Source organism: Harpia harpyja, chromosome 13 (assembly GCF_026419915.1).
Source record: "Harpia harpyja isolate bHarHar1 chromosome 13, bHarHar1 primary haplotype, whole genome shotgun sequence".
NCBI classification, from domain to species: Eukaryota; Metazoa; Chordata; class Aves; order Accipitriformes; family Accipitridae; genus Harpia; species Harpia harpyja.
Genome location: NC_068952.1, coordinates 7322022 through 7454647, shown reverse-complemented (window position 1 = coordinate 7454647; position 132626 = coordinate 7322022). Strand labels below are relative to the sequence as shown.

General features: G+C 41.1%; 2 protein-coding genes and 1 long non-coding RNA gene across 4 annotated transcripts; all 3 read right to left on the bottom strand.

Annotated features, from left to right (window-relative positions):
* Window positions 1–26392: 26392 nt before the first annotated feature.
* On the bottom strand, window positions 26393–43449 carry TLR5 (toll like receptor 5). Its single transcript, XM_052805805.1, has 2 exons — window positions 43364–43449; window positions 26393–30561 (listed from the first exon to the last, which is right to left on the bottom strand). Exon 2 carries the CDS (start codon window positions 30555–30557, stop codon window positions 27972–27974), a length of 2586 nt encoding a protein of 861 aa, XP_052661765.1. The 5' UTR covers window positions 30558–30561; window positions 43364–43449; the 3' UTR covers window positions 26393–27971.
* Window positions 43450–46076: 2627 nt separating this feature from the next.
* LOC128150029 (uncharacterized) lies at window positions 46077–56943 on the bottom strand. Its single transcript, XR_008237917.1, has 2 exons — window positions 50213–56943; window positions 46077–49268 (listed from the first exon to the last, which is right to left on the bottom strand). It is a non-coding gene; the product is annotated as an uncharacterized LOC128150029 (long non-coding RNA).
* A 1246-nt stretch (window positions 56944–58189) lies between these two features.
* SUSD4 (sushi domain containing 4) lies at window positions 58190–132351 on the bottom strand. Of its 2 annotated transcripts, none has more exons than XM_052805807.1 (9): window positions 132220–132351; window positions 131672–131827; window positions 89318–89530; window positions 81749–81928; window positions 78003–78191; window positions 63123–63314; window positions 62493–62637; window positions 60434–60816; window positions 58190–59249 (listed from the first exon to the last, which is right to left on the bottom strand). In XM_052805807.1, the coding sequence occupies exons 2-9, from the start codon at window positions 131790–131792 to the stop codon at window positions 59221–59223; spliced, it is 1452 nt and encodes a 483-aa protein (XP_052661767.1). In that variant the 5' UTR covers window positions 131793–131827; window positions 132220–132351; the 3' UTR covers window positions 58190–59220. The 2 variants fall into 2 exon arrangements, with proteins under 2 accessions (XP_052661767.1, XP_052661766.1); XM_052805806.1 differs by lacking the exon at window positions 132220–132351 and adding an exon at window positions 132053–132152.
* Window positions 132352–132626: the final 275 nt, after the last annotated feature.

The following is a 132626-nucleotide window of genomic DNA, read 5'->3' as shown; positions in this document are numbered from 1 at the left end:
CTTGGCTGGACAAGGAGCAATCATTGAAATAGATGTTTAATATTTATGTATGTAGTACTGTGTGGGTGTGTGTGCCACATCTATGTCAATTCATGCATAGACTCCAAAATCCAAGCCAGTACAACTCCTGGAGAGTGGAAGAGAATAGGAGTTGGTTCCAGTGACAGTTGTAGGTTGATGAGGCTATGCATTAACCGATGCCCAGAAAACTTACAAGAGAAAAAATTAAATACTAAGTTTTTACAGGCTCCTAGGAGCAAGCAAGGAGAGGTGGGATCCTGTTCCACTCCAGGAAATCTTAACAAGGACCATTACGTCCTACTGAGACTTCTTGCTAAGAGTTGCCAGTGATTGCCAAGTCCCAAGGGAAGCTGATGAGCCTAGAATACTCTAATTTCCATTAACTGATTTCCCGTCACTGAGGTCCTCCCTTGCATTGGGATTGCATAGTGAATCTGGATGTGTGCACACCACTCTGGCGATGTGTGGTGCTTCTTTTGTAGGCTGCCCACTTGAGGCAAGGGCCCTACCACTGATGCTGGCTAGTGCTTCCTCCGTGAAGTGATAGGGTCCTGGCTTTAGAAGATGCAGAGCTCTAGTTGCATGGATAATCTGTGCTGGGGTATTTACCAAATTGAGCAGAGTATTTGGTAATTGTTCCAGCAGTGATGACATGTGCAGCTTGGGATGTGACAGACGAGCTTTCTGCCTTTTCGTAAAGTCTAGGAAAGACTTTACTGTAACTTGTACATGCAGTTAGTCTTTAAAGTGACATCTCTTTGATTATCCAAGGGAAGAAAGAGACTTTATGTGGGAAGACAGTGATCTGTTCATGGCTCTGAAGTTGCTAGTATGCTTTCTTCATGAATAAAGAAAACAAACCAGAATCTTCTTGGGAGTGGGATTTGCATCTGAGACCAACTCTCTCAAATTCGCTTCACTTGGGGAAAAAAATTAAGTTTAACATATTAGATACCTTAGTTGTCTGTGTTGTCCTTAGGGTCTGTGTTTTTCAGTTTACAATCAATTTATAGTGTGGGTAATACAGTGATTAGTTGAACAAAAAATGATATGATAATTTACAATAAGTCCTTTAAAATATTACACCGTGCTCAATATATAATCACTCTGCAGCTACCTCATACAAAGTATTGGTAGATTGGTCGGTAGCTGATATAGTAACATAAAGGGATTTTTTTAAGTTACTATTTCATTGGTTGTGTTTTTTATGAAAATTAAAATCCATCTTTTTACAATCACCTGCAATCACTTAAATTTAATCTTTTTTAATTAATGTGGGAGAATTGCTTTGAAGTGCTTCGTATTAGGAAAACCTCTAATTTTGCCAGATGGAGCCCTGGCAGTCAGTCCACGAGAGCTCTAAAAATACAAGTTGACAAATGACACAAAATTTAGCACTGTAAGAAATGTCAAACATGATCAAAATTGAATATATTTTATTTATATAGAGAATGTTATATTATTTAATATAGGTAGCATATGGGTGATTCAGGCCAGAATCACACTGACTTCATTGAATTGGACCTTAAATTTTTTCCACATGCTGGCAAGCTATATTAAATTTTACTTCTGCCAATAATATCTGAAGTGCCTATACATCTAGTATTTGATTTACAATGGTGAGTTAGGACACGGTACTACTAAGTATTGCATGTTCCCACAATGTGAAACAACACTCGCCTTTGCAAAAAAAGCTCAGTCTATATAATTAAGAGAGATTGCAAGAAAGGCAATAGGTTCTCTGAGTTCATAACAGATCCTCGCAGACTCCTGAATTTGGATCCAGTGTCATTATTGCAGAACTACCCTCACTTTAATGTTGTTAACCCTTTAACTGTTTATTCTGTACATAGTATTGGTCTGGCATCAGTCTTTCCACTTCTGTGTACCTCACCAGTTCACTCACTTTATCAGAATAAGGTCTCTGAGGTCTGGAGAGCCTGTAGATAGATTGTGCACAGCCTAGAGAGGCTGCAGTTTTTAGGTACTACCATGCTATAACTTCTGAATACTAAGTAGTCTTACACACCAAGGACTCTGACATTGCTGTTTTCCTTTACTTGGCAGCTTGTATTTGGAGTGTTTTTTCCAAGGTCTCCAATTCAGAAAGTTGCATAGGCTTAGGTGCCTCCTGGAGACATGTAATTTTCAGTTGATTCCTGAAATGTATTAAAGGTAGTATGTCCAACTTGGGTTTGGATTCCATTTTGTAGGTTTTGATAAATGTCATTTTACCTGCAAACGGATAGATGTACTCCAGAGAAGCAGCTGGTTGTTGCTTTTATTTAAATTCTATTAGTTAAAAGCGTATGTTGAGTCTAGTTCCCAAACTACTGAAGTTAATTAAAACTGGTGCTGATTTGTCTTCTTAAAAGCAGCAGGAATAACACGTGTTCTCTTGCTGCGGGTTGGCCACAATGATGGTAGTGTTAGAAGTTGAACTCTTCCAGCAGTGAGTCTTCAGAGCAGATGAATGGATTTGCTTTGAGGCCTAAACAAACTTTCTTAAAGCCTTGTAAAGCCTCAACCAAAATTGACTGTAGATTTATCTTAATAGCAACTCTAGCACATTTCTCCGTGGCTTAGGAAAGGAGCAGTTTGTTCATAGCTGGCTCTGTAGTAATGCTGACTATATTACAGTGCCCTGATCCTTGGAAAACAGTATGACTATAAACTGAGTAACGTCAGACCCTTAAAAATTTGACCTAAGCCATGTCTTCTGCATATAATAGTATTCAGTAGTAGAAAATGTCATAGTTTAAATCTTAAGACGGATGATGATGTACTAAGCTTACTACTGAGTTTACATGTATTTGAAGCCGTTTTCAGGACAAATGAATGACAAGTGAGGACAGCTTGGCTTGGGATGACTAATGAGGTGACACCTCTGGTTGTCTGCCCTCACCCAACCCTAGCAGCAGGTCGCCTGAAATCACCTCACTGTAACAGCAGCGTTCGGAGCAATAACTGCATCACCCATCTCTTCTCCCCTTCTCTCACTGGTGAAGTTCTTAATTTTGTAATAAGAAAACCTGTGTGTTGCAAGCTGGGACGATAATTCAACTCTTGCTTTAATGGTATAAATCAAAAGCAAGTTAATTTGAGTTACTGGAGGTGTGTTGGTATAAGAAAGAGAGGTATCACAACCGCTGAGTTCTCGTGTCTCATAAAAATTCCTAGTACGCTTTAGTGTTTGGCCTTAAATCCATTTTCTAAGAGGGATGTTTATGTGCAAAAGCAGAAACCCACTGATGTCCTTAGACTTCCAGTAAAAATAAACAGAAATAGGCAATTGAAGGCACATTAACTCAGTACTGAAAAGATTCACAGCACAGAATGATGTGTTTAGCAGTGCTTTGAGTGGAAAGTTCTATCGGTGCCATTCTGCAGTACTAGGTTAGATACTCCACTTTTTCTTTAAAAAAAGTCTGTTTAAATACACATTTTTTTAATCTATGTTTTTAAAATCTGTTTTCAATATCTATTTTTATAATGTATAAAAGTATTGTCCCAAATATTTTCCAAGTGGTCTGATACGACATGGCTGAACATCAACCCTTTTTCCTAATATATGCTCTTTTCAATCTGATGAGGCTTGAATTCGTGGCTGTCATAGCAGCAAAGCTGTCCAAGACCTTTATTCAGTCTTTCTTCTATTCTGTGTTTTTAGTTAGGGTTCTGTCTCATCTGATTCTAAAATTTTGGGCTTTTCTTAGATGCGCTATTAGCCTGATTTCTTTTCTGACATAGTACTGAATCTGTTAAGTGCCAATTGTAGCTCATTTTGACGTTAATATACACTAAAGGTAACCAATTTTCCCTGTATTTCATGTATTCATAAAACTGCACGTAGCAGGCCTTCCTCTCCTTTTGTTGATTCCCATTTTCTTGAGTTTTTGAAATATAACTTGTGTAGTTGCGTAGCATAATCTCTTTGATCCTTTCTTATTACAGAAGTTTTATTTACATTTGGGGAATATATGTCAGCTTTTTAACAGTTCACAGCAATATTATACTACTAAATAGGGCAGAAATAGAGAGTGCTGTGTTACACTGACGCTAGTTTGAATACTTCTAGCAGTGGATAGTTACATGATTTGGAGGTGTTTTATTTGGCATAGCACTGAGTATAATCTTCACAAAGACGGGCATTATGAATTTTGTAACATAACTGACAGATAATGGCTTACTCTCATCTTCTTTAGTGTAGCATTATCTTCACACAAAGAAACTTAAAAGAAGTAATTCAGATAGTATTAAGCAAAACAACATATAATCGAAAAATGGTAGGATTAGAGTGGCTAGCCAGGAGGTAAGCTCTGCTACTTTCTCAATTCTATAAGGACTTATTAAACCACTCAGCTTAATACGTCCCAGGTGAACAGCACGCTGTTATCAAACAAGAATTCAAGAAACTGTCCTCTGACATCTGTGGACACTATCACTTTGCAGAGAAGTTTGAATATGTGAAATAATTTTAACAGCAGTGGGGAAAGATATCTTACCAAAATAAGGTGTTGTAATGAAGACTGTTATTCAAGTGTTACACTATGTGGCATTTTTATTATTTGCAGCTGAGAAGCAATATGGGACTTGAACCAATGTATTTTAACTGTACAATACTCGAGCCTGTATGCAAGAATTTGAGACAGCTCAGTAGGTGCACTGGATAACTTAGTTACATAACCTTCAATTAGTCTAGTTAAGACAGAGTGGGATAAGGAGAGAGAGGTACCCCAAATCCCTATTTGCACCGAAATACTCTTGTATACGATACAGAGGGAGTAAATGTCGTCAAAACGTGTGTAAACCACAATATTTGAGACTACAATAACTTTTATGATCTCAGAGTAATAAGCATTAAACAGAATTGCAAACAATAGCATGTAAAAGGTGATTGATGTTTAATTAGGGAATTGTAAACTTTTATGCATTTAAAATCAGTGGTATTTGAAAAGGATGCATTCCATGAACCTGCAATAAATGTTTGTACTTGATTCAAGATGACCAGTAACTCAGTGCATCCAAATAGTTTTTAGTACTGCAACTTTGATGTACTCCACTTTGCATCTATTACACAGGTTCACAGGCACATCAGTGCAGCGAATTTGGTCATCACCAGTCAGGGCTTTGGATGGAGACTGAACTGCCTCCTGATCGTGCAGCTCAAAACTGAGACCATCTGTAAAAGCAGAATGTGAGTATGCCTGTCTGTCCTTTGCCAGATACTGGCTTGTTATGGGCAGTGGAGGAGGGAGGTTGAGATCTGGACTTCTGTTTGTCCCCTGAATACAGAAGCTGATAACTTCAACCAGCATAGATGTTTCAAAATTGAAAAGGTGAATGAAGTCCCTGTGATGCTGTGTACATGTAGCTGAAACTGTGTGTATGTGCTTGGATTCTTTGGTGTTCCAAAGACATACTTGGATTTTTGTAGCTAAGAAGTTACTGACGTTCAAACTGATTGTTTAATTTTTCACTTCACCCTGGTTAAGTATAAAAAGTGGCCTGATCTGTTTCTGTTTTGGCACTCTCAAAGAAATACTATGCACTTATGTTTAAATTCATATTTATTTTAAATATATAAAATCTAGAGTAATATGCCCCAGTCTTAAACTTCTATTATTATAAACTGGTGTTTAATGTTATCATTACTTCAGTATTTTTATGAATGGCCCAGCACTGTAGGGACATATAAACTGTTTTCATTTACCATTTTTAGTACTTCATGATTGTATTTCATGATGCCTTTAAAATAATAGATTCAAAATGCTAGGCCTGGACGCATAGATTATTCAAAGTACCTACCTTTAAAAGTGCTTGAAACAACTGGGGAAAAAAAAGACAAAATACTTGACCTATAATAGTGAAAGAAAAGCCCAATATATTTGATTGCTAGCGAGTCTGTATACACATGCTTCATGTCTAGCTTGCCCTTTTCACAACCCTCCTTTCAAGACTACCTCCACCTTTGTTCTGTCTTCAAGTTCTTTCTGGCTCAGCTCTGGTTTCCTTGCAGTGTCTGATCATGAATCCTGAAGGACAAGAGCTGGTTATCATACTGCAAGGGGCCAACCAGTTCAGAGGGGCTGCAATTATGCCATTGTGTGCCTGCTTTTTAAGTGTATGTTCCCAGACACAGAGCTTGAATAAGACCCACTATTATATCTCGCCAAGTTCTCTGACCACGAGGGAGTGATTGATTTCAAGCAGCAGAGCAGGTGCGATGGCCTACACAGCTGGGGAGCACTGGGCCATGCAATCCCTGCGGATTAGCCTCCAGTCATAAGAACTCTCAGCAATTTATCTTTCTGATATTAGGTCTAAATTTGTCTTTTGTCCATTGTTATTGTGCTGCTCTGCGAGTTATTCCCCCTCTTCTGGGCAACTGAGAGCGGCTGCCTCCTGGTGCTTGCGTTCCTCAAATCCTTGCAGTCACTGCTGCATGCAAAGAGGCCCTGCTAAGGAAGGAGCCCCTGCTGCTTGTGTACAGCCTTGTTGGAGCCCCTTGTCGGTGGAGGAGAGCTGGCGCAATTCATTTATTTAAGTGGCCTTGCCCCAAAGATAGCTATTGTTTGTATTGTAACCTCCTCTGCCACCTGGGGACTGGGAACAGGCAGGGGCGGCGCGAGCTTCTGAGGTGGACTGTAAATCTAAGGGCTGTGGATTTAAACCTGTTTTGTCTTCTGACTATGCAAGAGCTCAGAAATCATCCTGACATCTAACATTTGCTGTCTCACTCCTGGTTTTTGATACACTTTATCCTGAAAAGCCTGATTGATGTGAAACCCTGATTGATGTGAAACCCTGCTGGAGTCTTCAGTTTTCACACTTGCTCTGGTTTCACATTGTTGTATTTTAAGATTAGGAGAGCAAAGATTCTTGTCAGATGTTGTTGCTGCTAGTGTCTTCCCCCTTCCCTCCACCCAAGTGCATGCTATCTGGAAATGGGTCCACCCTTCCTTAGGAAATCCAGACAGCAAGGAAGCCACAGCCTCTCCGTGTTTTTACATTTAGGTGTGCCTGACTGAATGTAGATTTCCTCAGAGCTATCGCAGCTCTCGGATTGGTTTGGTTTTACTTCAGACAATCTGAAGTTGTATCTCAGTGTATCAAACTAGACACAGCTCTTGTTTGAAACCTCTCCTACAGTGGGAGGGGAAATGGGGCAGACAAACTGGAACTGTGTCAAAAGACTCATTCTCAGTCTCTGCCATCCCTTCTCTATAAGACAGTGGCTGATATGTAATTGATGATCTGAACTGAGAATTTGGCACCCAGCTACCAAGTTTTGCCATATACTGAACTAGTTCAGTAAAGTGAGATCTGAGAGCTCCAGTCTGTCTGGGTATTGATGCAGCAGACAGTAAGTATGCCAGCACCTAGAGCTGACTGCTGCCATTAAGAAAAAGCACATGCATCCTGGGCTGTGGTGTCCTGCCTGAAATCCCTCTGTTCTCACTGCAGAAAACCTCCAAATTAAATGTGGGACAGGAAGCTACTGACTATGTAATAGCAATCTGAGATGTACTTCCACTGTCTTTTTCAGACATCCAATCCAGGTGCAACCTTGTGGAAGCACCTGTGTCTCTTCCCAGTGACTGTCCAGAGAGCCCAAGATCCTAATTCAGGAACAGTGTATTGTACCTAACTTGGAACATCACCCTCTGAAGGTTTCCAGAGGTTGCAATGCCTTTTTGGCTAACAATGCAGTATAGTCTCTTTCTTTCCTGTTAACTAACATACAAGTGGATTGAAACCTGAAACTGGAATAACATGCGAAAGTTGGATGAGCACAGGAATAGGTGAAATATTTCTTTACTCTTTGAGGTAGCAAGCTTGGCAAAGGGGCTACTTTGCTTCCATGAATCTTTTTATTTGACCAGGCAAAGGAAAGGGTTGACAGCCTTACCTGAGATACTTGCCATGCTCCCCTTAGCCACCAAAGGAATCGAGCTGGGACAGCACATGCTCTGGCCTGTCTTATTTATCTTGCCTTCAGTGTTTGAGCTACCACATGTATCTTCTGTGCTGTGCTGTGGTCTGCAATAGGAAATTAAGCCATAAGCCAATGTTGACTTCTCTTGGAAGTCATCCTATACAATAATCTTTAGTAGTTGCCTTTCAGGGACAGAGCACCTCCTTTTCTGGGTAACTGGTTTCCTATTTCATGATAGGGTAGAATCAGTGGTTATGGTAGTCCCTGGGCCCAGTGCTCCGAGCCCAGCTCTTGTCTCGTCTTCTCCATGCTGATGCTTTAAACCCAGTTCATCTACTTGCCAACAGCCAGCCATCAGCTGTGTGCTGGCTTGGAAAAGCTTAATTCAGTTGAGTTATCTATTGTTTGCATTTGTTTGTGTAGGTTTTAACAGAAAAAAGCATGGGTTTTAGTCTATGGCAGCAGACAGCACTCACCCAGGACACCTGGTAATACTTATTTGTGTGCAATATGCATATTAATAAAAAAGTTATAAATCTTGTGTGCTTTTTGTGAACTAAAATACTGGCTTTCCAGTTCAGAGTCTTCCAGTATGTAAATATAGAGGCTAGGAAATACAGGTGATCTACTCTTGTTCTTACAGATCAGCAGTTTTCTTGCACATCTCTGTACTTACACGTAGGAGCCATCATTTCATTTAGGTTTTGAACAAACCTTCTCTGACAAACCTTCTCTGACCTTGGAATTTACAGTCATCCTTTCTTGTAAGAAGAAATGAAGTGAGTAATTTCCAGTGAGAAACAGTTTTTCTGGTAAAGTTCTAGCATCATATACATATATGTAAGTATGTGTATAAAAATATGAAATAAATAAGCAGGCATAAAGCCAGATTTCTTTAAAGCTTAGATCTGATTATAAAGGTCGAGGCTGTTAAAAAAAATAAAAAAATGTTCTTACAGTGTTTCCTTATGGTGTTTAGGCCAGCTGAAGCTTTGAGACACATCAGCATACTTTACTTGAGGAAGCTCAGGTTTACATTAGTTTCTAGAAATGTAATCTTTCACTTCCAGCTTTCTAAGAAAGTTTGGCCTTTCTTCCCTTACACGGCATCTGGCCACATTATGCCAATTCATTCATGACCTCCAGATTGTGTTACTGTGATGTGTTGTATCTAAAGCTTGGTTTGAAGATGATGCACAGATTTCAGTGGGGACAGCAAGTGATTGCCTGCTTGCCTTCTCCATGCTTCAGGCCACAGTGGGCATCTAAAGCCTGCTCTCTGCTGCTTCCCATTTAGCTTCAATACCAACTTAAGGCAGTGATCTAGTTTTCAAATCAATAAATGGATAAAGCTTCAGCCACGTTAGAAGCTGAATATTAATCTATGTATGACTGTGGCTGCTGCATTCTTGTAGGACCACACCAGACACACAGCCCAGAAATACCCATTCTCTTGACGATTGACAAGAAGAAACCTCTCAAAAGATATTAGATGAATCTAGAATCAGAACTCCTGGAGGATACATTTCAGAGCTTCCTTAGAAAGCCTTTCTATACTTGGGTACTTAAATTGTGAACTTCATTCTTATATCTCTAAATCTTCTCCCACCTGCCGTTTCTTTACTAAAATATTTTCCCCAATGAATGTTGACCTTCAAGAGGGAAGACTGCCAGGCACTACATGGTATCTGCTTCATTTCTGCAATGTTACAGATAGGGCAACAGTGAAAAGAATGCCAAAATGAGGCAGAGAGTTTGGTTGTCCAGCATTTTTAGTTCTGTATTGCTTCTGCAGCCTTTTGTGGATGTTACAGGATTTACAGATAAATATGAGGTCAACTCTGGAAGGCAAGGATATTACCAGAGAGGAATAGATACAAGAATTAGCTAGATCCAGGTAATTAATATACATATTAGCTACTCCTGATTCAGAATTTGCACAGCTCCAGGAGAAGACGCCATCTCATAAATTGAATCTCCACTGTGATTGCATGATTATTCTTATTAAAAATGATGTATGAAATAAAAAGAAAAGCCTAATTCTCAGATGATGGGTTAAATCTACAGCACTGGCAGTCAGATAAATCCTTCTTGTGCCTGGTAAATAAAGCAGAGACAGAACTAGCTACTCAGAGGTGTATTTAATATTGACTGAACAAGGAATAAAAGGGACATATGTAGAGACAGACTAGCAGAGTCTGAGTTGTGCATGTGCCTCTGAGAGTATGTATTACTGTCTTGTTGAGTAGGGGACTTTAATGTATTAGAGTTGAGTTAGGAGGAAGTGTCAGACTTAACACAGGCAATTTGACCTTGCAGGACCAGTGATTAGGACAACTAGAATTAAACTGCGTGCAGAACTGTAATATGGGTCCTTGGTGGACATGCAGACAATATGCTGTGAAGTAACTGTAGTACCTTAACAGACACTCATTAATCTGTTGGCATAAATTGCAGCAAACAACCATATGTGGCTCGTCTGCCAGCATTTCAAGAGGAAAGCCAAAATTCCTTTATTACCTTGGTCTGGATTGCTACCGTGTCTATTTTTTGTACTGCTATAGGAATTTTTGAGGCGAGTGAGTTGTCTGGTCAAGTGTTTTCTTTCCAGTGCTTCTAGTTGTGGCTGTTTCAAAAAAGGTTTAAATGCTCATTGTGTTCCCATTGTAATTACATTGAAGTGGTATGTGGGTGAGGGTGGGGAAGCTATTTTTTCTTGACCTCAGCTCGTGATCAGTTTATCCTCTTGAAGCATGACAGTTGATATCTTTGGACATTTTTCATTAGCTAGTGTAATATTAGATACTATTCTTATTCGGACAAATGTCTAATCCAGCTTTTGTTCTCTGAGCTGGCTCTGCTAGAGGATATCCGAGCTGAAGAGAGATGAAGAACAAGGAAGACAGTGTACTGATGCGGTGTGACTGATGTTACTGGGAATGCATAACAGTAATTGCAGGTTTTTCCTGCTCTAGTTTCCTTTTCCTGTTGGTACTGAAGTTAATGAGGATTTGAAATAATTCTTCAATATTGTGTTTGTATAATAATTATTGATATTATGAACAATGAAGGCTTTAAAGATGCAATGTATTGACATGTTATCAGGAAATTTTAAGTGTTGTTGCTGGGGGTTGGGAGGGGTCACACAAAATACAGTGCAAACAATATTTGTTCAAGTGAGGCAGGAAGTCAAAACCTTCCCCAAGCCTTTATAGTTCAAGAATTTGTTCTAAATTTTGCCAAGAGAACAACTTGTCTAAGAAAGCAGTTTCTGGAGTAAATCAAAGTCCTTGTTGCCCTTAGGGCCTCACTGAGATGTTCTTCTCAGGTATCAGCTGCATGAGAGATGAAAATAAGCGTGTCTTTCTGACTGACTGCTGTTCTACCTGGTTTCTCCAGCAGCCTGGAGAGAATTAACAGAATGACACGCCTGGAATGAGTGTGGAGTTGTCAGAAATCTCAATATTGGGAGGCTTGAGCTTTAAGTGAAAACCTTAGAACATGGCTGAACTAGAAACTCTTAAGGAAAACACAAATACAAGAAATTTAGCCATTTAAAGAAATAAACCCTGTTTATCAGCGCTGGAAATTACTGTCTTTAGCTGTGTCTGGCCATGGATTGGCAGTAGCAAGTGCTAGTTTTGTTCTGCTTGCCATTCAGCATAGGTCACTAGGCAGGAATAAGAAACAGTGAGCCCTGTACTCCTGCAAGTGTCTTTAAAAAGAGAAGCTGGAGAGAGAGTAAGAAATAAACGATCATGTTATGCTCCTTGTTTTCAAACTGATGCTGAGTAATATCTGAATCCAGAGACTCAGACCTCCAGGATTATTGTTTATTTAAACTGTTATTACTATGATTTTATTCAAGTGCAGTTTGGAAAATCTTGAAATGTCAGAAATGCTTTTTAAGACTCAGAGTATTATTTTAGGGCTTGTGAAGTAATGATGGTAGAAAAATGATCTTTAAAAATGTTTTAATTTTGAAGGCCTTTGCATACAGCATAAACACCTTATTAATTCAAATATTTCACCAGCATTTGTACAGAAAATGTCCAGGTTTCTCTGTGGTGGCTCGACATTTTCTCTTTTCTCTCTGTCTGAATCTTTCTATTTTGTCATTGAAAAAGTGAAAGAAGGGGAAAAGTGATAAAGGAAATCAAACAAAAAAGACAAGAAAACTGAAGCTTCTTTAATCCAGGGTTTCATTTTTTAGGAAGATGATTCTGAGAATAAGATTTTTGCTGGAAATCAACATTTTAAATGTTTCCTGAAATGAAAAAAAGCCTCAATCTGATAAGGATAGCTTGTTCTGTTTAAGAACTTTGATCTCTTTCCTGCCCCTGGCCTTTGTGCAGCTTTGTCTCCCCTTTCTATAAATCACAGGCTGGTCTTTTCACCCCTATTTGGGAAAAATGTCAGGTATGCCTGTGTCAAATTGCCCACATAACCTTCACTGCTTTAAGGCACACACTGACATTAAGTTGTCTCTGTGTAACAGTGTCCCAGGTATCTGGTTTATCTCTGTCACCTCAAGGTAAAGTCACCTTCTGCACTGACTTTTTCAGGTAACTTGATTAAAATCAGTATCTGCCCAGACCTCTCAGTTCTGCCATGTGTGCCTAATGGCATGGCAGCATCAGTCCCCGCAAAAAAAGACCACAGATGAAATCCAGCTCCAGTGAAGTCTGAATTGCTGTTAACTTTAGCACCATAGGCCTTGAAGAAAAATGCCTTTTTTTCTCCTATATTGCTGAACTTTCTATGTGGAGATGCCTGCATCTCCAGAATCCTTCATCTTCTTTCCTTCTTTTCTCTTAGGAAAAGTTACATCTTCTTTCAAGTTCTGGCATCCCCACAGCCTACCAGTGCTTAAAAAAATCAGAGATCACTCTGTGGTTTCACTGAGGTTATTTGGGCGGGTTTGATTCTCATCGAGATGTTCATACAGTGTTGTGCCAATTTCCTTTGCTGTATACCTTAATTTCTGTTTGCAATTTCCTTCTCTTCTAGTCTCAAATTAGTCTGTCCCAGTAATACTTAGTTCTGCTTCTTTGCTTATTTCCATTTTTCACACAAAAACTGTTTATGATATTTCGCTTAGCAAAGGTACTTGGAAATTAGGGGCATTGTAAGAATAGCTGTGCAATGCAATCACTTTTTTAAATGTAAACCAAACCTCCCTTCCTATGAAGCAAAAGCTTTTACAGGTTGAAAAGAGGCAAATCATCAAGACAGTACAGTGAAACTATCACGGAAAATTGCTTGTATTCCCCACTGAGGTGTTCAGTGTGTCTACCCAGTCCTTGGGCAAAAACTGAGTTCAATGACTAAGTTGAGCAAAAATTAACTATTTGATTATTCTTTCAAAAGATTGTGGATGGTCCAAGAGGTGGTTAAAGCAAGAAATGTAAGGATTGTGATTCTGGCTCAGAAACTGGCTTTTCCAATGACTTGTACTATTTAGTTTCTCTGTGTTTTCAAGTCTGAGCAGTGGGGAGGATAATGCTGATAATTCAGAGAACTGAAGAAAGTTTACAAAGTATTCTGAAACTGCAGACTGCTGTTATGTAGCATAAATTATCAACAGTTCCCCCAGACATTTCTAATCTGCTCCTGAAAGCGACTATGTAGTTACTGAAGCCAACCTACCAAGAATCCCAACTGAAAAAATCTCATCATCTCCTAACACAGATGGGATGATGTGGCCATGAACAAATGGAGAGGAAATGTGCAGAGATGTGGGCAGAACTGCATCTTGTCATTGCACTGTTCTGGTTCCAGAGCCAGCAGGACTGAGATTGGGTTTTGGCTGTCTTTGGATTTGTCTTCTGTTGGAGCACAGATTCAAATCAATGGCATGAGTTTTGGAGTGGGTTTTTTCCTGTATGACTTCTTTAATTATTCCCCCAAATTCTGTAGTTGATTCCATTTCACACCTTGCACCTTGCAGCTCTTCAAGATCTTTATACAGTGTTGTCATACTTGGAGAGACATGTTAGCTTAGATTCATCCCATATGTCAGATATTGCTTGGAAATGAGATAGAAAACAATGGGCTGGAGTGTGACTTCTTCCACATGATACTAATGCTACATAAAAAGAAATTATAGATGCTGAAAAATTTCTGTGGCTTAACTGACCTCCCAAGGTACTGGCACTTAACCATCCTGTGAATCCACCTTGTCCTAGGTTAGTTGTATATGTGCTTAGCTTTTGGAAATAGTTTTGGTTTGTAGCATATGCAAATGGAGTGGAAGTTGCAGAAGCCACTCATGTATAATCCAAAGCCAAATATGGTACTCAAAACTCAAAGAATTTTGTCTTTAAAGTGTCATTGATCGATTACCCAGTTCTTCCTGTTCCAATAATAGCTTCTCTAATTCTTTCTCTGAAAAATGAAATTACATTAATGTGCATTGAGAGAGTACCAGTTATCTGATCTGACATTTTATATATTGATTGAAACACTGAGAGACAAGAAAGTCATGATTTATAACAGTACAGTGAAAAACTGAGAAACAGATGAGGTAAGGTCATGAATGGTAGATGGGAGCTGAGTGCACTTAGCTCCTCTGAAGCATGAGCCTGACAGGGCTGCTCCATGATGGTAAGGAAGGATATGGGGGGTTCTTATTCCCCAAACCAAGTTTGGTTTGCTTAGCTGGTTTATTTTTCTATGTAGTCTTACCAACCTATATGGAACAAAAACTACTGATAGTAAGAATATATAGTAATACCTAATTCAGAAGTTCTTATTTATAGGTCTCAAAAATACTTCAGAAAGGTAAAGCAACAGAGATGTCCCAAGGTAATTACCTAGCAGGTTGGTGGGGGAGCCAGGACAACCCCCAGCACTCATGAACCCCAGTCCAGAAGTCTGTTCTTCTGGCTGAATTGCCTCAAATCATGAGAGCAAGGAAGGGTGATGTCAGGATTGTGTTGTCATCCACAGTTTGAAATAGCTGGGCAAGTTACATTTAACTTGAACTGGTTTGTGTGGCATGTTTGGCTTTGTCAGCCTGCCAACCTTGGCCACTAGGGAAAGGCACAGAGTATCTTTTAAGGGAGGGTTTTTCAAAAACAAGATTTTTGCTTTAATTGCTATTTACACGTTCCACCCTTTGCCCTTTTTCAGCTGCAGGGAGATCTTGTTCTATTTTAAAAGCTAGGGCAGGAACTTGAGGCTAGAGACTGCAGCCAAATCAAACAGGAATCTCACCAACCTAATAGAGGGTTGGCTGATAATAAAGGCTATCTTCCCAAGCCTTTAAAGCTCTCTTCTTCCAAAGACACTCCCTTATCTGAAGCCTCTGGCTTCCCATGAGAGGGTATAAACATCTCCCTATGTGGCAGAGTACCCTTTGACATTAAGAGGAAAGTACAACTCAAGATAAATTGAAGAGGCTTTTATGTCTAATCTCAGTAAGCATTCAGAGGCTGTGAATGTCTTTTTATCCTGAGTTGTTGAGGTTTGTTTTGTTTTTTTGGCTGGGAACACATTTTGCTTGGAGTTTTATTATATCCCTCATGGCTTTTTTTTTTTTTTTTTAGCTGAGCTGTCAGTGCAGTACTTGTTTGGTCAAGACTTGTGTGTTTACTTGGCATCTTCAGTATATAAAACTAGTGCTGTTCGTATGGCTTCTATGCAGCCAATTCTGCTAATATTTTAAGGCTCTGACTAATGTGGCTTGAGGGTAAATGTTTTCTGACTTTAACATTGTACTTTGCTCACAGGAGCAAGTTTTGATGGCTTTTTTCATTGGCAGAGGTTTCAGTTTTGTCAATTCACTGCTATTCCTCGTTAGAGTTTTTTTTTAAAGAGGTGGCAAAGTTTTTATTCTTTTTTCATAGCTGTTGGGATCCCATCAGTGAACAGCTCATAGAAAGCCCAGCTTACTTTCATACAAATGCATTAGTATATCCATGTGATTGCTGAAGGCAAGACCCCTACACTCCCCCTGTAATAATAATAATCTCTGCTTCCAGGAGTGCTGGGCTCCAAAGTGCTCTGCAGGACCTGTTCACTGATCCTTGTTTCATGTCCCTTCCCAGCCCTTGCATCCCAACCACCCTTCTCCTGGCTAATGCAGAGCAAATGGGATCTCATTCAGAGCCTGGCATGTGTGGCCCCGTTGTTGTCCTTAAGGACTGAGGCTAAAGGATGTGAGGTGCTTCTTGCCAGCCCAGGGCCATACACTTTGCTTCTGTTGCACTCCAGACTGTCTGGCTGGGAAGATACTGGAATTGACCTTTGCCTCCCAGCAGCAGTGCCAAAGGCCTCTCTCTTCTGCTCCCTGGGAGCCAATTAGAGAGAAAACAAAGGCATTTCAGCATAAGATTTACCCCTGTGGCTTAGCAGCAGTGGTGAGCATCAGCAGAGGCTTTACTTAAAGGCTGTCTTGAGCCTCCTCCTTCTATCCCATAAATGAAGACTGGGAGTCCCTCACATGTTCCCAGTAACCACCACAGGCCCTCCACACTGGGTGTTCCCCCATGTTCCAGCCTCCCTTCAACTACCTTCATTTCTTTCAAAAGGAAAACGTCCCCTGAGGCTTATGATGTGAACTTGTTTTTAGATAAAGCACATGTATTCAACTACCATAATTAACCTTCCATTTTAAAACCTCCATTTTCAGATCAGTTCCCTACAGGCTAATTTTTCTGTTTGCAGGAATGTGCGAGTGATGCATAGATGCTCTGTCAGGATACTTTACCTATTCATTAAGTTTGATTAGATAGCATTTGCACTCTGCCATCTAAGAGTGCGCCACTTTCTGGTATAATTAGTGTTCCTCCAATTAGGATAAATGGCTGTTTCATTACTTTTAAGTGGGTCATTAAAGTGCCATTCCTGTCTCATGCCTCTGGAGCTGACAAGGGTACCTGCACACTCCTTCTCGCAAAGTCAAATCTAATTTCAGAAGGCTAATAGAGAAGGTAATGTACCCGGGCAGATGTTGCTCATGACTCCTGCTGAGAGCAGTTCCTGGGTAGCTGATTTTCCTCTGTGCTTGATGCTCTGATTTACTGACGAAACAGAAGTACCTATTTGCTAAGGCACCTTTTAAAGAAGTTCCTGGAGGCATAAAAAACTGGGAATTATTTAAAAATACATATTGATAAGCTTCTATTACCAAGTGAATTCCTGTTTTGACTGAACCTCACTTGTCACAAAGGCCACAGCTGCAGGAGAATAATCTTGATCATTTTGGATGCTGTAAGTCAGAAGCTGGTCCAGGGCTGAGATCATCTGATTCTCTCCATCAAGTTCTTATACTGTTTTAAAAATTTCTGAAGAAGGGCTAAGATTTTGGAAAACAAAGATTATACTTCTTGCTGTGGGATTAATCTACTCAAGATGTAGTAAAAATGCCTCTTTTTAAACTAAAAGATTTATGGAACTCCCTGGGTATCTTTCTATTGATAAAACTGGGTCAGATCTTAGATTGCTTAAAATGAAAAAAGCCCATTTGTTTTTCTCTGCATTTTTTGTTTTTCTCTAGTTTTCTCTGATTTTCAAGCCCTTTTGTTTTCTTCTGCCTTGTGGTCTCTGGTTCTCCTTTTACCACAACATAATTGTGTAAGACTTCTCCTCCCCAGTTCATCCAGCTTACAGCCATCTAGATATTTCTGAGGCTCTCATCTCAGATGACTCATCAAAGCCAAACCACCCATTAATCAGTCACCATCTTATTGATTAGGTTTATTTCTAGTAAGTGTATTAGTACTGAAGAAAAAATTGTTCAAAGATGTTTTTCCCATCCTCCTCAAAGTCAGTGGATATAGGGCAGGTGGGCTGCAACTATTATCCCCTTCAACAAGTTTTCAGTGGGTAGATTGAAACATGCAGAGTAGTCACAAAAGGCAAGTGGGAGCTAGGCAGGAGGGATTAGATCTTGAGGAATTTTATTTAATTAACCTTCCTGCAAAAGCAATCACATCTCACTTCTCAGAGTCTTACCCTCCTAGGTCATGTTTGCTCTATCAAACTGTGAAGTAACACACAGAATTATATAGCCTTCTTGGTGTCTTTGATTTAAAAAAAAAAAAATTCTGAAGTGACATGAAAGTATAAATAGATGGAGTATGAAAATATTTATTACTGCATAAACAGTTATCAGTCTGTCAAAAATCTATGCAGCTGGCTGGATCTCTGTGGGAGGCAAGTCTGAGTCTCGCACCTTGAGCCACTTGTAACACAGGTTTGCATTGATCCCAGATGCTACTTTGAGAACTGAGGCTTGATACATCTCTAGCCTTTGCAGGAAGTCAGAATAAATCCAACAGCTTCTGTCTAAAATCTCTGCTGGTTTTGCTGTGGCTGGTGTTTTGGTGGCGTAGCAGCTTTCAGTGAAGATTCTGGCTTCAGATACACGTCCCAGGAGAACAGAGTGATGTTTTGCAAAGCTAAATTTCGGTGACTAAGGCATCAAGCACATGGTGATAGCTCATGAGGCATTATTAATGCATGTATCCTGGAGCTCTAAAGATGAGGGTCTGGCCAAAGGTTCATAGGTTCAGGCAGGATGTGCTGCTTTGTCATGCCAGTGAAATACAGTCAACAGGATACGGGGAGATCTCCAACCTGAGTGTAAGGGCTACCAAAGGGTCACTGAAAGAAAAGCTGCTGCTGCTTCTATATGTGAAGTACAAACTATATGCCTCCAGAGTGTCTCCTGCTAAGCTTCTTCCTTCAAAGGGGTAAAGCTGAGGTCAGAGAGCAGTAAGTTATTAAGTTAAAAACTGTATTCTGAGGTCATCTGAGAAGCTGCAGAATCTACAGCATGGCAGAAGGAAGGGTGAGGCTTTGCTGAGAAGAGCTGCTGTTGTGCTTCTGCAAGATGTAGGTCTGTTTGGTGGATTTCATCACCCATTGCTGTGTCTCGTGTATGTGAAGTATGGGCCAGTTCTTGATAAACAGCCTGCTCCCATGGGAGAACAGACATATGAGAAACACCACCTTTCTCTGAAAATTGAGAAGGCAGAACAGCCCAGCCATAGCGGTTACTTGCAGCTACCTACTTTGTAAAATATTTTTCTGCAGATATTCCTGACAGATCCCTAAGTTATAGTGCCAGGCTTCTTTCCTAATGGCCTGCAAATACTGAGTACATGCAAACCTGAGATGAGTCACGGGATCCTTCCTAAACCTTGGACCCTGCAAGAAGCCGGTGGAGAGTAACTGAGTGGCAGAAATTATTGTTTACTAAGAATAGTGTCCCTGGTGCTGCTCCCTGAAGTTGGTGGTGTCTGAGCAGGTGTCCCAGGTTGCCTGTTGAATGAGAAGGATAAAGCTGGTAGAGTGGCCACTGCCACCTCCTCATTCTGTTGTTTAAAATTTTGATTTAAGTAGCTTCTTAAGTCTGGCAGCCACCACAGTATCAGCAGGATGGACTGTCCCTGGGAACCTCTGCTAAAAAGGTACCTCTCTGGTGCCTTTGGCAGCTGCCAGCAGGTATGTTGGAGCTGTGTAGAAAATGGCAGCATCTTATTTGTTCTTCTTTGTCAGGCTTCATATGACTGGGCAGCCCTTTTATCTTCTGACAATTCTAGGACCATAACAGGTATGCTGACGTAGTGGAGTTGTGCAGAGGAAGTGTCAGGCTTTGTAGCTATGTGCTTTATAGTGCTGTAACACAAATAAGATAGTTTAGTTCTGTCCCTTCAGCTAACATCAAATTATGTTATAACCCATCCTCAGACAGGCTAACATTTTTGGTATATGCTGGCCCTTCCTCCTCGCAGGGCACAGTACAGGTAGTGGAGCAGCGGATGGGTCCCCAGCATGTGCATTGCAGTTGGCCAGCTGCAGCCTGGCCTGCCTCTCTCTTCAGGTTCAGGCTGTTGGCCAACTGGATCGGTCTTCCCCAAATTATTTACTACAGCTACACTCAAGCATTTTATAGGCCTTCCTCTTTATCTCTTAGCTTGCAGGTAGCTTATTCCTCTCTCACGAGGTGTACGGTACGCGTTCTGACGGCACGCATGTCCTGGTGTGGAAATAGTCATGGTGCCAAATCCTGTAAATATTGTAAAATTCCAAGACCCAGTCCAAGTCTCCTAAAATAGCACGTCTGAGCAAACTTCCTGGGGCTTTTTAAACAGCCTTCTGATGTGTGTGCTGGGGTATGAATGGAACTGCGGATTTCTGAAGTGTCAAGGGGGCAAATGTGTGTATACCCAAATGAGAATATTATGAATGAGTCTCTTCAGAGAAGAACACTGATGAAAAGGACACTGTTAGCAAAAATGACCACAGAAGTATGAGCAAATACTCGAAAGGAAGAACACCCAGGGGGAGTGAGTTCCCACTTTCTAGTGAACTACATTATTTTCTTTTCAGAAGTCACGCTAAATAGGAAAGATTTTCCAGTTTTAGCAAAAAAACTGAAATAACGTCTGTCCTCAGTAAAAGTTCTTCTGGGTGTGAAGACAAGTGCCAGTGTACTTCTGTGGCCATAGGACAAGCCTATGGATTCCTCTCTTAAGAGGGGAATAAGTTAAAAAAACTTAAGCCCTTATCTGTCTTCTGTCTTTACATTGCTCCATCAGCGTGGTCTTTAAATGTCTCTCAATTTTAATGTATTTACAATTACAGCACCCTTAGGATAGAGGGCTTTGCTAGTCTTCCCATGAAAAAGATGAAGTGAGGCATGAAGAGGGTGATTTGCACAAGATTCTTTAAAAGATGAATTTGTCGTCTTTATTTCAGGTTATTGGTCTCTCATACCATTCTTTACCTTTCATTTAGTCCCTGCATCTGCAATATGAATAGATAGTGAGTTGGCACAGAGAGTGCCCTCTGTAGTAATGCAGCTCCTCTTTCTTCACACTTCTTTGTGTGTGTTCCACACTTTGGAAAATTCTGCTAGCTTCAGATATAATTTTCTTGCAGCCATTGTTGTTGGTAGTTCTTTTGCTTCTCTGGGTTCTTCAGCTCTTTCAAATCAGACTACAGATCTTCTGCAACCTGTCTTTTCTTTTGTGAAGTGATTTGTTTCCATCTTCAGCCAGAACCTAGGCTAGGAGAATTGCACAAAAATGGAAAACATGGCAGAAGACTGAATGGACTTTTATAAAGCATGTCTCAAGTTTTAGGAACAAAAAAGGAGAAATTCCTTCATTATTTAAACTAACCAAGCTCTGTTGTTCCCAGCTCAGGTCTGTTCTCCATCAAGTCACATTCCAAATTACTCCTGATAAAGAACTGTAAAGACAGAACTGAGTGAAATACCACTAGCTTTGTATTAACCTACAGCCTACATTTTCCTCTTGCTGGATGTGTCCCTGAAGAGTACTGAGGGATTTTTGTAAAGGTGCTGTGTGTTCTGGATTTCTCTTTGTTCCACATGAGCTTATATTTCCCCTTGTGCCATGAGGTCTGTCAGGGGCAGCACTGGCTGCTACAGCTGAAGGCTGAGCTGACATCTTAAAAAGTTATGCCTCTGGCAGGAAAAGTGCAGTCCAGACTTCAGACACATAAGGAAGGGCTGTGATTAATCTGTAAGTTTTCTCAGAAATCTGGGTAGTGAGTATGGTAGACATACCTAGGTAAATGGTTTGTAGATTTTTCCTAACTTGTATTTAATCACACACACATTCCTGCCATGCAGCGTATGTGTCAGCTGTTGTCAGTCCTTACAGCACAGGACGGTCCTTTCCTGGGTGGATGCACAGCCGTCTGCAATAAAAGATGGTCCAGGGATGCTTGACAATGTGGAACTAGGGAGGTTACAAAAAGGAGTTACAAAGCAGTTAAAGTTTGAAATTAAAGAAGCTGATGCTGAGAATTGCAAGATGCTTCCAACAGGAGCAGTTGGAATGCATTCACTTTGCAGCTTGAAGGCTACTCTCCCTAGGAAGAGTGAGAAATTCAAGGCCTGCTCTTCAGGAGTGTTGAATGTTTATGTCAGGAGAGCTGCAGGTGCTAACACTCTTAGAACAAAATAAGTGATTCACACTGGCATTTCTCACCATCCCAAAGGGAAGGCTGGGTGCATGGGCCTGGGGTTTTCCTTTCTGATGAGCATTTGTGGGAGTATATTCCAGAACATCAGATCTTCAGGAAAAGGAGGTTATAGTTGGTATATGTTTGTTCATTTCTTGTACTTCTTCCTACCATTAATTGTCTCACCTTTTTTTTTTCCTTATTCACATTAAATTCTTAGGCTTCATTGCTTTGAAGCGACATATCCAAATGGCTCATTCCAAAGTTTTTTTCTGATCATTGATGAAATTTTAGTATCTTAGGGTTCTCAAGAGAGTTCATGTGTTTAAAAATACTTTGTCTTCTCCCTATTGTCCCTGCTCCATTGCTGGCATTCCCACAAGTGCATCTTCACCTCGACTAGGCCATATGTCCTCCACTGCTTTTCCTATTGTTCTTAATTTGCAAGCCCTCATCAGAAATACCAGCCTATGTGTTAGCTGAAATATCAGAAAAGTGTTAGCAACTCCCACTGAAATGCCCAGTGAATTCTTGCTCCTATCCTTAATAGGCTCAGATTGTCCCCAAATCACTGGTGCTCAAGTTGGCAACTCTCAGTGAATCTTCAGCTACCTTCTCCTCCTTGTAAAACTAGTTCTGCCCCACACAGGCAAACTGGTGGCACATTAAGTGGAGACCCTACACTGTTAATTAGTTCTGCAGATACATAGAAGACTTTAGTTTCCAAGGTAAGAAAAATGCATGTTGTAAAACTCCTGCAAAACAGAGCAAACAGACCTAATAACTTACCCTTTGTGAAACCTTAGTTCTCTTCCACGTGCAGCCCATGAAAAAAGGTAGGTAACTTCATTCTCTCTGCCTCAGTTCCTCCATCTTTAAAGAGAAGATAATAAAATGCACTTATCTTTATAAAGCACTTCTAGTTTCACTATTGCAAGGTACCACATGTACCAAATATCTATGTTTTGATATTGCATCTAATCACAATGCTGAAATTACATTGCCAATTCAGTTTTTAGGAACAGCATCAACAGGCTTCATGGCTTGAAGTACTTAGCTTTGGGTGGCAACACAAAAAGGTTACACAGCCTGGTATGTGTAATCGTGATGCAAAAAACCCTCTGCCACATCAAACTGTTGTTTTGTATGAGGATTCTCTGCTCCACTCCTCTCTATGTAGGCTTGAGGCAGCCTGATAATGCTGCTGTTCTACTGTCAAAGCTTGCATACAGGTGATCGACCTAGTGCAATGACTGCTCATAAATCTGTTGTTGCAAGAGCTGGTGAACTGGCAAAGATAAAGATACTATAAACAGCAATGTAGCATTTGGGACGCACTAAATAAAGAGTGAAGCCTCCTTTGATACTTACTGATGTTTACATACCATGTAATTATTATTATCATCATTGAAAATCCCCACTTCCTTTCTTTGAACATAATGTCTAAACAGGAAAAAGCTAACCTTCCTGTTTGGAGAATTGTTAGTTTCAGAAGAAATACATTTTTCTCTCTTACTTGCAGTTTTCAAAGATTTTATTTTTAATACAATTGGAAAAGAGAAACAATAGGCTATCTAAAAGGAAGGAAAACCGCATGTCTGAAACAGAGTCTGCTATGAATAGATAGTCTTTGCGCTATGAAATAACTCATGTCATACCTCTATACTGACTTTTGCATATTGGGAAAGGAAATGTAGACTTACTTTTGGCACCCACTACACTGTATATACACAATGCAGAAAGCAAAGTTAAGGTTAGAAACGGAAGAGAAGCCTCCTGTCAATCTGACAAACAGCAAGAAGGAATCATGCAGGAGTTGGATTGGCCCAACAATAATGCCTAGATGTGATGCAAGGTTGACTAACAAGGCTGAATTTAAAATTTCTGGTACCTGCTTGGCATCTAGCGTTCTCTGTCGTTCAAGTCAGTGCTTACAGTGGCATTCTGGGTAAGTCTCAGCTTCTAAACTTTGCTTTTGCAGCTTTTGTTTAGTTGAAGGAAATAATGGTGGAGAAGCACCTGCAGTTCTGTTCCAAGTATGGAATCTTTGATGGCTGCCAGGAACAGCACAGTAAGACTGAAGACCAAGATGCTCAGCTCGTCTTTGTGAGGGACAAAACAGAAAACAGGTAACTAAAAGCTATGTATGAAAAAGTGCTTGTACCCAAAAGCAGAATGAGCTGTTTGGCATCCCAAAGGTGTTTGATACTTTCTCAGAGACTGACAAGCAGCCAGGTAATAACCACAAGAAGAGGCCTTGTAAAGACTACTGATGTAAATTTGTCTGTATGGGAAGTCTTCATATTGTCACTTCTCTTTCAGGTTATTTCACTGCAGTCAAGGCTGTAGTTTTTCTGATCCTATTTATCAGCAACAACTAAAAAATCTTGCAAGAATCAAAGAGGATATATGTGATTTAAGACCACTGCCCAGAATGGGCTGGGAAGCTGGAAAGGCCAGCCTGTCTTTTCTTCACCATCTTCCTAAAGCTCTTCCTTATTCAAGCCTGACTAATTTAGACGTACTTCACATTTAAGCAGAAGTCCTGAAATATCTGGATTATTTCTTAAAGCCTTGGCTCTTGCATTCATGGACTGCATGAATATCCACCTTCTTGTGATCATGGAGAAAGTGCAAAAATGTGGTCTCACAGGGTCAAATACCAGACATTTATAATTTTTTTCTAATCTTTTGGGGTTTTTTACACCAGTCTTCTAATTTGGGAAGCCTTATTTTACAGAACTGCATGCTTGCTGTTGGTAGTACTGTATAGTGTAAAGAAACCTTGCAAATGTTTGCTAGTGCTAGTCCTATTTTAAGTTAAATCTGCGTACTGTACTAGGGCATTTATGTTTGGTCATGTTTGTAGAGTCAGACCCTAAAGATGTATCTTGTTCCTTGTCTGTCTTTGCTCGCTTCAAGTTTCCACTTCTTATGGAACCCAAGTCCCCTTCCGATGGCAAGATGCTTAGACCACCATGTGTACCCTTCCTAAGTTGCTGCTTTCCCAGAGATTTGCATGTGCTGCTTCTGCTCCATTTGCAGCGTCTTCACCACTCACTCCTGCCACTCAGTTGTGTATTGCTCTTTGTCTGTAAGTATTCTGCCAGGTATGGGCCTTGGTTTGTGATTTAACTGGACTGCTGCTATTCACAGTTCCAGCAAGAAAAGAACATGGTAAAGCCATTGTAAAATAATCAGCACCACATGAAATTGAGAAGGTGGGATCCAATAATCTGAAACCCAGATGGTCTCTGGCAGTGAGAAGTAGGAGATCTGTCATGCTGAAAAAGACCCAGAAGTCAGCAAATGAGCTGAGTTAATGATGTGACACAAGAAAATGAAAGGCAGAGTGATTCTGAGCAACATATGTAGGAGTGTCCCACTCAAGAGATTGAACTCTGTGTAGTCTTATCTATTCTAGTGTTCTCCACACAGGTAGTACAGCTATTGGGGTGGGAGCAGTGATGGATACTAACTGTAAATTAACAAGGTGATAGATCTACCAGCAGGTTGAACAGTGTCTCTGAGGAGGGATTAGCAAATATAATTGGACAACACTTTGCTGAGACTAGTGTGCATGTCAGATGGGAGGGGGAGGAGAAGCTTGATTTCACTGGATGTGAAATAATAATCATGTAAAATGTGAAATAATATGTGGGCATGTCATTGTTGGCTTCTGTTACCCTCCACAGCAGTATGTTTGTAGAATCTGGGTTCTGGTCCTGAGTGCCTTGATTTTGAGTAGGAGCCCATGCAATCTTTGGACTCTGACAGGCTAGCTAACTGCTGCTGTTGAACAACACTGCCTGCTTGACCAGTTAATGTTTGTAATATATGTTGCAATGGTGGGGGAAGGCTTTTACTATTAAATATCTGAGCTGATACCATGTGGCACTGAGTCACCATCCTCTGAATATTCCCTGTGCTGCTACTGCAAATAAATTCACCAGCTTCCGTCTTAATAGCTTGCTTTAGAGCCAGTGCCACACTTCACACCCTATTCTGGACACTCTCCAACAAGTTAATGTCTTTCACTGAGGAAGGTGAGTAAAACTGATGAGAGAGTATCCTTAACTGAGGAGCCATAAAATTCTAATAGAGCAGTAACATTCCCAGCAAGCCTGAAGGGAATCAGATCAATAGTTATGAGGTTGAGGCTCAATTTATGGCCTTAATTCATCAAGCATAGTCATTCTCCATTTTTGTACAGGATGCTTTTGTGGTTCCTGCTGAGCAGAGGAATCTGCACAAGCCCTTTCTCAACAATTCCCCAGGCTTTGTCATTTAAGAATAGGTGACTCTACAGAGGTGGTGATCAGGGTCCTATGATCTATTTGAAGTCAATTTTTCATTCTATAGGACAGACTGTACCAACTGCATTTGTTCTGACTGTCTCAGGCTTGGAGCGGTTTCACAGTGAGTAAAAAAGAAAGTTATTTTGAATTTCTTTAAAATTTGACACGACAGTTATTCATATGGCTGTAAACCACTCCACAATCAGGAATGGTTCAGTAGCGTGTTCTCCAAAAATCCTTTTACTGCCTTTTGTAGACCCCTTGCAATAGTATTTGCAAGGGGCAGATGGGGGCTGGGCTACTTCTATGTTTCTAAGCTGCCTCAGTGGTAGAAAGAAGTTTTCCCAGCTGCTCCTGACGTAGGTTTGATCTTTTTAAGTTTCCAAAATGGTATATAAGCATGGAGGCAGACAATGAAATTTCATCCAAAGGTTTTATTGAAACCTTTATGTAAAAAGTCAGACCTTTCCAAAGACTGAAGTAAATGCAAGTTTTATGTAGCGACCTCTCACCAGTGGCATAAGCATGAAATAGACAGAAGCGTTTCAAACAAAATGGAGAAGCCTTGGTTAAAGCCATCTCAGTAATCTTTGCATCTACTTGTCATTCCTGCATACATAGGTTAGCAGAAGTAAGTTTTAAGTATCTGAAATGATAGGAGTGTCTTGTAAGTATACACTAAGGTCCTAACTGAAGAGGGGTCTCAATTAACACTTGACCAAAAATGGTTTTTGACATTCATTCAAATACAATTTCTTAGGTATGCTTTTAAAATTCCCATCTTTTACACCATGTACAGATCCATACGCCAACAGCCTAGATCTGCACATGATCTTCATTGTACAGATTCATTCCTGCTTTGGCTATCTGTCAGTGGTTTTTATGTGAAATAATCCCTGGTATAACCTCTGACTTTAAAGTACGCCTATAAATATTTGGACTGGTTGGGGAAAAAAAAGGAAAAAGGTTAGACATTTTCAGAGAAATGTAAGAAATGCAGAGAGTTGAAATGCAGGTGGTGATTTTTCTGACAGCCCACGGGGGCTCTGGGAAGCCAGGGCTGCTGGTTCTTTTTCAGACCTCCCTCTGCAGCAGCATTTTGTCCCTAATGCCAGCAGGTGCAGTGGATGGGAGGCAGGAGGAGTTGAGGCAGCCCTAGCTGTTACCTGAGCCAACAGCGACACCCAGGGCTTCATCAGCACAGTCAATCCCTTTTTTAATCTGCTCCCCCATGCTGCCTGGAAAATTTTCCAAGGTTTAGCCCTTTTCTGTTCCTGAATGACTACACTAATTGAGAAGGAAGTAATATTTTGCTGGAGTAATTTTATCAATAGAAATTCTGTATACTGGTGCACTGAGAGTAAATTAGATTAGCCATAGACACATCTACATTCGAACAATGGCATTCACATGTGTACTTTTTAATCTCTATCAAAATAGTTAAGATGGTATTATTTGTTTGCAGCTAAGGTCAAGACAGACAGCTTATAAAACCTCCTATTCCTGCTTCCTCACTACAGTGAAAAACTCACTGAGGCCATACTGAAATTATTTTGGTAAGCTTTTGTTGAATAAATGTATAAACCGAGATGAATAGTACACTCAAGGACTATGTCACCATCGAAATAATAGGTGCAGGTTCTGTAACAGTGAACACTGAGTCAGACTTTTATTAAAATGATCCTGAACAACCTGCTGAAGACACATACCTGAACAAACAGTGGTAAAATGATTAGAGAGGTAAGAGACAAGCAACCGATACACTATCAGTGCGAGAGTGTTGCTACAGTCTGCAGCTCTATACCACTGGCTTTCCTTCGCACTTTTTTTTCTTTCAGAATTTGGCAAGAAAGATTATGTAAAAACCAGTCTACATCTTGATAATCTTCAGGCCACTGCAAATATCGACTCCTTTGTAAAAAGTTTCGAATTGGTTTGTATTTCCTCAGTTGATATTGAGAAAGTGACCCAACCACTACCATAATTAGGACATCTTTCAGATCACAGAAGTACCTGCTCTGGGCAAAATTAAAGGCTTCCACACACCACCCATCTTTGAGAAACTGCCTGGTCACAATGCAGATTGTTTTCTTGCTGTTCCAAATGGCGTCACGAATATTGTTGATATGTTCTTCCCCAGGCAGGAAATCTCTTTCCTCAAAGCACAAGGAAAATCTGTTTTTATCAAAATACTGTGAATCCAGGTGCTTTAGCAAAGAATTCTGGACCCATTCAAAGTCATTTTTGCTGTAGCACAAATACGCATCATATCTGTATTTGCTTTTATCTGCCACTTGTGGATGGCTGTCTATAATTTTTTTTGTGATCGTTTTATACCAGACAAAACAAATCCCCCGACAGCGAGTAAAAATGATGACTGCCATCAGAAACATTAGAAGAGTGATGGAGGTGAAGATGAATACTGAGAACCTGAGTGTCTGCTGGAGTTCATCTTCATTGCAGCCATCATATGTCAGAGATGACAGTGGTACCCCTGCAAATGCAGGTGGGTATACACAGTACCTGTCAGATTGTAAGCCAGCTAGGGTGACATTGGTTTCATTTAGCCACACTAGTAGGCTCTTTAAAGTACAATCACAGACATACTTATTATGTGTTACATCCAGAATACTCAAAGTCATAAAGACTTCAGGCTCGGGCGAAAAAAGCTGGTTTCCAGACAAGTTTAGGTTTGTTAGGCTTTGTGGAAAAAGCCCAGGAGAAAGATAAGACAATAGGTTGGAAGCTAGATTAAGTCTTTTTAGAGATGTTAGACCTCTAAAAATCTCCTGTGGAAGAGCACTAAGGTAGTTGTTATTCAGATGTAGAACCTGAAGTTTGGACAGTGCCCTGAACACATCCAAACATAAATCTCTCTCCCACACAAGCTGTAACATATTTTCGCCTAGATCCATATAGATTAACTGGCTGTTTTCTATAACATTATCACTTTTCACACAGTAAGAGAAGCGATTCTGTTTTAAGAAGATATACTGCACATCTGGTGCTTGGAAAAGAATATACAGGTCACCCAGGTTTGCCAACCAATTTCTTTCTAATTCAAGGTGTGTTGCTACTATTGCTGTGCCAACTACAGACGTTAGCTTATTGTCACCTAAAAAGGCAGAGGTCAGATGTGGAAAGGAAGGGAGTCTTTTAATGGCATTGTCTCGGAGATCAATTATTTTCAGACTTACTAAGTTACTGAATGATTTTTCACCAATCATCCCAATATGATTTTGCTGTAAATCAATATACATTACACTATGTAGACCCTCAAAAGTATAATCGTACAACTCACCTAAAAGATTACTTGAAAGATTGAGAGTTTTTAGGTTTCCCAAGCCAAAAAATGCTTGCCTTTGGATTTGATTTATCTTGTTTTTGAAAAGGTTCAGCAATTCGAGATCACCAAGGCTTTGAAAGGTTAAAGAATTGAGAGAGAAAATGTGACCATTTGAAATATCAAGCAAACGAAGACCACTTCTTGCTAGTCCTGCAAACATATCATTATCTGGATTTCTTAAGTTATTAAAGCCAAATCCTGAACCCATTGTATGAGACCTAAATATTAAAGAACCAATTTGAGTCCCTTTAATGGCTGTACAGAAATATTGGACTTTCTCTGTGCTCCAGCCATTTTCACCAAGGTCTAGTGAGTTAAATGTAATATTTCTGAAAGGATTTGGGCATTTGGCCCAGGCCATTTCATCTGTCTTGTACAAATTATTAGAACTGAGGCTAAAAAATAAAAAGTGTTTTCCTCGGAAGCTGGTAAGATTGCTTTCACACAAGTTGGATATTTTGTTGAACTTCAGGTTCACAGTTTTCAAGACTGTTAGATTATAAAATAAGGGATGAGGCTGAAGTTTTGTGATTTGGTTCCCTGAAAGATCCAATTCTTCTAACGAGCTCAAATCTTGAAAGTAACGTTCTTCCAGGATGGAATCTCCAAGGTAGTTGTGAAACAGACGGAGTACAGTCAGACTTGGCAATCCCACAAAAGCATCAAGATCCAGTTGAAGAATCCTATTGAATCCCAGGTCTAAGACACGAAGGTTTGGCAGGTTCCTGAAAGCTCCTTTTCCTATGGTAACAGGATAGACATACTGCGTTCCGATTTCCAACACCAATAAGCGCTTCAGCAGTGGAAACGAAGTTGCAGTCACTTGTCTGATGTAGTTGAAAGTTAGCAAAAGCTTCACTGTATCCTTTGGCACAAGTGGAATATCTGTGAGGTTGCAGGAATAATATAGGGAGACTTGGGCTTCTGAATAACAGCTTCTAAATGCACATATATCACTAGCTAGTGATATTCCAAAGGCGAGTACTAGCTGTTGATGTAACATCATGAATCTATGTGAAAAAAGTGAAAATAGTAAGCATTAATTCTGCAGTTGGCTATCTATGCAGTAAATTGTAGAGCACATTTTTAACAGTTGTAGAATAAAAGACTAATGTCACACTAAAAATTACTAGTGATTTGGGATTTATCCTTTCTCTGAAGTCTAACAGGCATCATCTGATAGGCTGGCTGGTCAGAAGATGGGTCCCAAAGAGATGCAAGCACCTCCTATGACCTGAAAAGTAACCCTCCTTTATGTACCTTAAGGGCAGCACCAAAACCCCACTAAGTAAGCATGAAAATCTTGGCCTAGCTATTTAATTTGTGTCATGGAACTGATAATGTTGGTGTCTTAGCTTAATTCCATAATCAGTTATCCAAAGAGGTTTAAACAGTTTGGATTACCAAAGTAAAGTGCAGTCATCCAGTCATCTCAACAGAGCTGGCCAATGCTGTTCTTCCCCTGAGCGCTCTCCTTGTGAGAGCAATGACGCTATTTGGAATTCAGATTGCTGTCACACAGAAGTGCTTAACAGCCATGAATTTTTAAAAGGGGGACCTCTTTTGGAGCTCCTTGAGCCTCAGATTAACCCTGCAATCTGAAATTGTTCTTGAAAGGGTTGTAAAATAGTTCTGAAAGTATAGGCAGGAACAAGGCTAATAGTGAAGGAAAAGAAAAAACACAGTAGCCTGAAACTGTGCTGCAAGATTTCACATTTTATGAAAAACTACATTTCCTGAACTGTAAATTCCTAAGTTATATAAAAAGGTGCATAACATAATTCATGCAGCTCACTGACGAATCCATTTATTAATTTATTCCCATGCTGGATTTTCCTTGCGTTATGCCATCTGTCTGCCTGCCTCTCTCTTTATCTGAGACAAAAACCTCTCCAAAACAAGGAAGGTCTTTTTTTATTGAGCATGGTAAGGAACAAAGCAAATTATTAGCCCTAAAGTAGTTGTTAGTGTACTGTAGTTTAAAAAAACCTTCTAAGATTGCAACCGTCTGCCTCTGCTTTTAAAAAAGCATTTATTGAAATTAAATGACAACCCAATGGAAGAATTTTTGTGACCTCCAGCACAATCTGCTTAAAAATTGGTAAGTGTAAATCCTTGTGGAACCAAACCCCCAATGGCCATCTAATGTCTGCAAAGTAGATCTACTTCAGAGAATAAAGTTGGACTTTGAGCCAGTAATTAAAAAAAGGTAAACCCCGCTAATAATTATTATGATTTAAGCACGCTGCTGCTTTAAAGCACAAGTACAAAATTCTATGCAGAATATTACACTTGAACTAAAATCATCTTATGCTTGTTGCCATCATACAAAGTGATTTCTGGGAAATGAAAAAGTATGTCAGTAGAAACCACTATGATAGTCCTATTGCAAATACCAAGTGAAAGAGCTAGCCATTTTTTAGAGACAATCTGCTAAATGGGAAGTACAAGGGTATTATGCTACCATTGAATCTCCTAACTGATGCAGTCTCACTGTACCTAATGTTTTTGGTGATGTTCTCAGTGTCATCTGATTAGACTAAAACCTTAACTTGTAACAACTGTGACTACTAGGGTGAGTCTGCAGATTTCCACCCTAGAGGCTCAAACACCAAGTGGGAAACACACATACCCTGCAACTTAAAATACCAATCTTGTCATTTTTTCAGACAATGTCATGGGTTTGGGAGAAGATCTGATTACTTGAAAGTAAAAGAGACTATGAATATAGGAGACAGTGCTGAATTCTGAAGTCCTGGCATTCAAATTTCATTCATATTTTGTCTCACTAAAGAATTTAGGATGTGCTGCAAAGAAAAGCAAATTGCAGGCAGTGAGTATCAAAATTCTGTTAAGATATTTTAACTGCAACTATGGGGAATAATTCCTAGTACTAGAAAATAATTGTCATTTCTACCCTCTTTTTTTGACCTAGCATGCACTGTTAAAAGGGGACATTATAAACAGTAAGCTATACTATGTTTGTTTTTATGACTACAAAATGTTGTAGGTTATTAAAAAAGACACAACTAAACATACAGCAGTTCATTCAAGACCTTGTTTACTTTTTACTTTGCTTGAACCATGAAAACAAAACACCAAGTTTCCCTTTTATTATTTGTTAACTGTTACAATGGTTCTTGTTGACACCACACTATAAGATGTTTAGCACAAATAGTTTTAAATTACATTTATGTTTCAGATGTTTACATTTCCATTCCTTGTATTTGCCCAAATGCTATGGCTGTTTTTTAAAGATTGGGCAAAATCACAGCATCACCAAAAGAAGTGACAAACAGAAAGTACTTTGGAAGTCAAAATTTAATAGACATGTGTATCACCTTACCACAAGAAAAAGCTCAAAGTGTTTAGAGTGGAAGAATTAGAAAACGTTGTTTTTAAATTTAAAAACATAGTTTTATTTTTATTATCAGAAAATAAGAAAATGGTGAAATATTTCTGGCCAACTTTGCTTTTACATTTACCTGCTTTTCCACATTCTTTTAAGTTAAAGAAGTCTCTAACAATCTCTTAACAGTTATTACACTTCACCTCTGCTCTGGTTTGGTGACAAGGAAGATTTCATTTGTAAACTCTTTGCTCCCTCAATTTTTTCTGCATAAGCTACTACCTTTTCCCCCGAATCTTGGCCCTCCATGAGCAGGAGGAGGATGCTGCAGTAAGTAATGCCTCTTACTGCTGTCATGAGGACAGCAAAGATTTTTAATTTAACAGAATCCCTCCATGTAGCATTTTATACAACCCTTCACCATTGTACATTAGCACCTAAAATCTTTTGGGAAGAATATTCCTCCCACAAAATTATGATCATCCCATTCAGTTACATGCCTGTGCATGGACATGGAGATGAAGGGATGTGTAAATGCTTCATTCGTTATTGAAAACTGGAGCAATGAAATTCAGAGAACCAGAGCTCAGCATGTGAGATTTTGTCTCCTTCTATTGCCTTGCTGTCAGAAGGGGTAAGCAGTAAAGGGAAGGGGAACAGTAGGAGGGTGAGGAAAAATGCAGCAAATGCTTTTGGGATGGAAAGTTTGTTTCTGAGCAATGGAAAGAACTTTTACAACGCAGGGTGGATATTGTACCTAGATCTAAAGGCAGCAAGCAAGTGCATACAGAATGCAAATACTCTAGCTCTGGTCTCAGCCTCCTCAGGAAGTGTGTGTCTGGATCAGGGAAGGCTGATGCAGGTACTTTCAGTCATCTGGAACTAACCTACACTATTTTAACTTTTTTTAAAACTCAGTTTTGTTAACTTGGTTACTATACCTAGAAACCTTCACTAGCACAGCAAGTAAGGAAGGGAACTGGCAGTACCTGAGAGTGGATGTTGTAGTAGTGCCTGTCCATCTCAGCACAGCTGTGTACACCTTAGGATATCCACAGAGGCTGTCAGTAAGCAGGGCCTGAAGTATAGCTGAAGAGGAGGACTAAGACTCTCTCCTTTTTGATGTACACAAGCCAGGAAAGAAGTTAGAGTAACAACTCTCCCATGGAGAGTTAGAAAGCACTTGCCATTCCCCCTTCCACACCCGCAACAAAAATGCACTGGAGTCCACATAAATAAAGAACAGGTTACATACCCTATTTTTGTCCTTGCTGATGGTCGAGAGTATTTGCTTGCTTTTTAAGAGAGTGATCTGAAAGGAAAATTTTGGTCTCAGAAGTGGTTTTATGCAGCATTCAGTAGCATGTTTACTCTCTTCAGCAGCCTCCCGTGCTTCTGCCACATAACCCTGGGTCAAATGTGAACCAGCACACGCCAGTGGAAGTGAACAGACATGTACCATATATGCTTATGAAAATGAGCAGCGGGCCTAAATAGTTCTCAGTTGTCAGCCATAGGTTTTGGGGAACCAGGCAGCAGAGGCGCTGGCTATCTGGGTGGACTCTAGAGAAGACCAGTCTGATACAATCATCAATAAGATTTAAAGAGTTTAAAAATCTTTTCAATAACCTATTGCAGTGACCATGATATCCTCCTAAGGAGATTTTTCCTAGATGACGACTCAGTCAGCCAGAGAAATTGTGTGCCCACCACAAGCACAGACTCCTTGAAATAATTCCACAAAGATGAAGTCCACTGACCAAGAATACCGGTCATTTAGGTGTTCGGGATGTGGTCGGTGGATAAAAAGGTAAAGACAGGTAAAACTGGTAAATTTTTCATTACCTGCACCAAAAAAAAAAGTAAATTTTTTGCTCATGCTAATTTTCACAAAAACATCCAGGCTGTTTTCTGTAGGTCACTGAATCACAGATGAGTAGGGTGTGTATATATATATATATATATATATATATATAAAAAAAATAAAGGTAGCAGTATCTTTTGGTGAGTGTGTGAGAATCTCATCTTTAATTGCTGCAAGCCTGCTTTAGGATTAAGGATTAAGGGATAAACATTAATCCTACTGCCAAGTTGGAAGGCTTTTTTTCCCTTTAGCTCCATAGCTAAGGGTGTTAAGGGTGTTGCTGTTTGGACAGCAAGATGTGAGAGCTCACTTGGAGCCTGCATGAGTGCTGCTGTTACCCTGATGCCTTTCTGTGAAACAGCACTGGTCGTCACAGGTAGCACAAAAGCTCCCCAGAGAAAGGGAAGAAGGAAAGACAGGATTAAACAACTTCAGGGTGTATTTCTTGCCTGTAAAATCAATGCATAGAAGATAGTAATCTTTTCTCCCCTCTATACCCAAAAACTTGAGGCACTGAAGAGACAAAGACCATCTTAATCGTCCCTTACTATTTTTTTCAATAGTGAGATGGGCTTGTGTATAAAATTACACTGATTTAACTTAAATTTGATATGCACACTTTCATCAGCAGCATACAACTTTTCTTGTGAATGTTTTGAAAATATATTTAAGCCAACTTCTATATGTCCAGAGTCCAGCTAACTGAACAGAGACTGTTTTATATTAATCTAACCTAAACTACGCTGAGTTTGCAGCAGTGTTTATGAATAAGTTTCTAGACAGACTGGTGCCACACTTCTACTTTCTGGCAAATTCTAAGATTTGAAATAATCTAACCAGCAATAGATGTTTCTGTGTAGAAAATCATATAATTTCATATGTTTTGCTTCTGATTTTTAGATACTAACATAAATACATTCTTGCCAGCTTCTGTCCCTCTCTTATATTCACCAGAGCAGCTGTCCTGCCTGATAGGGATGGACATGTTTACAGTTGTGATATAATGAGTTGGGGTTCCTGTATATATACAGCTTCTGAATTCTGCTTGAAGTAGTTATGCTTTTATTATGAAATTGTTCTGGTGTACTGTGCCTCTACACAGCATCCAACATTGCTGACAAAGGTTGCAGGATGTCTTTCCCAGACCAGAAACAACAGTCAGCTGTTAAATCCTTTTGGGACAAGGGATTAACTAATTCCTAGGAGAGTTAGTTAACCCCAGATCTTTCTGCCAGAAGCTGGCAAAGTGCAGCACTCACAAACAGTATCAATAAAGAAATCAGCTGCAGGTACAAAGAACATAGGCATGAAAGAGCCACTGGGAAAGGGAAACAATGAACAGGAGGAGTTTGGAACCTTTGGGTAAGCGGGGACATTTTTGCTTAATTTCAGGTTAAACCTGACTCAGTATAGATAATCTCAGCTAGGAGGACTCTGGGATTTCAAAGGGCTCTTGATTCAGTCTGCAAGTTCTGGAACAAGAATCCCAACAAAGTTGAAAGAAATCCTTTCTTCTCTCCTCCCTCCTCTTTCAAACCCAGTTTACTTTTGAGAATAAATCTTACGAAAATGTTCATGTTCTGATAGCATTAAATACCTGATCTTTGTATATCTGCAACTGATCTTTGGCCATGTGGCATATAAGGTGCTTGGAACAGCTCCAGGAAAGGGGTTGTGGTAGATACAGCAGTCTATTACCACTCAGCCATGCTGACAGGACAAAGCTGAGCTGTAAGATATAAAGAAACACACATACAGCTTGTTGGCAGTTAGGGCTGAAATAGTCTCTCACAGTTTAGCAGTGTGGGACAGCTGAGCCAGCCCAGAAGTGCTGCAGGAGCCTCTGTGAGACTCTACTCCTGACCTGAGTCTTGATATGTCAATGAATGATCTCAGTTCCCATCTCCATCTTTTCTTCTTCAGTCCCTTTCTCTTTTCACTATACTTCGGCTGCGGCATGGACCAAGTGCACCAGCATATAAAGGGGGTTTAACTCCTACGTTAGTATGACCTACTGCATCTGTCCTCTTTCCACATTGCTATTTAGTCTGGATGTAAAGGTAAGACTTAAGTTATCCGCCTGGGGAATTTTGGCTGTTAGCTGCCCAGTCTGAAAAGTAACCCCTGATCAATGTCTCGGAATGAAGACTAGAAAGCATGCACAAACCTAACGCAGCCCACACACAATTATGTGCCCTATTCCTGGTACATGGCTAGCGCAGCTCCTGTCTTACTTGGATTGCATTGACCCTTCTGTGGAAACACCCAAACAGAATGAAGCAGACTTGAAAAAAAAAACCCAAAAAGAAGAGGAGGAGAATAACAAGCAAACCTCACTGCAAACAATGGAAACTTGTCTATTGTTTACATGTCATGGGGATGAGACTTCCTCTAAAGTATCTAGAACAGCTGGGCTGGTTACCTATGACTTTCAAGTTTTCTGAGAATGGGTCAAAGCTGTTGAGGCTAGAGGCTGTAACTTTGGAAACTGGTACCTCAAAGTGGAAGGAGATGCTAAGAGAACTGAGGAGTTAACTATAGTTCTCCAGTTCTGCAAAACAAGGGGAATACTGATTGGATGCAACATTATGCTGGAGGCATGCACTGACAAAGGGAAGTAGAGGACAGTAACATCAGTTGCTAATTCTGTGCTCAACACTGGACTCTAAAGATGAAGGCTGGTTATGGATTTTAGCTAAACTAGCATTTTGGACTAAACAACCAAAATCAAGCAAGCAATGTTCTATTCCGAAATAATTCAAGGAGTTTATCTTCCAACCCCTGCTCGGCCAAAAATCCTCACAGCTCTTGCATTCTTGTTTGCAGTGCCAAGCTTCTGCAGGAGAGATAAAAGGTACTGTTGCCTAACATAACGTGCTTATAGCCTCGTGGTTAAAGCAGTTTCCTTGAGTGAGACCCAGACTGAAGCTTCTCAGACTGAGGAAGGCTAACTATTCAGATCTTCCACTTCCTTTAATGGTCTAACTGGGTCATAATATCAAAGACCTCTCCTTTCCTTGGCTAAAGTTTGAAAGAAAATGTCCATGGCATCTAGTATGCCCTGCACTAGACCCAAAGTTGCAGCTCTGCTAGAAGTGCTCCATGCGGGCTCCCCCAAGGAGGCCTGCCTGGGGACGTGTTCTTCATATTGATCTCTACAATCTCTGCCATCGCTGTGCAAGGCTCTTCACCCTGGGGTGCTCCTGTGCAATGGCTTACATGTACTGGGAGCAGCAGCAGAAATGGAGGTGCCGCCGTGTGGGTTTACGACTGAAGGAAGGGCATTTTGGATCAGATTTTGGGGACTTGGCTGCCTAAAATCTGCAAAAATTCACCTGAATAGACTCAATCTATTTTGATAGTGTCTCAATCTCATTCTTCAATTCTTGGGTCCCTTCCTGCCATCCAAAGGAAAGAGTCTCCCTGTTCAGTATTCCCTATATATTCACATGTCACAATTCTGTAGGGAATTGAGACTCATTCCTACTTCTTGGAGAAAGTGCAGAACAAGTAAAATATCCTCGTCTAATACCGTAATATCATTAATCTTTTCTTCACTCATGGCAACAATTATGGGCATCTTTCCCAGAGGCTGGTGATACAAACAGTCCTTCACAATCAGTGTGTATTTGGCACGTGGTAAAATTTCTCAGAAGTAAACCCAAACACCTTCAAAGAGCACCCTTTTTCTTTTAATGGAACAGAAAGCCTACTGACAAGGAGTTTGTTTGTAATATTTATCTAGGCCATAAAAAAGACCTTGAAAGGTATATCACAAACAGTAAGCCTTTGTTCTTAGACTGGCCAGATAAAGGCCAACTGCTATTGTGAAAATTTGTATTGCTGCTGTTATCTGATTAGATCAAATCTACTTACTGAAACAAAAATAAAGCTCCAAGCTTTTGCCCAGGCTCTAAGCCATCATAATATATGCATTTGTGCTCATAAAAAGCTGTGCAGTGTAAACACACTTTTCTTCGTGGGGCCCCTCTAGCCAATTACTATCTAAAAAAGAAACAATTTCATTCATCAGATAATTAATGAACGTGCCCCTTCCCACCCCCTCAGCCTCTCCCTTAAGATGCTAGGGTGCTTAACTCAAATATATCATTTTCCAACTTAAAATCAGGAAGCATTTTATAAGGCAAGTGAGTATTGTGACAGTTCCTATCAATGATGGGGAAAACCTAAGACAATAAGGCATTTAATGACCTGACAGAGCAGAAGGACTACAAAAAAACAACCACTGCTTTGCGTAATCAGAAGCTGCCTATGGGATGTAATGATCTAGTGTTCCTGTTCATCATCTAGATTTATTTGGTTTTATTTATTTGTTTTTATATCCCCTCAGATTATATGACGAGATGTGGACACACAAAGACAGTGTGATTCCTCTATTATTATTATAACAGTTCTTTAAAAGAAAGCAGTCTCCAGAAGGCTGGGAAAATAAACTTGGAAGTATAGACTAAAACATGCTCTGGGCTATTTTTCAGGGGGACAGGAGTAAACTGGAGAGGCACAGGGAGGGTGCTGTAGCCCCAGACTCCAGCCCCTGGCCCCAGCGCAGTTGTTTTTAGCTGCTAGCACTGGTTTGGGTGTTTCCCTCCTGAGCAGAGCCAGCCTGCTCTTTTCCCTGCCATGTGCCGCAAGCAGTTTGCTCACACTGCTAAACTGTGAGAGACTATTTCAGCCCTAACTGCCAACAAGCTGTATGTGTGTTTCTTTGTATCTTACAGCTCAGCTTTGTCCTGTCAGCATGGCTGAGTGGTAATAGACTGCTGTATCTACCAGCCAGCTGGGCTGGTTGTTCCAGTGAAGCGCCCCAGTGCTGAGCACTGGTCCATCTGCCAGCCCCCAGCAGCACAGGCTTCTCTGCCCCTGTGTCTGACAGGGGATGATGAAGGCAGAGAGAGCCTCAGCTAGGCTTGAGAAGAGGACCAACAAGGTTTCTTATGCTCTTCTACGTCCTAAGGAAATTAACTTCTCGAGGCTTCAGTGAGGACAGTGAAGGTTCCTGGGTTTTTTTTTTTTGACTTGGTGCTACAGTTGTTTCCCAGCAGAGATGCTTGTTCAAAGCTGCACAAACAACCCGTGGGCGGTCATAGTCACCACTCAGGTATTCTTGCCTCACACCCTGAATCCATGTTGACTTTCTTTTTTTTTGAAAACTGTCATGTGATAACTGCCTGGTCTAGACCAGAAGCCACCCCAGGGAAGTAGCATTTCCTTACTGTTGGTTTTCCTTCCCTCTTAGCTATCATTTTGGACTGTGTTTTTCACAAAGTGGATTTAGCCTAGGGATAAAATGTCCTTTTTTGTGCTTGCAGGATAATTAGAAGCAGCCAGGATGAAAAATCTCGCCTGGAAAAGATCAAAGTGGTAATAGGAAAGGACTCTTAAGAATGACAGCAGAGTTTTTAACTTACAGGAGGCCAGCTTTCACAGATGGAACAGAAATTCCTGAGAAAGCAGCAATAAGTGGAGAAGCAGCATTCAGACTGTAACTCCTAGGGTCACAAGCAGAGCTCTGTACAGCCTTACCTGCAAAGCTAACCTTTTTATAAAGCTCATCAGCACTGTCATGCCTGTGAAATAGTGGTCAGGCACAAAACAGTGGTAATGGTTCGGTAGCTAAAGTCAGCAAAGATGGCTAAATGGCTAGCCGGAAGGGAAATGGCACGGTTGCCACACCTGCGCTCCTGGGGCCCAATCTGGGCACATTATTTATTAAGGAACTATTAAAGGAGTATGGAGACTGGTGTCAAAATATGTAGAGCCAAACAGAACTGGTAAGAAAGAGACGTTTGCTTTTGCAAATATGTTTTTTGCACATATGTTTTAAAAAAGCAATCAAAAGATAACAGGCTGCAAATGTCCAGTGATAGAAGGACCATAAATATAGTACAAAAGAGAGACAGACAGCCAATCTGCCCAGCATTTAAGTGAAGTTAGAAACCCTCTCCACTCTTTCCTGGAATGGAGACATTGAAAGGATACCTTCTGAATTTCTTTGAAATAGGCTTTAGATCAGAATAAATTTGAGTTAGCTCTTAACTTGTTGGTGGAGGAGAAGAATGTGAAAATTACACTCACAAGTATAGCTGACATAACTTTGTACTGTAGAACCTGTTGTGCAAAGGAGACCTAACAAGTGAAAAAGGTAGAAAAGTAGCTAGTAGCCTTTCTGAAACAGTTCCTGTGTAAGGCTGTTGGCGAGTTAGCTATTTCATTGACTCGCAGTATGGTAGTAGCATCCTAGGGCTCACCTGCATATATATCCCAGGTCAAGTGCTTGTCTACTGATGATTCTCATACAAGATGGTCCCAACCCAACCAAGAAGAATAGCTGTCACACAGGCTAACCTGCATGAAAGGCATTTAGAGTGGAAGCAGGAAACCAAATCATATGCTCCATGCAGTGCGTGTAAAAAGATAGGCACCTGATTTCTGAATCCATAGAAGACCTGCAGTCTGACACCTAGGAACTGACAAAACAGAAATCCCCAGCAGGTTATATTTTAAATTCTGTCCCTACCCAGCTCCTTCTGGAGAGAAAGCTAGCAATGTCTTCATTTAGCACATTAATCTATCACGTAAAACAGTTACACTCAATTCTGTTTTCTGCACAATGCAATACCAAACCCTTTTATCTCACAAATACCCATTAACTGTGGAAGCATTGGTTATTTTGGACCGGAGGCACTCACCTCCTCTTCGGTTACAGCTCTTCCAACTGAGTGAATAATGTACAAGATTCACTAAATCAAAGACATGTTTCAGGCTAACGAGGGGTTGGGGGATGCTTTGTATGGGGGCCAAGGGAGGGGAGGGAGGAGATCTGCTCTGGGCAGTTTCCATATTTTGACTATGCACATTTTCAACCAGAAACCATCCTTAGAGAACAGCTTGGAGGCCCTTTTTGCCCCCACTCTAGTTCCTGCCTCTACCATCTCAGTCAACTTCTAGAAGTTCGTGCACAATGACACAGCTTCAAAAGGAAGCTGAAGAGTGCCAGAAAGATCCTGTTGCCAATTAGGAGGAAGATGTATGTCCCATTTGCCCTCAGGCAGAGGATGGAATTGAATGAACTCTCCCATGACCTGGGTGAATGCTCCTAGCCATCAGCCACTGAATTAAAGGTGTACAGTAACAGTTCATGGCTCCATTTTAAAACAAAGCAGCAGCCACTGCTGCATTTTGGGCTGGCTCTGAGCTAGAAGCATGCCTACATCAAAACACCTGTGCCACATAGCTGGATTAGATGCAGACTCATCAGCCCTGTCAGACTCGGGCATTGCTGGGCATCTGCAAAAGCAGCATGCTTCATGCCTGAATACTGAAGTGAAGGGTGGGGAACCCCGCTGACATCCAGCAAGGTGGACTTCTCCCAGACCAGGTGCAGGCGAGGCTGTGCCTCATCAAGTCTTACCTCCGATGCCTTTGTACCTTTTAGAAACTTTATACCCCACGTATCTATTTTTTCCCCATAAAATGAGTGTAACAATCCTTGTCTAACTTGGGGGGGGGGGGGGGGGAATGTTAAATAACATACTGCTTTGAAAAATGTGAAGTGCAGCCCTGGTGCCAAAAAATTCTCCTGGGGTGGATAACACGCCTTATTTCTTAGCGGCTCAGAGAGGAAAGGCAGAGGGCGAAAAGGGAAGGCGAAGCTTGGCCCTTGGACAAGTGTCGGCTGCGAAGGACCTGTGTAAGGCTGCCGCTCCGTTCTCGCCTGCTGCTCTGTCACCCGCCCCCCCCCGGCTCCCCGCCCGCAGCCCGGCCTGGCCGCCCCTCGGGACAGGCCGCAGCGGGACCCCCCGCCCCGGGCCGGAGGCCGGCAGCCGCCTCACGCCACCCGCGCTCACCTCCGCCGGCCCGGCCCGGCCCGGCCCGGCCCGGCCCGCAGCGCGCCACCGCCACCGCTGCCCCGGCCTGCGGCCACCCCACCCCCGGGGCGGAGCGGCCGTTAACGGAAACCCAGCGGCCGCGGGGGACAGGGCCGCCACGGCCGGCGGCAGGAAGGCGCACACCCCCCTCTCTGTCACCCTGCTCGCTTCCACACACCCCCCAGCCGGCCGCTGTGAGAAAGCGTCTTCGAAAACTCAGGCTGTATGAAACGGCGGAGGTGTTGCGCGGTGCGGGGCAGGCCGGCGGCCCCGGAGAGCGGCTGGGGAACCGCTGCTTTCCGGCTGAAGGAGCCTGCCTCAGGGAGGTCAGCTCTCGCCGCGACCGAAAACGCGAACTCGGACTTCTAGCTGCTTGCTTACTCGTGGAACGCGACGGTTCAGCGCGCCGCGCTGAGGTGGGGTGCTGCGGGGGTGCAGAATGGAGGAAAACGGTGGTGATGCGGGTATGGAACGGGAAAAAAATCTAAAAGAAGAAAGGTAGAGACAGCAGTGAAGAAACACGGGCAGGTGAATTCCCCAGCAGGGTGAAAATCCTCCCTGGCTTTTGAAGACCCGCTGCTACATACCGAGAAGGGGTCAGGGAAGGGGAAACCAGGCTGGGGGGTGCCGCCGGGGCACGGGAGCCAGCTTTTACTGGCTTCGCTCAATGTAAGCGTTCTGGGGTGCAGAAGACGATCACACCGACTCACCCCAGTCTAAGCAATGTGAAAATTTGTGTTTGCTGGCTGCTTGGTGCTTGAGCTGTTTCTTCTGGTCTTTTGTAGGTAGAAAGAGCCAGTTCATCTCTGTCTCTTACCTCCAGTATGGCTGACCCTCTGGTGTGCACTTAATCTGACCCAAGCTAACTGTAAGCGGCTGATCCGCTACTCACGTTCTTACCCTATCTCTAATGGTCATTATATTCTATTTTCTACTTTACCTTATACTAAGTAGAATACTTAGGCTTACTAAAGAAGTTAAGATTGAAGGATAGATCTGTAGCTGAACTGATTTATTTGCCTGTTACTATAATTCTTAAAGAGGAATACAGGAATGAAAAGGGGGGGGGGATGTAAAAGAGAGGACAGGGTAATTTTTATTTTTTAAAATTATAGCAATTTAAATTTTCATTTTGCATTTAAATACAATTTCTGGAAATTGATGCGGTTTGGAAAAGTGGCCTCTTCTGAGCTGCCCAAGGCAGCTCTTGCTCACAATTCCCAGCAAGTCGTAGACCCTTCTCCTATCCCTCCACTCAATGGTCAGATTGCTCCTTCTGGAGCCTTTCTCTTCCTAATAGGATCTGAACTCTGCTTCTGTCCCTGATGTCCCCTGACGTCCCACCAGACCATGAGGATCTAGATAGGAAATTCTCACTCTTTTCTGCTTAAGCTGCTGTGTTTTGTATGGAATCGATTGGGCCAGAGATGATACCAAAGTGCCTGTCTTCATGCTAATCTGGGTTATGTACCTTTAATTACTGATACTTATGTCACTCCTGTATTAAGTACTTATAAGTGATATATGTATTTTAATGGTATTAATGCACCTCTCTGCCTGTGATATATTCTACTAATGTTAAATTGGGCGAGAGATTACAACACACTCTGGCACTGAAACGATAGTTCTAAGGCCACTGAAAACAGGACCTGTGCATCTGGAGAGAAGTAATTTTGCTAAATTTGAAATTCTGTGTTTAAACGAAACACAGGGAATCGGACAAAGCCAGATAAACTATTTTAGAAAAAGTCCTACAGAATTCTGTCAGGTCACACAGGATATTAGAGAAGTATCTGGAAGTACCCGTTGTTTTGTGCACATTTACAGTGTGAGGAAATGGTTGTGATACGTATGCTCAGATCCAGAGTACTTATTTTCCCTTTGGTCCTGCTTCTCTCTCTTACTTTGAATAGATGGAACTGGATACCTGAAGTTCTGAATATTTTCAGGATTACTCAGCTGTAATTATTAGGAAAAGACAGTAAGTCTGTAGTAAGTCTCATTTCTACTGAGCTTATCACCACAGCACCTCTTTCCAGGTGGTGACAGTAAGAACCACCATCAGGATTTAGACGTGTTTGCCCCCAGTTTATACATCTCAACGTGTGTCTAACGTGGATACTTCAGTTACAATCCTGTTGTTGTAGCATGTTGATGCAGGTGGGAAACACCTAGGTTTTTGTGGATCCTGTCAGCTTGGGCCTTTAACTGTTTGCCCATATACTCAAAAGGCTGAGATGCTTTATACTGAAGTTACTGAAGCCAAGGCCTAGAACCCAGTGACAGTTTAGGTGCGAGCTAAGCCAGTTTCAGATTGTGAATAAAGATTTCAGAAGTGGCTGAAGCAGCAAGTAAGCAGGACTGCTATCTTTTCATGGCTATAGTCTTCAAGCATCTTTTTGTTTAATATAAAATGCACATTTCAGCATGGCAGCGAGGTATTTACTGCTGCTTGTTGTACAGTCAACTGCTGCTAACAAGTGGTCACAAATTTACAGGAGTGTTTTTTGCAAAAGTTCTTGCCAAGTTACAGTTGGAAATCCAACCCGGATGGTTTTTTAGTTTGGTGCATTGACTTTGATTTATCACGGAACAGTGCTCACACACTATTATTACAACTGCAGACTTGCTTCTGGATTAAATCTTTTTTATTCAGTTATTAAAAACCTCCAAGCTTAAAACGTGTAAATCACAGGAGTTGATAAAAGATGCCAGTATATTCCGCTACTGTACTTGTGTAACTCAGAGAGAAAAGAAACTGCTAAGTTGTCTGTTAATGCAGCTGTATTTTCTGTAGCACTGTACTGACATCTTTCAATGCCTTCTTGCATAGAGGAAGTAATGTAATTCCAAATGATGCAGATGAGCATGTTATATTTTGATGACAAAAGGCACACCTACACAACCATCTCCTGGTGTTCTGTCACTTGCAAGAAATGATGGAAACTAAAACAAAAGTTGTCTTTCTGCCAAGGTGTCTGTGTTAAGCAGAGACACGTTTCTTGCTCCTCCATTGTCTTATGCAAGTCACATACACACAGTGAGCTAGACATCTAGCAGGTACCATAAGGGATTAGGGAAGAGGGAAAAAGAAAAGATGTCCTCTCCACTATACACATGAAAACACCAAAAATTAGGAACAATTACTTAAGAATTTTACTGTGTCCTGGATTTATGCAGCTTCTTGAAATTTAGCACTGAGATACCTAATTTTAAGCATATTACTAATTTCAAGAAAATATCATATATAAAGGTTCATTTATAAAAGGTCAGTAAATGGTTTAACACATTTTGCAACAAATAGTCATTTGTCTCTGTTGTGGTTTAACCCCAGCCAGCAACTAAGCACCACCCAGCTGCTCGCTCACTCCCCCCACCCAGTGGGATGGGGGAGAGAATAAAAAAAAAAAAACAACTCGTGGGTTGAGATAAGAACAGTCTAATAGGACAGAAAAGGAAGAAAATAATGATGACAATAATAAAATGACAACAATAATAATAATAAAAGAATTAGAATATACAAAACAAGTGATGCAGAGTGCAGTTGCTCACCACTGGTTGACTGATGCCCAGTCAGTTCCCGAGCAGCAATCCACCCCCCCAGGCCAAGTCCCCCCAGTTTATATACTGGGCATGATGTCACATGGTATGGAATACCCCTTTGGCCAGTTTGGGTCAGCTCTCCCGGCTGTGTCCCCTCCCAACCTCTTGTGCCCCTCCAGCCTTCTTGCTGGCTGGGCATGAGAAGCTGAAAAATCCTTGACTTAGTCTAAACACTACATAGCAACAACTGAAAACATCAGTGTGTTATCAACATTCTTCTCATACTAAATCCAAAACACGGCACTATACTCGCTACTAGGAAGAAAATTAACTCTATCCCAGCCAAAACCAGGACAGTCTCATATTTTGACAAAGACTGCAACAGGTTAATAGGCTTTTTATTGCCACGGTTTATCACTCGCTGTGATGTCTTCTGCTGATGTGCTTGTAATATTTCCAGTGTATCTCACTCAGTTTTAAACATGGTAATAAAATACATTAATAACGTGCAATCTTTATAAGCCCCCTTAAAATGCAGCTAGGATATATTCTTTATTGAAATAAGACCCAAACAGGTGCTCTCTCGTATTTAATGGAGTGGATTTAATACTGAAAAAATGTGCTTCCAGCCAAAGAACAAGCCCTTGTGTGTGCTGATTGGGCAAAAGACATTTGCCAGTTGTAATGAACTCAGACTATGAAATTCTAATAGCCACTGAAGGTTATCTATGGCGAATGACTAATATCTTATAAATTAAGGTCTATAATTGCACTCTAGTGATTAATGCATTAAATTACTGATTTCTTACATGTAAGACACTTACCAAATGTGTATCTTATTGTACCTCTGGGCTCACCTATAATGTACAACAGGCAGGTGAAATACATGATCATTTCCCACAGGCTTCTTCTAAAGCAAGCTTCCACCCACACAAGATCAACGCTGTAATAAGGTCATTATTTCTGGAGACACACATTTTCGTATCTTGCATAGGTAATGACATTAAGTTCCTTTACCTTATGAGTCTCAGTTACAATTATCATATTAAATACCAAGAATTATGTGATTTTTTTCCCACATGGATTTCACAACAAACATAGGAAAATCTGTGATCTTCTTAATAAACCTCCAGCTTTAAAAAAAAAAAAAGAAAAAGCCAGTGTGGGTTGTGTTGAGTGTTTGGGGAATTATTGAAGTGTTTTAGAAAGCTTTTATCAAAGCAGTGAACTCAACAGTTTGTCCACAGAATGGATACAATAAGAAAAGATAAATTTCTACATGTACAAAGATAATTACTCTCCCTTTATGCATGTAGAAGGATCCAAAATGAGCCTCTGTAAGTGAATTTTTTCCTGGTTTAGCTAGCATCGATTTTGATCTGAATGTGCTTCTGTGAGCTTCATTATTAGCGAGACTGAAGACTTTGGAGAGGCAGGTATTTGCATTTATATGCCTTTATAGCCTTGGCTACCACTGAGTTCAATTACAAATATGACTGTGCTAATTTGAGCAAAGAGAAAAGCAAGTTCAGTAGTCTAACTAAGCAAAGTTTGATCAATTGATGAAAGTGCTGTATCAGTCTCGATGTAATAATAATTCAACATGTTACATTTTAGCTTGAAAATGCCGATATTTTCATTTTAACACATTGAAACCGAAGTTTCAGCTCTTGAAATTAGAGTGGTCAGATCTTGGTAAAAAAGCTCAGAGCTGTGCTTACCCTGCTTTGGATACTTAAAAATAAGGTAAAAATATGCAAAAGGGTAGTGTCTGAGGAACTGATTCAGCCCTCTCTGCTTCTCTCCGTGGTCTGAGTAGGTTGTAGGAGAAAAATGTACTCCCACACTTAAAATATACATATATAAAATACAGCCCTGGATTGTCTGACCTCCACAGCTGTACAGGGCAAATCCCTATTTTGGGCTCTGCTGCCAGGCCAGCCAGATGCAGCAGCAGCTTCCCCCCGAGGCCACTCAGAGTAGAAGGAGACCTTTGTTCAGGCAGCGCCCGCCAGCCTGGCAGCTGTTCCCCGTATTCTGCAAAGAAAAGCTGACCGGAGCTGAAACCTGGTTTTATACTAACGTAAATACCTTTCAATCGTTAGGACTGTAGTAAAATGGCCTGTGACAGCTTTCATGTTACTGAGTTGTCCGGCATTTGTATGTGAGTGTAGCTACGTGTGCACTCGTGCAAGCTCAGGTCTCTGCCCGCAGAAATCCCCCAGGAATCACATAGTGTGTGCAGTATCAGGTGAGACAGGAGAGGGCCCCAAGAAATAATTCCTGCAGTGTTACCAAAAAGGGAGGATGAAGGTAAAACAAAATCCACTGGTAACACTCAAAGAAATGTCCCGTGAAATTGAAAATTGTACATGCTGACAATATGCCAAGGTTCTGCATGCAGTTGGAATTTAAAAGTCAGCACCTCCACAACAGCCTCGCAACTCCTGTTGGACTCGAGACATCTGTCAGTTAACAGTGTATTCAGCTGGGATGGCTGGATTGCTCCATTCTGACCACTTCTCCAAATGTGAAAATGACAGATGAATTGCAACATGTCATGTTGTGCCACTCAAAAACACAAAGGGTGAGGAGAGCGTAAAACCAGCACATCACTTCTTCCGCCCCCAGGAACATTATTCTTTTAAGGATCTCCAAAGTGGTTTATTAGCAAAGCACGTAGTATCCTGGAGAAAAAGTCCTCAACATTTTTTTCACATGGAAAGATGCTTGCAGGCATCAGAATGATAACCTGAGGTCTCAATACTGGATCACATTTTTACCAAGAATCAGGAGGAAGTAATCTACCCAGATTCAAGAGGAGAAACTACTGGGTGGCCGTGCGAGTTCCCAGGCTGGCTGGCAGCCCCTCTGCTGCTGCTGTGTGTGGCACCTATGCCCAGGGCAGGAGAGGCCCCAGAGCGGTGCAGATAGCCGGACCTGCCCACCACGGAGCTGTGCCGGAGGCCGTGCTTCCCGGCGGTGTCCTGCCACTGCAGCCCTCTCCAGAGAGGTGACCTGCCACTCAGCCTCCTGCCCCACAGCAGGTAATCACATTGACTGGGGTCTCACCTGCCAGGATAGAAAAATACAGCAATTGTGCTGCATCTCATTCTGCCTCACTCGGTGCCTGGTTTAGCCAAGCTCCCACCACTGCTGCTTGCGCTCCTGCTTTTATGCTGACAGCAGCTGCTGGCCAGGAGTAACTGGAGAAGGCTCTTGGAGCGAGATGTCACATCGCTTCTGGCTTCATCCACACCTGAAAGTCCAACCTTTCTGACATGAAGCGTGTTTCGCTTTTGTATGGCCTCTTCCTGTATTTTTCCTACCTGTTCTGACTTGACAGCAGTTTCTGCTTATTTTGTGCTATCAGCACAAGCCCTAAAACACTGTCCTTATCTCCACCTGTTCCTGCCAAGGAAAGTGCTGCCTAAGGAAGAGAGAGATGCTGCAGAGGCTAAGCTTCTTCTGTGACTCACTGCCTGTGAAGCAACCATCACCTCACAAATCAAGTTTGCCTGAAAATAGCATGCTTGCCATTTTCAGTAACCCCACAGATTGCTGATCTTTTTCGTTTACTTTGTACACTTGAGAGAATTTTGCGTCTTGGCTACTTGTTTTCCTGGCCAATGCACCAGTGTTTGTACTGACGGAGCTGTGTGGGTCAAGGCCCAGTACAGATGGGCTACAATAGCATAAACTTGTGTCTCTTTTGCACTGGTGTATATGGTGCAAATCCATATACAGCCTTCAGCAGTGAACAGCTGTTGTTTTTAAGAGAGCAGAATCAATTCTCTATGACCATGCCAAGGGGTAAAGCAGTTGCTCAAGTAGAGCATTTCCCAGCCATCACAAATTTGTGCTTTTGAATTTTTTTTGCATTTCCTACCTTCTTAGAATTATATAGAAACAGTTGTGTTTGGCATCTGCACATGAGTCCATCTACAATTGGAATTTAAAATCTATCGCAATCTGCTTGGCATCAGTTTCCCTGTAAGCTTTCAGCATATACTTACTGCTCTCTCCAGTCATTCTTCATTTCTTTCTCTGTGGCCCCACTAATTAAAGCCTTGGCTCATTTTCCTTTTAAGGTCCAAACTCTCTTCACTCTGTAAAAGAGAAACATACTAATCAAATGTCAAAGGTCTTCAAACTGTTCTTTTTGTGTTGCAGCCTGTGATGATTACATAGCACTCTCTCTGACCAGCCGCCTAGGGTGTATGCCTTTGTCACTCAGTAAACAAATCTTTTCCACAGAGCTTAAATATGTAATTCCATGGCAGAGGCTGTTTCTTTCCAGCAAAAGCACTTATGAACACATCTTGCATTAAGCTTTGAGATTTCAGTGCAATCATGGGCTAATATTTTTCTAGTTTACATGCTGGTTTTTCCTTCCAGGGTCCTAATTCTGAACATGAGATTTGGCTGCCCTGTTGTGAACTTCCTGTTCTGCCAGTGCATGACTAATCTGAACAGAAAAATGAATGCACAGGGACAACACAACAATGAGGCTACTCCTAAGCTTGATTTTTTTGTTTAAGGTTTTTTTAAATTTCTTTAGTTTTCAATGGTACTTGCTTTGGAGCTGATGAGAGTTGAAAATACTCACTACCTCATACAGCTAGGCCTGAAGAACATGCTGATAACAATGATCTGACAGCGTTGAATGCTGCTGATGCAAAATCCTAAGAGGACAAACTGAGGAAAGGAAATTACAAAGCACTGCCAAAGGGGGAGGCCCATTCTGCCACAGACTGTAAATATACCAGGTTCAGTGGGGGCTGCAGTGCCCAGCATACCTGAGCAAGCAGGAGCAGCAACGTGGATGGCACAAGTCGGCACGGGGTCAGAGCACTGCTCTCTCCCCATTGCATGCAAAGGGAGAACTAGCCTCCCAGTTCTCGTGGCAGCCACAGATGTGGCTACAGGATGTGCAGATGTTGTGTGCTGCAAACACAGGTGTTCTCAGAGACCCAAGGCCCGCTGTCATTTCTTGCTGATTATTTGGGAAAAAAGTCCCCTCTCTACTTACTGCGTGTTCAGTCTTGGACCACAGAAATAAAGTGTATGGGGTTCAGCCTTCTTTTGAGCTAATTATAATTTAATTTCTTGAGCAAGTATACCCACTACCTTTCCTTCTGAAGAAACCCAAAATCTAAGTTTATCTTGGGTGTTGGGTTTTTTTTTATAAATTATTTATAGTTTTTACATTATGTAGTGAAAAAAAGCATTTAGAAGATGAGAGAGAGTGGCAGGTTGTTGTTCTTGCCAGCGCTGCAAACCAACTGAGGCAATGCCCCTTGTGCTGGAAACCAACAGGCAGACCTGTGAGGATGAAATCGCATTTTAAAACTGAATTCGGAAGGCAGAAAATCCTCTCAAGAAAATCTGTCTGCGTTAACGGATGGAAGTAATTTCCTCCCTTGTTAGATATTCTAGAGCAGGCAGATATTTGATTTACATCTGCTGTCTCCTAGTGACATAAAATATGGTTTGGTGACACAGTCTCAGTGAAGAAATTGAAGGTCAGGGAACAATTAATCACTTTCTTGCTCATAATTTAATATGAAGATATTTAGGCATATTTAGGATACTTAGGCATCCAAAGATGAAGACAACACCATGCTGGATTTAAAAAGTGTCTAAGAGGGGAACTGTCTTGCTTTCACTTGCTTGTCAGTGCCTAGAGCAGCCAAAGGCTATTGATGACCTGTTGCACAGCCCTATGTTGTGAAGGCTTTAAATGAATGCAGAGTACCACAATGCACACAGTCAGCCTCAATTCACTGCAAATAGTGTAATGCAAGTAAAATCAGAGAGCTGGGTGAAGTTTCCAGAGTCCAGTTTTGCTCTAAAGGAGTGTAATGCTAAACCCCACCTTCCCTTGGGTGGGAGCACATGGCCTTTCTTCTGCTGCTGGGAATCAGGAGATGGGGACTCCCAACTGCATGGTCAGAAAGAGCTCATTGCCGAAAGGGGTCCCAGTTCCCATCCATTTCACTGGAAACTGAAAGCAGTGCATATATCCACAGCTTTCTGTCTGTAACAACTCCTAGATTCAAAATTTCAGCGAACAGGAGACTGCCAGACCACAGAAAACTGACTGGAGAGACATTACCTTTAATGACGATTCTTCTTGGCAATTTTTCCCCCACTTTTTCCATAAAACAGAGGGAACGTTATCATTTAAGTCTTGTTGTAGGTATGTCTATCTACAGTAAGATGTATGTGTGATAAATCAGCCCAGCGCTGTACGTGTAACTGAAATGCTGGACTCTTTACAGCTGCCATGATGTCCTTTTTAATGCCAGGCTTCAGCACTTCCGTAGCTGTATCTACGCTGCACGCTGCTGCAATGTGAATGGATACATAGGTGAACCTGGTAAGTTACTGTGGCAGTTCTCCTGCCAAGTGGTTGCCCAAAATTGAATGGAAAACCAAGTAGGTGTACAAGCAGGCTGCTGACTTTGCCAGTTAGCCTAACCCTCATTTTTGCTTCAGCACTTCAGTAAAAGCCAATTATACCAAACTCCAGTAATGTCTCTATCAGTGATAGACTGCAGGCATTTATAGTCTTCATCAATGAACAGGCTAAGCGAAGCTAAATTGTTCTGCTAAACTTTTTAGTAAGTAATTAACCCTGAATTATCAACAACAGGCAGCTATGGTAATGGTTATGAAAGAAATAACAACCAGTTGCACAGTTATTAACACGAGAGCACTGAACAAGGCAGACAAACGGCATGTGCTGCCATGGAATTAATGGAAGGGACAGTGGTGGCAAGTGTGATCTCCTGCAGGGTGGTAAAGTTCCAGGGGGCTGAGCTAGCTGCTGAAAGACACTTGCTTTGGCAAGAGCAGCATGTACTCAGCAGTAGATGGATGGAAGTCAGAAGCGGATGGTAATAAGGAGCGTTAAAAATAAATCTAGCCTAATTAGGTTAAAAAAAGGAAAAGATGTGAACGTGACAGTTCAGCAACTGGCAACTCTTTAGTTCGAGCAGTTATCCTGGGGACAAGAAATCCATACTGGCACCAGGAAGCGGATAGATGAAGTGACCTGCTGTGCACCCTGTGCTCCCTAACTGCACTGTATCAGTGCCCATTTTCTGAAGCTGTGAGCTCACCAGTTTCAGAAACGAGGGTCTCTTTAAAATGTCTTACCTTGAAACACCCTAAAATATTAGCTAATTCTTAAAAATCTTGGCTCCTGTGTTTGTATAGGAGCATTCACGTGCACCTGTGAATTCTGGGCCAATGAAAGATCGTGAGCTGACAGGCTTGGGACCAAGGCATATAGATATATCATGCGTGTAGCAATGTGGGCTCCCCTCAGTGTCGCTCTCTAACCATTTTCATGGACCATTTGTCAGCAGAGTGAGGAGTTCCATGTCCCTTCTTGTCCTCTCTGCTGAGAACATAAGTGAAGAAGGCAAATAAGAGCAACCTTATATGAGGGAGGGGACGTGTCCTGCTGGGTACTGCACTGCAATTAAACAACTTGTTTCGCTTCCCAGCATGACCGAGGTGGCAGGATGAAACTGGAACAACAGTATTAGTTACAGAAAAAAGAGAAAGACAGTAGAAGGCTAAGCAGAGGGGAAACAGAAGGTAAACACAGTAAAATGGAAAAAGTGGATCCAAACCAAAACCAAGGCCCTTACTGCAAACAGAACGAGTCTGACCACTGAAATGCAGAGGTGATGGAGAAGAGCTGCTGGACCCCCAAACTGGGAAGCTTCTCTTCCCTCCCTGCCTCTTGACTTTCTTTTGAACCAGCTGTATTAAGAAAACAGCTCCCACTATTCTTACTGGAGAGCACGGGGAACTTATCAATGTCCCCTGGACTTTATTAAAATTTAAGTGTCTCTTCTTCCTTCTCAAAGTTTCTGTTTAATATATTTTATCAGGTGAATTCAGTTTTCCTGGGTTACAAAATGTCCCCACGTAGCAGCTCCTCCTGCCCTGAAGGACAGGCCCTTTGTCTTGCTGAGGAAAGCTGCTTCAGGAATCCCAGTCAGCCTTATCCATCCAATTTCTGTATGGAGGGCTATGATGTGAATTATTTAAAGTCTGCTCTGACACCTGGACAGCAAATAATCTAATCTCAAGTTAATGCCCTTTCTGTTATTGTTAAATAACGTATCTTACTGTCCTGGAAAAGGCAGGGCTGGAAGAATGGGCTGTATGCTACTATATAATAGTAGTGACAAGAGAAATCTATAACGCATGAAGTAAGTTATATACATTATTCTGGGGGAGAAGGATTTGTCTGTCTATTATTCTGGCTGCAAACCCTGGCCTGGGAGAGTGATAGGCAAAGCAGGGCCTATCTCCCCTCTGCCGTAGTGCAGTTCCTTTGGGAACTGTGTCGAAGGGAGTGGACATGCCCTTAACAATGGAAGATGCTCCTGGGTTTGGGGCAGATGTTTACTTGCTTTCTAGTTCTTCCTGCCTCTGAGTCCTCCCAGGGAATCCATGGGAGACCAAGAACAGGAGCCTGAGATGTGCTTCTCTCATCTTTGCTACTCCTCCTCTGAGAGCTGATGTGGTAAGCTGTGCTACCATCTGCAGCATAGCACAAAGAGGAACAAACAGCTTTTGGGGCATGGGAAGCAAGTTTTGCATAAACATGACAATGGTCTCTGCGCTCCAGTGCCTGAGCTGCTGTTTTTCCTTGAACTCAATAGGTGTCTTCAGATAATTGCCAAAAGAGGATTTACTTCACCTAATGCGCCTGGATTATTAGAAGGGCTGCATTCATTTAACTGCCTAAGAAAGATAGACATGAAAACCAGAAAATCTCAAATTTGGATTTGTCACAGAACAAAATTCTGAAATCAATGTCACTTTAATGCAACAGGGTTTAATTCACAGGATTTTACTGGAGTTCAGCCCACACTACACAAAAAGCTTCTGTTGCTGGAATAGAGAGTATTTCTGGCTGTGATTTTGATGACTGCTGACCCGTTTGTCCAGTACCATCAGTTTGGAATTAGTCTGTATGGGGAAAACCATGTGTCAGCCAAGTTTAGTTCTCACAAGCTGGGAATCACACAGAAACAGAATGAGAACGGGCCCCAAAGCTCATGTAGTGCATCCCGCCTCAGTGTTTTCTTGGCCCCTATTTATTTAAAACAGTCTTTAAAAATCTCTCATAACAGAGGTTTTTGACAGCTTCATCAGACCATCTCTCCCTGCTTGTAACCATTCCTGTGCCTAGAATGTTTTTCCCAATATCTAACTTAATTCTCTCAAGCTGCAATTAAGCCTATTATTCTTGTCCTACTTATATGGATAAATTCCTTTTTTGCAAAATATGCTTCTTACAGAAAACCAAATTTTTGTGTCCCCTTTGGTCTGTTGTTCACACTGAACACTACATGATCTCTAACATGACCTGTGAGGACAGGCTCTTCCAAACTTCTCATAATTCTTTATTCTCTCTGCTTGGCTTCCCTACAGCTACTTCATGTTTCCCTTGAAGAGGAAAAAAGTTGCTCAGTGTTTGACACACTGCTCTAGCTGAGGCCTTACAAGCACTGAGTGGAGCTGAAGGATTGCTTCATGTGTTTTATAAGTTATAGTTCTGTATAAACATCCTCGTACTGACATTTAACATTTTCACAACAGCCAGGTCCTGTTGACTCATGCTCAGGTTGTGATTCACGCCCTGCAGAGCTGCTGCGAGACCCTGGATCCCCACTCTTCGCCCAACACTCTGCAGGTCAAGCCCTTGTTCATAAGTCAATGTTGAAGGCTGACACATTGCTCATTTCTCCTTCTCCTTTTTCATTTTTAGAAGTATTGGCAGGGTGAAGCTAGTTCTTGTTTTTCTTTCCTGGAGTTCTCAGTACATACCCTTTCCTCCCTCTGCCGAAGGTACATGGGTTGTCCATCTTCACTAACACGCTGCTTCTCCCCTCACCAAGAAGGGTTTTCCTGGGTTTGTTTTTATTCACATCCAGTTAGCTCGAGTGAAAACAGCTTGTGATCTGCATAAGATGTGCTCATCCTCCCATCTGGTTTCATTTGCACAGCAAACATACTGTCATGATCTTACCAGCTCTCTAGTCTCTTGGGGCCCTAAGAGCATCCGCCCTCCTGAAGGTTTGGCTGCCGGGGCTCAGGGAATGCTTGAGGTTGACCTGAGGTCTTAGGCCATGAAGCTGCGGGGTTCTCCAGGGTGGCCAGGGAGCTGGGCAGGCTGGGGGGCAGCTGGGGGCAGCCCTCAGCCCAGGGCATCAGCTTGTGGGTCGGGGCACGGGTGCGGATCCAGGGGCAGGCAGACCTCTCAGGAGAATTCAAGCCCCATGTGGAAAAAAAAAAAAAGGCAGTAGAAACAGTCCTCTCTTTCCCCCCAAATATTCAAGCATGTAAACCCCCCCAAACTCAATCACACAAGTAATCCCCCCAAAACACCCTTTCAGGAAGTCTTATACATCATAAGCAAAAAATGGTAAAAACCTCTCTTTTACCTTTGCATGTTATATTTAGTACGGTGCTATCAAAGGACTATCAAGCAATATTAATACATCAATGTTTTCCAGTGTATTTGCAGTTCTGCACTTTTTAAAATAAAAATGGTCTAATAAGCCATAAATTTACATTTCTGAAGTTACCCTGTCTGGCTCCCTTAACAAAGTGACTGCAATACAATACATACAGCAGTGTACATCTGTAAAACTGTAGAGCTCCAAATATTAATCAGAAGCTTTCATAACAGCAATGAATAAATGGAAGTCCAGAAATTTAATAAGGAATGAAATTTCACAAGCTGTTAAAAGACCAGCAAAGACAGATTTCATAATATTTTATAGGGCATCTAAAGTAAATTCAATACTTTTCAACGACATTATGAAACAAAAATCACTTAACTGACTCTAGGCTTGAAATGTGCTTCAGTTCAAGGTTGGTATTACAGCACTCTTGTCTTGTTTGCTGGGGTGACAATCCTGAACTTCAGCTGGTAGTGCAAACACCTCTGGAAAGCATGTGACCTAAAAAGGAAGGGTTAGCAAAGACAGTACTAATATGCAATAGATACAGCTCTGGGATAAACCTGAAGATGCAATTGCAATTGAGACAATTTCAGCAGAAAAAAATGCAAAACTTATGTAAGCAAGAATGGAGGATAATGTGGAATATGTCTTATCTTTCAATACCAAACACTATGTTCTCATCAATGATACCATAGAATTATTGTAATAATTGCCTCTCCATTACAGTTTTTTGTCTCCATTTGCTTCTTGCTGTCATACACAGTTGCTGACAGGATGCTAATAAACACTTTCTTGAATGGTTGCAGCACATCTATCATTTTACTAGCCTGATTCATGAGTAGGGCCACTAGATGCTACCACAATACAAATAAATAATTAAACAATCATGACAAAATAATGGAGCAACTTGTAGCAATCCTCTGTTTAAGGCAATAGAGATATTACTGGTTTACTTTGTACATAAAATCAGAACTCAGTCTCATTTTTTCCTTTGGTTTGGATTAGCCCACATGATGGCAATCTCTATCATTAACATACGGCGAGTTCTTCCTTCAAACACTGCCAGTTTAACATATGTTTCATTTGCGCAATACCAAAAATAAGATGAGAAAATCTGTTTGGCTTTCAGTAAGTGTATGAAACAGCCAGGAATGTTCCTGACAAATAACAAATGGCCTGTAACACCACAAAGGTGAACCGTCCATACAGGCTTTAGCACAATGCTCTGGCGTAGCATGCAGAAGAGAGAAAAGCCTCCAGAGAAGCCATGTAGCATTTACAGAAGCTGCGCCACTGGTGCATCCATTTCTTGTGCTCTGCTTAATCAAAACCACTTTCTCCATTTGTAGCTGGATACTCCATTTGTAGCTGGATAATGAATATAAAGCTGAAAATGCCACAGAGCAGGTGTGCTGCTGCCATCTCAGCCTTCAGGTGGGAGCTGGTGAAAGAAGTGAGGAAGGGAAAAAAGGCAAACTACACGCAGTCAGATAAGTCAAAAGAACCGCAACTGAACTTTATTATTTTTTTAAAAAGTATTCTACAATAATGGCTCAGAATACTACCACAATGTACAGAGACAAGGCAGTGCTCTGGGCTATGACTGTAGATTACTCTAGTGTATATATATTTATAAGAGCTTAAGAAAGGTTGAAGCAGGGCAGTTCAACATTTCGTAAGCACATATTTAATAATTTTAACATTTTCTAGATCTCTCATATTATAGCAGGATTTATCAAATGCAATGTAGTCACAGAAGTCTTGCATAAATACAAATATTGATACTTTACCTTGAATATTGTATATGATATAAATTCTGCCTTACCTTTAAAAAAATCTCCAGATCATGATGTGACCTGGGAGTCTTTCCTTTTCTTTCTCTTTAAGAGTTTTTAAATATATATATATTTATATATATTTGCTATCATACATCAAAGTATATATGAATCCCATCATTTCTGTTATATTTTCTGCAGACATGGTCTGAAACAAAATCACCAACATCTAAATCAAAAGCTTCCTGGTTATCATAGGAAAGCCAAAGAGGATCTTTCCTCTTTTTTTATGTTTCAGTACTAGTATTTTTTTAAATTTGTAAGGATTCTTCATAAACTAGAGGTCCATACATCATTTAAAGCAGTCTTTATAAGCAAATTTACATACTTTGACATGCTTTTGTGAGGCAGTTAGTATCAAAATCCAATAGCATTTCTTACAGAACCATATGACTTTCTGCGATGCAGATATACATTTCATTTCTAAAAAGCCACAGTTCTTTTTCTACATCTGCTCTCATCAAATCCCCAGGATTCATTCATAAAACTGCTGCTGTTCCAAATGCTGATGCTGTTATCTCCGCTGTGGATTAGGATGTACACCCAATCAGGTGACATCATTGTGTGGAAGATTGACAAGTAGGAAAATACCCTCCCCAAATCCACAGATAGTCTTTTCTATCTCTAAATCTTCATGATTCGTGTCACCAAACAGTGCAATGTGACGAAGACACGTCTCTGTGCAGGCTAAGGGTCTTCCTCCATCAAAGGAATCTCTAGGGGATAAAAAGAAATACCATTGATTGCTGATTGTAGCTTCTCTTTATACTTTTGTAGGGTATTAGTATTAGCCATTCTACAAAAATAGAAATGGACATTGCAAAAATCTGAACAAGACATATGGTATCCCCAGTTCTAGATCCACTTACGCTGTAACACCTGTGTGAAAATTAACCTACTAAAACTATCCAGATTTTCTAAGACAAGTTAGACCCACAAAATCCTAAATGCAAACATCCTTTCTACTACATTAATCACTGAAACAGCATTCAGATACTGGCATTATCATAATTTCTCCCTCCTCCTTCTAGCTGTCCTCTCCCCGCTGCGATACCATTAGAAGTTATCCCCAACCCTATGAAGCAGGAAGACTTCCTCCACCCAGACTGAATTTAGGACACTGGGCTTCAGCTCTTTGCCTACTGACTCTCAGGGACTGTGGAGAGCAGGATCAGAGCCACTCCTTCTAAATGTCTCCAAGGAAAGCTATATGGTTTCCCTAACATGCTGAGCAGCACACCATACAGCTCCGTTAGAACTCAATGAAATTATATCAATGCATGCTCACGTTCGATTTAAATGCAGACAATAATATATGGCAATCTCCCTTCTCATACATGTTCCCCTTATGCTGTGACTCCCATGTCCATGGCTTAATACATACATGCCTCAGACTGAACAGTTTGCTGTATGCACAGACATGAGGAGTTTGTTAATAAAGGCTGCTAATTTTGGCTGAGTATGAAAACTTGATTTGCTTCACATTTTAAGGAGAAAATCCTTTTCTTTGCTGTGAAAGCCATAGCATGTGAGGGAGTTGTGAGTGTAGGAGTTGAGGAGCAGATGAACAGACCAATACAGGCAAGATGATGGTTGGCTTTGCTGCCGTACACGGGTGCTTGCTGACATCCCTGTTGATGAGACTGCTGTTACTGGGTCTGGACGGGAACCTTCTGGCCTGGGATTCAAATCCCTTGCACCACAGCTAGCAAGGACATATCACAGACACAAAGCTCTGTGACCATGGAGTAGTATGGTTTGAAAAATGTCCAAATTAAGATGTGGACAAAACCATGGAGAAAGTACGAGCAAGTCAGCTGGATTTATTCCTGCTCTGACCGTACAAACAAATGATGGCTCCCGTTTACCGACTCACTTACTGCACCTATGCAAGGCTTACCATCTGCAATATCGATCCGTGGACTCGTGGATGCAGCCTCCCTGACGGTGCTACGGGATATGTCAGTTCGATCTGAACCGGGAAGCACTGCTGTTTGGCACGCTGGGGACGGGTACAAACTTTGGAGCAGTTCAGAGGAGCCCGACCTACTGTCACAGGCCTCAGATTCACTAGGCAGCATGTCCATAATCCTGGGGCCGGGGTAAGCAGGAGGATTCTGATCTTCTGTCTGCAATATATGCCCCTGGTCTGTGGTAGCTGAGTATCCAGGTGCCAGAGCATTCAAGCCGCTGCTTACAGCTTCGTCGTAGGAAGGCAGCATGACAGGAACGCCATCCACCACCACGAAGTCGGGGTCACCCATGGAGCCCTCCTGGTTGCCTCTACGTCAAACACAGATGAGTTATCACAGAGAGCAGCAGCATGTCAGAAGCACCTCGGAGCAACCGCTGAACTTAAGTAAACACAGCACTTTCTAGTCATGCAAAATGAAGCTACGGGGTCATTAACATTCGCAGAAATGTTTGCTTCATGGGTTTGCAAAACTCTGTTCAGACTGACAGTCAGGTGGAATCTGTTACAATCGGAAAGATGAAACCAGTATGTGAGGAACAATTCTGAGAAGGGAAGGAAAGCAGGTGCTTGGAAGAGATAAGGAGCACCATTTGCTGTGCTGTGCACAGTAGGTATCATGGATATAAGATCACAGATGTAGTTTCCCAGTCAAGAGTGCCTGAACCCCTGGAAAGATGTGTGCTAGAGCACAAAAGTGTTTACAGCCCACGTAAATAGGCCCTGAGATGACTACTACTGGATGACAGGGCTTTGGTGGCCAGATTTGCAGCATCCTTCAGGCCTTACTTTCAAAGGATGAAGGCTTCCTTAACCAGTACTAAGCTGGCTTCTTTTTTATGCAAAACATTTCTGTTAATTGGGAAGGTCTGTTAAACCCTAAAGTATCCATTTAGTAGCCAATTAAATCACAGTATAGTCCTGGCAGGAGGGAATTGATCCCAGGTACCTTTAGGACATGAAAACATCTGAAAAGGAGAGGACAGAAAGCCATTTCAATAAGCTAGACAAGTATGGGCTATAAAGCTACCCATAGTGCAACACATTACCCCAGAGATCTTCCTAGTTATATATGTATATGTATACTATTCCCCATATACAGTAAATATGCACACATATGTATGTATATAAATTTACACATCACTTATATAATCTGTATACTTTTATGTACACGTATTTATTTAACATTAAGATCACCAAGTCCTTTCGGCTGCATTGGCATGGGGGCATATTTACTGACATACAGCTTTTTCAACTCTCCTTTCTGCATGTGGTAGAATAAAGATCAGTAAAAGCAAGCGCAGGAGAAGAGAAGTCACACAGTCAAGGTCCACAGCAAACTGAGCAGACTGAAAACTAGAAACAAGTCTAAACCCTGATGTAGTACTAGCTTTGCCTAAAACTCAGCATGCCTACCTTTGTTTTTCCAGTTTAAGGTGATAATAATAACAGTCATACCCACCTTCCTGTTTCATGAGGAGTGCTGTGAGAATCAATGACAAATGCTCATAGCTGCACAGTATTTTATGGAAATAAAGGAAGATGTAGGAGATGTTTATGAATTGTGATGAAAATAATACTCATGAAGGGAAAGCAAACTTTTAATATAAATTCGTCCATAGAGAAAAAAGAAATTCTTTCTTAAAACTTACATTACTAAGTCTACAGTAGTTAAAAAATTAATTCCCCCAGCACCTGAAAATGAGTATTTAAAAATATTGTCAGCTATTTTTATATGCAGAAGCAGCAATTCTCAGTACCAGAGCTGTAATTACTCCCAAAGCGAATCTGGCAAACTCTGCCTTTTATCTTAGCTGCAGAAGGGACTACTGTGGGTTTTTGGCGGTGCCCTTCCACAGCGGTGGTTCAGAGACTTCTGCTCAGAGCAGAAGAAGAAGGTGTCTGCAAGGCTCGTGAGCCACTCTGTCTCCTCAGCAAGGAGTGCTGAATGTGAAAACTGAAAAAAAAAAAAGAAAACAGTACAAACCTTGGAAGGAAATGTGTCTTAAATTTGGTCTGGAACATCCTGGCTAAAATAACCAGTAGCAGTACTAATAAAACGCTGGTAGCAGTAAACGCCACTATTTTCCATGTAGTTAGGAGGGTCTCCTGTGTATTTGGCCAGGTTTGTTCTGTAACAAAAAGGCAATACAAGAGTTGTGCTTGATTATTACTGTCGTTATTTTGTATTAATACTTCAACAATACTCAGAAGTGCAAGTTAGTTAGGAAAACATATCTTTTATAAGTATCTTGTAAAAACACACATGAACCCAATGCCATATACCAAAAGCAACCTTAACATTAAGCTGCCACAGGGTCTGGACCTTGCTTTTTTCCCTTGACTTTTTTTTATACAAGCAATCGTGACCTTAGCTTATATACATATAAAAATATTCAGAAGATGTTAAAAAATACATCTGAAGAGCTAACAATTGAAATGGTTTAAGATCATTCAGGATCTTGGAAATGTACTATATTTAATAGCCTCTTAAAATCAATGTTCATCACTTAACCATGAAACAGACGAAGTTAACCAGGCATTAGAGCCCAGCAATGTTGCTCTAAAAAAGAGGGACTATAAGAGGATAGGAGTAATGCCATTGCTGCTCCCTTACCTGTTTTGACACAGTACACTTGGTAGGAGGGGAACCACTCTCCGTACTGGCAGGTGATGTACTTGTAGTCATTGGTGAGGGTGTAACCAGGATCACAGTAAAACTCCACCACCGTCCCGTGGTTGTAACGCTCGCAAGGCCGCGGGTGGCAGATGTAGTCTCCATGACTCACCATTGGAGGTAGTGGACAAACTTGGGCAAATAAACAAAGAGAAAACGAGAAGGACATTAATGCCAGCGACCCACCACTGGGTAGCTTCAGCGTGTCAAAATGCACAGGGCACACTTCAGGCTCCCTGCCGTTTGGGGTTTGTCTCAGCGGTACCAGACCGCTGCTGCTGGGAGGCCAGGTGCCCGTCCGCACCAGCGGATGGATGCACACACACCTCCCGCATGGCAACACGTGCCGGGGGGTCACTTTCGGTTCTTGCTGACACCAGCGAGCTCTGCTGTCACCTCCTTGTTTAAAGGCCTGAGAGATGGGATTTGGGAAGCTTCCCATCCTCTGGGGGAAGGGGAGAGCGAGAGGAAGACAAAAGGGGAGACATATGCCTATAAGATAGCTATATGGGGATGGAGGGGGACAGTGAAAATAAGGAGAATCCCTCTCCTTATGAAGCGTCTCAAATTCAGCTGTAACATCCTATTTTTTGTTTCATTAACATAACTAAATGGTTATATGCACTAATTAAATTCCTAAATACTCACTTTTAAAAATAAGTTTGCTGTCAACCGTGCTGCAAGAGATGCACAGCACACAATGTTGCTTAAGCACTTACAGTCTGTACCACTGTAATACTATTGAGCTTAAACTCTACTGGTGTTATTTGTGTTTTGTTATCTCTGAACAGCCCTACTGATCTCAGTGGGACTGCTGGTGGAGTGAGGTCTTCAATATAACAGAGGCTGACCCTGCATTAATTAAGTACAGTTGTTTACATAAGGTTAGGTAAATAAGAGAAAATTGCAATATAAACACGGGCAACTTTTATTGTAGGCCCTGAAATGAAAAGAAATGTCCTCTCACATGGCTGGGCAGATGACCGCAATGGAGAACCAAGGGAGCACTCTCTAGGAACCAGCAGCGGGGAAAGCGGTTTGCAAGCAGTATTTTCATGAGAGGAAACTTTTCCACTAAGTGTTAATTGATTACTATTTTCTTAAGTGCTTCTAACACAGAGGAAAAAACCCCTACAAAGTGTAATAATGTATCAAATGGCTACGCACTGACCCAAAAAGGGCTTAAATTACTGGATGGCTTGTTTTATTTCCCATCAGAGCCAGTAACTAACTGGCTCAGTGCCCCATCTACAGGCTGTTCCCTTCACTTCATGCCTCCCTCATGCAGGCAAGACCTACTGCATTGATTTAAATAATGAAAATGCCATCTCTCGTAAGAAGAATCTTCCCAGAAATTACAATTCAGCTACTTCTCTCTGTGAATCTTGTTACACGAATAATGCATTTCATAAAAAAATACACAAGATATTAAATGAATCTTTAAGAGAAGCTGATTACAATGTGCAGTAATGTCTATTCCCCATCCCCTGGAGACATGGTTTTGTTTGCATTTTCACTGGCAAGGCTTAATAATAACTTGAAATCAGAGCAAGTAATTCACATAAAAATTCACATCCTCAATACTCTGCATACTTTCCAAAGTCTCTGGGCCCACAAGACAGAGGAAAGCTTTACTGGGAAGTTAACTCAAGATGGAAAACAATTTTCTTAAGACTAGGGCAAAGGTGTCAGACAAATAGTAGGAAAGCACCTTTTGTCCATATCAGGGATCATTCTTCTATTAAAAAGAAAATGATCAGTGCGAAAGCAACAATTCTAGCCTGCCATAAGGAAATCTGGTATATTTTTATTGTCTGCGCTTAGAACATGAGAACAAAGGAAGACAGCAATTTAAGCTTCTTTGCAACTGAGTTCTGCCAAGCTATGGCAGGCTGCAAGAGATGTGTAGATGCCCAGTACCTTTCTAGCAACAAGCAAGTAGAGCACACCTTATCACAAAGAGCAACACTCAGAGAAATAAATTTTCCTCTCCAGCAATGTACCTGCTGCCTCATCCCTAACCTCCTAATGGTGTCCCAGCAATGTGGATCAGCTCAGGAATGACACATTTCCAGGCAGATTAAAAACAATACACTGTGGGGACAACCCAGATACGGAGCTGGCAGTCTGTTTACAAATGGAGATGTATTTTATAAAACCTGAAAACAAGAGCATCAGTCTTTGTGTAGGATATGTCCCCAGTGCTAAAAAAGAGTGCCACCCCTTCCACTGACACCCTCCATGTTTCAAGGGAAATGCTCATGCATTGGTGCTGCCTGGAAACTTCTGCAAACACTTCTTTAATGCACTGCCGAGCATTAGTCATGAATTAGAGTCAAGTTTTAAGCAGTCGTACCTGCCAACAGCTCTTGCATTATACACTCTTACAACCAGCAGATGCAATTGAACAGGTTTGAAAATGAGGGTGTTTAGCTCAATTGAAACAGTGCTTCATTCTTATGTCAACTGGACTGTCAGAGTCAGGGGTTCTCACTCACTTGGGGTATCCCTCCCCACCTCCTGTGAACTTTACGTTCATCCAGTTTGAGGATCCCTCAACATTTGCATGGGCAAACTGGCCTCCATGTACAATCAGTAATGCTCAGGTTCAGAGCCTCTTTTTCCAAATCAAGTCAAATGAGATACATCACAAACAACCAAAAATGCACTCGCTTTGGGTTCTGGGCAGTTAGTCATATACCCGGTCCCCTTCTCAACTCGCTCCATTCCCATGGTCATCCTGGCCCAAGATCCTTTAAAGTCAGTGGAAGGACAGCCATGAACTGGCCTTAGTTTTGATCATAGAAAAGCAAGATTATGAAAGTCTGGAGGGCCGCTGAACACTCTTGGCTCTCAAAGACAGAAGATTTTTAGTGCAGAGCTAGTCATCTTACAGGGTCAGATCCCTTATTTATGCTGGATACCAGCGTATGATACTAGTTACACAGATTAAAGTAATGTGTCAGATCAAATATGGAGGAAAACTCAGGTGGCAAACCTAAGCCCACTGAAGTTTTCTAGGAAAGGTAAAATTCTAGCATTCCCAGTGATTGACCCTAATTGTATTTGGAAATTACAGGCCACGGACTTCAGGTAAATGCATCAAACTCACAGAATGAAAACAGCCACAAACTGATTAAAATAAAAGTGTGTTTGACAAGTACATTTTCACTGTCAATGCTGACAGCAGTATGAACGATAGATAAGCATAGAAACAAGTGAATTCTACTTCAGGAAATTCTAACAGCTTAAAAAACGACCTAGGTGCTGTTCTTAAATATGACACCAAATCTTTACTACCAATAGCTTTCAGCATCTTCACTTCATAAGGCTTTTGAGACTTTAATGTGCTAATTACAACATCCAGCACGGATAACCCAGTAATATCTTCTGATGACCAACATTAAAAGACCACATATGTGTGCCCTTAACTTTGGAGCTTGTCAGAGGGATGGACATAATTCAGGCAGTGTCTGCTGGTGGTTCTGCAGTACGTGATCCTGGGTCTCCAGATTTGTCTTTGTAGAGCAATTGGCCACAGACTGTAAGGGGACTTACAGAACTTTACTGCTCAGCATTCTCAGCTGAAAAGCTGAATCGTTCATCAAGAAGAAAGAACAAATGTGTTTATACAGCAAATAAGTCCCTTCCAGGATGCTCAAGACACTTATTACTCAAGGAAGTTGAAGGGAGGAATTCCCAATCTGATTTTGATGGACTTCCCCACCTGCTCTTAGGAGCTGTTGGAGCTGAGGGCTCTCCTCTGAGATCAGCTGTGGGCTTTCTGCTCTGACTGATTTTAATGAAAGATTAGCACTCTCAGGAAGAGCTTAAAACCTGGGGAGTCGAGCCTTGTGTTACAAACCCTGTCAAACACTGGCTTGGAGCAGAGGCAAAGACAGGTCTGCCCCACGACGTGCCCCCTCCATTGCAGCCTCTGCAGTGCAACAGCCGCATGCCTTGGACCAGGGTCACAGCGAGGGTGACACAGGCTGCGGGCGCTTATTGCCCAGACACTGGAGGAATAAATGGGGTTCAGCCAGTAATTTTTCCTACCCATTATGGTCAAGAAGCTTTTTAAACTTTGCCCAGAGGATGCTGCAGTAATTCTGCACTGTTGACACTGGAACTGTAGGAGGGAGAGATTTTTTTGGCATTAGCATATTCTCAATTAACATTGATGGCACAGAATAAAGATGTCACGTCACTTTTTAAAAGCCACTGGTAGAGAGGTAACAGCGGAGTTAGTTACAGATATTTACAGTGCTCAAAACCTTCCTTTTAGTCAATCAGTTCAATGGCTAGTCAGTTTAGTCTTTGGTCAAAGTAGGCGGGAGGTAAATTATTCAGGTTTTGCCCAGCTTTTGTACATGAGCCGAAAAATAAAAGCAAAAATGTCTTGAAATACAGTGCACTTACTTACTTATAAAAAGGGGGTAGGAATAAGCAAGAAGCTTATTTTCTACCATTAATTTTTTGCATAGTATGTTTTTTTCTCTAGCTACTAGTCTTCCTTTCATGTAGGACCTTAGTTGCTTGGTTAGCTGGGTTAGCAGAAAAACCCAGTGTAAGGCCAGCCATTTTCTGTTTGACACAGGGATGGACAGGGTTAAGTGACATTTGCACCTAATAAAAAATAACATTTCTTCCAAACACACCATGAATGCCTGCTTGTTATGCAAAGAGTGAGAAAAGATTAAGATGAAACTTCATGATGAGAAAGACACAGAAAAACCTGCCATTTCCAATGTGCGGGGAAAACACTGGTGTATCTCGCTAGATAGTAATCAGAGAGGTGGGCACACTGTCTGGTTTGTGCACAGACTGGAAGAGAACAAGAGCTTCTCCTAACCTTCACTTGTTGTTCTTGTACGTATCAGGACATTAATTAACACCAGAAATCTGGACACCTGTCGTCTGGCTACTGCATTCCAACCAATGTTTAATTCGAGCCATGATTTACTCCATGAGACTGCAGCAGGATACATGCCAGCAGGTCTGAGTCTTCCCATCTAGGGTGACCTGGTCCCCACCTGAGGCTTTACTGGCTGGCTTCTGGGGCCTTAGTAAGGATCCTTTTCCATACATTGCCTTCATACAAACACATGCTTGGGTACACAGGATCTGAAAATTCATTTTTTTATGGGAACGTAGAAGATGAAGATTATATTTGTTCCTTTTCCTGCTTCTTTATGAATACTGTGCTAATAAAACTTGGTTCCTTGCTTACTTCAGTGTCATCACCCTTCAGACCTTCAGAATAAAATAAATACTCAACCAAGAAGCCTTTCTCTCATATACCTCAACAACCCCTGTCCAGTTCACCTGACAGACCTGGCCATTTCCACAGGTACTACCAGCGCATGAATCACACTTGCACTGCACAGTACAGAGCCCTGATTTCAAGCTCCTTGTCCTCTCACATACACATAACAACACATTATAAGATAGTCACTATGGAGGGGAATGTAATGCCTATATCCTATATTCAGTTGATGGAACACAGGTATTAGCATCTTTCACAAAGGAAAATGTTTCTTAATAGTTATGAGTTTGTAAAAAACAGCGAACAAAAAGAAAATAAATCAATGGTGTTCAAAACAAAGTAGCTGTTAGTTGTGAATTTTTAAACTCTGAAGACACTATACTGTTTAGAGAATTTACCGATTTATTTGTTAGCCAAAAAGTTCTCAAGACAAAAACTGGTAGACAAAAATTGGTATTTCTAGTGCAATATCAGATAGGGAAATGCATAGGGGAAGGGGGAGTGGATGGCCAACAGGAAGAAGAGGAGGCAAAGGAAATTACTTCTGCACTTTAAATATTAAAAAAAGGATTCTTCTATTTTTTCTATTTTTTAACTTAGATTTCCATTTATAGTAATGCAAAAAAACAAAAGTATTTTAATTCTAAAATTGCAAAACAAAAATTCCCATTAAATTGTCCAGTATTATAAGTAGGATGGAAGAAAAAGTTGAGTTGGACTCAACTACTCATATCCAGTTGAGAGCTTGAAGAAGAAATTAAGAGGTTTCTAAAAGGAAGGAAGTAGCAAACCCAGTTGCTTTAAAATAAGCCATGTCAAAACATCTCAGTCTAGAACAGCTGCTTAACAGGAATTTATTTCTAATGACATTCTTCGGAAATGTAAGCAGAACAGGAAGCATTACTAGAGTAACTTTTCATTTATCGTGAACATCAGCTTAACAATACCCTAATGACACATTCCTCTAACAAATGCTGCTGGCATTGTGAAGGGAGACTTACTGCATATCACAGCTGTGCTGGAATAAGTGAGAAAAACTTTGAGGCCATTGAATTTGTGTTTTGAAAGTGAAGACATGCTTCGAGGAACTTTTCTGATTACTCATTCCCACAGCAAAACAACAGCACCAATCGTAATACCAGAAGAGAAAGTTTAGTGGAAACAACTAAGTGAGCACCAATATATAATGTAACTCCTATTAAGCCTGACAGTAGACATGACTTAAAGTAACAAAGACACAAGATGCTTATTCTGAACTCTGGAGTTGCCAGCAAATTTATTTCTTGAAAGCCTACAGCAAGAATTATTAAAAATATTGTATTCTTAGCCAGTAATTTCCAAACTCTTTTCAATCTTAACCCTTCTCAACTACTTAACCTTCAGAATGCCACTTACATGTTTTCTCCTGAAGAGACACCTAACAGTTAAGCAACTTCTTCTCAGCCATTCAGCAAGTCAGTGTTCAAGCAGCTAGGAACACACCTCAGGCCTCATGGCTCCAAGCTGCTTGCTCTGCCCCTAGACAATCACCCCTGGGTAATTCTGTACCAGCTACAATAGTGAGGTAAGCCTTTCAACGTGCATAAAGTGAGAAGCACTTTTCACCCTCTACGAAGTATGAAATGAATTGAATAATGAAGTTTTTAATGAAAAGCTGCTTCTCTGGTCTAGCTCTGACAAACACCATCTTGCTGAAAATTGCTATCCCTGACATCAGCTGTATGAACCTAAATGAAACAGCATAAAACTAGTTTCAAGCCTATTTTAATAGTAGTTTAAAATTAGCTGATTTCTAAATGGAAACAGAAGGTGATTTACAATCACTTATCATACACAGAGCTTCCTTATTACTGGAGTTACAAATTATGGAGCCCATTTTGCTGTTCCACTCAGCTGAGCTCCTACAGGAGCATCACACCAAATTCACACTTGTCCTCAACAATCCTGTTGTTCCCAGCACAGCAACGTGTGAAACATTCATCTTAATGCCAAAGTCTTTAGTTTCAAATGCATTTCACAATGGATGCAGGATGAAACACACCCCAGGTGATCTTTCTCCTATAAATTATAAGTTAAAAAGTGCAATTTTCATTTAAACTACAAAAAAAATGATGATGAGTTTGCAGCAACAGAGAGCTAGGAGTTCTTTTAGCAAGAGGCCCATAATTAGCAAAAGGCCTGTAATTATCTTTAAGGACTATTCATACTCATTATTCACATGGGAGTGCTTGGAGCACTGTGGTCTCATCTACAGCAGATTGTTCTAGCTTTCTTCATCACTGGCTTCTAGTTTTGTTTCTTCCTTTTCTCCTGAGTGGTTGACTTTATGATCAGTAATGGTCTTTTTTTAGGACTTTGAGAAGCAGATGCTGGGGACTGCATAGACACCTAACATGAAGGAATCGGAGAGCTTCAGAATAAGTCAAGGTTTGGGTATTTGACAGGCATCACAGGACAACCCCAGACCTGGAAAAGGTCAAAGTGCTTAGAAGTAGAATGGAGGTGGAGGAGGGAGAGTGAGCTGTTGGGAAGCTGGCTAAGAAAATCAGACAGATAAAAGCACCTGACAGGGATGTCTGAAGAAGCCAGTGCTCACTGTGAGCTGGACATGTCAGTGGTTTTATGTTATTTTAATCTCCCTTTCTTTAACAGCTTTTTCCTCTTTGTTTATAAGCAAGAATCCCTTGAGCTGCGTGGTGTCACCTACACCAGTCATCAGGGATTGACGGCAAGAAGGAATGCTGGAATAGACAAGCTGTATTCCAGGGTTTAGCTGAAGGCTGAGGAAATCAAGCTGTACCACCTGGGGGAAGGAAAGGTCCCATTCCCAATGGAGTGCTACCAGGAAAAAAACAAGGGGGAGGAAAACCAGCAGGTGATCTTAGCACTGTAATACCACAAACCAGCTTACAATACTAGGAGGGCACAGAAGAGTATTGGTTTCTGTTATTTATGTTTAGTTATCAAGTGCCTATCTACACTGACTGATGAAACTGCCACCCCTTAAATATTGGTTTCTATGTCTGGAAGTGAACAAACCTACGCAGCGAACAGACTTCCTAATGCATAGAGTCTGTAGCTACAGTTCCCTCCATTTGTGGAAGATGTTCTGTGATTGCACTGTGTAGCCAAATTTAATGAACGTGTCCATAAAGCACAGATATATTCGATTTCAAAGTAGACAATGTAGTGTGCTTTTCCTTTCTGAGGAGCCCTGCCAGATACAGTTAAAGATTAATATTATAAAACAGTCCTCAGGGAGAAATTTTGTGTGCTTTCCCCCACCTAATCCTCAGCATATTTAAAGCACCGTGGATAAAACACTACATGCATCTGGCAGCTAACGTGGAACTTCAGGGCAGAAATTACGGCTCCATAAAAAAGCTGGGATGTCTGGCTGATTCTGGAAATGTTAAAGAGTTTCTGAAAGGTACACAGGTGATAGAGCAGGTGTAAAACAATGATTTACTGTGACAGTCCTGTGCATCAAGCAGAAACAGAAGACATAAAAGAAACAGATTACAAGTTGTTGTTCTGTTGCTTTCTTGAAAAACTATGAAGAGTGGAGAAGGCATCTATTTCAATCTCAGCCAAGATCAAAGAAGATTTCTGCAATGCAAAAAAGGAGCAGTCACTTAGAAATACAGTGGTTTTTATCTTCTTCAAACAATGTCTTCAACTTGGAGACTGTTGTCTAAACCCCTCCAACCCTCATAACGAGAGCTGTAAAAAGCCCACTTTTGTGTATCATTCTGTCTCGAAACGTGGTCTGGTTTTCCTTCTGTTTCACTTTGCAATACACCTGCTGGAGTTAAGAGATTGGATGATTATTAAGCAGTATGTCCATAGAAAAACATGATTTGTCTGCCTACTATTTCATGTCACTGTGCTCTTTCTGAATTCAGTTCTTTTCCACACCTCTTCAGCTGTGGGTAAAGGTGTACAGATGAATTTCAGCATTCTCCAACAGCACAAAAATCCAGATATTCCAAGTCACTCTAAGCAGCTCCTTAAAGTGTTCAACTTCCACACTCATACAGGGTGGCTGGATGTGTATTATTTCTGCACTCCTGGGTGATCTTTAACTGTCTACAGTGCAGAAACACGTAGAATTATTGAATGACTTTCCTTAAAGAAAACTATCCTTCTAAACTTCTTCATCACACTTGTGTTCTATGATTAAATCACCCCCAGGGTGAAACACTGTCAGCCTATTTCATCCTTTGGCCATCAGGCTAAAGGTGTCACTGATGTAAAGGTGTTGCCCAAGTAAAGGTGCTTACAAGTATTGTTGGCTGCTGCTATTTGAGCATTTACTGCTGGTTGTTGTTCCTGAGTTGCAAGAAGTATTGCTGTAGGCAGTGAATATATTCTGAAACGCCACTCTAGTCAGAGCTATTAAAAACAAGGCTATCAATGCATCTTATGTTAGCATTAACTCAGTTAACTTGGATGTCAACTTTGGCAGTTGAGCAATATTTAATCTATTCTCCCTCCTTCCTGCAAGCTGAGTAGGTACAAACATAGAACAGAATCCTGGTATCTATCTCTTAATTTCTTAATACCACAGTGTTTCACAACTTGCTTGTATTGCTGCCCTCTGTTCCCTCTACCGGATTTTTATCTGCTAGAGATCTGCTGCATCAACATTATCTTCCCTGAGGATATGTATCAGTCTGTCATGTTGGAATTTATCTAAAGCCTTCTCAATGTCAACAAAGAAACACAGAGAGAAATCCATTCGTACCAACGTACGATATCTCAGGCTTAGGATTGCTTACTTTATTCTGAGTCCTGAATGTAAACTGATTACAGGCTGACTTGTATCTTTTTTCTCAGTGTATTGCTGTATGTTCCATCAAGAATTTAAAATATTTTAAGAGCATAGTTTATCAAATGTATAGCTTGGTGTCAATCACTGTTGATGACATTAGCAATTGTTATGTAAGAATGAAGATTTTTGAAGCTTTCCTTCAAGGTATCCTGCGTGTAATTGGTTAGAAAGTTTAAGCTACTTTGTTTTGAAATACTAAGCGGCTATGGCATTTCACCTGTAATATCACCCCCGCCCTCCAGCGCTCTTTCATGCTCTTTACTTTCTAGGGTCTATGTCAGAATTATCAGACCCTCTCTATGAGTGTCTGTCCTCAGGTTTATGAGAAGAATAATTTTAAAGCTCTGTCCTGTATTTTTGCCTGTCTTTCCAGAATATTTTTTTATTTGTAGCATACTTTGCTGAGTTTAGTTTTCATATGACTAAGCCCCTTTTGTTCTTCAGAAACTTCCTGGTGCTCCAGGTAGGGGTTTTTTGGGTTCCCTTGCACTTCTTCTGGCTTTGTTGTGCAATTTTCTTAATTCCTTCCTTCTCCTGTCTTTATTCCACAGTTTCTATAATTTTCAGGATCCTTTCTGTAATTGGTGGTTGCTTAGCATTGTATCTTTTCACCTCTTCTCACAATGAGGTGGTTTTATATACCAGAGTTCTGAAATGCCTTCAGTTTTCTTCTGTTTTTCCTCTCTTCTACACATCAAATCTCCCCTTTGAAGTCTATTCCTCATGTTTTTTTCATTTTAATTTTGAATCTACCTACAAAAATTTGAAATATTTCCTATTTTACATTCTTTCAAGCTTAACCTCAGCTAGAAATCTGTTGATCCTAGCATGTAGAATGAAGTTTTGATATTGCATATATCTGATTTCCTGCAGGACCAGCTTTTCTGTTCAGCCGGGATGATGCTGAAACAAGACATTCCAGATAATAGGATCATGTTTGTTGTTTGCAAATAAACCTGTTTTCCCTTTTACTCTTAAATACAAAGCCGGGAATTCCCAGTTACACTATCCAGACAACTGCTTTATGTTCTAGCATTAACATTATTATCAAATCCTTCCAGCCTTTCCTCTCTTTGTCTGCTTTCCCCCGCCTAGTTCTTTGTAACAACTATTCCTTCCTTCTTCTTGAAAGTCTTCCAAAGGGCATGAAACATTAAAATATGGAGTCCAGATGGCAAGGTGTGTAATCATAGGCTGATCACGTTCCCAAAGTACTAACGGTCAGGCTTTTTTGTTTTGTTTTGTTTTGTTTTTTTAATTTCTCCAAATTTCTCCAATTCACCTTAAAGTATTGTATCATATCATAAACATTTCCTAGTTCTATACATTTCATTTCACAGAGTTCCATACCAGTATGTTTTCAAGTGTTTGCTCTCCTTCAGTGGTTTTGGAAGCCATCTGATTTTACAATTAGTGTTTATACCCCATACGGTAATCTTCAATTTAAGGGGTTTTCCACCCATCTTTTGCATATCTGATTTTACAGAAAGCAATCACTAACTTTTACATCAATTTCTACAGATGGATGATTAACCCCAAATTTGTAATTTAAAAATCATATAAATAAAAAAAAATAACATTTTCCTTAGATTTTCATATATCCTTGGAAGTGTCTAGTGAGTTTCAGTACAAAAGAAAGTTTAAAAACCTTCTGCATAATTATGGAATTCCACTAGAAAAAAGGATATTAAGAAAGTTAAAGATGTAAATGGAGGACTTAAAGGAGAAGAAAATTCAGTGTTAAGATGCTTCATCTTATCCTCTAAATGACTGTAAAATTTTCTAGCACTGGTAAAAGAACACCATTTCCCCCACCGTCATTCTCAGATATAGCTGAACCATTTCAACTGAAGCTTCCCAAATGATGCAGCTTGAGGCAGACACTCAAAAATCAATCTGAATGTTTTAAATTTGGCAAAGGTACAAGCATTTAAGAAGAGGATCTTATACCAGTAAATACTTGGCAATCCGAGCTAGAGGCATCCTTATTTGCCTGAGCTATAACAACTTCCCTGATCAGATGCAAACAGCTGTTTCTGAGAAGCCGCTGCATAACTCTGCAGTGTTGGCTGCACTTCAGTACCAGGTAACACAATTTTTATGCACTGCTGTGACTAAAGCAACAGTGATTTTAATTATCAGAAAAATCTTCCCTATCAGCAAAAATTAGCCTCTCACCAGAGTTGGTGGAAGCTCAGTGCTTGGCAATACTGAGAATAAGTCCGGACTGTACAATGGGAGCTGAGTGGTCCCTGGTGTAACTATTTATTTAAATGGAGCTACAAACCCTTCAGTCAGAATTTATTTGGCCTAACAAAGAGGGAAAAATTCCTGAGATTGACATATAGCATTTAAGACACATTTAAGAAATTCCTTCTGTGAAGGCTTCAAGAAGAACATATATCAAAACGAGAAGGCTGTAATCAGCATTGTTTATAGCAGAATAAAAGCTCTAGTATGGTTTACTATAGCCTCCTAACAACCATTTGTTTTTAATCATCACCGTATTAAAACACTGAGCAGGCTATGTCATTAGAATGAATTTTGAATTGATTATGGAAATAAATAAATGGAATTAATTTGTTATTTTCAGATTTCCTCTGTGAAAAATACTGCTTGGCGAGATTATACCCCACACATAAAAGGAATGCTGAAAAATGAGCTTGGCATTGGTATGCAAGGTGCAGAATAAAAAATGTGCAGGGAAGGAGTTTTGTCCACTAACTGAGAGTAGTGGATTGTAACAAGATTCCTGGAGACTGGCACTCCTTGCATAAATCACTTGAACAAACACTTTCAAATGAGGGCATCTCAAGTTGATTTACCCTATGTGGATTTAATTTTGAAGTTCACTGCATACCAGCTGAAGCATCCCTACAACAGAGTTCACAAGGGGAGTTGTCAGCGGTGACCTTTTAGTGTTGCTGCTCTCTCTTCTGCCCCAACAGAAGCGGGGACAGCCCCAAAGCTGAGGAGAACTTGCTCTTGCAAGCATTATGCTCTACACTTCGGTCTCCTGTGGTTCACTCAATACATGCACAGATGGGACGCCAACATGAAATCACCACGGAAAGTTTTAACATTTAAAGAGAGCAATAAGAAAGTGATTAAAAGGGAGGCTGGATCTAAATCAAAACTCAGGAGGCCTCCCAGATGGCCTTGACCCAGCGTCTGGCACACACTAATCCTCCCCATCACAGATCATCATAGTTGACTGAGGATGATAACTTTTGACATGTTATTTAAAATGTAGAACTGTCAGGGCAGCAGTTCTTACCTCATGTTTTAAATTATCAAGAAAAAAGTGCGTCTTCATGACTTTACAATACAAGCAATAAACAATGAGCACGAGTTTTCTTGGGTATTTTGATCGGACCTGGAATGCTCACCCGTGTTAAGTGAGGGTAAGACACAACTTTTTCTGCTTCAGACATTTGTTTCTGTATTTTAATGCTCTTATCTTCCTAACTGGAGAATTGTAATTTTTATCAAAACAGTTAGACTGTTTGGATTAAGCCTAACAGGGCCCTTCTAATTTTTTAATGTGTTTTCCATGCTATAAACAACAACAAACAAACCCTCCAAAAATGGCTTACATAGAGCTGATTTGGGATTAATCCTTTATGGTGAGCTAAATAAATAAATTAAAAAAAAAATCATCTTGTTAGTCATCACTGCAAAATTGCAAAGGCATTTTTCAATTTTGGAACTTGAATTGTCAGTTAAAAATAAGGATCATTTTATTATTTTTGTGCAGTATATCACTTTGTTGATGCTGTTGGCAAATTTTTGCACTTCCAGAATGCTTAGCATTTAGCTCAGTGACATAAGCATCACATTTGAATTCCTATAATTGCTTTTAGCTAAATTCTACATATAGATAGCTTCCTTACAGGCTTGAAATAGAGCAAAAATGTAGTCCTTTTAGGGGAATGAAATGCAGAGGATGTATTTGGATTCTGGTGACTTCCTAGGATGCTTCATTCAAGATGCAGTATGAAGATGGAGGAAGGCAGTTCACAAGGTTTCGACAGTGTACAGAGCAATCCATTCAGTATCTTTGTTTTAAATGTCTGGGATGCAAAAATAAATGCAGTACAATATCCTCCATTCCAGCACTGCAACTATAGTCACAGATTATTCCTTTTGGCTTGCTACAATCTACCCGTTTCACACTGAATGGTTTTTATGTTCCTAATCAATAAATTAGCTCAGTCATTTTAGTTGCAAATCCTTCTTTAACTACTATAAGAGACAACAAATATTCAAGCGTGCAGCATCATGTAGCACTGAATAATGTTTGCAGCCGGCACAGCCCAAACTAAGAGCTTCTATGGAGTATTTTTTAGTTTATCATGAAAATTCATCCATATCTATAGAAACTCTGACCATCTGCACACAAATGTGGATTCCATAACTACCTCAGTATTTTTATTACAAAAGCTGCAAAGAATTTACATTTTAAGGGCAAAGCAATCATCATTAAGAGCTTCCCCTCTTGCACTTCGCGCACTGAGAGAGCAAACGTTAGTTAGGGAACACCAAGAGCTAATGGTGCAGTGAACCACAACAGGTTGCACGCAACAAAAAAGAGATAGGCTCTGCGTGGCCTGTGGAAACCTTACATATAGCGGAACCGTGGTTAGAGCCCGGAGTTTAAATCATATAGAGCATGCTGGTTTTGCACAATTGAAAGATAAGCAAACAATAAGACATTTACCTTCCACATCAAGGCACCTAGGTGGGCTATCTGACCAGATAAGGTTATACATGCATTGAAGGAACTCTGCCCCTTCTAGTTTATATCCAGGAAAGCATTGATAATACACCACTGTTCCTACGGGGAAGGAGGACTCGAACTCAGATATGTTAATGTAACTATGAGGAAGAACCAATGGCCTCAGGCAACCTGCAAATTAAGAAGAGGGAGGTATCTTTTATTATAAGGTGCTTATCTCAGTCATCTTCACACATCTCGGTTATAATTCCTAAATTGAGAAGTGCAATATTTTTCATCTTCTCTACTATGAATGGCATGCCTGCATGATCTCCCTCAGATACATATGCCTCATTATCCTGTTTCAAACACTTTTATTGTTTAGCCCACATGCTTTGCTAGCGTGGGATTCACTCTCAGCAAATCCAGGAAAGGTTTACTGAAAATGACAGTATTTTATTTCACAAACATTCACTGGTTTAGCAGATGGCAATTTCTTTTTGAGGGAGAATCTTTAAGAAATAAAGATTGTCATTTATATAAACCATGAGTTTTATTCCTCCTCTTAAAACTGACAGGCATGTAAACCATCTTTAATACTAAAACTGCTCTTGTGACAAAGTGCACACAACTGTAAAAGATTTGCAGACAGAATTAATGATTTTGAAATTCCAGTTTGAGAAAGTCTAAAGGGACGTGACTTCCTATGAGCAGTCCCATGATAAACACTGAACGAGGTCTCCGATTAGGTTATCAAAAAGTTAAGGTACCTGTTATCACCAGAAACTGTAAATGTAGTCAGAGACTACATTCGACTTCTGGAATTACTTCTGAGGGATTTGTACCATGGATGGTACTGAGTGGTGACAGTTAAATGGTCACCAACCATATTTGGTGCAAGAAAGAGCAGTGAATTTAATCGATAACATGACTTTATAACATGTCATTCGCAGTCTGTTTTGAGCTGGTATTTAGACAAGAATTCATACTAGAGAAAAAAATAATTCCTCATGGCCTTAGAAATGACCCTCTGGGTAATACGTAATACTGTTGATTTTTTAATTTGCAATAATGTGGAGTAAAGAAGATTAGTAATCAGGGAATGAAAAATAATATTATAAAGTTATGAGACCAAGAGGAGCTGCATTATGGCAACCCATAAATAGGTCTCTTACCACTACTAGGAATTTGTGAAGGATGTTCATAGGACTCTCATAATTTTAAACCTGAGGGGGAAACTAAAATCAGTCTGAGAACTTCTTGTAAGATACTGGCATCTAAGTGTCTCGGCAGCACTTCAAGTGGTTATTTCCTTGCAATGGTCTTTTGAGGGAGAGGGATGAAAGCAAAAGAAAACAACAGAAAAAGCTTGAAAGCTTTTTACAGCACCCTGTACTACCAGAGCAATGGTTCTGATAGCTGTTTTACTAGCTGGTTGTCTCCCTGCTTAAATAAAGCTTCAGGCATCCTATCTACTGGCTACTGCTCGTACCTCTGATCAAGTATGCCCCACACATAACACACTGGTTCCTGCAAACTGAGCAGCCCACTGAACAGGACGATATAGGCAGCCTCCAGTGGGACAGAAAGAGCACAGACCACCTGAGCAAGACCAAGCTTACTCTTCTCTGAACTGTATCAGGGAAAATTTTGTTCTACTGGCTCAGAATTTTAATGCTCATTGGGTTCCTTGTAATGCAGGACAGAGATTTACTTGTATGAGAGCCAAGTGTTTGTGAAAATCCTTAGGTCTCCAAACACCTCAAGCTGCTTGAAAACTTAATTTTGACATTTTTTTGCTAAGTAATTCACATCATTCCAGATCAGTAATTATCATTATTATCTTGTGGCAAAAATAGTTTGAGATCCTTGTATGCTCTACACCCTTTCCCACTGCTCTGGCAGAAAAAAAGGCATCTTGGTGTCATGAGACTCCCCTGCTTGTTGCAATCAAAGGGCCATAGAAATGTAATTGACAGCCTACCTAGTGCAAGTAGACAAGTGCCTTTAATATTATTAGTGCTTGACATAGCAAAAAGAAAATGCTGGAGACAATTTTGGAACAGGTTTACAGAATTTGGCAAAATATGGCAGATATAGATACTTGAATCTGAATTGCCTATTCTCTACCTATCTGGTAGTTAACAGCACTTGGCTCTTGTGCAGTTCATTTCTTAACTTTTATTAGAACTACTTTTATTTTGAAAAGCAGTGAATATCGAATACTAAGTAACAGCAATTGAGTGTTTCATAGTATAAATACAGTAACAGAGGAAAGTAACAAACCAAGGGGTACTTAGGGTACTTTTGCTTACCCAGTTAATACTGGCTGTCACAAAATTTCCACCTGGATCTTTGGCAAATACAGCACCTGCAAATTAATCTTTTGAGTATTCATCTCACCTAACTGCAAGAGTCTTAATCTACCTTAATTAGATGTGAGGTGCACCCACTCTCAAAGATGTATACTTCATACTGCCACACATGATGTCATTGCTGATAAGATACCCAAAACTAGTGTCCACTTTTTTATGGGTTTGTGAAAACTCCCCTTTTCTGTTAGCCCTATTCAGATACAATGTGTGCATCTAAAACACTGAGCTAGCCCTGTAACGTGATACGTCTGTGCCATAGTCTGAGGCAAGACCTTGGGGGACAGTTTGATGTGCCCCAAACCAAGGGTCCTAACGGTGGAGACCCATACAAACTAAGCTCCTGTAACTTCTGACTCTGCCGCCCATCAATCTCATCACTTCAGAACAGAAACGCCAAGCCCTGGCTTTCGTGTCTCACCTTGTCACCGTCACTCCCGAGAAGTGTCCCAGCTCCCCTGCCTGCCTGCCCCGACTCTGCAAATTGATGCGACGGTGCAATTAAGTGCCTACAGAGAACTGCCAGCTTTAGGAGATGACAGATGGTTTTGAGGAATGTTAATACTAACCCAGTCTTCTCCTTAGCACAGACAATTAAAAAATCTCTTGATGCTGTTCAGCTGGTCAAACTTGTTACCAAGACGTGAACTGGTTAAAACCAAGTCAATGGTACTAACCCATGCATGTTAGAAATGTAAAGGTAATAGCAGCCCAGGCTTATTGAATTTCCATTCACTAAAGCTGGCTTACCCCCAGCCATTCTTGCAGTCTAAGCGAAGCTGGGAGCCCGTACTACTAATACTACTAGTTCTATGGCTAAAGGCTCTTCTGGCCAAAATCATTCCTGTGCACATCCTGAATTTTCAGTCAACTCCTATGGGTTTAATGGACTGTGAACCCGACCAACAACTCTGCTGAAAACTCTGATAGAACAACGGGTGTCAGCTTCTCTCCTCTACCCCTGCCTGCTGTACAAGGCAAAGAAAGGTAAACTGCAGTTAGAAGCTTAAATCTTTCCAGAAATTAATTGGTGCAAAAATGTCAGTTGCCCATCAGATCTTTTGCTGAACTTCTGATTGATTTAACCCTGATTTTTTTTTAAAATGCAACGTATCTTGTGTCAGATTTTAGACTAGCAAACGAAAAGCACTATTTAAAGTAGTATTTTAAGTACGGCTGTGTTCAGAAAGTGGCATCTTCTTTCCTGCAGTGAGCAACAGGGAAGAGAAATCAAAAAAATCTCAGCAACAGCACTACTCAAATACTGTACAGTGGAGCTTGTCAGATCACTGACACCCTTACAACTGTAGAAAAAAATATTGGCAAACTATCACAAGGTACATGAGCTATAAAACAGGATGTGCTGGTGTACTAAACCTTGACAAATGGGCAGATTATCCCATGTTCCATCGTCTTGACATATTGAAACCATGTTGTCTAAGTCAGGGTAACGGATCTGGAATCCTTCATGACAGCTGATTATTAACTTATCGCCAGTCCTGTATGTCTTGTTATGAATCTCTGCATCTTCAACATGCGGAACAAGGCAATCTGTGACTTCATGAAAAAAAAAATAGTAACTTAATTAAAAAAACATGGCTAGCTATTCAATAATCAAGCTCTTAAGCAAAAGTTATCAGTTAATATAAGTGCTCTGCTTAAACTGTTTGGAAAATACATGCATTTCAGTAAATATGTCCTTTCCCTAGTTAACCATCGGTTACAAAGTCTGTAGCACTGTAGTAGAAGCTGACGTGCTACAATAATGGATCATTCCCCCAGACTTTTTTAAACAAACAAAATTAAGAGCATTTAGGAAGACTGTTTTTAATTTTGTCCTTCCATTCATCATGTGTGCTAATTACACCGCACAGTCTGACTATGCCCAAGTCCCACGTGAAGGCAGACTCTTTGACAGCACTAAGGACAGGACAAAAGAAAAGATAAAATACAGATATGGCATGAGGAACACAGAAAAACTGCAGTTTTAGCAGAGACAGATGAAAATCAGGTACATTTACAAGGGTTTATCCAGTTCCATTCCACAGAGTTCGTTATAAGAATGTCTTCACTTTAATCTCATTGATTCTGTTTTAAACCAGATAATTTTATGTGCCTGAATTCATATGCCTTCAGAAGGTGTGATTTTTAAGCCCTGAGCAGCATCTCAAGTGCTTGTAGAAGATCTCAACAAGGGAAATGACTGCAAACCTCTAGTGATATACAGACATGGGCTCTATTACCTGTGATACATGTATTGGACAGTCTTACATCTCACTGTATATACCAGTGCCAAAGACACCAAAATATAAAATAAATCCCAGAAGACTAAAAAATGAAAGATGTTGTGGAAAGTGGAAGGAAAGGGTGAGGCAGGGTAAAAATCCCTCTGCTAATACTGAATAATTAAGAGACAAGCCAAGAGGATACGAAGGAATAGTCCAGGTGACTCAAAGTTCATCCTCCTCATAAATGTAAAGTGAGATTAAACAGAAGAGAGGACAAGATTAAATATTGGGAAAATACAATCAAAATTATCTGTTCATCTGCCAGCAGTCAATCCATGACAGAGAGATGGTGATAAAAGTTTCCAGGCATCAAAACCCACAAAGTATTTCAAATAAAAGCAAGACAGTAAAAATATTATAAGCCTGTTTTACGCTGGGGGTTTTTTCCAACATTTCTACCACAAGAGACAATTATCTTCATTTAGGAATGCAGTATTTATAAAAAAAAAAAATTGAAGTTTCAGAAGTCCCTTGACACTTGCATAAAAGAGAAAACTTCTGCCATTTTCATGGGTAATTCTTGCTAAAGAGAAGAGGCAACTCTAAATTTGTATTTAGCAATTAATTGTGAGCATGTACAAAGTAAAGTGATAGCAACAGCTTGCTTGTTTGCTTAGAAGTGCAACTAGAAGCAAGATAAACTGTCATTTAGCATAGCACACGCAAACTACTACAAGCAAATGTATTTCATAATGTATTTATTTACTTAGGCAAACTAGGGGATCTATTATTCTGAGACTCCATCACTAAATTTTACTAGTATGAAGTGGGAGAGCGTTGCTTCCCCAGTTAAAATACATTTCCCTTTGTATCTTCCCATTTTGGGGATGCTTTTTAAAATACATTGTACTTAGGTAACTTTTAGTATGGGGCCTGGACATACTATTAGTCAAAAATGCTCCCATTTCTCTTGTTACTTTTAGCTCCTTGGCTGCTGCTGCAGGTACCTCCTGCTGCCTGTAACAGGAAGGGCTGGCAGTCTGCCAGGCGGTCTGAGAACCTGCAGCAAGATGTTTTATTAGAATTTATCCATTAATAAATGCCCAAGTCTGGGAGGATGCATACCCTAACAGAAGGTTATAAAATGCACTGTGATGAAGGTGCAGACATCACCTTCAAAGACTGAACAATTTTCTCTCTCTCTCTAGCAAGTTAATCAGCAGAGGAGACATGCCCCGTAAGAAATGCCTGACACTAAGCCTTGAACGCTGTCATGAAGAGGCTGCCCTGGGCACCCCCGAGGATGGGATGAGATAGATGAGGATCCTGCCCTGTGGCCACGCAGGAGGAGGTTGGAGATGGATGCCAGAAGATAACGTCAATGAACAGCTCACTCTCTTGGCATAACAGCTTTCTGTTGCTATACAAATAAAAAAGGTGTGTATACATACAGTGCAGTAAAATATGAGATTTCACTTTCAAAGCGGGGAAATCGATTCTGTAACAATGACCTATTACAGCAACTTCATCCCCATTATTCCAAGTAACAGCTATAGATCGAATCATTTTAATCGGCTAGATGTTGGCAGAGAACAGTGATAAGTTGCTCACCGTACCATCCTTCGCCTGCGATATCCTGGCTGACTTTGATAACAGGCCTATTACAAGCCCCAGCTAAACTCGAGACCAATGGACCACAGCATTACAGCTCTTTTTCCTGATGCCTTGCGAGCAAATGCTTTCCCTCTGACTGAATTTGTATTTTTTAGCACTTAGGCATAAATTGCAGTAGCCGCCTCTCTGCAAACAACTGGATTAGCTGGCACAAATTCTGCTTGGAAAAGCTGAGAATAAGTGACTGGATTTTAAAATGTCCTGTCCTAGAAAAGAAACTGCTTTATTCTAAGTACTTTTCAGCATATCCATGGAAGCTGCTAAACCATTTAAGGGAATACACGGTCTTTAACCAGCATCAAACAGCAATGGCTATGACTTACTTACACTCCTTTCTGGCAGTTTTACATGATCTGCTCATATCTACCGTGTGAATATTAAAATGGGTCAGCCAAAAGAATGTCCTAGTTAGGAACACATTTCTTATCCTGCAGAGGCACAAAGAGGTGGGGTGCAGCTGGCAGGTCCGACAGCCTGCCAGGTGCAAGGGCTCATCTTGACCTAACTTTCATGAAGATGCAGCTTTGTACATCAGGAGTTCTTGGCTTTAGCAAACCAACTGTGTCCCCATCCCAAGATTGGTCTGAAGAGTAAAATTTGTTAAACGCTATAGTTATAGTGCCTTATTTTATGTGCAAACCATGCATCATCTATATCAGAACTGTTTCTTCCAGCCCATGGGGAAGGAGGACCACCTTCCCTCCTCGCGAGAACACCTGGACCATAAAGGCAACTCTGAAGGAAGGGATGACCTGGACACTATGGAGATAGCCACACCATCCATGGGTACCAGCTGGCTTGGCATGGCCTGTGTCTATGCCGGTGAACTCTTACCCTCTAAAAATTTTCCCTGGTCCATGCTAATCCAGAACTGCTTGTAGAAATTGCTTGAGGAGTACTACTTGACCATGTCAGAGACCTATCTAACACTGCAACAACATGTACAGTTGCAGAGCAGTGCCCTGGCCCATGCTCTGGCATTGTTTTGTTTACTAGTCTATAAGTAAACTCAAATGCAGAGGTCCGGTGCTCCTATGTACCTCACTGTGGAGCAATCTCTGAATTAGCCTTGACCACATCTAGCCACAACATTGACAGGCTGGAACAGAGAGGAACAGGGAGGAAGGATGAAAGGAACATAATGAAGAATGGGTTGAATGCAGGGACAGCTCATCTGGACCCTGTCCTCATAAAAGCAAACATTTAAGATCAATACTGTCTCGGGTTTTTTTACTAGTGTTAAATCCATAGTACTGTGTTAGTAGGATAGTTCTGTGGATGGCAAATACTATTTCAGTGCATATTAAATAAACACTTTCTCTTTATTGTCTTTGTTTGTATTACAACAGTGCACAGAGACTTTGCCTAAGATCTGTGGCTATTGTGCTAAGCACTGGTTACAAACATCACATAGTGCTGGCACCCAGGCTTAAGAATCAGGAAACACTGGGCAAGACAGGTAAGAGATGGAGAAATAAAAATATTTCACTCATCTCACAGAGCCAGGGGAAAAAGGCAAAGAGAAATGAGTGCTAAATGTCATTCTGGAAAACTGTTGCCAAACTATGTACTAGTCCACTACTTTCACTGCAGGTCTATCATCCCTGTCAGTGGGAGAATGAGGCACTGAGGACATCTTGAAGGCATGTGCCTGCAGAAGCACTGGGAGAGAAGGGCACAGCTCTTCACTTGGTTGCCATCTCCACGTAGACTGTAAATTTAGATTCAGTCTCAAAGGAAAGAGGTAGCATTTGTTCCAAGCAGAGCAACAGTCTCAGCAGCCACATTATCACAGTGGGAGAAGATTAGATTAAAGTGTGAACAACATGACATATTGCTCTTAAACAGTAAATACAAAATTCCTACCTTAGAGCTTTGGTATTTATGTGCATAACCGTATGAGGATTGATGGAAGTTACAGTCACAACATGCTGCAGATCAACACGAGAACGTAACTCTAAGCACACAGGTTTTTGACAGGGCATTTATTGAGCACCTAGTCATGCAACTTCATTCTCATACTGACACTTAAAATCTCCTGCCTCTTAACAAGAAATGACAGACCTATAAAATCAAATGGATTGGATGAAGAGCTCCAGGCAAATGTATTAGTTTTAAAATCAATTACATTCTGAAACAGGTCGCTTTACTTCCTTTGGTAAATAGCATTCATTTGTGATTAGAGATTGTTCTAGTAAACACATAACGACAATTAAACGTACATAACATATAGACATAAAATTATACGTGACCATCCTTAGTTGAATCCCAACTCCTGAGATTAACTTAAAATGAACTCCAAAGTATTGAGTGTTTTTACTGTTCAAGCTCAGCTGGCAATATTTGACATTTAGATATACTGGGATGAGAGGCATGTATAGCATACCATAGCACACACGGCAGTCAGCCCCTGCCTTAAATGGGTAAATGCAATATAAAGTTTATTTTGCCTTGTGATAGCTAATGATGAATGGTAAAACACTAACTTCTTACTTTTCCAGTAGTTGCTACAAATTTCAAATTTCTTTTTATATATCATGACAGAATTTCTGCAATGAGGACTTTTATGTATGCCATTAGACAGCTGAGAATTACAAACCCTGTTATAATTCCTCCTTAACTGTTCTCCAGGTGTGCCACATTCCTACACTGCCTATCTCCCTATCGTGTGCCCCTCTCATGATTCTGCTCCCAGTACACAAAAGGATCACTCTAAAAAGCACTTAAGCAAATGCTGAGGTCTTATGGATTGCTGCTGAACCTTTGCTTAGAATTTCTTCTGCATCAATGGTTCTACTGTGCATTGGAAAGGAGAATTAATTCTGTCATCTAATTTTTGTTTTCCTATTGCTAAACCCTAGGATTGTTTTAATAATACCTGAGGTATTATTATACCGTTAATCAGGTAAGTACTTAAGCACTTGCTTTACTAAATCCTAAATCAGGGTCCTACTCTTCAGTCCAAACTTTAACAAGACTAATCACATAATTACAGTTATGCTCAAGCTTAAGTGCTTTGCTTGATCAGAGCATTGGCTAGCAATCCTTTTAAGTGTTTTGTGCTGTAAAGTAATGATTATCTGTTAAGCAACTGTTGTCACATCATCCATCACGTTCTCATCTTCCAATTTCTTTCCTTTTTGAAAACACCTGGCTCGAGTGTTGATCACACTGACATCAGTGGCAGTTTTGCTGTTGATGGCATTGTGATCAGAAACTTCCTCCACAGATTTCCACTGGACTGGGGGGGCCTGGGAAGAGGTTTGAATATTCAACAAAACACGTTAATACTTATTTTAACAACTGCAGGGGATGATACAGGTACTATTTCAAGGATGCACATCAAAATTCCTAGAAGCTACCTGTAGTGGTTAAGAAAACAGATTTTCCAAGCATTATAGCTTTTTCTGGTAGTTTGAATACCCAGTTTAGACATATGCTGCTGTCACTCTACTTGTATTTTTTCTTAATAACCATAAGAGACAAATAAGGCATTTCTAAAAGCTGGCTGTAACAGGAGAGGGCATGATTTTCACACATACGTTATTTTTAAAGGCATCAAGTTGTTTCTTTGAAGCTGACCCATGGCACCCTTCTGACCAGGTGGTATTGGCCCCCACTGCCTTTACATTCTACACATCAGCCGTCGTCACAGTGCATACCATGAGACAGCTCATGACTGTGCCCCTCACGGCTCTATAGCCTGTGGCCTCACACATGTCCAGGAGTCCGTATTTTACCAAGACCTCTCCTGCCAACAGGGCAGCTACCTGAAAGACCATGGACTACTTACCAACTGCCTCTGGCTACTCTCTGCAATATCTAATGCACGACTTCCACATAGACCACTGTTTAGGGTTGTTCCCTTCATGTGTATCATCTCCTGAGCGTGGTCCTCCCAGGCCCTGCTTGCTCCTCTTGTGGCATATGCCTTCACACACCCCTGTCCTGGCATAGGATTCTCATACCCACCCACCCATCAGCCTAAACAAGGACTTGCAGGTGTTACACACACTGAGTGATGCATGATCCTATGTAGTAAGTGCGTTTATGAGCCATGTAAGTCTTCAACTACTTTTGAATGAAGTCCATATATTTATCTGATTTTAAATGATGGAAGGCATCCTGAAATAGAATATATCTTGCTCCACCTTGAAGACAACGAGGCAATGGCTAATGACTTCAGTGGAGAAGTCACAACACTAAAATGTACACACTTGATTTAACTAACACTTTTCATGTCTGCTGGTTTTAATAGCTCTGTTGACCAAAAATAATTCAACAAAAAGAACAAGTTATATCTTTAATATATTTGGTGAAATAAATAATTTGTGTTGCTTGGATGTATTTTGGCCAAAATTTACACTTATGGTATTCAAATTAATCCTGCCTCTATCTAACTCCTAGAAGAAGAAAGTAATGTAATGTCTTAATTATTTAAAATCAAATACAATTTCAAAAATGCAATACAATAAATTGGTTTATGCCATAATAGTCTGAATTATCTCAAAGTAAACTTCTACTGTGACTTTAAACTTCTGCAATACATGTGTATTTGATTTTCCTACTTGAGTCATGCACACATCATAAAATATAATTGTTTAAAACTCCTGATTAGCAGGAGGAGTAGCATTGGAAATTAATTATATTTTCCTAGTAAAATATTGCAGAAAGGAGTATTAAGTGGGCAGCTTTAATAAATAGTTATAAAAAGTTTACTTATACTGGAGGTTGTTTTTTCTCTCTGCATCAATTTGTAACTAGTTAAAAGGAGAAATGTATTCTCTTTTTTTCTTCAGATTTCTTTACGTTCCTTTCAACACATGCGTGCGTGCGCACACACACACACGACCTCTCATGGTATAAATTTAACTGACAAATGGGGATTATGGATGGGATGGATGGGAAACTAAAGGATGTATCAAATAAGACACAGTGAAATGGACTCCAGTCTTTTGTGTTTTGTGCTGAGACACACAGACATGGTACATGGACAAGTGAGAAGAACTGACACTGGTGAACTGTGTTAAGAAAACTGACTTACCTTCTTGTAGGCACACAGGTTTATCGCTTGGTTTCCAGCTCAGGGAGCCATTAAAGTGTCTCACACAAAGTTTTTTTGAAGTACCATTAAGCCTGTATCCTTCTTGGCAATGAAACCGGACTACCACACTTTCAAAGAAAACACCTGCACTGGGTGTCTTGTATCCATGTTCAGGAGCTCCAGGATCAGCACAAGCATGTAGGTCATCAAACCCTATGTCAGACAAAGATACAATCAAACTGTGTTCATTTACTCCTCGTGCAGCCATAGTTGTGCTTTATCTAGGTTTTTCCATTTGACATTAATTTTCCGGGGGGCCTCACATCATCCTTTAATGACCACTAGCAACCCAACTTGGGTACCAGGTACTCCAGACTAGGGAGAGGACCAACCTCTGCTACAGCAGAAATACTCAGGTGACAGAAATACTCCCATCTTGTCATGCAGCTACTAAGGAAGCAAAGTCAACCACACTGCTCAGTAGCTGACCTGGATAAAAATAAAGCACTTGAACCAACCTACCAGTGGGGATTGCACAGTAATGTATCTGTAATTACTCTTGCGGGCAATGGGATTTTGGAGGTCTGGTACAGTCACTGGAAAGAATAATAATGTGTCAGAAGCAGAGAGGAAGAGGAAATAAAGAAAAGGGCATGAAACCTAACCTAAGACATAGTAACTAACACAGAAGATGAGCTGCTAGGTACAGGGAGATTTTGAGTGGGGAGTGAGCACTACCACAGGGAAAAAGGACACTGTGATGTTGGGTGTATGTGATCCCCCCACCATGTTGTCTTGGTGGCCCTACCAAATTCTTAAAACGCTGTTATGGGAGCACTGTATTACTGCACTGATGCCAGAAGGGAGTTTGTAAGGCCCTTTACTTCCACAAAATTAACTGCAAAATAACAAACAAAACCCCAACAGTTGCAATCATAAAATGTGACTGTTTATCACTTTATCAAACTCATTTCAATGTCATTTGCATAAACTGAAGCATTTTTCACTGCAAAGCAACAAAGGTTTAGTGCAGCACTGAACAAGTACTGCATACCGAAAGAGCAAATAGCTTTGCAACAGGAACAGCAGGGGGGCAACTGATGCCGGTGGGAGGGATGCCTGGAAAATTTGAAAATCATCGCATTGTAGCTTTAATGTTTTGATTTTAAGAGAATAGTATCAGAGAGCCTCAGCTACTTCCTGCATGATAAGGATGAAGTGCCTCTGTGGTACAGTCAGAAAGAAGGAAGATATTACTGTAGAAGACTTTTAAAAATAAATCGCTGTTTCCTGAAGCCAAATCATTCCCTCCACCAAAGGACTCGGTGTGATGCTGTGGCAGCTAAATGGAGAGCACTGAAGGTGATAAAGGGCTCTTGCATTTGAACACTGAATTTCTCCCTTCAGTCCCCTGGCTGAAGGCTGCCAGTGGAAAACAGAAGCAGCACATGCCGAGCCAATGTGTTGTATATCCAATTACCTGCCCCCGCTAGCAGAGGAAGGGCAAACTGTGGGGTCACCACAGAGGATTGCATTTTCCTGACTCCATACATGGCTGATTTTATGAGTCTGGGTCACTGTGCTGAACTCCCCAACCAGGCTACAATTTCCAGGAGGTGACCTGATGGCCAGAACCCAGCCCGAATACCTACGCCTACGTGCCACGCATGCTGGAGAGAGCCATCACCTAAACCCAGCCTCTGCCCCTCTGCAGTGCTCTGATAGCCAGGGCTCTTCACCTGAAGAGATTTTACTAGCGTCCCCTCTCTTTGCTGAAGCAGCAAAAGAGCAGCAGAGCATCTGCTCTTACGCGGTTTTACTTCTCCATCCAGTGAAGTTTATCATGGGAACTGAAGGGTCAGTGCAGTAGCAAAGTCAAACAAATCTCTAAACTTCACACCCACTCATCTGCCGCATGGCTCAAGAACTCCAGTGCAAATTGCCCAAGACTCTCTATCATTCGCCAACATGACGAACAATGAGGAATACAGTCATTATGTTCATGGGATTGCACACTGTAGGCAATACTGAATAATAAAGAAGGGCTGTCCATTTCTACTGGAGATTAAAAAGAAGCTTCTTATGCTTCAGGCAGCAAACCCACATCCTTCAATAAAAAGTCAGTGATGATCTTAATTATTTTCCATTAAACCAAGGGATAACATGACATTTAGCTCAATTTTGTTACTTCAGTAATCTCAGAATTTGCAGTCAGGCAAGGAATATTATAACGCACCTTGAAATATGTGTCCTTTCTTACTAGCTGCGTCAGGGACAAGTACACAACTGCCTAGCACTATGACTCTGCAACAACAGAAAAAAGAAAGGTGCTGAGGTCACATACAATTTGCCTGGTAAAAAAAATGAGCCAGGCTCATTTCTCAGTTTTCATTAAGTCAAGTATGCAAAGTTAGAGATTTTGGGACCGTCAGCACAAAACCCAGCACAGAGGGCAAGCATGTTTTTTCCCCTGGTGCAGCCTAATTCTGTGACCCTACTGCCACTTTTCTGGTGACCTTTCACAAGCAAAGATTTTCATTCCTCCTAGGGATCATTTTGCAGTAAGTTGGTCTCTTAGGTTCTTTTTCTTGAGCGCAGTTTGTGAGCAGAGAAATCTATCCCCAAGAGGAATTCCCAAGACAGAGCTGGAACATGAATGGAAAAATTGAATTCTGTACCCTCTAGTTTCTACAAAGCCAGCAGCCAGCTGTTATTCAGCTACTGAATAAGAGATGACACATGGAATCAGCACAGGATCACTGCTTCCATGCAGCACTTCCATTGCTTGTTCCTGAAGCAAGGAAGAAGGAAAAAGCCTCAGGGAGCAGCCAGTTAGGTGGATTACACATGCAATATGGTAACTTCTCATGGTAAGATCAAAAAGGCAAAGCAAACAAAACCCCAGCCCCATCTTTTCTCCATAGATATCAACAGTAGACTTGGCCCAACTCTTAGTCCTACTAAAATCAGTGGAAGTCACTTGTATGGCAAGCTTCTTTTTGATGTATATGATCCAGGCACAAAGCAGTGAAGCCAGTGCTGTGCCACCTCCTCCTGTGCTTTGGCGGAGAAGGAGGCAAGGACGTGTGTGAGGGAGGTATAGCGAGGCTGGCCGCTGTGCTGAGGATCTCCCAGTGCACAGAGGGCACCCCAGGTGTTTTGAAGGGGCCATTACAATCTAAAGAAACCAGGAACTGCTCTGATTTTCACCAGGGTTGCTCCCCTCTTGCACAAGAGGTGTGCTGAGTATTTCAACATCTTATTTAGCTGAGATCCAAGTCCATCAGTCTTTTCCAATTTAAGTATGAAACTTCTGGTACAATACTCAAGAACAACAATGCTGAAACATCCCTGAGAACTGCTATCTTCCAGTTGTCCTTAATGATATCAGACTTGGACCCTTTACATAATAAACTTTTTCATATAATCTCATCTAGTTAAGCTCCACCCCATCAAAAATGAGTAAATGCATGTTTTCAAAGCAGCTTGGTAAATTAAGCCTTTTTTTCTCATGATCTTTAGTTTCTTTCCTTTTTTGAAGCTATGCATTTAAGAGCAGCTACTCAAAGTTGTGATACAGTATTTTTATAATGGCAGGAGTAATCTCACATTATAGACGGGACTCCTTTTGCTTTGGTCTCTTCAGAACCTGATGAAACCAGCCAAAACAGTTTTCAGCCAGGGTCACAAGATAAGTCTTTGGAAAGAACCATAAAAGTTACATAAATAGGAAAGCCAATCTTTTGGTTATAATAGATAGGCATTATCCTGCAGGACAGCATATATCAAATAAGATAAAAAATAACTTAGAACTAGAATGGATTCTTTTTCTTTATAAATCCTTCAATGAGTCTTTGGGGAAAAGAATGAAATTTTACTCTGACTACTGGACTTTTTCTCACGGTTACAAAGAGGGAAGGGGGAATCTTCAGCACCTACTAGTAAAAACCATACAACACACTTTTCAAATAAAGCAGTAAATTTTCATGTTACCTATGTAGAAAAATTTAGTAAGGTCAGCAGCCATCATCATAATCAGCACTGCATCACTAGCAACAACTTTATGGGATGCTATTGTATCACTTTAAATCCCTGAAGTAAAGACCACACAATTACTGCTGGAACTGACTATTTTAGTAATCAAAATACCTTAATATTTAGTCTAAGTTGCAGACTTTTTGTATCATGGCACCTTTAAGGGACATTGTGTAAAATATAATGAACAATAATACCTTCTGATAAGGTTAATGAGTAACATAAGGTCATAATCACCAGTAAAACATGCAGTTGATACAAAATATAGTTTGGTTGTGGTATTTACCATATTCCTGCTGTTGGACCAACAGAAGGTCATCAGAAAATGGCAATGCTCTTAACCTGGATAAAACACAAGCAGTTTATACAGGTTCCTATTTTACCTAAATTACTTGGTATTGTCAGTCAGATACAAATGATGTAAAATTAATCAGAAGACTGAAAAATAAGCAATGACCTCCTTGGGGTGTAAAATGAACTATTATAGTTCATTTGAACAGACTGTATTTCTAGAATTCTGCATTATATGTTCTCAAACATGTAACGATTCATCTCATCCCTGACGAAAAGCTTGAAATGTCAGAAGCCAGGGGAAAATTACGTATTTGTGATGACAAGAAATCATGACAGCCACAACTGAACTTCAGACATGCCTGAAAAAAGGCAGGAAGAAGAATCCCTCATCTGTTCCCATCATTCTCTATTTCTCCAAACCTTTTTCTCAGTTTCCTCTTTTGTTTCCCTCTTCCCTCACCTCCATATCTTACAGCTCCGTGTAATTCATGGTGCTGGTGAGGTGATTTCTAATCTAGTTTTGATGGACTTCTTTGCCTCTAAAACTGCTACATAGAATTTCACTGACACGCTGCTGATGCATGTTAGCTCAGAAATGGCTGCACTCATTCTTGAACAGAGACATCACTCTCATTTCAGTTTGTTACATACACACAGTGAAGGAAAAGTGACATATAATGTGTAATAATATTAAAGATATAGAGTATTTTCAATATTTGTCTTCAATATGATGGAGAATGGGCTTCTCATACAGCAACACCAGCATTTGGGTTCACTAAATCAGCAAGTCCTTTCTATTTCGCTTGGTAGTAGAGGGAGGCAGAGGCTTTGCAGCCTGTGGCAGGACCAGACTGCCTGCACGCACATTTTATAAGGAGCATGTAAACACTGCAGGAGCAGGTTATCTCAGGCCAGCTCTCAGTAAAAAGCCATATTAGGACTAAAGCAGAAGGGCCACAAGTGCAAACACGCCAAGGGCTTGCTTGTCTTGTACAAAGGAAAAGTCATTTTCATCCCTGTAAGAGTTTCTGCCCCGTTTCTGTGAAAGCCACGCAGGCACAGCATTTTGTTCCTTTGGCTGTTTATGCTTCCTCACTGTTGATGACATTAACTGAACTATCCATATACCCTTGTAACAAGAAAAGGAAGGATGTGCTTCGATTAGCATCTAGCCTTGGAAATGAAATGAAATTAAAAACCTGTGATTTCATTAGTGAAATGCCTGCTAAAATCTAAACTCTCTTTAATCCCTTAAGGGTCACTAATGCTTAAGCTTCCCTAAGACTTCAGCAGCTTTGTAAAACCCTGCCCTGTTTAAGATGTGAATCACAACCTCCCTCACTATCCTTGCAGAACATACTCCCAACTCCCAGTGCTGCTGGATATCCCTCCTCACTTGGCTGAGCCTTATCCAGAGCAGCCTAACAAGCCACTGGAAGAAAGGGAGAAGTTCAAATTACTTTGTAGGAGAAACAGAACAGCAAATAAGACCTCCAGGGCGTGGGTACTTTGCTTAAGCCTCAAGCTGGTCTATAAAATCAAGAACACCATTAAGCATCATTCTCCTTCATATAACCCAAGAGTGTCATAGCAGAAAAATAAGAAAATCAGTGTGTAATGCGGTTAACGAGCACCAAAACCACCCATCTGTAATAAAAGATGAACATGCAAGCCCTGCACAAAGGGCAACAGGCTCCAAGAGAGGCAACTGATCATTCAAAAGGCTGAAAGGTTGCCTCATTTGCAATTCCCCATTTTTCTTATCTTCCCATTTCGTGCCCTCTTCTCCCTCAACCCTGGACTCCCACCTCTGTTCTCCATCCTCCTTCACCCCAACCCACCCCAAGCCAACTCACCACCTGCCCTTACACCCTCCTATTGAGACCTCCCAAATCTTGCCCACCATGCTCACCACCTCTCTTTCTCCTCTTCTCAGTGTGCGCTTGGAAAGGAGCAGTCACTCAGAGATGCTCCTAAGAGTGATGGCCAGCTCAACCTTAAAATCCCTACTCAGGCGTGACAAGTCCCTGGGCATTTCCGTGCTAAATCAAAGTGACATCTCCCTGGAGAGCCTCAGGATTGCTGCTCCCTCCAGAGCAGGCACAGGGGAGGGAACGTGAGGAGCGTAAGCAGGACAAAGTGCCTATGGTGGGCAAAAGGGGTCTTCCAGGAGCCATGCTGGAGCTGCTTCTGCCTGGGAACCTCACCAGGGAGAAAGGGGGAAAAGCTGCAACATCAAGGCCCTGCATAGATGATTGCAGATGTAATAACAGCATCTTTATTTCAGAGGTCATGCCTCCAATTAGTTACTCCAATTACCGTTCAACACTCAGGGGTGATATAGCACATCCCAGCTGGTGCTTGACCAGTGTCATACAGCAGGGAACAAGCTGAATTTTCTAGCCATGGAGGTGATCACCATTTTTAATTTTGAATGTGAACCTCGATACAGGATTCTTTTATTGCCTTGACATTAGGCTAATGCATGAGGAAAAACCACTTAAAATTGCTGGAAAAGGAAGATGGTTTAAAATACAATCAGCGGAGCACTTCAGTAAACCCACAGCAAACTAAAAGGATGCATTTGTTTCTTCTTGAAAATGAGTTTCTTCTAACTAACATCTTAAACAGCACAGCCCTCTCCCTTTAATAATAACTTCTTACGATTACTATCGCTATGTCATCTTTGTAAATAAGCCATTTCATTTATAATGCAAGAAGCACTTGTTGCTTCCAGCCTTTTGTAATCCAACAAGTCTGACTGCACAATTTATGAAACCTTATGAAATGTCTTATGCTACTGGGTGATCCTCTGAACCTCCCATCACTTAATGAAAAACACAAGGCAGAAAGTAAATCTGCCGGTGGTTCTGCTGACAGAGCTTCGTTCTTCTACGTTTTTATTACAGAAAGTTACAATTTCCTTGTTACAGGTAATATTCACATTTCTAAGTGAATTTAAAATATAAAATGTGCTTAAATAAACTTAGTTTTTATGCATATTTTTTACACTTAAGGTAATTTTAACTACTTTAAAATAGTTCTTTAAAATGGTAGTTCCACACTTCTTATCTGAACCCTGACTATCTATGAATTCTAACTGCAGACAAACACACTTTGACACAGATGATGAGTTTGTGAAAAAATCTAATTAAAAAAAAAATCAAACGACATCTTTTACCATAATAAAGACAAGGATGCAGTAAATGCACATTAAGCTCTATATATGCTTCAATAAATGGACATATTAAGCTCTATATATGCTTCAATAAATGGACACATACCTAACATATCCTCCTATTCTCTACGCTGATAAGGCACTGTAATAAAGATGGTATTTGCCAACATATGCTTGTTGACTGGTGACCCATAAGAATCATAATAAGGAATTAAATATGTGCAAATCCAAAATATAAAATATTAATATATCACTTATGGAAAGATTTCCTTTTTACTGATTTAAATGAATAAGTGAGCTCATTACTTTTATTTAAATCAACCAACCCCACTTCTATTTTCATCCTCATATGCAACATTTTATATATTATATGTCTAAGGATTTCATTAGAGTTGCAATAGTGTCGATGTGGGAATCCAGCCTTAGGTCACTAAACAGGATTAATAACAACACAGAAATCTACTAATAAAAAAGTGCCAAATAAAATAAAACTATACTCCCATAATTTCAAGAATGTTATGGGCCTGCTGTGTTTTTAAAAAGCAGTATCTAAGTATTGTTGTTTATCTGTCCCATATTTTTAGCACTCTGGAAAAAATTAATTACCGTTACCAAGAATTAGTTTAAAAATTTTTAGTCTAGACAGGCATCCCTTAGGAAATACAGCAAAAACCCATAAAAAATGAATCATGAGCTAGTTACTATAGTAATATTTCTTCTAGGCCAATAGCATATAATATTATTCATCATAGCAAATCCAAAGTAATGAACTGTCACACTGTTCAGCAGAGATCCTTGTTTCTATAAGATGCAGGAATCAAATACTCAGAGGTATGAGTTGGGGGTTTGATATTTATGCTCTAATCAACTACAGACTTCCCTAGATAATGCTATATTTTTATTGCACACAACAGTATGATAATCCAACAATTTTTGCTTTTCAGCTGTGCTATAGAATTTGATTTTATACCTTCCCGAGAACAGGCAGAATTGGATATAGGGACAATCAGGATTAATGTGTGAATATTATAATATTAAACTTTTAAATAAAGTGCACACTAGAGAAGACTGAGAGACAAGGGATTTAAAAAGCTAGTACATACTTAAAGCAGGAGAGCAGAGAGACACTGTTTCCAGCTTTTGCACTTGATTCTTTATCACAAATCCTCTGATGCTTCTGGATACCCTGACAGTTCTTATGCCCTACAGTGATTTTTCTCTATATGCACCTATCCGTGAAACCGTGACCTTTCTTCTTAGATGGGGACCTCATCACAGCCAACCATTTTTTATTCGCCTTTTCCTCTGTGAATGTTTTGCTTGCTGGTACTTATTTGGTTAGCCTTGCAAAGTTGGGACATAATTTACCTACAGCTCTAGAAGATGTAAAGGAAGACAAGGTGGTTTTGCTGGTTCACCAGGTATTTTCCACATGAGGATTGCCATTGCGCCTTTCACATTTGCTTCAGATCACACTGCAAAGCACTTCTACTCAAGTAAAGCTTTTAGAAAGCAAGCAGATAATATCCACTGGAAAAAACTACCCTGACTGATTTTGGTCCTAATCTGTACCCAAGGAGAACTTCTGATTTCCTTCTGTATTGAAAAGTGACTTTACATTCCTATGTTCTGCTAGTACTGTTAGCATTAACCACAGGTTTTAGTCTGTTGCTTCCCTTCATGAGAATGCATTCACTGAAGAAAAGTGAAACAAAGTTGGCTTGTTATTTTCCAAGAATGAGACAAACGCACAAAATTGGATAGAAAGGAAGCAGGAATCCAACTGGGCACTGATAATGAAGCATTGTCATCATACCAAAATGCTTTTTACTTAAATTACTCATTTAAAATGCTCTGTCCTGTGAGTTATTCTGTCCATACTGAAAAGACTGGAAAAATCAGTAGTAGGTTAAGATGATGCAGAAGCATATTTTCTTCCTATCTTCTTGATTCATAATTGTGTTCAATTTAATTCCTCAATGCAGGGTAAAAACTCCCCTAAAATTTGTTCTGTTTAAACAGCTGGTCAGGAGTGGGACTGTAACAGGAGATAATCCAGTTGCAGGCCTGTCTCCACTAAAAATCCTCGAGTGCCCATTCCCTGGTGCAGTCCTACCCAAGGACCTCCCAATGGCTGGAAAGCGATGGCAGGCTGCTTGCAGCAGCAGAACAAGCAACTCAAGGAGCAAAGACACAGAAGAGCTAGTGAGCGAGAGGAAAACATTTATAATTAAAACGTTGTGCCACTACAGAACTATCATATTTAACCCCCTAAAAAAAAATTCCAGAAAAATGTCAATGACAAATTTCACTGGCACACTCTCAATTTTTGTGGCATCATCAAAAAAATCATCAGTGTTTGAAGTCCCCTCTGGCCCAATATTTCCCCTTTCAACGCAATCTGTTTCCTCTCTAGCCAGTTTCCTATCAATTCTGCTATTCTTCTATTAATCCAAATCTCCACATATACTTTCCCTGGTGGCAGTTTATGAAAGTCAAGACAGACGATATCTGCTGCATTTCCTTTCCCTGGGAAACCAGCTGTCGTCTCAGGAGATTAACAGATTAGTCTGACACAATCTTTCTTTAATACATCTATGCTTTATTTTATATCATACCTCCAAGACTTTTAATCTCTCTACCTTAAAAAAATGCTAAAATCTTGTGAATTATTGAAGTGAGAGAACCAAGTCCCTGATTGCCTAGATCATGGGGTTTTCCTTCCTTTTTTTTCTTTCTTTAATCTGTGGGTATTACAGATAGTGTCTTAGGGCACTACTGGAAGTCACTCCCTTTCAATTATGCATATGGCAGTGAATTTATGCAGAAGAGGAGGAAGCTAAGGACAGAAGAGAAACTGAAGAAACCAGAGCAGGAACAGCAGGAGCAACTTGGCAAAGGTACAGAGATGGGATGTAGTGACATAGAAAAATATGTTAGTCTGGAAGCTGACTGACAGCTGTTTGGATGGTGATACCACTAGAAGATAAGAGAGAAGGAGATGGGAACAAAACAAGAGGCCCAAGAGGGTTCCCAGTAGGCTAACACGGGGAGCTGGAGAGGGACAAGAGGGAAGAGAGGGGGAAACCCTCATTCACAGACAACAGAGCTAAGAGGATGGGCAGTGCCTGAAACAAGAACGTGGCATCAGTGCCAGGAAGATGCCTGGCAGGACAGTTTCAGAAGCTGGCAACACCCTATGAGAGTCTTCCCAAGAGTTAATGGCCTATCCTTTTGGACCAGAAGAACCAGACTGTTTTTTTTTTTCTGCTGACACCTCTAAAAACTAGAGACTCCATAATGTACTCTGCACTGACAACATTGAAGTTGAGACTGTCAGATGAAATCTAATACACTTTATATAATATATACACATCGCTATTAGTCAGTTGAAAGATTGAGAGTTATGGCATTCTTGTGCCGAGATAATAGGTAATGCTGAGCTAGCTACCTGATGCTCAAAATATTTTCATAAAAGCCAATCTGAAAATCACATATATTGGTTAAATTTAAAGACTATGGGCTTTTGTTCTTCAGAAAGTATTCACATCCCTACCTATCATGAAAATAGATTCTCATCATTTTGAAGGACTAGAGGAAGAGGAAGAATAAGCTGTTATTAAATTTTTATGGCACTGTAAGTTGATTAGCTGGGAGCTAGGAAAGGTCTAGAACTAGCAAAGTGATGGTTCTTTGTTCTTATTCAAGGGACAAGAGTTTTAACCACATAAACAAGCCATTTATTTAAAACTTATTTTTCTTAATAGATAATAATTTGAGGATTTCTGCAGCTTCTCTTTCCCCAGAGTGTTAAATGGTTCTTTTCAGAGCAACAGCTGCAGCAAACCGAGTTAAAATAAAAAGCAGGCTGTACACAGATCCATACACATGCTTTGCGAGAAACAGGCAGCCTATCCAGATTTATATGTGTGCCAGTCCCCTAGGATGTCATAATTGTGTTTGTTCTTTTAATAACTTTAGGCTCCAGTGATCAGAATAAAAATTCTATGCTGAAGCTAATGCTTCATCCTTAGTTCACCTCACCACCCTGAATTATATAGTAAGCAGACTTAAATAAATGCAGGAGTCTGGATCCCTCCTTACACCATAGACTCAGCCACGCACATAATGGGTTGCCTGATTTAATTCAGGGTCTCTCTTTTCAAATCTTACTTTGTTTTTACAAAATATTTGGCTCAGCCACTTCTTTTTATAACTGCACAGATTTTCGAGCCTGCCTTCCAGTGTTCAGTGAATTGCAGTCTCCACTGATACAAGCACCACATCAAGCTTCCTGACTTGCAAGAGCAGTTGGGTTATTTAGACAATTATGTTCTTCCTAATTATTGTATCTACATTTTACATCTACAGGCTCTTTCTATAAACGTAGCCCAAAATACTGAGTTAGTTAAGCAGCTTATTAAGTAGGCATGGCCTTTAAGTAGCTATTGTGACTACAGCATGCCAGCACTAATCTTATGATTATAAATGATTTTTTACTCCTATAACCAGACTACAGATTACCCTACAATGAAGACAGGCATACGTATTATCAGTTTACATGAGGGGCACTGAGCCAAACAGCAGTAGGTCATAAACAGCACAGGCTAATGGCATAGCGGTGAGTAGAAAGCCAAACTCCAGTCAGCCAGTACCTTGTCCAATATGCCTTACTACATTAAGGTTAAAAGTGAGCTGAACGTGCCTAAATATACTGCCACTTTCAGTTTCTGACAACTTTAGAAAGAGTTTTTTTCATAATCTGACACCGTCTTGAGCCTCATTTCAGACTAGAGATGAACTGCTTTAGGAAGGTCAGACAATTCTTGCAGGCCTTGCTGGATTAGGCAAGACTAATAGCCTTGTTTTGTTATGCATGAAATCCATGGGTATTTTTTGTCTCCAATAACTCAAACAGTTTCACGAGAGAACTCTGAACTTGGCTGTTGATAATGCTGGTGGAAGAAGAACATTGATATGGTCCCTGCACCATTTTCCTGACCATTACACTATCTCGCCCCTTTGCTCTTCATCATTACCACTTTTACTGTCCTCCCGAGAACAACAGAGACCCTTTCTTTCCGTATCTCCTCTATCCTCACCCAGCTTTCTTCGGTGGCTCTGTTGGGTGCCACTTTCCAAAAATGTCTCTTAAAATCTTTCCCCTTCTTCCTCCCCATTCTACCCGATGGGAGTCACCCACCATGATGTGGCATCTAGTGTTTGGTATCAAAACTGCCTTTCTAGAACTGCCTCAAATCCCTTGTCTCCTCGCCACCCCCAGTAATGTCTCTGCTCTCGTCTCAACCTCTGCCAGGACCCTGAGGGCGATGATAGGCCTTAATGGCACGGACTGGCCTCACCTGGCACCCCCACGCACACCCCCTGCCCGTGGCCCAGGAGCTCCAGGTAGCTCAGTCCTGGGCTCCCAGACCTCGCCTGGGCTCTGCTGTAGTTGTGCCTGTCTCCAGCCCTGTCTCTGGCCCCGTCTTCTGGGTGGACCTTGGACCCATGTTGTAGCCCTGTCTCCTGCTGCTCTGACAGGGTGGGCCCTGGACCTGGTTCATGCCCTGGCTGTGTCTGGGGCTGTCGATGGACCCCATTACCAGCACCCAGCTCTGCTGAGACCCTGTGGGACTGTGCCCTGGTGGGTGAGGGCACAGCCCCAGTTCCCCTCACTGGCCTCCTCTCCTTTCTTTGTGAAGTTCAAACCCCTCATCTTGTTCTTCCTCACCATACGTCCCTATTCTCGGTTCTTCCTGTGCCCTACCTTTCTTCTATATTCTCCCCAGGATATACTTCCAGCTGCTTTGGTTTTTTTCAGGCTTGAATTATCTTTTTATGACACCTCCTTATCCTCCCATTTTCCCCTATTCATGTCCAGTTGTCTTTTAAACCCCTTCTCAAAGCCCCACTTATTTAATTTATCCTTTGCCAGGCCCAGCTGCTTTCCATTCTGAGGGTTGTTCTCCATGAGGCCTTTTGAGTTTAGGCTATAAAATCCAAAGACAAGAAAGCATCTTGCCACACTTGGTCATCTCTTACACAGTCCGCCCTAACCATGGCCTGAAAATTTTAATCTTTTAATTAATTTTTTACGTTCCTGGAAAAAAACCCACTGGTACCTTCTGGAATTTCTTCACCTGCAATTAATTTTCTGTGAATGTGTCACTGTACCTAAAAACAGAGAGGCTGGCATTGATCTGATCTGTCTTACTGTTAAGAAATACTTGTTCCCAGCGTGAAAAGAAGTATCTCTGCTCCTGATTTCTGACTCAAGACATTTCGTAGCCCACATGCTGCTCACCAAAGACGCATCAATCATCACACATCAGGCAGGAGTGACCTCCACAGGTAGTTACGAATTCCCACACTGAGATATCGCTACATGGTGTGAAGCGTACGGCTTGACCTGAAGATCTCTCCCACTCACAAAGCACACCTGTCCTCCACGCATTTAGACCTACTGCTCTCATAAAATGCAGCATCTTGTGCCCTATCAGAATCATGTTGAAACTAGGCACGGTTATAGAAATGATAACTTTATATTGTTTTGTTAAAGTTAAGATTAAATGAAAGGCTAAAGGACTTATATACAATAGTTTAAAGGGATAAATGCCAACCTCATGTTTAGTAGCTGTCTTTAGAAGGGACAGGCAACTTCCCCCTTAGCCCAGATATTACTCAGCCATTAAGAGAAGGACCAATGTCACTTATTATCCCTTGTCGAAGCAGTCTCCTGGAGGAACAACCTGAATGTTTTGCTATGCTAGGATTAGGCTTGCCTGAGTAAGCACTACTCCACGTGCCACTCAGAAAGGAGCTGTGATGAAGGACAGAGCCTACACACCACATGAACACATTCACATACATAAATATACCCTGGGCTTTAGATTAAATCGAAACAGAGGGTTGAAGGATTCTTCTGGGGACTTCACTCTTCTTCCTGCCTAGCTAATTCATTTATATTGCAAGTTTAAGCTTGATTTCTTAAACTCAGTTGAAAAGGGACTTTCTCAGAAAAAATGCCAACTAGGCAATGTTATCAATTGTGCCTTATTCTCTAAGGGAAATACAAAAGCTGAGTTCCTCTCGCACGTCCAGCACTTCATAAAACAATCCACTCTATAGCTTACTTGATGCCTTACTAGACATAATGCCTTATAACTCAGCTACCTTAATGAAAATAACTATATATACATATGTCCTTGTACATCTTAAAACTCAGCATGTTTCCTATGTCACAGATACAATTATGCATACAGTACACCACATAAGCCTAACTGGAAATGGAGTGAAGATTGAGGTAAAATGACTGGATCCCATGGAAAAATTGAGGAAACTGATACTTCTCAAAGCCTTTGTATGCATTTGTGGCTTGAAACACCTCAGCTTTCTCTTAGGTGGCAAGGGATGCTGTCTCAACTTTATCAGGTGTTCTACATGGTATGGAGGAAGTACAAGAACAGATACTCCAAATATGGATGAATTCAGCATTTTAAAAATTTTATTTAATCAGTAATCAGGTAAACTTAATCTGACACCAAAAAACACATCTTGTCACACTTACTTTTGAAATACAGCATACCCAAACGAGGGAGGAAATTGTTTTAGTGTGATTTATAACAGTAATGAAGAGTTATATTCTTTTTGGTAATGACATTGTGCAACACATTTTCTGTTTGTGGAGTAAGCTTCTGAAGTATTTTAATCTGCCTCATCTACCGTTACAGACTTCAGCAAAACTGCAAAATCCTCACAAGAATTAGGACCGTATATAAATCCAGTAATAACCCACAATCATCTCTCCATTTCGGTTGTATTTATGCTGTAGATACTAGGCTTCTTCAAACTTCCACCAACCAGTGGAAATTTGCCAAATATATAAGCCAGTGGGCCATTTAAAGGGATTTTGCTGTGAATTATGACTGCTACGTTTGTGGGCAGCTTTCAGTACCAGAGACTGGAAAGGGAGAGGCAGAGTGCGAAGAGCAGGGAGCGCAGCTTTCACCCTGAGACCTTCCACATATTTGTTCATGATCTACAGAAAATGGATGAGCTGGACAGCATAAGCTCTCTGTGCACAGATGGAACAGCACTACTTAAAACCAGTCCTTGCTTTGGCAACTGGGGGAGATGTCAATCTTGGCTATTAAGCTGGCAGAGGCTGCCTGGAGCCTTGTTTAAGCTGGTGTCTGTACAATCAAGCTATTGTGGTTTACCTAGGTGGTGCGCGGCAGCTGAGCTGCAGCAACAGACTGTGCACGCTCTTTGCCCATGAGATGAAATGCATTAGCTTTAACTTCTTGCATCCAGACTACTTGCCAGATGGATTCCTAACAAACACTAGAAGTGAACTGCTGAATTACTTTACATATGCTTGGAAAGCCTGGGAAAAAATAAACACAAAAGAAGTAACTAATGGGAACTGAGAGATGCGTTTTTGAGCGCAACAGACTCCATCTTTATTTCAAAATATCTCTGTACATTACAATTCTATTTAAAAAAAAAAGAATACAAAAGCCAAAGCAGTTTCCCATGCTAAGTGAAATATCAGATCTAATTTTTTAGATAATCAAAAAGAGAGGCTGTGTTTTCACTCAGATCTCATGGCCTGTTCCTATCCGAGCATACTGCTCAATAGCAACATAGAATGTGTTAAATTAAAGCTCTTATTGTGCTGCAAATCCTTCAGCTATGCCTGCAAGAAATTACCTTTTCCCTCTTCTGTAGTATGAATCTACATTGCTGCTCCTGTACAACAGCTGAGTTGTTGTTGTTGTTGTTGTTATTATTATTATTATTATTAATTATTACTGTTTCTTTCTGTTTGGGCTTTCAATCTTGAGGGGTACTCTGTTTTTTTTATCTTTCTTTTTTAAAAAACCAAAGCCAAATTAAGTTAACATAGCCACCAGAGGGAGCCTATGACATCTTTCTAGAGAAGAAAAAGCTATTGAAAGTGACAGAAAAATTAATGAAAATAATTATAGTTGAGAAATTGAGTTCCAAGAAGCAGCAGTTTTGCCTTAAGACCAAGTTCTGTTTCAGTGTAAGATTTAGTAAAAAGATGTAATTTATGGCATAACTAGCTCCTTTCAATATAGAAAGCATATAGAGGAAGGACAAGAATCAGACTGGAATGAGAAAAACTTTGATTAACAGTTGCCTCATCTAAAACTGCAGCAACTCTCTGGTCTTGGTGAGTAGCTAGAAGCAATTCAGATTACTCAAGAGAGCTAGCCTTTTGCAGCCAGATATTAATATATAAATACACTAAGATAGTAGAATAGTATCAAATTTTCACTATCGAGACATAAACTTTTTACCGGATTTTGCAAAAGAAAACATATAGCTTGTTTCCTATGTATGAAGCCTGTGCATACACAGGTTTTATATGCATCACAGCTGCCTTGCTGGGCGGATGGATGAAAGCAGAGTTCTTCAGAAAAGACAGCAGAGCTTTCTCAGACCTCTTACCATCTTGCACAATCCCCCTCATGTCTCCTAGACAGCTGACCTTCAAAATGTCAGTAAAAATATGAAATATTAAAAATACGCTACTACAGAGTAGCATCTGTGTTTTATATGCTATTCCTTCCGTGGTTCTTCAGAAGAAATCTGCCTTAAAGCATATATTGCTTAGAGGATGAAAAAGGATATAGTATGTTTGTGTCTGGTTACCTCCAACAGTACATTTATTGAAATATTCATCACTTGTTCTAGTCCCTGAACTACTTCTGAATTGCTTATGCTGTTTTTGAGAAGATGCTCACCATATAAAGACTTTATATGTTGTTATTCTTAACTATCATCCTTCTAACCAAGAAATTTTGCCAGAGGGCTTTACTTCACAATGACAAGAACTTATGTTTTAGTTTACTTAGGCTGGAACTGGGATGTTTCCCTTTCTCTTCCTACTAATAAAGGGAAATTTTGCCAAGCAAATACCAGACCGATTACTAGATGATGTATGGTACTTACCACACTCTCCTAAGATGCTTCTCTTTTATGCTAGGGGACTTCAGTTCTGGATTTTTCTTTACCATAACTGAAGTAAATATCCTACTGGAACCCATACTGGTAACACTGATCATTTGAAGGTATCTTTCTTTCACATATCTGAAATAACTCTACCCAGGCAACCTGGGTTAAAATAAGTGATAGTCTTGAGAAAGATCACAAATGTCTGTAATGGGCTCAGATATAAAAGGACTGGAAGAACAGCCATATGAGCAAGCCTAACTTCAGCATTTTGTAACCTGAGGGTTTTTGCAGTCCAATGTCCTTTCAACCTCTTCTAGTATGTCTTTAACTTTAACTGAGTATGACTTTAAGAAGGCAAACTGGTGCTTTCCTTCACGTGGCTCCATTCTGACCAACACACTTCTGGGCAAAAGGTTAGCTCCTGCCTCAGACTCAAGCCCAGTTACTCCTTCCCGTAGGTTACAAAGGGGAAGCTACACCTCTCTTCTGCAACCTGCAGCTCCAAATGCATGGGGCAGGATAACATGCAGCATAGGAATACTGAGATACTTCCACAAGCACCTAAATGCCTTTTGAGCATTTGCAAACTCTGATAATTAATTAATGCAAAAAGTAACACATTGGACACAATTAGGTATTTTAAAAATCTTGTTCTAATATTTCCTGAAATCCAAAGCTGTGAAGCCAGAGATAAAAGAAGAATGGAAAATTTCAGCTAAACGGTTACAAAGTTATAGGGCACTGAAAACAAGGATTCCTAATTCCTAGTGAAGCAGCTTTAGCTACAAGCATCACTACCAACTCCACCTTCCCCAACACAGCACAGCCCCTCTCGACTACACAGCTGCTCATCACACCTAATATAATCACAGTTATATAACCAGCTCCAGCACAAGGCCCTTGATATAAATGTTGATGTCATGGTGATTTTTAAAAACAACATTTCTATTAACATTCTGTCTCCAGCTTTCCCAGCTGGCTGACTGCAGACCATTTCCCAAGATGTTCCAGTTCCTCCCTGCAGAGCTTTCTCATGTATCTTAATAATAATTCATAACATTTCTATTGCACCTTTTACTTTGACTCCCACTGACATATTCGGCTGTGACTTTCAGAGCAGCAGGAATACTGTTGTAGATGCAATTGCCTTCAGGATACACCAAGGCAACATTTGTAGGGAAAAGAAATATATTTTGCTAGACCAATTAAGATAATTATAAAAAATGGACCATCTTGCAGTCACACAAGGCCTTTCTCACAAAGTCTACTGTATTGTCTCTACTACAACTATGAACTAGAAAATGTCCATTTAATGGCATGCTGGCCAGAAGATTCAATTGATTGGGAATACAACCTAACAAGGTTGCAGGAGCTAAAAGTTTGCAAAGATTTTGTATTTAGAACCAGGAGCAAAATCTAATCAAACTAGAAACATATTTTCAAAAGCACCTTTCCTCTCCCTCTCATCATTAGTCTTCACTGACCTCTTTCAGCTTTTGATATATATATGGATCAGTGAGTAACTATTTAAGTTTTATGCAGAAAATTAAGAGACCAAGAAATACATGTCAGAACAAAGAAAAGAATGCAGATCAATCTAATGCAAAAACAATACAGGAGAAAATGAGATAAAATCACTTTGCAGATCTGTTCCTAGCATCCCCGCCCCCCCCCCCCCCGTTTCAAGAACAAGTACAGCAAGCTGACATAAATCAGCCTACATCTAGTAGCATATATACAAGGCCAAAACACAGTAAGCAAACATCAGTGAATATAAAAAGTGAATAAAAAGCATAAAAAGGATTTTCCTTTGACATGGATGTAAAGTGCTAGAAAGTAAAATAACAGTATGCTTAGTAGAGGAGGATTGCAAATTTCTTTCATGGCCCCAGCAGCACCTCTGCAGCCCCAAGTAGCTAACTTCTACAACCAAGAACAGTTCAACTTCCAAGATCTCATCCAAAACTGGCATCTCTGTGGAGACTGTGAAAGGTCATGAGGAGACCATGTGTGATGCAGACACCCGAGCAACCGAAAAATCCATTTTACATTTGTGAGGTCATTTAATATCTATTTAGATGGCAGCAATCTTTTGTCACTGTTGAACTAAGGTCACTGAATCAGGAGCTTAAAATATAACTGTTTCTTTATCCCTCTGTCCAGATTCAAGGTTTCAAGGCCATTGTGGCTTTTATCTAAGCAACTATGAGATGCTGCCAACAGAGCAGTCATTTTACTGCTATACAATGAAAATGTTGTCTCTACATGTTCAGAATCAGATACAGGAAGAAATGTCTCAAAATGCATATATGTCTATGAAATCAGTCATTCTGCATCTTAAAACCATTCAATTCATTTCTGTGTCGTGTATGCTTCCCATACTTGAGAGACCTTTGATGCTATCTGTGCAATGGAGGAGAAGTACATCTAGGACTGATTGTTAAACAACACCTAACTGTAACAGCCAGCATATTCCAATAAAAGCCAGTTCATATGACCTTCTGCATCTTTGTTTTAACCAAGCCGGGAACACTCCTGCTAAGCCATCTGTTCCTATAATGAAAGCAGCAACACAAGGATGCTGAAGAATGTGAGCTGTGCCTTAGCAGTTTGGTCCTACTTGCGCCAAGGCAGCATACGGTCATGTTGTGTGTTCATAAAGACACCAATGCAACAAACTCTTCCTAATTTCAGCTGAGGATAGTAGCCAGACTATGTTAAAAACAACTATGTCAGTCATAATAGCAATAACAGTGATGACAATAGTAATAACAGACCACAATTGCACTGCCATACATAATGTCTCTCTATTTTTTTTTTTTTCATTTTCTAACGGTCATTCCCTTTACTTACATTGCACTATAGACCTTTAACTCTGTATTGAAAGGGTTGCTAAAGTATTTCACCTTGATCAAGTACTACATTCATTCTGGACTAAAGTTATAAGAGATATGAAAGAAAGGGGAGGAAAGGTAGATTACATGCTGCCAGAATTAAGTATTTCTTAGGCCATATTTTCAGGCTGGAATCATTCGGGCTCTTGAACATAAGCAAAAATGTCCACATACAAATCTTGTTGGATCCACTTAAAAAAATCAAATAGCAGGTCTCAGATCTTCAGCTGCTTCTTTACGTTAGGAACACACCTCAGCCTTGCACCCAACTTGCCACAAATCCGTGTGCTTTGGACATGACCTGCGCACCATATTCAGTCATTCCACAACTATATAAAGTCTGTGTAACGGAGTGTGTCTCACAGACTTCCCGTGTCCTTAACAGGACTGACAGACAAGTCAGATAAAGAGGCTTCCTCTGATGTGTGTTGATATGTGGTATATCACAGAATAACAGAACCGCTGAGATTGGAAGGGACCTTCTGATCATCTAGTGCAATGCCCCAGCTCAAGCAGGGTCAGCTAGAGCCGGCTGCCCAGGACTATATTCAGTCAGGTTTTGAATATCTCTACAGATGGAGATTCCACCACCTCTGTGGGCAACCAGTGCTCGGTCACCCTCACAGTGAAACAGCGTTTCCTGATGTTCGGAGAGAACCTCCCATGTTTCCATCTGTGCCCATTGCCTCTTGTGCTGCCACTGGGCACCACTGAAAAGAGCCTGGCTCCGTCCTCTTTGCCCTCTCCCTTCAGGTTATCTTTATACATCAGTAAGACCTCCCCTGAGCCTTCCCTTCTCCAGGCCGAATCGTCTCAGCTCTCTCAGCCTCTCCTCCCACGAAACATGCCCCAGCCCCTCTCTCTCCCTAACGCAGCCCGGGGTGCTGCTGGCCGCCTTTGCTGTGAGGGCACATTGCTGGCTCACGGTCAGCTGGCTCTCCACCAGCACCCCAAGCTCCTTCTCTGCATTGCTGCTTTCCATCCCGTCGGCCCCAGGCTGACTAACAGGATTTGTAAGTATCTGAAAATGAACGAACTCCCCTTTAAAATGTGTGCCTGCGTAACACCAGACTTGGATATAGATGCACAAATAGCAAAAAAAGGTACTTTAGACTAGGCCAGGCAGTGGAATTTGTTACAGCTGACTATGAAGTGTTGATGAGTCAAACATGAGACTTAAAGTGGAGAGCTCAGCTTGTGCTACCGTGACTTAAAACATTCCTCTCAGACATTCACATAGGATCAGAAGAGACAGCTAGTCTTCTGCTTTGAAAACATCTCCCTGGTGTAGTTTGATAAGATTCAATTCTCTCCTGTACAAGAGAAGATAAATTTCCAGTGAACGCCGTGAGGTTTTATGTCTCCTATGAAACACAACCGATCCTCTACTTTGTACATCCATCATTTCAAACACACAGATGAAACTTTCACTGAGTTACCCTGATTCCCAGGTCTGGCCAAGGAAGAAGTGAATCCTTGAAAAGGAAAATATTTTAAAGAATTTGCTACATTGTGAATATTGCTTTCAATCAAAGGCAAGTGGTAGGTAGTCTGCTGCAGTCTGGAGTGTCTTCTGGATTCTTCACTTGATATCCACATGGCTTCTATAATTATAGATACTTCTTCCACTGTTAAGTCACTTATGACTTGAAGTCACGGCCAAAGCACACTACATCTTTCTCATCTTCTGGCTCAACTACCATATCACACTATACATGGACACAGACAAAGAAGCTACAGAGCTTATACCTAAGGGAAAGAAGAACACATTCCCAATGACCCAGCATGCCACATTTGTTTCAGGACCCAAAATCAAATTGATCTTCCAAATCTCAAAGTGAGAAAGTTCCCCCCTCTCTCCTGCAACTGCCCCTTTATGGCCACAGCAGCTGCAATCTCTCAGTGTTCCTAGGACCAACATGCCAAAGACAAGACCTGCAACTACAATGGATGCTAGTGACAAAGGGCGTCAGAATTTCACCTCTTCTGCAGAGATCTCAGGTATGGAATACGATTGCGACCTCAAAACTTAGGAGAATGAAACAAAAGACTCATGTCACAATCTAGGTTTTTTTATAGGAATTTTCTCAATAAGAACAAGTGGAAAAAGCAGCAAGAAGAAATTTAGCTATGTTGCACTCTTGCTTAATGCACTGCAGATGAAAGGGGGAATATATATGGTCAGTGATTGCTTTTTTGACTTTTTTTGAACAGAAAGCTCTAGTACTGGACATGTTTACAGATTAGACAGATGCACAAGGGCAAACTGAGGTTAAAAATGTGAAAGCCAAAGTGCATGGTTCACATTACTTCTGCAGTTCCCTCTCAACACAAAAATCTACTGAAAATCAGTCAGATTAATTCTTTTGTTGGAAAATGAATGCAGGATTGATTATCACTGACCTCAATGCATCTTAAAGGACTGTACCTACTACAAGGACAGACTGGAAGCTACAAGTGATCAGATCCTCCTTCCAGGAGAATTAGGAGACAGTGATATAGAGAGGGTTAGTCTCCAAGAGGCACTCAAAAAAAAAAGAATAGGTTGAGCCTCAGGTTTTGAGGATGTTTCTAAAGAAAAATGTGCTTTACTTCAGATACTTCACAATTTAAATCTTTAATATCTCATCAACTCCAGACCCTTTATACAAGGCAGTACTTTCCTGAGTCAGAAATAGAACAGAAAGAAACCAGATGTGTGAATGATAATTTATAAAACTAAAATGTTGTGTAAAATGCATACAGGGCATTAAGGAAACTGAGGCAGGAGACCAGCTCCACTAATTTCTTCAGCCTACACAGACACATGCCCAAAGGATGAAACTATCATCTTCTACATGTTATAACTATTCTGTACCATTATAATTTCAAAACAGTCAGATCTTTTGCCTAAGGAGTCTTCCCAGCTGGCAATGCTAACACATCACTGAAAAATCATATATCCATTTCAAAACTGAATAGAAACACAATTTGGTAACAAATACTTCAGCTATTTATTCCTCCAGATTTCAAATATGAAGCCACAGCTTTCCACCATTGCAATAAATTCACCCTGCAGGTGGGATATGGGTGGGTTTCTCACCACTGTGTCCCAGTGAACCGAGGTGCACAGAGACATCTCAGCTGCTTCTGTATGACAAGTCCAACGTGCAGGGGACTCGCAATGGCTCAGCTCATTTGAGGCAGACTACGGAGAGGCATTGCCTTTATTTCACACAGCAGCTTTTTGATGTGGTCATACAAGCTGTAGAAGAAGACGAAGCCAACACTATGGCTACTGATTTCAAGGGTACCTGTAGGCACAAGCACTGCCTGAAGAAGCCACGTGGCGAGGCCACGGCAGGGACCGTATCTGTGAGAAAGAGTGGTGACCACTTCAGAATGAGAGGAATGCTTTCCTGCGCGTACAGAAGACACACTCATGTAGGCTTTGAATAAGGGAGAGGTGTTCATCCTGAATAATCAGTCTTAGGAACTGTCACCTGCTCTGGTGGAGTGGATAGAAGATCCATGCTTAAATAAATATAACTTGTTTGATTTAAGAAATTGCTGCCTCCAGCAAATGCTGGAGTATGTATTTACATGAAGAACGAGTAGGTAGAATACAATATTCCACTCCATTCCAGAAGTACATTGCATGAAAGCCCCACAAACCCCAAGCCTGGAGCAATGTTAAGATTATTTCACTACCTTCTGAAAAACTGCAATTTTGCTGCTAAACTTGATGTCTGGAGCAAGATTCACTAATGGTCTAACAAGAGGTGAATCCACTCGTATGGTGCATTTGTTTTCGGCAGCAAGGGATACATGACCTCACCCAGAGGCTGTGGTAGAGGTTCTCAGTTCAGAGTCAGCATCCAGAGGACAAACCCAAGAGTCAGGAGCTGGACTCAAAAGCAAGAGGACAACATTAAGAGCCACTACTGTTAAAAGAGCAAGATAATATAGGCACTGCCCTTGTTTAGCAGGCACCCAAGTCTGTGAGTAGTTCTGCAGACAGAGTAAGCAGAACTGAAGAGCGTGACTGAAGAGAAGACGAGTCCTCTCATGGGCTTGGCTAAGGGGATCAGACTGTAGCTCTGATGTGTAGTTCCAGTTCTTAAAATTCATCCATTTAGAAACTTTTTGTCTTAGTTCATTCAACTTGTAGCATATACAGCATTATCTATTGACAAATAACCTTTATAACATATAGGCATAGGAGAACATTTACTAACAAACTGTCAGATTTAGTATTTTCCTGCTTGTAGCTGACTCATTATGCAACTTGAACTTTGTATTTAAATACAGCACGTGCACGCAGTACGCCTCTTGGTATTTGCTTTGTTTTTTTAAATATGTTGTTAAGTGAAAAATGTTCTGCTGTACAAACCTAAGATGTTGAACACAGTAAGCTACTGTCAGTCTTAAAACACATACTAACTTTTCTAACTGCTACATTGCATAAATAGATATTTAGAGTCTGTTTAAAAGCAGATTATTTATATAACAGTTCATAATAAACCCTGCAGCAACAGTACCATTTTCATGGAAATTTGTACTGAATGTGTTTTTAAAATATACTCCTTTTGTCTAATATTCCTATACACAGATAAAACAGTTCAGAAAACAAAGTGCTATTTAGCTACGTAGTTTTTCATCTACATAAATTCTGATCAACATCAATTTTGTAAATTTAATGGGCCAAATTCAGCTTTCTTATAAATCCAGAGCTGCCAGAATATTCTGTAATTAATATTTCCTGCCTTTGCAGAACACTGGGCAGATGGTCACATTTTAAAGAGATTTCAGTACAGTGGCCAGAAGTCATTCCCCACTAACGGTGCCATATGAATAAGGCGTCTTAGGTCAGGATCCAGTTTCAAAAGATGGTACAAAATCACAACTTTAATGGACTTTTACTAGAAATCTGGGGTAGACCGCCTCTGAAAATGAAGTCCTTTGATTAAACCGATGGTCTCCAGTGCTTCTTTTTATGTTAATAACATTTAATCTTGGGATGCCACCTCATGTGTCAGGGCTCTGCCCCAGGCAGGGATTTTACATTAAATGGGAAAATAAATGCTTAAGAGGACAAACTCTGGAACTGAAAAGAAACATACCATCAGTTGTCCAAATAATCTGCAGTCACAATATAGCCTCCAGAGAGACCAAGGGTCTCCCCTGCTCAGTTTTATAAGTTACAGGATCACGTAAAGCAGAAAAATTTTGCTGTGTAGACGTTAGCCTACTACCACTGAAGTCTATTGAACAGAAATATGAATTTCTAAATTGGCATTAAGATTAAGATAAAGAAAACTGAAACGTGAGCTAAATTTTATACTTTAAAATGCTTTCAAAGTCTGTACAGTATCTCTAGAAGTATGATCCTACAAGGACAATTTGGAAACTGAATTCCTCTACTTAGTTGTGACATTTTACTTCTGATGCAATCCAAAGCATAACTTCTGTGGTCTTCACTGAACCAGGTAACATTCAGAAAATACATAGGAGCGGCCACAGCAGCAGCCTTGTGTGACAACTGGCTGCTAAATGTAAAACTTTCAGGGACCGGAGAACAACTCACTCTCTTTGCCTGTTCACTACTGGCTTTTCCTTCAGAACTGACAGCAATTATTAGGAATTAGTGTCAAGTGACCTGGGGCTATGAGACAGATAGATATCCCATAAGAGTACAGTAAGAGAAGGCCTTCAGGTGAAAGCAACTTCAGATTTGAAGCTAACAAGTGATGACCTATTGAAGGAAGAAGGATCGATGATCAAGTACAAATCCCTGTTGTACTCAGCCCTCTTGAATATACAACCATTCAATATTCATTTTCGATTTTTTTACAAGTCAGCTTTTCAAACCCCTTCTCCTATTTCTGGCTGCATAACTTTGCATTCCATATTACACATGTATAAAGAACAGGATTATTGTGTACAAGTATGTTTTTTCCTCAAGCAATGCATAAAGGAGTGGGCGTTCACATATGTGTAAGGCATATGTGTGAGCATTCATCCATATTAACATTTTTGGTTTGTCAGTGGCTAGGTCTGTGTGCAAGTAATCAAAAGACAGGTTGAGACACAACAAGGAAATCTGTCCCATCTGCAAAATTGAATCAATCATGTGCTGTCAACAGAGATTTAGCTCACAAAGAGCTTGAGTCTTACAACATGTTATTGCCTTAAAGGCCATGCTGTTAAAGAAAATGATATAAGTTAAGCCATTTCTCACCACAGTATTACATCCTTTAGTTAAATGTCTAACAGAGGAACAAACAAACAAAAAACAGAGCTGTCCAAAAATGTTAGCATCCAGCTCTGTAACTCAATGACCACTGCTAAAACCAAGGTGGCTGGGAGCCTTTCTGCAACCAGCCTTACATGTCAGGGATACTATCTGGGTTTTTTTCCTGACAGCTCGGGTTTTTTGCATCCAAGCAGTGTATTGCAGTTGACACAATTTCTTTTCTCTGAAGAGCAGAGAGAACAGAAGTCTTCTGAGTTTTGCTTCTCTGCCTGCTCAGGGGATCTGAGAAAGCAGGGAGAACAGATGGGCAAAGTAGCATGTGCAAAAGTATCTCTGAACCCAGCAAGTCACTCAAGAGAAGACCTAGAAGGGACACTTCAGCTGTCACATTCCCTAAGGTATCAGATAACGTTTTTGGTGGTGGTTTTTTTGTTGTGTTTTTTTTTTAATCACAGACATTTTAATATATTAAGCCTAAAACGAGAATATCTGTGGGACTTTTGGCATTGACAGCATTCTGTTAGTCCAAGAAACCAAAAAGCTCTGTCCACTGGGTCACAATTTATGACCTTCCAGAAAAGGGCTTTGATTATGGTGTGACTCCAGAGTTGCCCAATTCTGCTAACAGAAACCATTACAATTAGCATGGGGAAGGTACAACCAACCTCTGTTCCCACCATGGCACTTTATTTCCTGAGTCTGGGTAGCTCCTCACAAGAAAAAGGATTTACATCCTAGCAGCATTTAACACCCACAGACCCTGACAGATTTAGCAAGAGGTACAGTGATTCAGTACAAGAGGATGGATTAAAAATAGTGACATTGTGGCTAAACTGCCTCCACTGTGTCTCTAAACACGGACAACCTCAAAGCAGCCACTAATGATACTTGAAAACTACCTGTGCAATTGCAAGTCCACAAGCAAAGGTCATGAAGCCAAGCAAAGGTCATGAAGCATCCCCTGGACATGAACGCAACAAGGCCAGGAAAAAGACAACCCAGCAAAAAAGCCTGATTGTGCAGGTAGTTACTGAACAAAACCAGTATTTCCTATTCCATGCATTACAGCCTTAAGAAGGAATGAGTCAAAAAAGCAAGGAGAGAGAGGCATGGCATAAGCTCAGCAGCATCAGTGTGCCCCAGGATATCATATAATGGATACAGAAGAGCTCAAATATACAGAGAGACTGATTCTACTTCCACTATCTGCAATCAGTATGTTTGTTCTGGGATAAAACAAACATCCATAATCAATACTGAAGGAATGCTGGCCTCTGCCTCATATACTTGAGCAACTGATCAAGAATAATTCATCCCTGTGCAAAGCTTACCCTTGTAAGTCTGCCAAGGTCAGTGTCACTTTAGGTTATCAGCTGCTGTAAGTGCTGGCTAAGTTAAAACTGCCTAGAGCAAGCTTTAAACTTACATACCCGACTTCTTTGACAAAATGTCTGTGTCTTAATTTATCTGAGTTTGCAATCCCCTGATAATGCAAGGCACATTCTTCTCCCATGTTCCTTATTCTTTGTCCTTACTTCCCTTTTTGGCTCAGATAAATCTTCCATATGTAGTAGAACTAGGCTTGATTACAGAGAACATAGTATCACTCAGTTGACATTTCCCATCATATGTCCTTCTTAAGAAATAATTAGATTTAAATACTGGTAAGTTTTTTTCCAGAAAAGGTTTCTGTATGTGCACTTTCCCACTGTGATTAAAAAAAAAAATCTTTTTTTCAACTTAACGTACAAGCAGTCATCTCCTTATAAAATATGCTGCATCACCATTATGAGCTACAGTCTAAGACCTAAAGCCCATGTAATCTGAAAACAGGTTTTCGCTTTGGTCATACTCTTAGCAAGTATCCTAAAGGCAGCAGCACCTCTCTGGTCTGTCCTGTACCTTCTTCACAGTAGCTCAGGGCCTTTGTTTCACTGGAAGTTTATGGACTTTAAGCTTAGTTCAGTGCCTAAGCCAATTCTAAAGCAGTTCTTAACCTCCAAAGTCACTCAACTGCTTTTTTAAGATGTAAGCATGTTTTTTTCTTCCAAATCTGACAGTACCACCACTCACCTTTACTTAGAAATTCAGTGTTAGAAACTGGAACTGCTTGGGAGCCACAGGGGATTTTAATGACCAGTTAATTTCACAGGTAACCCTGGCAGGAACACAGAGACCATGCAACCTGCTAGGCTTTGCAGCACTCTACAAGACTAGGAGCAAAAGCTTTCAGAAATCAGTGTGATTTTCCAGACTGAATCTGGATCAGTTATCCCACAGGAAAACCTGATTCTTCCTTTATTGTATCAGTACTACCAAGCGTTTCACCTCTGACAGTAAACATAAAATAATTAGCATTCTGAAGGGAAATGGGGAAAATATTTATTCTTTGACTAGCACAAACCCAGTCCAAAGACTTCTGTGTTGCTGTTTCAGTTAAATCAGTTACCTTTTCTACTTTGGCTCTTTCTAGCAACAGTTCAAGTTGCAAAGTCTCTGTCCTTAGAAATACTAAGCAAGGACCCATACTGTACAAGAAGAGCAGAGAGCCATTCTCTCAGGGAACGAGCCTATTATGAAAAGAAACTGAACAGATGCACAATATCTTGAAGAAGTCTGATTAAAAACAGAAACATGAAGGTTAAACCTCTCAGCAATATCAGAGTGTTCAACAAAAGATGCAGCTGGTATGGAAAGATGAACCTTTGCTCCACTGTCTCCCCTTCAGAGCTAAAAATAATAGTGAGTCATGCCAGTTGCAGTGTTGCTATTTAGCTTTACAAATTCAGGTCATTAGGCTTGTATGTACAGAATCATTCCCCTCCTACCATAGATCATGAAATGATAGTAAGGACATGAGCACTCAGGAATTGGGCACCGACCAGCCCTTGGTTTCAAAACTCAGCAGGACAGTTCAGGAATAAACAAAATTAATACAGTCAAGTTCAATAAGAGAATCAAGACTGAAATTACCATTACAACTAGGAAAAAAAGGGAAGCTAACCTCTGTATTCAGGTACATCCCTTGATCCCTTTTTTCCCCATCTAGTACATCCTTGTCTTCTTTTTTCTGACTTCTTTTGGTATTTCAGATCAAGGCAAATGGTTATAAAGTGTTTGTGAAGAATTTCTTTAAAAGCTAGCTGATCTAGACAGATAGACCAGATGATCTGTAGAGGGCTGCACAGGAGCCAAATTACAAAAGAAACATATTAAACATTTTTGAAGTGCCTTGTCGTTCCCAGAGAATCTCCCAGAAAAGGTACCAATTCAGCTGTTCATTTTATTTTCAGTAAGTACTTCTGAAAGTAGGTCAGAGGAGGAGATAAGTATGGACTGACAAGGCTGTAAGGGAGCAAGAACAAGTGGTCTTCAGATGCTGAAAGGAGAGGCTGTATATCCAACCAGAAGGATCAGCATCATCTTGTGTTCTAGGAATATGAGATTTTCTTCATCCCTGCATGTAAACTGAGGTGAGACATTGTTTTAGAACTGTGTCATAAGGCCAAATCTCTTCATCTCATACAACTTCTACTCACCCCTACCTCCTTCATTCCCAAGGTCAAGTGTAGGAGGTAAAACAGAGAATCCAAATTTGCTCATGTAGGAAATTTGGCAGAGTTGCTGGCGATCAGAGCCCCCATAGCCTGAACAACTGCCTCGGAGTGAGAAGGAAATTCACAGGAGAAATGGAAAGCTGATGAATAGGAAAATCCCTACAACATCCTATTTCCAAAGACGTTTGGATCAGGGAAAAAACAGCAAATGGTACTTCCAAGCTAACAAATAGCAGCATCATGTTAACATTCACGGTAAGCTGCCAGTCTCATTGGCTCCTGAAATGCTGCTGCAGCTCCCTGTACTGCTTTGGTTTTGTACTTCAGAGCAGATTTTATGATAATAGAATCACTTGACTGCAAAGACAGAAAAAAATGGCATATGGAAAATATTTTTTTCTAACAATATATGTATAGATACACTCTCAAAGGACTTTTTCCTCTCCATCAAAACAACCGAAGAATTAAACAGAGTGTTAAGTATGGCAAAAAGTGACCATAAACAGCAAATGCTAAGATAACCACACAGCTGCAACTGGGAGCTGTTATATTGTTTCCTTGGAAAAAAATAATTATCAGAGTTCAGATCAGATTTATAACTACTTCCTCTGAAAGTCTGCATTTTCAAATCACAGATTTAAACAAGCCAGAACAGCAAATGTAATGAATCACTTACCTGCGATACTAATGCACTGCAGCAAAATCTCTTTAGCTGACATAATCCTGAGCTACTTTAAATGAGTGCCCCCTTATATTTTTTTATATTCTAATAATGTTAGCATTCTAAAAAAATATTTTAAATACAATTTTTTTCAGTCTGCTTTATCAAGTTAGATCCCCATAAACTTGGCCTGGCCAACATACTAACTTTCTGAACTGCATAGATCCACTTGCTCTAAGTACAAGGTTGCTCAGACAGCCTGTTGGAAGAACCAAGAAAACTCTACCACATGCAGAACCCAGAGTCAAAAAATGCACCCATTAGTGGCATCCAGGAAACACACCTCCTATCATATCAAGGCTACTGCAAAAAGGCATGTTTCACCCTGGTTTTGACAAAATTCCTCTCCCCACAATGAATGCAATTTATCTGATGGATTTCTCTTTGAAATGAGGAATGAAGTCCTTCTCTGTAATGTTACTGTATATGAAATAAAAATGAAATAGAATCTAAATATACCCAACACTGTTCTGCTCTCCACCCCTCACACGAATCCAGTATCATTCTTGCACCCAAACAGAAGCATTAGAAGCAACGCTCATCCATTTTGCACTGTAAAAAGCAACCTTGTAAATGTTAAGAACAAGCATAAGAACCTTGAAATGACTGTCAATACTCCTTACAATTTCATTGCTGGGGTTTTTTTTCAGTTTCTTACTTCTTATCCAGCATATATGCACACATCTGTCTATCTATCTATCTATCTGCCTCTCTCTCTGCCCCCCTCGTAAGATTAATAAGGGCACGCTTAAGTGCATTAGTGCATGAATGCATACAAAGACAGTTACGTACCCCTCCTTCATCCCTCCTTTATAACTGGATGTCCCTGCTAGTCCATGTGCCCTTTCCCGCAATTTCTTCCACTGCACCTCTTACAGCTGGTGCGCAGTGGTGTGTCCCATCATGACCCAGTTTCAAAGAGATCATAGGTATAATAGAGTTGGGCTTCACCTATGCCCATTTTGCAATAATTTGTATGTTTTGTTTGGTGAATATTTTCACTGGAATGTTGCCTTTGGACTAAAATATCCTAGCCTCTGCAAACCAGCCTAGTCTTGACAAAATCAGTCCTAGACTGTACCTTTCTTGTGCTGCTCTCTAAGACAGATGCACTGGATAAGGGCAACAGTGACAGATGACGCACAGGCTATCAGCAGTGAATGGCTCTGCTAGATTTGAAAGATGGATTCTTCCATCTGGGCAACCATTTCTGAGTGTCATTCTTCAAAAACAGAAGGGGCTAAATCCTGAAACAACAACCCCGCTCTTTGGGACATGAATCATATAGCAGAGAGAGAGGGAGAGTTTTAAAATGTGGGTACTGCGCTGGGAGAGGTATCGGAATGCTGTCCAAAGACCAGACTGCAGCAGTATAATTTGCACAGGGGCACACAAGATATCAAAGAGGGGTGTAATCATGATAAGGTGCGTAAACAAGGGTTTTGTTGCTTCTGATAAATCTACACCATTGATGCTTCTAGAGAGCAGTAGCGCTTACTTGTTTTGTCTCTTGCCTGCTGCTGCGACTGAAGGGCTTGCTGCGGAGCTCAGAGGGAGGTGGGACACCAGATGACTGCAGCTGGGCTAGCTACAGCCATGGGGGCTGAGAGGGCTGTGCTGTCACAACCATGTCATACACTCCAGCTCACCCGGGTAACTGCAGGTGGTATTAACCTGGAGTTACATTTAACGAAAAGAGAGGCTGTATCCTCCGTACTTCTTTCCTGGCCTCACAGAAGAACCTCAGGTCTCAGAGAAGAGAGCGAAAAAGGCGTGCAAAAAAGAGAGCATGTGCTTGTATGAGTCAGCGATGGGAAGAACTGCCCAGGATGATTATCTCTGAAGCAAAGGAGGGATAGAGCGGCAGTTAGTGTTGCAGTCACAGCAGTGTGGTGCTCCCCCAGAATGGCTGTGACTGTACTTTTTAGGGGTCGTGGTCCCCCTTCAGAGGAGAGAAGGGTGTTCTGCATTTTACAAGACCAAGACAAATGTCTGTGTATTCTCATTTTTACTACTGCTCATGATAACGCCATTTTATCTTAATTCCTTCAAGATTACTGCAAAGCTGGTAATTGCAATCAAGCTATTTTATAAGTCCAATTTACAGGATACCAAATTATTTATTATTTATTTTCAGTTCTAAGTGGATCATTTGTGTTTTCTCTGAGTAATATGATGTGTACAAAATATCCCTAAAAATGTCAGCTAAGTGGAGAGATACAGAAAAATGACTGTCTCTCTCATAAGTACCCATGGCTTTCAGAATACAAATCATTATTACACAAACACAGGAATAGCATGGTAGGCTTACACAGAGTATTAGAAATAGAAGATATACTCTATGCCATGAAGTTCTTACAGCAAAAGATTTACTCAAGCAAGTAGTCCTGTTGACTTCAATCCCCACACCACTACAGTGCTCCTCTCGCTAATTCAGCTCTTAGTGTTGCTCTAAATCTCAAACTTCCATTTTAGCCTAAAAAAGCAACTCCTCCCCACACACTCTCTAATATCCCCCCCCTCTCCCTGTGCCACTCCAGATTCCTGAATGACACAATCTTTCTGGATACCCACCATCAGCACCAATTTTACTGGGAACTCAGGCACTGGAGGCAACAGCTGTAAGTAGCTGCTTCTAAAAATTCCAGTTAAAATTGTTTATTTGCAAACACACATGGAAGTCTTAAGCTACCGACTGGCTTTTGTGTGGATCTAATCTATTACCACAGGGCTATTCAGTATATACAACTTCACTCAGTCTACAGAAGTAAAACACAAAATTCACTTGGGTGCAATTTAGCGTGGCAATAACCATACTGTTTACATCACGATCAAGTACAAAGAGTTGGTCTAATATCCCCAAGGAGATCAGACTGTGTAAATAAGCATCTTTTATAGGAGGGCTCTGAGATTTATTCTTGATTCTTTCCAATTGTGACTTTGGAAAATCCTTGCAAGCCCTTCCAAACTAGCAAGGCAAAGCTGACCTTTTTGATAGCTGCTGGTAAGATATCTGATCTCGTGTTAAATACAAACTTAGCTGTGACCTTAACTAAACTAGAAAAAATGTAATTCCACCGTGAAGAATCACGACGACTCCTTCTATGTTGGTAGCAGCATACGAACATAGGGCAGTTATAGCTAAACCTTAGCTTGCAGACTGTTAACTAATATCTAACTTTTCAGAGACAGTTTGCTGGGCTGGAGCGGTCAGGATTCTGCCCACCCTGACGCAGGGAAGTGGTAGCAGCAGTCAGGATGGCCAAAGGCAGAGCACTGGTGGATTTGCACCAACAGGCAGCACAGTGGAGGAAGGAACACTCAGGAATCCCACACTAGAGACTTAAATCCTTGGAAAGTCCTATGTTACAGCAAAAAAGATTCAAATTAGACTTCAGCAAAATCTTTTTAATGGTTAAGAGAGTGAAACACTGGGATAGATACTCAGGGAGATTGTAGAGTTTCCAACATAAAGTCTTGAATGATAACTTCCTGAGGTACCTATGTGGGTCCTGTTCTGGGCAGGAGGATGAACTACGGATGCTTCTGAGGTCTTTTGCAGTCCTATTTCTGTGCCTCTGCTCTCAAGTCTATTGTCCCACCTCCAGAAAGAGGGAAATGAATTTTTTGTTCCACAGTTTTTTTAGTGTATGCATTCACTGGTGCTAATGACAGAAGTGAGAACAGGATGCCACGTTTACAGGCTTCCACTTCTGAGGATGTTCTCCTCCCTCCCAGCACGTATGGGAGCCTGTCTCTTGAAGCTGTATGGTGCTCTCCAGTCTCCTGACAGATCAACAACTATGCGTGCTGCTGCCTTTCTGCAGTACCAGAAAAGAGGATCTGAAGGCTTTGCATTTTCAAAGACAACCTCTTCTTTTTAGCGTATTCTCTAGGTCTCCGGAATGGGAGTCCAATGATATAATGATTCCCCTGATTCATGTGCATGCTGTACCCCACTTTTTCTTTAGCAGTGTACAAGAGAGTTTATTTTTAGGACGGTATCTCACGATATCCTTGATAACCCAACTTCTACATAATCTAACCCTTAGTAACCCAACCTATTTTCTTCTTCAGTCTATTGTAAGCCCTGTCTCCTCTTTTCAGTTTCCAAGCGAACTTTTTTTTTTTTCAGATTTTGTAAATTTTTACCAAGTGCAGAATTTGGCTTTACACAGAGACTCTGCTGCACCCTTAGCCCTGTCGTGCTTCCTAGCTCTGCATTTTGCCCCACTTCACCACTTGCAGTAAGCAAATGAAATAGAGAGGTACCAGCCACTATATCTATTTCATCCTTCTATGTCCTTTACATTGCACCTTATGCTTTCATGATCAACCTGTTGTAAGCTGAACTCATTTTTTACAGAAGTGCATTATACATCCACTGATTTCTAAACTGCAATGGGCAGTATAAGGCAATGGCACTCATTCCACTGTCTGCATGGAGCTACCTGGTCATGCAATGCTCTTCTCTCTAATGGCTCAAGTATGTTAGAACTATTTAAAAATCACATGCAATGCTTTTCTAATGTTGCCCTTTCATGTAAACTATGATCACCAACCACATGATCAAGCAAGGCATAAATATAATTCCTACTAATATGTGCTTTGCACTATGAGAAACAGCACAATACCGTTTTTCAGTGCTCAACCCTAACATAACATTTTCTTATTTTTTATTATTCAGAAGAAGATGTTTTCAGTGTCTGGAAAAATGCTGTGTGCTATCTCAGACATAAAGGAGTAAGGCAAATAAACCACACTAGAAAAACTCCCTCTGTGATTTGCTTAAGTAGCAACTTATGTGAATAGGAAATCTGCTCTCATTTCAGTTAGAAGAGTTACATCCAAAAAAATCCTATTCTAAAAGCCATATCATACAAATGTGGATTAGGAATTTCCCTAAATTCTATTTACAGAAGAAAGTGCTGGACAAAGATCCAGAGGATCTCTTCTCTGCCTATGGCAAGATCTGTTTCTTATGTGAAACAAGTCTTTAAGCCATTTAATCTTTCTATCTACAAAGGGACATAATAAAACTTATTTTCCTTTATAAAGTGCTTTGAACTCTATGGATGAGAAGGCCTATATTAATAAAGTCACATTTTTACCACTATTGTTACTATTAACCTAACACAAGCAAGAATGTTTGTCAAATTATGGGAGTTTTTCTTCTTTTAATGTGATATCCTTAGCTAAAGTAAGTAGTGGCACGGGCAGAAAAGCCCCATATATTACTTTCTAAAGTTGGTCATACTGACCAAAACAAGGCTTGTTTAATACAGAAATGATAAGTTCTGGAACTCCCCTACAGAGCAAAAGCTTTGTACGATCTCTTAATAATAAGCAGAAGAGCAAGCCAGGATGGACACTACCCAATTTAATAGTTGGTATGATTCAGGGGTCACCCATCATGAGCGTGAAAACACGTCCGACACATTTTCCCCACAGGAGCTCAGCGAGCACAGATGGCACCAACAACCTCTTCCACTGTTTTCAGTAAGTGCAGAAAGAAACACCCCGATTCGGATAAATCCCATTCGCAGCCCAGCTGTTCAGGAAAAGCCATCGGGAGCCCCCTCTGAAAAACAGGCAGCCAAACTCGGTGTTGACAGAAGCAATGGGGTAAGATAGTCAGAAGGTAAGCATGGACGTCAAAAACCGCTGCTACGAACCACTCCACTGTGAAATCTAGTAGATGTACAGCCTGTAATTGGTTTCATAAGGCTGTGCTTGTGCCACGTCAAAGAAAGTAGCTGAGAAAATGTAAAGCCAAGTGAGGAGATGTTGGTTTCACAGTTAAATTGCTGAATTTGGTAAGATACATGTACCTTCGGTCCCCTTAATATGTTAGCAAAGCAAATTTTTACACTTACTGAATCAAATTGTACACACTACACTGCTTTATTCCTCGAGCTCATTTTCTGACTAAGTTATGTTCACCACTAAGTGCAGCCCAGTTTTTCATTCACATTTGCACTGGCATATAGCAAATGAATTCGGGCCACACTTTGTTGTCCTTTTCATGCCTAAAACCCCACTGAAATGCAGAGCACGAGTGCAAGGTTTTCTACTTTTAATAACGTGTATTTTCTTGTAATAAAAAAGAATAGCAATCAGAGGTAGACAATATTTGGAAAAAAAGGGAGTATGTGATCAGCGCTGTAGAAAAAATCCGTAAGAAGCTGTAAAAGTAAAAAAAGGTAACATCTTCCTAATTCTGGTAAGAATATTTAACTATTTATTAATCCACACACCACCACCAACAACAAAAATCATGAATGTTAAAGAACCTCCTACTTTGGTAAACTCTAGTTTATACTCTGTTAAAATCCTTATTTCTCACTCCTGTAACATTTTCTTTGGGAGGTTCTCAAACTACCTCATAACATGCCCATGACATACATTGCTTATCTACTTTACAGATGAGAAAATCAAGCGAAGCATAATTAATTCATTCTTCTAAAGTTGTAATCATCCCTAATACAGAGATCAAAGATACCCTACTGTAATTCTGGGAGTAAGGGAGCAAAACAGAGAAGCGAAGTTAACCTCAGTCTCCAAATCCCACGGTAAATCAGGGATGAACCTCCTTCTTGCAGGGTGCTAAGAAACCAATTTAAGATTAATCTATCAAATATGCCCACCTCTCGCAGGGCTGTAGGCAGAAGGATTTGCCATGAAGACAAACGATGAGCTGCCATCCTACGATGTCGCTGGCCTTGCCGCTTGCAATCAGAACGGCTACAAAATGGTACTTAACTGCTAACTTAAGTCTGCAGAGAGGGGAACGGAGGTTGTATGAAGCAGATCTGGGATTGAGAATAAGACCGTGTCACGGTGGGAAAAATCTGTTCCTTCCAAAATACTGAGCTTCTCCAATAAGCTGGAGGTTAAAAACAATCCTGCAAAATAACTGATGATTTCATCAGATGTACAGAGAGCTCAAGGCTGAAATGTCTATTTTGCTTGACAAGCGAAGCAGACGCACTGAGAGGGAGTGAGTAAAATACATTAACTACAGACTTAACGAGAGGGTATCAGAAAACATTCTGAGTTTTCAGAAAACCTTCTCTGTAATCTCAAAAGTGTATGCAAGGCAGTTAGAGGAAACCTTTGGCTGGCTTCTCTTGCCAAAACCAACGGCAGGTTGACAAAGTAAGCCTGATGGTGGGCTTCCATCATCAGCACACACAAATAATTGTATTACCCCAAGGAAACAAGCCCACTATCCTCAGAAACCTGAGGGATGTAGTTTCGGTAGCCACTACATCCAAAGGCAGTGGTTAGATACTATAATCAAGGCATAACCAAGACTTCAATCAAATGCAATAAAATCACAGAGCAGTAAAAATTCAGCTTTGGTCTAGAAAAAACCCCACCACTAGTCTGCACGGTATCACTAACATTCAATAAAATGTCTGAAGGCTTCACAACATGCCAGATTTCTTTACCATCCTGCATCACGTATAGTACTTCCCATCTTAAAAGCACCCACCGATGTGAAGGGATGTTGCCTGCAGGACATGCGACCAGGGAAAGCCAGGAAACTGATTGCAAAGCCAAAAAAAGCAGAATACGGGATGGGAACAACTGTCCAGGTAGCAGCCCTGCAGGAACAAGCCTGGGAGCTACAGGGGATCAGAAGCTGAATATAAACCAGCGGCATCATATAATGACAGCAAAGGTACCTGCGATGTCTGAACAGGAGCGGAGCCTCTAAGGCATGGGCAGCTATCCCTCAGCTCTGTTCAGCGCCGGCAAGGCTGCTGGGCAGCGTATTCCCCAGGGACATGGTTCCATGGGAGAAAGCTCATGGTCTGAATGACCAGCAATCTAGAAAGTATGATGTAGACTTAGGAAAAGTTTGGAGAAACCGGAGCCATCCAGTCTTTGAAGGAACTGGACTCCGCATTTCTGCAGCAGAAGACCAAAGAGGTGGAACAGAACATGAAAGACAGCCAGAAAGCTGAGGAGGGAAATAGCAGGCTTAAACAGCAGCAAGGACACTTCACGTTAGACCTCAGGAAAAACTTTCTAGTGTAAAGGCTGATGAAGCACTGGCAGAGGATGCTTCAAGGAGAGGTGGAGACTTTTTAAGAAGATTAAACGAACACCTTGCAAGAAGAACACTAGTACACCTGACCCCGCTTGAAGCTAGAAGGTAAGACAAGGTGACAGCCCACGGCCCCATCCAAGCCTTTGGAGATGTGTGTTGCAGCCCTGAGCTTCTCCATGGGGCCATGCAGAAGACACCGCAGAAGAACAGAGCTTGCCCAGCTGACCTAGGACAATAAAGCACACATGCACCCAGGAGACGTCTGGGTACAATGACAAAATTCTAAGGCTACATAGCAAACTTCAAAACCAGAAGCTTACTGAACTTTTTTTCCTCCCTCTCCCTCCTTAGATTTCCCCACCTCCCCCACAATTTCAATATAATTCCAGCAATTTGAAATATATGTAAAAATATATTCTTACAGCTATTATCTCCATACTACAGGTTTAACAGTGAACTCTGTACAATGCCTTAAAACCTCGAAATAACTTGCCATCAGCTCCATCCACTTGTGCATTTCATTCTTCCTCTTACTAGCCTTCCCACCCTGCTCGTACTTTCTTATTTTATTTTATTTTTTTTCCTACACTACGGAATCATAGTGAAAAGAAAGATAAACAAAGATGATTAGATGAAAGCCACAAGCTGAAGTATGAGAGATTTGGTATCAGCAGAGTTAAATACATCAGGGAGGAATGAGGTATATTGATAGTTGAAAGGTTTGTTCATTTGAGTTCACTTCTACAGCAAATTTTCTGCTAGATCCACTTTTGAGAAAGTCAGAATGCAATAAAGAGAGTTATTCTCTGTAGGGTTATTGACAAGAAAAAAAAGAGTTATAAGTAGTATTGATTTGGGGTGAAATGGTAGAACGTGACAATCAATAGAGCTTAGTCAGGTATAAAATAGAAGGAGTCACACAAGTCATGACAGGATTATTACAGGAGCCAAATCCTGGTAACAGCTAAGGAAGGGAGGAGGCCATAAATGGGATCCAAAATGTAAGCCGTGGATTGCTCTATAGAAAAAATAACCCTAAACTATTCATTTTCATTTTTTAATATGTGAGAGAGTTTTTATTTCAGCATATTGTCACTGCTATTTTTCTAATGCTTTTGAAACAAATTCTTTCCACCTCCATAGTATTTTCATTAAATGTCATCAAAGCTCTTTTCAAATCTCCAAGTGAAGTATGATTATCCTTATTTAACAGATAATGAGAAGATATAAAGAGATTGGGGCTACATTTTCCAAAGCAGTCAGTAATGCTGGGCGCCTTCTGTCTGGATACGCAAATCCATAAAACGAGAGTCCTACAGAAATAAAATTTTCAAAGGTCCCAGGAAACCACAACTTTGGTCGATGTCAACAGCTGCTTACAAGTTCTCAAACTCTGCGTCACAGGCCGGGGAGTCAAAAGCTGAGCCTTCGCAGCAAGCTGTGTAAGCACAGTAAGCTCGCTCGCGGATACAACAGAACCTAAAATAGGAGGGATCCTAATTGACAGTCCTCTGTTCTAATTACAAAGCTCATTATTTTTACTGCTTGAATGACTCAGGGTGGAAAAAAACCCAACAACCATATATTCTACTACATGAAAGATCTGTACATTCACTGGTATTTATATAGTGCCTAACTTCCGAGCACAACCACGCTGGAAAATAATGGCAATAATAACTTAAGAACAGCAATAAATATTTTTTCACTGGTTATTTTACCCATGCACAATCATTGAGTGAATACACTTTTTCAGTGAATAGCCTTTTCCTAGACTCTGGACCAAAAGAAAAAAAATTCTTGAAAGATCCAAAAATGCCTTACAAATGGAATTTGGTATAGAATTAGTTACACTACCAAGGTGAAAGGCAGCGGTGTTAATAATGATCAACATCACACAAGAATTTATTGCAGGCTGTGACAAAAACTACTACATTCAAGGGAGACATAAACCATATTTTGAAGAACCTCTTGCACTAATCAGCTAAATAAATGCCGACAATCAAACTGCGGGATATACACAGCCTCAGGGAGGAGGGGGCATTGGAACAGCCTCATTTTTATGAATGGAGCCATAAGGAGGAGGTTAGAGAAGGACAGGAGCTCACACAACTCCAATTGCGAGGAAGGCACAGGACAGGCAGAATGGCATCACCACGCTGAAACGTGAGCTGGCCAGGAAACCAAGGGTAACGCAGTTGCAGAAAAAAAAGCCATTGATTTCTAAACAGGGATTCGTAGAGACTGCAACAGTTTAAAAGCTTGTTTAGCTGGAATCACATTTGCAGTCATGGGATTTGTATAGGAAAATGGCATTATCGTCTCCAGACAGAAAATCAGGCCTGAATCACATCAGGAGGAGGATGGACAAGATGACCTTTTGAGGCCCTCTTCAGCCGTATTTCTGTAAGTCTATGTTCAGTGACAGAAAACACATCTGGATCGGAGCTGCTTGGGCTTAGGCATTTGAGTTAGAAAATTTTGGCAAAAGTCTCTGGCACGAGAAGAAGCCCAGGCAATTTTTATATTGGACCCTGTCTGCCATTAGTGATGCGATTCAATCATAAAATGGCTTATTCCCCCAACACAAATATATCATACCACGCCGGAGTAGAAATGCGAAGCTGCTCTCATTATCACAGCTAAGTTAATTTCGCAGCAAAGCAGTTTACTTTAAGACTTTTCCAGCAATCCAAGTCTAATTATGGAATCAATTGAAAGCAATTTTGTAATTAAATGTACCTGCTGAAAATATCTCACAGGCTCAATAATTTAAAAAGATAGTGTAAAAATGTAATTAAAATGAAAAAGGCCAAATAAGGCTGGGTCGCTCCTCCACGAGGAGAGCGCTGAAGGACGTTGCATTTTCAGCCCCAAAACGCCTGCTTCCTCCCCAAATTTCTGCTCTCCCCAGCTGCGCGGGGATTTAGCGCTAAGAGTCATCCAAGACATGTCTGTCTGAGTGGACCGCGGTGGGGGAAGGCTTTTTTTTTTTTTTCCCCCCTTAATTAAAGCACATTACGCTGTTTTGAAAATCGTGCTGTACTTACATAGAGCTACCGCTCCCTAGCAGGGGCCGGGGTGAGGCTCCCTCCTCCCGGGGGGTCCCCACGCCGGGTGCCGGAGGCTGCGCGGGCGGGTTTGGGGGGGAAGGAAGGGGGGGGGGGGTGCAGGACGGAGCTGCGCTTCGCTCCCCTCGGAGGGCGCCGGGCGCAGGGGGAGGAAGTTTCCCCGCTCGCCCTCTCCCCGGGGCCGGGGCTGAGGGGGTGGCTCAGGCGGGGGAGGAATTTTCCCCGCTCCCCCCCCCCCCCCTCCCCGGGGCCGGGGCTGAGGGGGCGGCAGGGGAAGGGGGGGCTCAGGCGGAGGGGGGGGCCGGGGCCCGGGGCCCCTCACTCACCGCCCGCCGCCGGCCCCGGGCCGAGGCTCAGCGCCAGCTGCAGCCACAGCGCCGCGGCCAGCGCCCGCCGCCGCGCCGCCGGGAGGGCACCGCCGCCGCTCGCCTGCTTCCCATGACACATCTTCTGCCCGCCAAAGGCATCCGGTTCGCCGCCGCCTGCAACGAGAGAGCCGCTCCGCCTCGCCGGTGCCCGGGGCTCAGCGCCGGCTCCGCGGGTCGCCCCCCGCCGCCCCCGCAACCCGCGGCGCGGCTGCCCCCGCACCGCCCCCCGCCCCGGCCCGCCCCGGGGCACGCACCCACCCACCCGCCCGCCCCGCCGCAGCTCCCCCGGCTCCGCGCTGCCCCGCCGCACCCGCCCCCCCCCCCCGCCGCCGCTGCTACCTGCGGGGGTCCCCCCCGCCAGCGCCGGCGGGCACCTCCGCGGCCGCTGCCGCCGCCTCCGCCGCTGCGGCTCGGCAGCCTGCCGGGGCCGGGCGGGCGCGCACACACACGCGCGCACCCCCCCCCCCCCCACGCACACACACTCCCCCGGCACACGCTGGCCCTACCTGGGAGGGGGGCAGCGGGGAGCCGCAGCGCGCACCTGCCCGGCCCGCCCGTCCGCGGCCGCGGAGCGGAGCGCCGCCGCGGGGAGCCCTGCGCTGCGGGACCGCCGGCGCCCAGCGGCAGCCCGGGCAGCCCCGCCGCGGCGCACACGCATGGCAGCCGCGGGCAGGGCTGCGGCGCCGCTCCGCGCTCGGCTCGGCACGGCACGGCACGGCACGGCGCGGCGCGGCGCGGGTGTCCCGCCGGCTGGCAGCCGGGGGGGGGGGGGATGGTGGTGGTGGTGGGGTGTGTGTCTCTCGCTGCCCCGCTCCGGGGGTGCCCAACCGCTTCCAAGGGCAGAGAAACGCGAAGTTAAGGCTTGCGCTCCTGGTAGTTTCTGGTCGTTTTCACTTCAAAAGGGGGGTTCATG

Excerpts from the sequence above, each read along its gene's own strand:
- TLR5 (XM_052805805.1), bottom strand. The coding sequence starts at position 30,557 with ATGATGTTACATCAACAGCTAGTACTCGCCTTTGGAATATCACTAGCT.
- SUSD4 (XM_052805807.1), bottom strand. The coding sequence starts at position 131,792 with ATGTGTCATGGGAAGCAGGCGAGCGGCGGCGGTGCCCTCCCGGCGGCG. Across the intron at positions 81,929-89,317 it reads ACCTGTGTGCCTACAAGAAG|TCACAGATTGCCTTGTTCCG; the intron begins GTAAGTCAGTTT and ends TTTTTCATGAAG. Across the intron at positions 60,817-62,492 it reads AAGACACATTTCCTTCCAAG|AGGCAACCAGGAGGGCTCCA; the intron begins GTTTGTACTGTT and ends TGTTTGACGTAG.